The sequence below is a fragment of the Onychomys torridus genome, chromosome 4 (assembly GCF_903995425.1).
Source record: "Onychomys torridus chromosome 4, mOncTor1.1, whole genome shotgun sequence".
Lineage (NCBI taxonomy): Eukaryota > Metazoa > Chordata > Mammalia > Rodentia > Cricetidae > Onychomys > Onychomys torridus.
In genome coordinates, this window is record NC_050446.1 from 9134835 (window position 1) to 9274223 (window position 139389).

The window sequence follows — 139389 nt, forward strand, 5'->3', positions numbered from 1 at the left end:
TCACCAGGGACCTAGTCGATGGCATTTTGTCATAAGGGCCCAAACGGACTAGGAAGGGAGCTTTGGGGGTCTTCCTAGGCCTAGAGTTCTCCTCCCCAGCACACTGGCAATTCCTGCTGTCTCTTCTTTGATTCCTCCCCAGCGCCACCAGTCCTAGTGCCCACAGCTTCCCTCTCACTCCTGCCTAGAAGACTTCGAGAGCCCAGCAAACTCCCGCTCCCTCATCCAGGCCCCACCCAGCTGGGCAGCCCTGTGTCCAGCAATCCTGCCTTCTGCCCCGTGTTATAGCAAATGCCCTCAATTCTGTCTCTGAGCAAGGAACCCCAAGCCGTGTTATGGAGAAAAGAGGCTGCTGTGGCTGGCAACTCTCTTTACAGCCCCCAAAGTCTCTCCTTTTCCCCAAGCCAGCTTCTGTGGCCTTTTACAATGGAAGAGGTTTCCTCTCCTCCCAACAGAAGAGCCCCAGCCTCCATAGCATCTCTTTCCTGTACCCACAACCTCTTCTCCTCTGGTCTTCCTTACAAATTCCAAATGACTTTAATGTCCCAACTTAAAATAAAACAGCGGGATGTCTGGGAGAGGCCTCTGCAGCAGCCCTGTGTCCCTCCCTCTAGAATGGAAGAATCTTTCATTTCTGTTTAATACTTGACCTACAACAAGGCTGTCCTAGCATGACCAGTATTCTCCAGCCACTCCCCCTACGCAGACTCTTCCTCCTCCAATAGTGCTGGTCTAAGAGGGGTCAGCAGCAGACAGCGAGAGCCACACCCTCTTTCTGAACCCTAACCCTACTACTCCCCGAGTATATCCAAACTCCACTTTCCCAAAATAGAATTCCAGTCTCCTGCAAGCCTAACATCTTTGCCCTTCTAGGGGAGGGCACATCTGTGGGCTGGAACTGAACGTGTCTCTGTCCTGTTCTGTGTGTCTCCTTCATATGGCCACTCTCCTGCATCTCATTAGTGCCACTCACATGGACACTACACCTTTCAACACCACCATGACCAGGCTTTCTCTCTGCAACTGACCCTGCCTGAAGCCCTTTCTAAAATGCCTCGCTGGTGTGGTGGTGGCTACCTATAACCTCAGTTCTTGGGAGGCAAGAACAGAGAAAGAGCAGGAGTTCAAGGTCAGACTGAGCTACAGAGGAACAAGATCATGTCTCAAAACAAGCAAACAAACAACAACAGTCCAAACCTAGAGCTTCACCTTGTCTAGTAGCTCCAGAATCTTGTTTTGCTCACAATTTTGGAAGCTAGAAAGTCCTACACATGTCTGGTGAGGACCTGTCCCTCACAGATGGCTAGGGCTGCTGAGATGGCTCAGTGGGTAGAAGTGCTTGCCACCAAGGTCAGAGCCAAATCCGGAAGGATGCCCCCTGACCTCCGTGCATGCCTTGCATGGGTATGCATGTTCACACACATGATCAATCAATAACTGTAATAAAGAATACACTTTTTCTTTTTTTTTTTTTTAAGATTTATTTATTTATTATACATACAGTGTTCTGTCTGCATGTGTCCTTTCAGACCAGAAGAGGGCACCAGATCTCATTACAAGTGGTTGTGAGCTATCATGTGGTTGCTGGGAATTGAACTCAGGACCTCTGGAAGAACAGCCAGTGCTCTTAACCACTGAGCCATCTCGCCAAACCAATGGCTGGATGAATAGTTTGCCTTGCTTGTGAGGCTCTGGGTGTGAGTTAGAGCACCGGAAAACCACATACGCTCCTTGGCACTGCCCTCAGCAGAGATGGCAACCCTGTGCTGCCTGCCTGCGAGTTCAATGCCTGTGCTTTCCACCTGCTCCCTATCTTCTGCCCCACCCAAGCTGGATACTTCACAGTTCTCAGAAATCTCTGTGCTTTGGAACTTCTGTTCACCATGTTCCTTCTTGCTTTCCTGGTCCCTCTGCCTAGACATGTCTTCCTCTTCCTGAACAGCTGAAGTCTCCAGTTTGCGTTCCCTCCCTGAAAAGCTGTCTGTCCCTGACACCCTTATCTGGGCAGTGCACCTCCATACAGCATCCAATGTGAGCCCACCCAGGCAGAGGTACTTTACTAACACGGGATCCTAAGAGGCCACTCTAAGTCTTGAGGATATACAGATGCAGAGGCCCTCAGGTGCTGGTGAGCAGAAGAAGGAAGAAAACAGGCAACCCCGCGAGTGTGAAATTTCAAGGTGTGGTGAATAAACAAATGAAGTCAAGGAAGGTTGAGCTGGGAATAGGGAACATCTGAGGATACAGTGTACCAGATGAAGCAATGGGTGGGCAAAAGGTCCTGAGACGGAACACACAAGAGAGTCAAGATGGACAAAGCTAAGGGAGGAAACAGTGTGGGAAAAGGGGGAAGTCAGACAGATAGCACAGTCTACTCAGCCAGAGCCAGGGAACAGGGAAAAGTGTGGCAGGATTCTGGATTCTGGCTTTTTTTTTTTTTTTTTTTTGAGACAGGGTCTCACTATACAGCCCTGGCTGGCCTAGAATTCACACTGTAGACCTGGCTGGCCTAGAATTCACACTGTAGACCAGGCTGGTCTAGAATTCATACTGTAGACCAGGCTGGCCTTGAACTCAGAGATCTGCCTGCTTCTGTCCCTCTAGTGCTGGGATCAAAGGTATGTGCCATCATGTCTGGCTTTTTTTGTTTGTTTGTTTGGTTTGGTTTGGTTTGGTTTTTCGAGACAGGGTTTCTCTGTGTAGTTTTGCACCTTTCCTGGAACTCACTTTGTAGACCAGGCTGGCCTCGAACTCACAGAGATCTGCCTGGCTCTGCCTCCTGAATGCTGGGATTAAAGGCGTTTGCCACTCCTGCCCAGCATGTCTGGCTTTTTTAATAAGCTGAAAACCTATTAAAAACATTATGAGGGGTTGGGGATTTAGCTCAGTAGTAGAGTGCTTGCCTAGCAAGCGCAAGGCCCTGGGTTCGGTCCTCAGCTTCAGATTAAAAACAAACAGGGGGCTGGAGAGATGGCTCAGAGCACTGACTGCTCTTCCAGAGGTCCTGAGTTCAACTCCCAGCACCCACATGGTGGCTCACAACCATCTGTAATGAGATCTAGTGCCCTCTTCTGGCCTGCAGGCACAACACTGTATACATGATAAATAAATCTTTTTTTTTTTTTAAAAATCATTCTGAGCCAGACATACTGTCTCAAACCTACAACCCTAAAACCTGGGAAGATGAGACAAGAGGATTATTTTGAGTTTGAGGCTAGCCTGGGTTACATCATGAGTTCCAGGAAAGCCTAATAGCCTGGTCTACAGTGTGAAATTGTATCCAAAGAAAAAGGGAGGGGAGGAGGGAGAGAATGAGGCAGGAGAAGAGGGAGGTTCACCAGGCTGGGATGTAACTCAATGGTAGAGGGTCTTCACAGGCCCTAGCTCCAATCTCCAGTCAGGGGGTGGGCAGACAAGTCAAGCGTGGAGACAACAGTATCAGGAGTTCATGAACATCCTTGGCAACATGAGTTCTAAGCCAGCCTAGACAACATGAGACTTTGTCTTTAAAAGAGAAAAAGGTGTTGGAGAGAAGACTCAGAGGTTAAGAGCACTGGCTGCTCTCCCAGAAGTCCTGAGTTCAATTTCTAGCAACCACATGGTGGCTCACAATAACCATCTATAGGATCCAATAATAGAAGCAGAGGAGTGACAGGCACAACTGTCCTTTAATCTTCACATCTTGTACACACACACACACACACACACTCACACTCACACACATGCTCATGAACGATTCTTTTAGAACTAACTAAAACAAGACAGACAGTGGTGGTGTACACCTTTAATCCCAACATTTGGGAGGCAGATCTCTGTGAGTCTGAGACCAGTCTGGTCTACATAGTGAATTCCAGGTCATCCAGAGCTATGTAGAGAAAGCCCATCTAAAAAAAAGAAAGAAAGAAAGAAAAAAATATATACATATATATTCTGGTCAGGGTCTATAGAGTGAAACTGTCTCAAAAAGCTAGCCAGGCAGTGGTGGTGCATTCCTTTAATCCCAGCACTCGAGAGGCAGAGGCAGGCAATCTCTGTGAGTTCAAGGCCAGCCTGGTCTACAGAGCAAGATCCAGGGCAGGCTCCAAAACTACACAGAGAAACCCTGACTCGAAATACCAAACTGAAAAAACAAACAAACAAACAAAAACAAAAACAAAACAGGCCAAATAGGAACACTGGGCACACTTCTGACCTTATTTTGCGGTCACCATGTGTCAATCCGCCCATTTGCACTTTATTGGACCCTAAAATGATCATGGGATATATTATTTTGGTGAGGAGAGGTTGAGGCAGGGTCTCATTGTATAACTCTGGGTGGCCTAGAACTCACTATGTAGACCTGGCTGGCCTTGAATTCCCAGAGATCCACCTGCTTCTGCCTCCCAAGCACTGGGATTAAAGGTGTGTGCTATGAGACATATTCTTGTTGTTTTGTTTGTTTGGGGATTTTTGTTTTTATTTTTCGAGACAAGGTTTCTCTGTGTCACAGTCCTGGCTCTCAATTTGTAGACCAGCTGGCCTTAAATTCAGAGATCAACTTGCCTCTGCCTCCTGAGTGCTGGGATTAAAGGTGTGTGCCATCATGCCCAGCTACAAGATGTATTCTGAAAAGTGGCATGGGCTGAGTTCACAGAGGTTCTGAAGTTACAGTGCTCATCAAAGCCAGGTTCTTAGACAAGCAGCTCAGGCCTCACCTGTGCAAATGTCAGCTAGGCCAGATAGCCCATACCTGTAATCCCAGCACTCAGAAGGCTTAATGAAGCAAGACTATCTATCACAGATTCAAGGCTAGTCGGAGCTATGTAATAAGATTCTGTCTCAGCCATCCATTCCCCTCTCTTCCTTCAAAACACAAAAGCTAGGATTTGTAGTGCAGGTCTGTAATCTTGGCTCTCTTAAGGTTAAACAGGAGGCCCGAGCATCTTAGGTCAGCATGGGCTACACAGCATGTCTATCTAGTCTTCATAACAATACCCTACCTTATTTAAAAAAAAAAAAAAAAAAAAAAAAAGCAAACATCTCTACACTTAGGAAGTCTGAAAGTCTGGTGTGGAGTTAAATGAACAGTTTCTTCTTTAATGTTTTCCTCCTTGTTTCAGACAGTCTCACTGTGTACCCTAGAATGGCCAGGAGCGCCTTGCCCTTCTGCCTTAGACTCAGGAGTTCTGGAATTATAGGTTTTTGCTACCATGTCTGGCTTTTTTCTTAGGGTTCTGGGAGTCAAACCCAGAGATCCACGCTAGATTCTATCACTGACCTGTACCCTCTCCCCACACGCCATCTGTTTTAAAGTACCAAGTAATTCCGGCTCAGGATGAGCTTGGAACTGTGTGCTGCCCTGTCACTCTGGGTTATGTCAGGTACTGGTAAGTGCCTGGCAAGTCATTACTCCTGGAGCCCAGCTGGTTAAGTAGGCTCTGGACCAGACACACTGATGCTCTCAGGGTTTCGGCCCTCAGCATTCTTGTGCCCCTCCGCCACTGTAGTTCTGCACAAAACCATGTGGTGGCGCCAGTACCCCAGGGCTTCAGTTGGATAGCCTGAACTGGAGACCCTAGAAGAACTGTCCCCTCCCCGCAACGTCCACATCCCACTGGGAACCTAAGACTTGGTGCTCATGGGCATGTTTTTTACCAAGAAGAAAAGATGATACCAGAAAAATGTACCAGCCAAAAGCTGATACATTCAGACTGGAAGGGATTAACTCTGGAGGGTCTGGGAGATGAGCTAGAGGAGATGCCCCTGGTCACAGAAGAGTTAGGGTTGTCAGGCCTCTAGGACTTAGAAGTAAATAGCTCAGATGGAGTTCTGACACTTGCCATTATAACCCTCTGCCTATGCTGCTCAACCTGTCTATCCTGGTCCCAGGCACTACTTCCCTGCCAAGGGTAGGGGTAGCCAGGGCTTAGGGCTTCATCAGAGCTCTAGGCTGGAAGTTCTCACAGCCTGGCTGTCAGGTAGGCTGGGGATGGGCACTCGAAGCAGGGAGGATGCTTGGATGGAGCTCTTACCAGCTGTCAGCTTCCCGGCTCTTGGGTTGGAGGCTCTCTGGGCCCCTGTCCTGCTCTGTGGTCACAGAAGCCCACGATCCTGGCCAGAGGATGAGCCTTCACCCTGTTCTTGGTTCTGGGTGCAGTTGAACAGACCAAGAGACCAGCCTGGGTACCATTACCACCTCTGGTTCCAAGCCTAGTTCCAAGATGACCCAGGGTAGAGCGGAGACTTGTCCACCTTAGGCTCTTCTGTCCTTCATCTGTCCTATTTGAGGGACGATTGAGACCCCAGATCCCAACTGGAGACACTCTTGCCTAGTCTGTTTAAACTTAGCATACTCTGGCTTCTGCTCTAGAAATTGGTCCACACCCCTCTTGTCTCCAGGGTATCCACCCAACACCCACACGCTCCAAAGAACCACCCTCTCCTTGACTATGCTTCCTCTTTGAGGACCCCCAGATGTGGTTCTGTCCTCCGAGGTTCTGCCTCTGCTCTTAGGAGGCTGGGACTAGGCCAGCTGTTTTCCCTAAGCAGCCAGCTGTTTTGCCCATCAGAAGTAGCCCTGGCTCTTCTGCTAAAATCGTTTCTAGGTTGCAGCGTGGCAGCCCTACTGGGCCTGGGAGTGGTTAACTCCTCGGGTTCGGGCAGGAGCGTCTGCCTCTCAGCTTTCTGCATTCCCCACATTTAGCAGAGACTTCTAGAGATCCCAAGAAGGCTAAGTATGGCTGTCCTCAACCCCCTCAACAACTAGCATGCCCCTCCACACAGAGCCTTGTCCCCAGGTGAATCCAAGTGAGGTTCAAATGTTACCAATCCCCACTGAGAAGAATTATAATAATAGCTATCCTCCTGTTAGCCTTAAAGCCACCAGGGGTTTAATTAAATGCCTTAACAACTTATTTGACTTCGTTTTGACAACTTTGTGGCATGGGAGAGTATTTACTGAAGAGGGAAGAGGAAACCCAAGGTGTGAAGAGTCAGTCACCAAGAGCTGGTTGGATGCTGCTCAGCCTGTTCAGAGGCTCTAGAACAGCCCTCTGGGCTGCTATTTAGGCCCCCCTGAGTCCTCTTTCCTAGGTCTGGGCTTGGGAGCCCCATCTGTGAAACGGGAAAACCAACGGATGGAGTTAACACCACTAGATGAAGAGTTGGGCCAAGGCACCTTCCAAGTATTTATTAGCAATTACTCCTCCTGGTGGCTGCGGTTGGCCTGGGCGAGGATCCCAGCTTCACTGCCTCCTGGCTACCTGGCTTGGGGTCAGTGACTACTTCTCAGCCTTTCTGTCTCCAGAGCTGGAAAGTGGAGACAAGATTAATTGCCCTTGGTTTTGACAATGCAGGTAAAGTGGTCTGCCCACAACCCAACTGAGGATAGGTGTGAAATGTCCCATCTTGCCAGTATGACTATTGACCACAATCAGCAAGGGACAGAGAGACCCTGCCACCATGGGTGCCTCCAAGCTCAGAGTGGCGCTGGTAGGTAGAGCTCTGTCATTACTGGCTCAGGAGCCCCCATACAGGGAAAGCAGGCTCAAGGTCACAGCTGTTACCTGGGTAGAGGGGTTTGGCCTGCCTTTGGATCTCCCAAGGCCTCCTGTTCTACACTCCTGTGCCTTTTCTCCAGGGACCGGAACCTAGTCTGGGGAGAGGGCCAAGGAATAGGGACAATCCCAAAGATAAACTGGCCCAGAAGGTGACTTGGCTGCGGCTGGGTGGGATCTCAGGGTCTGGGAACGACTCCTCAGGATGCAGTGACCCGTGTTCTCCCCTTTTGTCCCCTCCTCCCTGCCCACCATGGGTCAGTTCCCTGGTCCCAGCCTAGACATCTGGAACTGGGGCAGACAAAGGGCTGCGGGAAGGGACAATAACCTTCTGTCCATTTTCAGATGCTGGGCCAGGCCTGGCCAGGGCTGGGGGCCGGAGCCCCGGCGAGGCGGTGCCAGGCCCCCCGCGGGCAGCGGACAATGTTGGCAGTGATGGAGAGGAGGCATTTCAAAGCGTTTTGTTCCTCCTGACCCCCTCCCCTCCACACATCTCGCCTGGGCTCGGGGTGAGGCCCCAGCCCCACCCCCAGCCACCCAGGCCTTGCTCTGGGCGGCTTGGGGACTGGCCACATTCTTGACCTCAGGGGAAAAGTTTAGACTCTTTGCGCCCTGGGCAACAATAACAGTGTCACAGACCTGATTTAGGAGCAGCACTTACCATCACAAAGCCACAGACAAAGGGCTGAGGCTGAGAACAGGCTGGCCTCGGAGCCTATTCCACGGCCAGGTTCTGTTCACTTCTCTCCCAGGTTCTGCCCAGGCCCACTCTGTGGCAGGACACACCTGGGATAACTTGAAGCAGGGGGATGGAACAGACAGAGTCCAACTAGGAATAAAGGAGTTTTGAGAGTCATTTCTTACTCTCCCATGACTCTATGAAGTGGCCCTGAATAGGTCCCTCTCCACTCCAGGCCTCAGTTTCCCCATCTGTAATAAAGATGCCAAATAAACAACAACTCTGAAAGCAGAAGGCTCTGTCCTTGTGGCAGGAGGGTTTCAATAATGACAATGGCCAGGTTGGGGACCCACGCCTGGAGTTGGCCATCTACTGAAGAGGCTGGGTCTACGGGCTTCACTGAGCTTCAGGAGTCAGGGATCAGCCTGGGTAACACAGTGAGATTCGGTCTGCAAAGATGCTGGTGGTGGAGAGAGGAAGCATGTCCCTGCTACACACTGTCTGGCACTTCCCAGGTGCCAACTGCCCTGCTTACTAAGTCCTTTCTGGATTTCAACCCCTTTGATCATTTAAACCCCCAATCAACCTCCCAAAGCAGGTTTATCATTAACATTGCTTTAAAGTTGGTAAACTGAGGCTGCAAGAAGTGAAGTGTCTTGCCCAGGGCCAGGCCACTTCGCTCCTGACTGCCTCGTGGGAAGGGGTGAGGAGGCAGCTGGCCTCTGCTGAGCTGGGGTGGAAGGGTCTCCCCTCCCAACAGAAGGCCATGAATAAATAAATATTTGATTATCCCCAGGGGGAATCCACCCCCAGAGCAGGTGCCTTTAAAAAAAATCTGGATTGATTTTTATCTATGAGCAGAGGTTGGCCTGGGTGGACCCCCAGATGCAGGGGACTGGACACAATGACACATATACATACCCCACTTCCCCAATCTCCAACCCTGTGGAGACTAGGAATTAGAGGCAACAAGAGGGGTCATTTAAAGGTTTGTGGCACCAGCTTTAGGCTGTGGGTCTGTGTGGTACCCATTTGGTGATGGTCTCAGAACAGTACCTGAAGCAGTAAAGGAACTCCTCCAGGCCAGCACAGCTCACCTCACAGTGGGCACCACTGGGACATCATGACATGCCATTAGCTTTCCTTTCCATGAAGTGGTTGGCTTTTGAATACAACATGAGGGTTATGGTTGGACACCAAGAGCAAAGGGGTCCCTGTACACAAAGACTAACTATGACTTCCGGGGGAGTCAGGAAACTGCAGTGACCCTGACACCAGCAGGAGTTGTTTGAAGTATTATTGTCCAGACTCCACTTCTCCTCCCCCTTACCTGACTTAAATCCAAAGGAATTGAGCTATGTAGGTAGACAGGGAAAGAGAGGTGGCAGAGTGACCCCCTGATCCCCCTGACCTGACCTTTAGTCCCGCTGACTGCCACTCACCTGGAAGGAACAGCTGCCCAATTCTGAACTCATTCTGCAGCTATTTTTTATCTGCCCGTCTGTTTGTCTGTCTGTCTGTCTATCTATCCATCCATCCATCCATCTATGGACAGGATCTGATGTAGCCAGTTTAGCAGTTTAGCCTTAAGTACTTTATATAGCTAAGGCTGGCCTTGAACTCTTCTTCCTGTCTCCACTTCTCAAATGCTGGGATTATAGGCATGGACCACTATATCTCAGCTACTTTTAGAATATTAAGCGTGATTCTATTATTATGCCAGTCAAATAGAATAGTGGGCTGGGTGCGGCAGTGCATGCCTTTAATCCCAGTTCTTGGGAGGCAGAGGTGGATGGATTTCTGTAAATTCCAAGCCAGCTTGGTCTACATAGCAAACTTTAAGCAAGCTGAGGTCATGTTGTGAGACCTTGTCTCAAAAAGTGGCTTTGGGAAGTATGATGGCAGGTACCTGAGACTCAGTTTGAGGATAGCTAGCTTGGGAAACATGGTGATTTTCTGTCTCAGAAAAAAAAAAAAGAAAGGAAGAAAGAAAAAAAATTGGCTTGGAATCTGGGGTCCTCCATCCCACCTCCATCCCAGTCTCAATCCCCTCCTCCCCACTTCATTCCCAGAATGAAATTTCTCCAGTTTCTTCAACTCCTGTCCTGTCCCTTTGACACCTCTCCTCAAACCACCACTGACACACATCAGTCACACACAGTGACAGAGACTATCCAAACCGAAAACACCACAGCTCTTGGAGACACAAGAGTTTATGAAGACCCTAAGGAGCCCTAGGAACGACAGGACAGCCTTCCCCTCCCTGCCTGGCTTCAGAATAGAGGAGCACTCACCAGGCGAGCATCTTTGGGGTCCCCCTCAGCCTGGAGGTGGATGGAACTTCTGGGTGCTTAGGTACAAGATGACTGCCCGCCCAGCTCTTATTTTGGAGGGTTGGCCAGCCAGCCCATCCCAGGCCCAGATTTTCCTGGCATCTCCAGGCAGGAAGGGCACAGCCTGGGGGTTGGGAAGAGCAAGGAAAAATCATAACATAAGCAAAGGTGTCTCCTAGAGGGCTTGATCTGATACTCAGCTCATTTTTCTCTGGACACTGTGGGATGAGGGTCAGAGAAGTTAGGGGTCCAGAAGAGCCAGCAGAGGCTAATAGAGAGGTTGATCTGACCCAGACCCCTTCCCCACCCCCACCCCAAGGCCAGGGAGGCCCACATGGAGGTGTTTGCTTTTCCTGTCTCCACACTGGTTCCATTCAGAGTGGCCCATCCCACCCCAGGCCAGCAGCCAAGGAACCAATGCACCAGGGGCCGAGATCACCGACCAGCCTCCCTTCTATCCTTGTTGCGTGAACATGAACATGGCACAGGAGCCACAAGGGCCTCCCAGTTTCTTGGGGCACTGGAAAGAGAAGAGAGGGGGAAAAGGACCAGACAAAGGAAGGTGAAGGAGAATACGGAAAAGAGGCTGAAAAAGAAGAGGAACACACAGACACTGATGGGAAATCGAGCCTCTGAGGAGGCCCTGGGCATGCACAGGCAGAATGAGGAGCTACTGGGCAGAGGGCTAGGTCAGGTGGCAGGGAGGGCTGGTCCAGAACCTCACTGCTTTGTTTTGTGCTAAGACACTGATGCTGGAATACTCACTTGAAAATGAGCATCCTCCTCATCCCTGGGCCAGGGGTCCAGGAGGAGTTGAGAACTGGTCTGTGCGGGAAAGAGGGTGAAAAGTTTCCCCGAGTCAGAAGGCCATGGGGGAGGTATCTCAGTGGGTGCTGCTCTTTGCTCTGACTGTCACATTGGTACATAAAGGGGGTAGAAAGGTCAGACATGCCCTTTCAGGCCCGTGAGAAAAATTCTGCCCATTTCCCTAATCCATATTTATTGGTGTGAGACACTGGGGTGGGAGAAAGCCCCTGCCCCCACCCACCGCCCCGGCCAGGCCAGGTTAGCACTAAGAACAGGCTCCATGTCACCCAAATCCTATTCTTTGTCTCCAGATTGGCTCCAGAGCCCACCCCCCCATTCCCCCTTGGGGTTGCCAAGCAACCAGGAAAGGGTAGCTGAGATATTTTCTTTATTACAAGCAAAGGCAAGACAGAGTTGTGGTCCTAGAGGGGGGCATAGGGTGCTGAGGGAAGGACACCCTGTGCTCTGGAGGGTCCACACTGTCCCCATATGTTCTGAGCATTGGCAGCAGGGAGATAGGACCCCAGAGCCCATCTGAAGCAGGGAGACATTACTGAGTGGTGGGAGATGGGAGGGGCTGGCAGAGATCTTTTCAGACTGGACAGTGCTACATGACCAGGTACCTCCAAGAGACTCGGGTTTTCCTGTGACCACCAACTGAGCTGTTCTATCTGCATTAAGTCATTTCTTTCTTCGGTCCTAGGCTTTCTCCTTAATGAAAACAGGAGTACTGTTGTATATTATCTCATTTAACCTCACAGAAATACAATGAAACATCGTTTCCCCACTCGCTCAAAGATGTGACTCTATGTGCTTAGCAGATAAGGCCAAGCTGCAATTCCTCAGTCCCATACAATTTGCCTGTCCAGGGTGTAAAGTTCAACATTTGTACATTCAAGTCCTGTACCTGAAACTACAACTTACTTTATTCTTATTTCACTCTAAAAATAATTCCCCTCCCCCACCCCCAAGATGAGCTTATAGTACAGGGGTAGAATTAGGAATTAGCATTCTACCTATATGACCCTAGATGACATAATCCCTAGTCTCTCTCTCTCTCTCTCTCTCTCTCTCTCTCTCTCTCTCTCTCTCTCTCACACACACACACACACACACACACACACGCACACACACACACCTGTACATACAAAGAAACACACACACACATTCTCTCTCTCTCTCTCTCTCACACACACACACACACACACACACACACACACCTGTACATACAAAGAAACACACACACACACACATTCTCTCTCTCTCTCTCACACACACACACATTCTCTCTCTCTCTCTCACACACACACACACATTCTCTCTCTCTCTCTCTCTCTCTCTCTCTCTCTCTCTCTCTCTCACACACACACACACACACACACACACACACACATTATAGAGCAGGGCATGGTGGCCCCTGTCTGTAATCCCAGCATTAGGGAGAACGAGGCAAGGAGATTACTGTGAGTCTGAGGTTAGCTTGAGTTATATACTGAGTTCCAGGCCAGCCTTCGCTACAAAGTGAGACCTTGCCGAATGAAAGAAAGAGAGAGAGAGAGAAGAGGGAGGGATGGAGGGAGGAAGAGAGGGAGGGGACAGAAGGAGGCAGGCTGGCAGTCTAGAGGTCAGTTGGCCCCATACCCATTACACATGGCTCCTCATTACCTTCCACCTTCCCCTACCTCCATCCTTCGCCACCACTAATCTACTTTGTCTTTGTAGGTTCGTCTGTTGTGAGTATTTCTCATACGTGTAATCACACAACATGTCTGAGTCTCAGTAACTTCCAACAGTTCTTACCTCCAGAGGGGCTCAGGTCACAGAAGTGGTGGGGGCAGCTAGAGCAGTTAAGAATGTGGTCTTGGCAGCCTGATAGCTAGCTCTACAACCTCCATCCACCACTCAGAAGATCTATGCCTAGGGGCAAGGGGCTTACTGTCTCCCAGCCTCATGTTCTTGGTCTGTAAAATGAAGAGACCCGTCTCTCCCAGGGATGTATCAGTGTGTGACAAACGCTGAGCCAGGTGCCCGCTACTCAGGATACTGTAGTTCATGGATTGCAGGGGTCTGTGCAACGCTTGTTTAATCCTGTCCTAGGCACCTATTAAAGGTGAAATGCTGGGGATGGAGTGGTGGACAGGACACAATCCTGTTCATACAAGCCATCCATTCTAGTGCAGCGACAGACAAGACACTGCAGAGACAGGACATCCAGAGTGAGAAGACCGCTCAGGGAAGTCAACAGCACAGTGTGATGGAGGAAGCCGCCTAGTCAGATGGTGGCAGATTCATTTCTGAACTGAGTGTGGAGGCCAGGGCTTTGCACGTGCTAGGCCAGTGCTCTACGACTGGGCTATATTCCCAGACCTACTATTTATTTTGAGACAGGCCTCTCAAAGTTGCCTAGGCTGTGTTCAAAATTTGGATTCCTCTGTCTCCGCCTCTTGAGTAGCTGAGACTGCAGGTGTGCAGCCCATGTCTAGCTACCACAACGGCTACTCTGAACTGGAAAGTTTGCTTTCATCCATCCCCCAGAGAGGAGTATCTGAGTAGGGACAGGGGACTTGGCTTCAGCATCTATGACTTCACGTGTTGGGTTGTCAATTCATTTCTAAAGGTGGGCTACCTGACCATCCACCAGGTAAGAGTGCCAGCCACCACTGCTTTCCCCGGGCCCCAGATCAGGTCTCAATACTTCCTGGACTCCTAGGTTTGCCTATGAAGCTCAGCACAGAGACCTTACAACCTCATTAGGCTCCCTAGTCCACCCTAGAACCTCAGCTGATTGGCCATGTACATTCACATACTCTGCACTGTCTGTTTATGCTTCTATTTAATTTATTTATTTAGTTTGGTGTTTCGAGACAGGGTTTCTCTGTGTAGTTCTGGAGCCTGTCCTGGATCTTGCTCTGTAGACCAGGCTGGCCTTGAACTCACAGAGATCTGCCTGCCTCTGCCTCCCGAGTGCTGAGATTAAAGGTGTGCGCCACCACTGCTGCTCAGCTATTTAATTTTATTACATTTATTTATTATGTGTGGATGGGTGGGGATACATGTGCCATGGCAGATGCAGGATAGAAGACAGCTTCTAGGAGTCAATTCTCTCCTTCCATCCACCATGGGATCCCGGGGATCAGATACGAGTGATCAGTCTTGTTGGCAACAAACACCTTTACCCACCTTCTCCCATGTTTCCTGGTCTTTAAAAGCTCAGTGCTGGGCCTCTAAACTAGAGCCTTGGGGATGCTAGAAAAATGCCAAACACTCTCTGCTATAGTCCCTGACCTTGTAATTTTGTGTTTTCTTTTCTTTTCTAACATTTCTACTTATCTGTTTGTTTCTTTGTTTGTTTTTCGAGAAAGGGTTTCTCTGTCTTGGAACTCGCTCACTCTGTAGTCACAGAGATCCACCTGCCTCTGCCTCCCAAATGTGCCACCATCACCTGGTTCATTTGTGTGTGTGCCTGAGCAGGTCAGAAGAGGGAGCAGGATTCCCTGGAGCTGAAATTACCAATGGCAATGAGCTGCCCAATGTAGATGCTGGGAACCGAACGAACTCTGGTCCTCTGCAAGAGCAGAAAGTGCTCTTAACCATTGAGCGAGCTCTCCAGTGCCCCTCCTTTTGTGAAGGTTTATCTTTATTACTTTTAATTGTGTGTGTGTGCATGTGAGCACATGTACCTGAGGTATCAGATCCTCCTGGAGCTGCAGTTACAGGCAGTTGTGGCCTACCTGAAATGGGTGCTGGGAATCAAACTGAGGTTCTCTGAAAGAGCAATATGTACTCTGTTTTTGTGGGGTTTCTCTGTGTAGCCCTGGCTGTCCTGGAACTTCCTGTAGACCAGCCTGGCCTCAGAGATCTACCTGCTGGGACTAAAGATATACACTGCTGGACTTGGCTTTGTTTTTTTTGTTTTTGTTTATTGTTTTTGGAAACAGGATTTCTCTGTGTAACAGCCCTGGCTGTCCTGGTACTCTGTATACCAGGCTGGGCTGGCCTTGAACTCACAAGAGATCCACCTGCCTCTGCTGGGATTAAAGGCATACACGGTATACCATGCCTGTCTTGGTTTTGAATTGTTAATCCTCCTGCCTCAGCTTCCCAAGTGCTAGTATTACAGGCATATGCCACCACACCTAACTTTTTGTCCATTCTTTATTGATCTTTTACCCAGTTGTCTGAAAGCCATTTTCTTTTTTGCCCATCTACTCATTCATTTAATTATTGCATTAATAAAGCATTCATTCATGCACTTATCTGTCATTCATTCAACAGATGTTTCCTGAGCATCCTTTGTGCTGGGCAGTGTTTGATCAAACCCTTGGTAAAACGCCAGTTCTGGCAGGAAGTACATACACTGGGTGTGGATGTCTCTGCTGTTTTCTTTCTTTCTTTCTTTCTTTCTTTCTTTTTTCTTTTCTTTTTTCTTTTTTTTTGGTATGTTTGTTTTTCCAGACAGGGTTTCTCTGTGTAACAGCCCTGGCTGTTCTGGAACTCACTTTATCCAAAAGGCTGGCCTCGAACGCACAGAGATCTGCCTACCTCTGCCTCCCAAGTGCTAGGAGTAAAGAAGTGTGCCACAATGCCCAGCTCTTCACAAGGAGAATAGAGAACTGGTTTTTGTAAAAGCTAGATGAGTTGAATGCACACAGATGCCCAAACCTGTGTGTAGTTGCATGCACACATGTGTTGGAGGTGTGATAAAGTCTTCCCTGTTGGAAGCAGGTGCCACATGTTTGGGTTTTCCCAATACCACAGAGGGCAGCTATCAGGAGCCCACTTTACACAGGTCATAACCACAGTTCAGCTCCTAAGAGTCCACCTGCCCTAGAAGCCATGGTAATGCTGCTTCTTCCAGAAGTTTTCTCGTATCTTCCTGTTGGAATGAACCCCTGACTTCTATAATCCCAGAGCAATCTGCCAATGCTTCAGTTGAGAGTTTCCACCTGGCTCTTCTCCTTTCACTGGGTAGGTTAGACAGCAACACTGTTACCTTCCCCCCTTAGCTGACAATGAACACACTAGCTGCTCACTACTGGTGTCAATGCAGACTGCTGTGAATTTAGGTGGACCCTGCTCTGCTACTGCCAGCTTTCACCAGCAAATCAGCAGTAGCCTAACTCGTCTGGATCAGATCATTCAACTTCTTCTCCCTCCCCACTTCATCCTCAGCAAATCTAAACATGTAAAAGTGCACTTGTCTGTTGAGACCTTTCAGATCCTGGTGGCGTTTAGGGTAAAAATCACAGATCCTCCAATGTTCTACCAGGCTTGGCAGGGTGGGCCTCCGATTCATCTGAAACTCTCTGAGCTCCAGACACTGGAAATCCTGTCCCTACTCAGAACTTGTCGTGATTTTTCCTGCTCAATGGCTTTGAAGCTGATGGAACTTCCGCCCCCGAAGTGTCCCTCTTTACCCACCCCACCTTCAACTTACTTTCTCTGGACTTCATTCTCTCTGATCTGCCTCAGCTGTACACTGGCTTACCTCCTTTGGTTATGCCTGTCCTTTGCTGTCCTGACTACCACAGGGTAGGTGTTCCATAATGTGCAATGACCAGAGGCGGGATTTGCTCTGGCTCCTCATTCCCTGAGGGTAATGGTAAGGGAGCCTCAGAGCTCTTGGTTAGACCCCCAGTACTACAAATGAACCAAACCATGAGTGCTGATGTGGCGAGAAGGTGGCTGGCAGGAGGAAAAAGCTCTCCATTTCTGCAGTTTCCTTTTCTGCTCTCCATTCCTGCAGTTTCATGCCCAAGCCAGCCAGGCTGTGTTCACACCAGACTGCAGTGGATTATCATTTAAGCTGTGTCTCCTGGAAGCCACTGCTTTGAGCACACTTAGGCTGGATCCTCTGCATCTGCTAAGTAAAGACTAGGAAATAGTTTGTAATAGGTTGGACAATCTTGGGTTCCAACCCTGCTCCCAGCGGGCTCCTAGTCACAGGTCTGTTTATCAGTAAAGAAATATATGTTTACTTGATATATATTTATATATCTACTGATATATATCTACTTCCCAGGTTGTTGCCAGAATCCAGCAAGATGCAGCCTTTCTTAATCACTCACTCATTATCTGAGGTGGAGTTTTGCTATATTACTCAGGTTGGTCTGGAACTCTTGGATTCAAGTGATCCTCCTGCCTCAGTTGCCCTGAGTAGCCCAGACTACAGGCACTTAGTGCCTGGCACATGGTACACTTACTGTCAGGACCAAGGGGAACATTCCCAGAGTTGAGATTTAGCTAACAGGGCTCCATCTCTTATAAAAGTCATAGTTTGTTAACTTTTGTTAAGAAAACTCCAAGTCTATGTAGTTGGTTTTTAAGTCACAGGACACGCAAACATCTATACACATTTAATGTGTGGTTGAGGGAAGGTACTGTAGGAGGTAAGTTCCAGAGCCACAAAGAGCCACTGGACCCACTTCCTGTGCTAGTGAGGAGAATCAGACAAATCTACAATCCCAGTGCAGCTGGGCACATGGCAGGGCTGAGTAGAAGAGAACATCAGGGTAAAAGTGCAGTGTGCCATAGAGGAGGTGAGGTGCTGGAAGAACCCTGGGGAGGACAGAAGGCAGGATGCATGAAGATGCCAACCACTCACTCCCTTCTGATGTGTGACACTCACTGACTGGGGAAGCCGGTGAGGCTGAGCTCTGGGTATGAGAATCTGTGTGGTATGTAGCCAGCAGATTGGACCTTTCCTGTATCAGATCTGCACAGGGTACACATTAGATCTTCCACAGAGCTTCTGGACCTCTGGATGGGGTGGCCATCCAAAGGAAGACACAGGAGACAAGCACTAGCAGATTGCCTGCCTTTTCACACCCACCTGCTTCCCTCACGGTGCTAGGTGTCCAGGAGCCTGGGAATCAAGCCCTTGTCCTTGGGGAGGGGAAGGGTAGCTTTCAGACCCCTCTTGGGGGTGTGGTCTCTGGAGACTGCATCCTAGTCTGTTGGTCGGGACTACATGCTTCCCCCTTATTTTTTAGATGAGCGTTCTAAGGGGAAAAGGGATGGTGACCCTCTGACCTCCAGACTGTTACCCCTTCACATTCCAGAGAAACCCCTGAGAAGGAGCTTTAAGGAGCGAGGACTCCAGAAACCACAAGATAAAGATGTGGCTGGGAGGCAGCTTGGGCCTTAATAGAGTCTGGGGTCCTTGGGCACTCTTCGGGGGGAGTTCATCCAAGCTCAGAGAGGCCTGATTCATGTCCAGAGTCCAAGATGGAGATGTGGGTGCCTGGCCCTGGAGGGAGGGGGCCACCGGCAAAAGGGTCAGACTTAGAGAGCAGGCGGGGCATCGGGAGTGGAGGGTGCTGAGTGGGGGTGGGAGGGCGCAGGGTCCGGCCGGTGCAGGGGGGGCGGCCCCCAGGGAGGGGCATGCTATGTCTTTAAGAGCTGCCTGAGCGCAGGTTGCAGCTGCCTGGCCAGACCGAAAGACAGCGGAGATTCATTACCCGTCGACACAATGACCATTGATGGCCCCGTGGCGTTATTCAAATCCAGTACCAATTGCAGCCGAGCCCCTTTCTCCGCGCCAGGCCCGTATTGTTGGAGCGGCCCACTAAAAGCCCGCCCCGGCCCCGAGCCACCAGAGGCGCCCGCTCGGGTTCAGCCCTGCGCCTCGCCAGCACGCCGGCTCCCGGTCAGGCTCCCTGGGAGCTGCAGGTGACCCGGCGGCGCATTCCGGTGCTCCCCGCCGCCTGGGCTACCGCCACCCGCGACTCAGCCACAAGGAAGCAGAGAGCGCCCGAGCCGGTGCGTGCGCGGGGCCGGGCGGGGGAGGGGGCCCCCAGTGAGTCCAGCACCCTAGACCCCGGGCTCAGAGACGCCACCGGCCTAGGGCCCCAGTTTTCTGGATTGCCGGAGAGCCCAGTCTGGGGGCGGGGAGAGAGGAGCCAGGGTTCCCCTGGGCCTGACAGGATATTCCTGCAAGCTGGGGTGGCCCAGAGACACAACGCCGCTTACTCTAGGGACCCTTGGCCACGATGGAAAGAGACACGTTGGGGGCGATGGGGATGCCCGTTCAGGGCCGGGATCTGCGTGCCCGCTCCTCCACCTTACCGCGGGATGGGCTGCAGTTGATGAGCTTCTGCGAGGTATTCCGACGCGCAGCTCCCGAGATCTGGTGTGCGCTTTTAAGGAGCCAGGCAGAACCCCGCAGGAGACCGGGGCCCTGAACTCAGGGGCTTCGCCACTGATTGTCCAAACGCAATTCTTGTACGAGTCTGCGGCCAACCGAGAATTGTGGCTGGACATCTGTGGTTGAGCTCCGGGCTCAACAGAAACGGGGTCCACAGAGAGGAGGTCCACGATGGGAGACCCCGGGGCGGCGGCTGGCAGGTCCCAGCAAAAGCATAGTGGCCCCAGACTGGCGCGCAAAGAAGGGACACTAGTCCTTGCGACCAGCGCCGCCATCCTCATCCTCATCCTCTTCCTTCGTCTCCTCCTCTGCGGGTGACCTGTGTCGGCTGGCAGGGTCCTCCAGTTGATCGCACTGGTTTTCCCCGTTTTCAAATTTCAGCCGTAACGAATCTGGCACACAGCGGCGGGACCGGAATGTGGTTCGTGCAGCCGGTCCTTGGCCTGAGCCGCAGTTATTCGGGGGTGAAGGCAGATGCCAGCAAAATTCGTTCATTAACTCGTTTTGAATTTGTTCTAACCTGTCCCCTAACCAGTACTCCCAAACAACAGCAACAAAAAATCCGAAATCAACCCGTATACCCCAATCAGCCAACCAACCCCTCCCACAAGCTCCTCTGGACCGACTGATGGGCTGAGCCTCCCACCGCTGCCAGAAACCGAGAAGCTGGGGAATGATGCGCTCTAGCCGGGCAACCGCCTCGGTTTTGGAAATAAGAACTTGGACAAACGAATCCTCATTAAAGAAAAATCTTCAGAGGTAGTGGGACTTGTTTATTTCCTCAAAAGCAAGGGCCATGAGTTGCACAGGAGGGGGCTGTTGGTGCTGATGGGCTGAGTCACCTATTTCTGACCCCTTTCTGCCAGAAACTAAAATGACCCGAGTGGACTAGGATGAATGGGCTCCGGCCAATTTGCGCGATGGCACTGGCACCCTGGATGGCGAAAGCTAGTTTCCTCAGCCCATCCTCCTGAATGCTCAATATTAACTGGGGTGCCACAGCAGCAGGGAAATCCCCTAACCACATCAGCAGCAGAAGGCATCCTACAACTTATCCCCAGTAGCTGATGCTCAGGAGGTACTACTGCAGGAGGGAGTGTTACAGAAACCAGGACAAGCTGACCCGAGAGCAATGACAAGGCCTGACATCAGCACAGTCTCAACAGCACTTGGCCCCAACACTGGCCTTAATCTGCACCCAGCCAGTCCTCACCAGTAATCCCAACATAGCTCCCCGCACACACACAGGCCCAGAGGTCTGCTCTGTGGCAGAGCCTGGGAACAGCTCTCCAACCAGGGGCCGTGTGTTCTCCACTCCCAATTGGCCCACATTAGGTGCTCTCATCTAGGTCGGGTAAGGAATCCTGCCTTACTGACGTTTAACGAAAAGCAACACTTTGGGTCGGATGAAGCTTTTTTCTGCAGGTCATGGAAGTCCCACTTAGACCAGCCCTCTCCCTCTCGTGGGTTCCGGGACTGCAGCTGGTAGAACAAAGCCTAGATAGACTGGTGAGAATGGCCGAGGGTGGGTCGGGACTGATCTTTATGGGTCTGCACTCCCTTCTCCAGATGGCCCCACGGAGCCACCTTCTCTTTGGAACAGATCATGTGTTAGCCTTTCAGGTGAAGGCCATCTGAGCCCTTGGCTCAGAACAGAGCCCACCGATTTGAGGGATACAGGGTACCACCAGTTTCTAAGGATGAAGTTTCAAGCAAGGCTAGTAAACAACCTAGTCTTTTTATTTGCCCAAGGCCAGCTGCAGGCACAAGGTCCCCAGATTTCCAGAAGGGATGGAGGAAAGGGGGGCACAGCCCTCTGCCTACCAGGTGCTGCACACCCAAACCCTGCTTGTTTCAGGAAGCTGGGAGTTACACAGAGGCCCCACCCCCTCTAAGGTTAGGCTACTTCCTCCCATTCTCTCTCCTCAGCAGAAAGAGTTGTAGGCAGACTGGAGAGTGTCTCAGGAGCCCATCTGGTGGCCTATGTAGGGGGGGGAGGCCGGCCAGGGTCAAGGGCTGGGGATGGGGGGGAACAGGAGGAGGGGTGTGGCTAGGAGAGCAGCTGCTGGGTGGAGGGGAGGGAGGTGAGCACTGAATAGGGGACCCCAGCTGGGGTTCCATAATGACATCAGTGGGGGACAAGCAGAGTCCTCAGTGTCCAGATGGGGAAACTGAGGCGGAGGCCCCCTCTAATCTTTGGCAAGAGAGGGGCTTCTCATCAGTTACTCAAGTTCATCCATCTTCCCCATGAAGATGTCTCAGGAACTGGAGTGCCTTCTAGGCAGTCACTCAGTGCTTACATATACCGAGACAGAAGGAGCGGCAAGCAGCCGGTCGGTCACCTGGGCATAGAGCCCCCTCCACTCCTGACATGTCACAGGAGTGCCCTCCTCCCTCTCAACGGCTGGAAGGAGTGCTGGGCTCAGGCACTGTTCTCCCTCCCTGCTCACGCGCCTTGCCCAAAAAGGCTCATTTTTAGCACCTGGCCTCTTTTGCCTGCCTAGAGGGAGCTCAGGGGTACAGCAGAGAAGGAGGCAGCCAAGGGGAACTGAGGACTGGAAGCAGGGCCCAGGGAGAGGTGTGGTTGTCCTGTGCTCCCCTTGCAAAGGTGCTCGGGCTCACAGAGGAGCCCTCAGCCGCCGTGCAGTGTGGAGATGAAGAGGATGCTGTCCTGGTCTTGCAGCTGGTAGTCCAGCTCCCCCTGGGGCAGGAAAGAGGACAGGGACCATCAGAACATGGCCTAGGTCATTGCCAGGTGTTGGGACAGGGAAGAGAAAAAGGTAAAAGTGGCTGTTCTGGGAATAAATGAAAAACCTCACCAGAAAAATGGAGATCCTACACATGCAACTTTCAAATCTCCAGGATGGGTGAGCTCCCTGCCTCCCTCCCCAGCAGCCATTCAATCCCTCCTTATTTGAGATGGAAGGCAGGAATAGCCCCATGGGGGGGGGGGGTAGTGAATGAGACAGATTTTCCAGCCCCGACCTGGACTGATCAGAGGCCCAGGGTTTTCCCACTGAAGCAGCATTTCCCACTGAAGGCAGGGGCTGGGGAAGAGTGTCACTGGAGGTACTGACCAGCAGTTCCCAGTCGGCATCATTAATCAACACCAGAATTCCTGGCCGCCTGTGGGAAAGAGGGTAGTGAGGGGTAGGAAGTGGAAGGCAGGAGGTTCAGAGCCTGTGGGGTGCAGGAGTCGGGGGAACCTTTCCTCCCGACTTCCCAACAAATGGAGGCCACAGTCTGTGTGGTCAGGAAACCAGGTCAGACAATCAAGGTCTTGAGGGCATCTTAAAGAAAATGAGCAAGGGTCAGCATCACCTACCACCCAGACTTCAGGCAAGGCATTTTACTTTTCTGGGCATCAGCTTTCTTCATGTGAAAACAGAGCCAATTATAAGGTCTGCCCCACAAGGACTACTGAGGGCTATAAAAAAAATGGTGTGCAGGGCTTGCTTGCCACTATGTCTGAGTAACCAGAAAGAGGAACCTATTTTTCCCAGTGTCTAATCTTATTCTCCTGGGCTCTGGAAAGGAAGGGCTTTGGCTTCTAGGCCTCCAAGATGCCTATTCTGGAGGAGGCAAGCTCAGCTCTTCTGAGCCAAAGAAGGCTGCCAGTGGCACCAGGTACCTAAATGTCTGAGAGCCGGTCCTGATTCCTACTGGCAATGGCCCAGGGAGCACCGATGTCCTTGCAGTTGGCTTCCAGGACTGCTGTGCCAGAAACTGGAGAGTGGAGAGCAGTCCTAGCCCATAGGGTGACCCATTATTGAAGGCAGACGTAAGAGTCTCCCAATTTCATGGCCCACCTCTTTTACACAGGAGACGATCTTTGTTTAGAATCAGAATGACTTGGCAGGAGGAACCTGGGTTTTTGCTAGTAGGTTGGAACAGGTGGGGAGCTATGTGTGTCTGAGAGGGTACGTGCATGCAGTAACCTGGAACCTCGTCTCTGTGATCGCTTACACTGTGATACCTACTGACCACATATAGCCACTTCAAGGACAGACAAAGAAAATGGAATATTTTGAGTGTTATTTATTTAATTTTTAATTCTGTGTGTGTGTGTGTATAGGTGAGTGCAGGTACAGAAGAGGCTGAACGAGTCAGAGATGGAGGTACAGTGACAGGTGGTTGTGAGCAACCTGGTGTGGGTGCTGGGAATCAAACTTGGTTCTCTGGAAGACTAGTCCTTGCTCTCAACCTGTGACCCACCTCTGCAGCCTGTGTTTGATTTGGAAGACAGATTCTTGTTATGTAGCTTAAGCTGTCCTCAAGCGTGTGGCAGTTCTCCCACTTAGCCTTCTGTTTTGTTTTGTTTTTGAGACAGGGTCTTACTACGGAGCCCTGGCTTTCTAGAACCCTCTAAGTAGACCAGACTGGCCTAAAACTTACAGAGATCCACCTGCCTCTGACTACCAAGAGCTGGGGCTAAAGGTGTGCCACCACACCCAGCTAAAATGGAACATTTAGTTTCTCGGTCACACTGGCCAACTTTGAGGGTTCACCCAACCACAAGTGGCAGCTGCCACCACCAGGCAGCACTGGTGAGAATGCTTCTGTCATTGAGGAAAGGCCTGTGGGGCAACTGTCCTAGCTCAGGATGAGGGGGACCTCGGGCAGTATGGCTTTCTTGATATTTTCTGTACAGAGGATAACTGAGGCCAGGAGAAGCAAAGTAACCAGGTGGTGACCAGATGCATAACCAGACCCCTTTCATACGGGCTTTTAAGAACCTCTAACAGCCTAGTGTAGACAAGCAAACTAGAAACAGCTCTTTCCTCAGAGGAGTTTGAGAAAACAGGGCCAGAGGACTCAAGAGGACTGGACAGTCAGAACCCCAGGACACAGGCTTACACAGCCTTCCCTCTCTGCCTTGCTCAGGAAACGGGGGAGGGAACTCACACACTCTCTCCCTGGATGAACAGCTCTGGCCGCTCTTTGAGCAAGTTCTTCTTGATCCAGACAAGGAGGTTCCGGATGTCCCCTAGAGAGGGAGGCACAGAACAAACCAAGGTCAAACCCAACTCATCCCCAGGCCCCAAAGCTTTGCCTGGCACAGAAGTGAACATGGGGCTCATAGGGCCCAGAAACCTGATTAGGGAAGGCCAGTGACTGTCAGACGAGTCTTCAGAGAAGTGGCCATGGCACAGCTGCAGGCACGGGGAGGAACTGCAGAACTCAGGGGCAGGGGCTGGAGAGATGGCTTAGTGGTGAAGGGGAGGGGCCGTTGTTTCAGAGGACCCAAGTTCAGTTCCCTGGCACTCACTCACACTGGGTGGCTCATCGCCACCTATGCCTCCAGTTCCCAGGGATACAATACCCTCTTCTACACTCTGCATGCACTTACATGCATATGCTTACACATATATACATATAATTTAAAAGGATTTAAAAAAAAAGAACTCAGAGAGAGGGAGAGAAAGAGAGAGAGAGAGAGAGAGAGAGAGAGAGAGAGCGCGCGCAAGCGCAAGCACAAGCGCTGGGCTGATGTTCCTCAACAAGGCTGCTTAGAGATCATCAAAGAACTGTTACCACCTTTATCTATCTTGCCAGTCCAGCTAGGGAGGCTTCAGCTTTGCTCACAGGCAGGGTCTGCATATATTTCCCTTTGTGAGGGGAGAAAAACAATCACTGAGCCGATAACATCAGTTAATTTCCTCTAGCAGAGGGAGAGAAGGCTCCTCACCAGGCAGACACTGACAAATCACTGCTCATTACCCCCACTTTTGCAGCCCCTGGAGGGGTGGCCACCTTGCCAAGGCAAGAGGTTCTGGGTTGCAAGGACTTCTCCTGCTCTGCTGAACACCCAGAGCTCTCTCCTAGGATGGGCACTGGGGTGGCCACCAGTCTCTTTGTGCAGCATGTGGAGGCAGTGGTCTCCAGGGTTACCAGCCTTTCCTCGGAGTAGGGGACCAGCCCACAGCAAACTGGATCGGTCTCATCTATAAAGGCTGTAGTGCCCAGGACCTCTACCACTCTTCACTCAGATTGTTGCTGAGGCTCCTGGAGGTCCTGCTCTCTCTCACAGGTGACTTGAGAACAAAGGTCCTAGGGAAACAACTAGCATTCAGGAAGCCATAGGGGGCGTGTCCTGATTCAGAGTCTTAGAGGGCCTGCTGCCCTTCCCAGCACCTGAGACAAGGTTCTGAGGTGAAGCTGAAGCACGGTGAGCACGTGGCCTGAGCTATCTTGTCTAGACTATCCCAAAGTCCTAGAGTAAAGGGCTGCTAGGACACAAGGAAGCTTCACTCTGCTCCCAGTGTCAGATTCACACTGCAATGCAGGTGCAAATCCAGCCCTGGGTAGGCCAGGGGGTGGGAAGGTGCAGTGTGAATAAACTAGTCCCTGTTTGCTGGACACAAACACCCACAGGACAACAAGTAGTGTCCATGGACTAAAACTGCCATCTTCCAATTAAAAATTCCTCTTTTTTTCCCCCCTCCAAAACAGGGTTTCTCTGTGTAGCCCTGGCTGTCCTGAAACCTGCTCTGTAGCCCAGGCTGGCCTCAAACTCACAGAAATCTGCCTGCTTCAGCCTCCCAAGTGCTGGGATCAAAGGCACCACCACAGCCTGGCTAAAATTCCTTTTTAAGTCCCCAAGGCGAGGAAGAAGGGTGCTGCCTCCTCAAGCTGTACTTGGGTTCTTGGACTCTTCTCCGAGACCCAGGTTGCAGAGGCTCCCCTTGGCCCTGAATCCCATTGGCCTTCACTCTCTGGTGGGCCGCCAGCCCATACATCTTGTGGCTGTTCGATTGAACTACTGGAGTCTGACACATCCATCAGCTAGGCATCAGCCAGCCTCGGCAGCCAGGGCCGTGCTTGTGTGTCTGGACATGGAAGGACTGGAAAGAGGTTGGCCCAGTCAGTGACCACAGGCTATATCTGACAGTCCTGGCTTGCTGGTATAGAATCAGGATTCTCCTGGGAAGCAGCCCTGGCTCCTTCCATAGAGGGTACTTCTGCTCCACTCTAGATAGCTTGGGAATAGAGGAGGGATAGTGGTCATGTTGGGGTCATCCACGTGATGACACTGTCATGGACTCCCAGAGGGGTGGCTGGGGGGTGAGTCTGCTGCCCAGTGCTGGCTCATTTATCATGATGCTCCTATTCGCTGAGGTCACTCCCTCCCTCTTCTGTCTGCCCCCCACTCCAGGCCCGCCTACATTTTTGATAGCTTGTTACCATGGTGAGGCTGCTGTATCACAGCAGCCTGTATTGTCCCTGTGCCTGGATTTGGGGGTGGGGAGAGGTGGGACTCATGGCTCCCTTCTCAGGCTGCAAGGGCCACTCAGCCTGGCCTGAAATGCACCCCCGGGGACATCTTGCTTGGCTTGCTGAGGCCCAGACAATATGCAAATAGGCTCCAAGCCAGATGGTCGGCTTCCAAAGGCGCCCAGGGGAGGAGGAAGGGTTGAGCAGAAGCAGGGACTGGTGGCTGGGGTGGCTCTGGGGTAGATGGGGTAGAGAACCTTACTTTCACCTTCTCACTACCTCCCTTCTTTCCACTCCTCCTGGTCATATTTCCCTCCTGCAGCCACCGTTCACAAGACAAACATTTATTGAGCAACTATCCTGTGCCAGGCACTAGGGTGATGGTGGCCAGCAAGATGGACACAGAGCCTTCCTTCTGAGAGGGCAGCAGAGGCGGCAGACATTACTTAATTAGCTGTGGTGTGTGCTAACTCCTTTGGGACCAGGAAACGCCTTTCCAAGAGTGTTAACACTGAAGCTTTAGGCCTAAAGTGGGGGGAGCGTTCTGGACAGAAGGAAGCACACATGGGAAGAGCTGAGGCGCCATGCAACTGGCAGGTTCAAGACAGCAGAATGGAGAAGGCAGGAAGATCAGCATCAGAGCCCCGGGGAAGGCCTGCTCCAAGTGAGGTTGCTCCCTCCTCCTAAACCCTAGTGGTGTTGATGAGGTGTATGTTTCCTGGTCCCTGTCTCCAAGCTTCTCTGTCCTGCCACACAACATGGCACCTCCCACTGCTATTCCCAGAGCAGAGTCTGACACTCAGGGATGCTGTTCTCACAACTCTAAGATGCCAGCGGAACACCAGTGGGAAGGGAGAAGGTGACAGTCTTCACCTGAGACAAGAGTCTTGTGGAGCCAGGCTGGCCTTAAACTTGCTCTGTAGCTGAGCAATCCCAATCCCGGGGCTGCCACCTCCTCAGTCTGGAACCACAGGTGCACATCGCCTGCTAGTTTAGTTCTGGGTTGGCTTCCATTTCCTCCTAGTTAAATGACCCAGGAAGGAATTCTCAGAGCCTCAGCTCTCTCGAAAAAAGAAAAATGAGGTAAGACTGCACATTACTGGGCTGGAGAGAAGGCTCAGCAGTCAAGAGTGCTTGCTACTCTTCCAGAAGACTAGACTTAGGTTCCCAGCACCCATGTTGGGCAGCTCACAACCACCTTCAATTCATCTCCAGGGATTTGATACTCACTTCTAGTCTCCTCTGGCAGGTACACACACACACACACACACACACACACACACACACACACACACACTTTAAAAAATTTTGCATCTGGAGAGATGGTTAAATGGGTAAAAGCACTAGCTGCTCTTGCAGAGGATCTGGATCTGATTCTCCCATATGGCATTTCAAAATCATCTACAACTCCAGTCTTGGGGATCTGATGCCCTGTTCTGATCTCCATGGGTACCAAGCATGCACACGGTGCAGAGTTTTATTTGTAGGCAAAACACCCATACACATAAAATAAACTTTTTTGAAAAAAGAATGCACTGATATAAGGATCAAATAAGACAATCTTAGAGTTGTGCCTAGACTATCAATTATTCCTGAATCCAGAGAAAGGAACTGTCTCCTCTGGACTCTCCAGTATGTTGGTTTTCCATGTGCTCTGCCCACCGCCCAGAATCCTAGCCTTAGAAGAGAGGTGTACCACAAATCTGGTAGTGCTGGGGCCTTCTGTGGGATGTGCTATATGCTCACTGGAAGCCAGAGGGAGCAACAGGAATAAGAGGGTGGGACCTGGAGGAGGTGGTGCACCCTTTAGTCCCAGCACCCGAGATGTAGAGGCAGGCAGATCTCTGTGAGTTACTTCGAGGCCAGCCTGGTCTACAGAGAAACCCTGTCTCAAAAAACAAAACAAACAAACAAAACAAACCAACCCCCCCCCCAAAAAAAGGGCAAAAAACAAGCAAGAAAGGAAGAAAAAAAAGAAAAAGAAAACAAAAAAATAAGAAAGGGTGGGGCCCACTCACTGGTCTTCCTTCGCAGGTTGCTCAGGCTGGTCTGAGGTCCTGCCTTGGGCAATACCCCTGTCTCAGCCTCCCGTGTAGTTGGAGCTACAGGCACTCCCACCATCTTCCTTCCATTTTAGGTGTTCAGATCTGTAAGATGCTAGCGGCTGGTCCAGCTCCTGGACAAGCTGTGTGGGAAGATTCACACTCCAAGGCTGTGCATGCCATAGGCAGCCACGCACTCAGTGCTGGGGAGGAAGAGGGCACCCTAATGCAAAGTTTCCAGTGCAAGAGGCCTTGGACCTGTTGGCCCATCAGGGGACAACAGGGAGAGGAGCTTGTGGTGGACAGTTAAAGGTCAAATAGAGAGGCTTGCTTTGAGGGCTGCATAGCCTCGGGCAAGTCACTTCACTTCAATGTATTGGTATCATTTATCCTGACAATGTGGATAATAACCCACACTCCAAAAGGTTGCTATGAGGATGAAGGCAAAAGGCCAGCAGCAGGATGTCAGCATCAAACACACAGGGACCACCCAACAGATGGGTGCTCTCAGCTGTGTACTCAAGTCTCGATTCCTCATCCTCTGGGCTGCCAGAGCCCTGACCTAAAGGTGGCCATGCCATCGGAACCATGGCGTGCCCAGCTTGGAGTAAAAGTATGAAACCTTTCATTAGGCTAAACTTGGTGGTAAAAGCCAGTAATCCCAGCACTTAGGAGGTTGAAGCAGGAAGATCAGCAAGTTTATAGGCCAGCCTGGGTTCCATGAGAACCTACCTCAAAAAAGACTTACTGGGGTTCACAAAAGTGAAGGAATATACTCAAAGTACATTATATACTTGGCATGAAAAATGGTCTTAGGTAACCTTATATAATAAAATAAGAAAGAAAAAGGAACCTCCACCCAGAATCCCTTGCCCCAGTAGACCTTCCTTGCTTAGGGAGACACTGACAGCCCCACTGGCTGGGCTCCTGAGAGCAGCTGTTCTCAACCTGTGGGCTGTGACCCCTTCAGGGGATGGCATATCAGACATCTTCCTTATCAGATATTTACATTACAATACACAACAGGAGCAAAATTACAGTTATGAAGTAGCAACGAAATAACTGTATGGCTGGAGGTCACCACATGAGGAACTGTACTAAAAGACCAAAGCATTAGGAAGGTTGAGAACCCACTGCCCCTCAGAGCTGAAGAGAAAATAGCCCTGGCTGCCACAGAGCCTCATTCAGCCTCTGTGAACACACAGGAGACAAGGCTGCTCCACTTGAAGCGCTTTCTCCCATGTAGAAATGTGTCTTATGCTATTCCTGTACCCTGGGCTGCCGGAGCGCAGGGCCCATGCCAACACGGGTTTTCTCCCTCCACCGCGGCCTCTAAACCATATCCATGAGTTAAACTGTCCTTCCCTACCAAGTCCATCAGCTTGGGCTCCCAGGCAGGGCTCTTCTGGGATTCCCAACCCAGGCCTGAGCTCAAGGGAGAAGAAAGAGCTGGCATGGGTGGAATGAAAGGGAAGAGGGGTGGAGGGAACCTCAGAGGCTCCATTTACAAGTGAATGGGGGTAAGAATGGAGCAGTTTGTGGGCTAAACTGGCCTCAGAAGGAGGTTTACAGATGTGTGAGGGGACGCTCCTCATTGTTTAATTAAGCAGAAAGTGGATCTTTTCAAAAGCAATTTTGCACAGGGACGGGGAGGGGAGGGGAGAGGAGGGAGGTAGGAAAGGGATCAGCAAACAGGCCTGGAGAGCAGAGAAAGGAACAGCTGGCCCCAGAGAGGCTGTGAAATGCATGCTAAGCAGTTTAAAGCCCAGGAACTGCTGCTCAGCCCCTGCCCTCCCTTGCAGGAGCGGGGCATGCCTGTGATGGTGCCAGAGGAAAAGGGACAGCCTGGGCTACACAGAGAGAGCTCCTACGTCAATCAGTGAACGAAGCAACTAATCAACCAGTGGAAATGGGCAGCTACCTCTTGGGTCAGTCACAGGCAGGAACCAGAACAAAGAAGACGTCACTGCTAAGGTCCAGAAGAAGAAATGATTACTACTTAAGTGACACTTGCTGAGTATTTCGTGAGTCACACGAGGATGGGATTGTGAGAATGTGCGCAGTTCTGTGTCAAGCAAACTGTATGAGGAAATAAAGCACAACTTGTGGTATTTGATTTTGCATAGTCTCCTGTGTATCCCAGGGCCAGCTTCAAACTCTCCTCTAACTTTGAACTTCTGGTCATCCTCCTCTACCTCCTGAGTGCTGACATTTCAGGGTCACCCAGTTTTAGGCCTGGCTTATTCAGAGCTGGGGATGAAACAAAGGACTTTATGCATGCTAGGCAAATCGCTAGCTAAGCTCCATCTTCAGCCCAAACTGGTATTTTAAGAAACTCCGTTTTTGTTGTTTTTCGAGACAAGGTCTCACTGTGTAGCCCTGGCTGTCCTGAAACTCACTATGATAAGTCTGGCCTTTAACTCAGAGATCCACCTGCCTCTACCTCCTGAGTGCTGGCATTAAAATCAAGCACCACTATGGGCGGCCTGGGATTTAAGGTGTGTGCCATCACCGCCTAGTGAGATTTTCTTCTGGTTTTTTTTTTTTTTTTTTTTTTTTTGGTTTTTTCGAGACAGGGTTTCTCCGTGTAGCTTTGCACCTTTCCTGGAACTCACTTGGTAGCCCCCAGCTGGCCTCGAACTCACAGAGATCCTCCTGGCTCTGCCTCCCAAGTTCTGGGATTATAGGCGTGTGCCGCCGCCGCTGCCACCCGACCACAATTTTCTTCTTTTCCCTTTTTTATTAAATTTCTTCTATTGTGTGTGTGCACACACACTCACGCATGTGACACTGTATATACATGGAGGTCAGAGGACAACCTCAGGGAGTCAGTCCTCTCCTTCTACCCTGTGGGTCCTGGAGCTCAGAACTAAGCTATCAGGCTTGGTAGCAAGCATCTTATTTGCTGAACCCTCTTTTTAATTTTGTGTTTATTTTTTTGAGACATGGTCTCTCTTGTGCTGTCCTGGAGCCTGCTGGGTAAACAAGGTTGGCCTCAAATTCACAGAGATCCTCCTGCTTCTGCCACTGAGAGATGGGATAAAAGGTGTGTGCCATCACGCCCAGCATGTTTTTAAAGATTTGCTTATTTTATTCATACGAGTGGGGTTTTTTGTTGTTGTTGTTCTACTTTTTATTTTTTAAGATTTATTTATTTTGTATACGGTGTTCTGTCTGCATGCCTGCCTGCACACCAGAAGAACGTACAGATGGTTGTGAGCCACCATGTGGTTGCTGGAAATTAAACTCAGGACCTCTGGAGGAGCAGTCAGTGCTCTTAACCTCTGAGCCATCTCTCCAAACCATTGTTTTTTTTGTTTTGTTTTATCTTGTTTTTTGATTTTTCGAGACAGGGTTTCTCATGTAGTTTTGGTGCCTGTTCTGGATCTCACTCTGTAGACCAGGCTGGCTTCAAACTCACAGACATCCACTTGGCTCTGCCTCCCAAGTTCTGGGATTAAAGGCATTCACCACCACTGCCTGGCCTGTTTTTTTTAATACAAGGTTTGAGCTGGGCAATGGTGCCATGCACCTTTAAATCAGGACAGGCTCCAAAGCTAAACCTTGTCTTGAAAACAAAAACAGAAAGACAAGGTCTCAAACTGGGAGTGATTGTGCACACCTTTAATTCCAGGGCTTGGGAGGCAGAGGCAGGTGGATCCCTGTGAGTTCAAGGCCAGAACTCTCTAGAGTGAATTCCAGGACATCCAGAGCTAGACAGAGAAATACTGTCTCAACTCCCGCCCCCAGGCAAAAAAAAAGGGGGGGGAGATAATGCCTCATCATTGTATAGCCCTGCCCAACCTGGATCTCTCTATGTGGAACAGGTTAGCCTCAAACTCAGAGATCTACCTGGCCTTTCTGCCTTTGCTTCCCCAAATGCTGGAATTTATGGTGAACACTACCACATCTGGCTTGTATGAGTGTTTTGCCTGCATATGTGCTCACAGAGATCAGAAAAGGATACTGACTCCCCTGAGACTGGAGTTACAGATGTGTGGGTGCTGGGAACTAAACCTGGGCTCTCTGCAAGAGCATCCAGTGCTCCTAACAGATGAGCACTGATCCGGCCATTCCCCATATGAAGGTCAATTTCTCACTCCTTCTTGCAGAGCTGGCCCACCCCAGGAAGGAGAGGAAAACACACTTTGCAGCTTCTCCTTGCTTTGCTACTGGCCAGGACAATCCTAACTTTTTTCTACTTGAACCACAGACCCATTCATGCCTAGTAGCCCCAAAGAGCAGCAAGGAAATGCAATACTCACAAGGTCCCTCTTGCTCAGGCAAGGTAATCTGATGTTTTTTGACTCCATCAAAGAGGAGCTCTGCACCACCTCTGCAAAGGAAGGCCAGAGAAAGACAGCTGAGTAAGTTACTGCTAATAGGACTGAGACGAGTCTGATTACTGGAGACAGAGCTGTTGGTGAGAGATGAGATGCAGAGACCAAGGTTCAGGGACAGCCCAGTGACTAGTGACTGCCTCTCAAACTGACTTTCTGCCACGGAAAAGAGGATGGAAATAATTTCCCCTATTAGTGGAGGACCCAAGACTGCAGCTTCCTTTGCTTTCTTGAGAGGCAGTTCAGTACACAAAAGTAGAACACAGGCTTCAGAGCTGCCAGCCCCAAGAAGGAAATCAGGCTCTACCTCTGCTTGCCAGTCAGCCCTTGGCCATGTACACACCTTTTCAAGCCTTGATCTTATTTCCAAAGTTGCTAAGCTGCCTTTCTGGAGTGCCCTGGAGACCCTGTGCATTTCTGGCCAGGTAAGGGTGGAAATAACCCTGTTCCTGCTCACTTCTATGCACTACTGTGCACACCACATAGCAATGGAGGCAGAGAGAGCCCCCTGGGCTGAGCATTGACTAAGTACAGCCGTTCACACCACCCTGTCACTTATAAGATGTTCCTCATCCCATTCCATCGCCTGGAATCCTAGCAAAGGAGGGAGGAGGCAGACATTGTTAATTCCATCTGACACAGTGGACTGTAGCCCCAAGTTAAGTAACTCCAGAGCTCTTTCAGAAAGGCAGAGTTCAGTTTGTTTCTGTGTCCCAGCACCCAGCCAAGGGACAGTCAAGGCAGCAGAGATGCTCAAAGCCAAGTCCAGAAACCAGGACTTCTGGTGTGGGCAGTAGGGCCTTAAGTGCCCCACACTATTTCATCCTCTGGTTTCCCAATTCCCATCTCAGGCTTCACGTGCATCTGGACAGAGAAGGCCCTAACAGACTTTTGATGGATGTGATGTTTCCCACCCCACCACCCTTTCCCAATCTCAGGGAACAGAGATGTCCTGAGGCAGCCCACTAGGAGGCAAAGGCAAGGCAAACATTGTCATGGGGGAAACATGGGGGACTGTCATCTAAACAAGGTCACGCTTTGTTGATGAAGAAATGTGGAGGGGGAGCAAAGGCCCATCTGTGGCTGTGCACAGGGCCATTTCAGCTGCAAGCCCACACAGAACCTCCATTTATCCCCTTCCAAGAGCTTCATTTTCTGCTGGGTAGGGGTTGGCACATGCAGCAGCTGGGCTGGGGGAGGGTGATAAGCAGGGGGTTCAGGACTAGAGGGTCAGAGAAGTGGGGTGGGAACTGGAGGCAAATAATCAAGAGTGGCCAAAGCTGGTACTGCCAGGCTCCGAGGCCAAGCCTGTTTTTCCTCTTACAAACAGATGAAGAGAGAACTAATGAGGCTTTGAGTGACCCATCACTGCTGGGTTGGCTAGGCCTAGGGGAGGGAGGGTAGTACTTCTGTCAGCATGTCTGGAGTGAGAGAAGGTACACATTTAACCTCAAGACTGATTTAGGGAGGCAAACATGAGGCCTGTTTGGGCCCCACAGACCTAAGGCCAGATCCTCTTCTGTTTTATAGGATTTGCCTGCCATTCAGTCTTAACCAGGGTACCTCCATCTTCTCTCAATACCCCAAATCCTAGTGCATGTGTCTGCTAATATCAGTGACAGGTCTACATTTCAGTCATCTTTTCCTAGTTGCTTTAAAATACACCTATCTAGGGGCTGGAGAGATGGCTCAGAGGTTAAGAGCACTGACAGCTCTTCCAGAGTTCCTGAGTTCAACTCCCAGCAACCACATGGTGGCTCACAACCATCTGTAACGAGATCTGGCGCCCTCTTCTGGCCTGCAGGGATACATATTGTACACATAATAAGTAAATAAATCTTTAAAAAAAACCCACCTATCTAAAAGCTAGGCATGGTATCACATGCTATAACTCCAGCACTTGGGGAGTAGAAGTAGAGAAACAAGAAGTCAAAGTCATCTTCAGCTACATACCAAGTTTAAAGCCAGCCTGCTACATGAGACCCTGCTTCAATGACCAACCAATCAACAACAACAACCTACCCATCCATGTCTAGTCTCCGTCTACTTTATAGAACAGGAACAGGCTCTACATGAAATAAGGCCTGGCATACAGCAGAAATTTTAAAAAATATTTGCCATGTTAATGAATATGACTCCTACTTCTGTGGTCTCCATAGTATATCCAGCTTTTCCAACACCTTCCCAAACTCACGGGGAGGAAATCAAATCTAGGTCATTACAGCCTCAAAAGAAGGTGCCAAACACACCTGTACTGTATTTGCAGTGAAATGCTCTGCTAGGGCTGGAAGTACAGATCAGTCGGTAGAGTGCCTGCATTGCATGCACTGAGAATGATGGTACATGCTGTAACCCAGCACTGGGAAGATGGACGCAGAAGGATCAGAAATTCTAGGACTTCCTCCACTACCCACTGAGTTGAGATATAGGCCATCTTGGATACCAAATCTCAGAAAACAAAACAAAACAAACAAACAAAAAACCCACCTCTATTAACAACAGTTCAGGAGGCATGCCAAAAGATGATAGAATTGGTCCTAACAAGAAAGAGGTGAGCCAGGTATGGTGGTGCATACCTTTAGTTCCAACATTCAGGAGGTGGATCTCTGTGAGTTCAAGGGCAGCCTGGTCTACAGAGCGAGTTCCAGGACAGCCAGGGCTGTTACACAGAAAAAAACCGTCTTGAGAACAACTCACCCCCTGAAAAAGACAGAAAGCCTTCTAAAGGACCTAACAGAGCTGGTGGCACCAGAGGATCATATCTATTCAAGGCTTAGAGGCAACCGTTTCTAGATTTCTAGGACCAGTGAGGAGAGAATAACAGGCACTGTGGCTCCTTTCAAAATCTCCTCAAATTCATAATAAAAGGTGGAGTATATCTGTCAAGTTACACAGTCAATCAAAGGTCAGAGGTTAAAAATATATGATAGGCAGGGTGGCATATGCCTGTAATCTCAGCACTCAGGAACCAGGATGATCAAAGCCAGCCTCAGACACATAGAAAGTTTGAGGTCCACCTGAGCTGCATCATGAGCTCTTGTCTCCAAACAAAACCAAATTGGGAGGATAGATGGAAGATTTCTGGATTTGGCAAGCATATTTATTAATTTATTTTACTTTTACATTTTTATGGAGGGTCTCTTGCTGTATAGTCCAGCCTGGCCTCAAAATTAGAGATCCAACTGCACCTGCCTTCCAAGTGTTGGGATGATAGGCATGAACCACCAAGTCCTGTGAGACTGCAATTCTGATGGCTCATTTATTTGGGGAGGCGTGGAAGGGGATGGACAGGTGGGTAAAGAATGTTGTTCTGTCTTGCTGGAGTTCAATATTGCTCTTAGTGGTGAGGACAGCTGAAGCTAGAAAGGAAGCAACTGTGTAGATCTGCTAACTGTAGAGGGCCAGGGTCTTATTCACTTTACGACTTCCTCACTGTTGCCAGCACAGTATCTGGCAGACAGAATACATCTCTGATGAATAGATACCATGTCTGACTCACTGAGAATGAAAGGCAAGCTAGCTCCGGGTAAACATTAACAGCGAGAGCCTGTAGCTTCTTCCCTTTCAGTTCTGCTAAGGCTGGTAAAGGCATCAGGAAGCTTCTCTTATCCCCAGGCTGGGAGTTGGAAAGGTAGGGTGTTAGCTGTGCTAAGGATCAGAGAGGCAAAACAGTCAGGAGGCCAGACCAATACAGTTCTAGTTGGATCCAAGCAGCCACACAATATCATCAATTAAACTGCACTTAACATTCATGAGACAGAAATGCTGAACACTGTAGGGAATAGACAGAGTACTATTTATCTTTGTATCCTCGGTGTCTGGCTCACTGCCTGGCACATGGTAGGCACTCAATAAATGACTGGTGAATGAACTACCCAGTGAAGGGAAAACATAAAAGGAATGGGGGCATCCAATGGGAAGATAGGCATTTAGAAATAATTTACATTTCTACCCTAGTGTTTTATCTTCACTTCGACCTTAGCTTGTTCATCTACACACACACACACACACACACACACACACACACACACACACTAGCTGTTCCATGATTCTAGAAACAACCACATATCCCTAGAGGCCTCAGTTCTTTGTTCTCAGCTCCAAGGTCTGTCTCCTGTAGATTTTGAGGCCATAACAGACTTTCTGTGTGCTGGAAGAACAAAGTAGGGATTTGAGGAGATTTTCATTTTTCCCTGTGTTCCTTCAAGTAATGATACGTATCCCAATTCTGGAACTTTTCATCTTGTGCACACAATACTGTCAATGTTGGTCGCTCCCTTCGTGGTTGATATGTGGGCTCCAGATATGCAGAAGGCACTCATCAAACTACTTTGAAAGAGATTCGAGTCTGATTAAAACTCTTAGGTTTGAGAAAGAGAAAGAAAGGAGTGCTATTTTAGCCACACCTTCATCCAAGAAGACACTAGGCGGGAATTGTCCCTGAAGACAAGAACTGAAGGATTATTCAACAGGGAGACTTGGTGGGTCGGGCTCGGAATGACACTGGTAAAACACGCTGGAAGATGACCTGGTTACTATCAACGCCTCTGAGTCCCACAAGTTACAGACCAAGGAGGGGCTGTCAGCGCGCTTACGGCCTCGTTGCCCAGGGAGACCGCGCCTGTCAGAGCCCAGGCGAGTGGCCCGGCTCTCTGAGGGCGCCAGCAGCCTCGGCAGGTCGAGGGAAGTCTGAGGTTCAGGCCCTCTAGCTTCACTCCATCCCCACGGCGCCCCAGTTCTCACTCACCCGAACTCCACCTCCACACACAAGGGGGCCGCCATGTTGAGGAAGCCAAGCTAGCAGGATACGCCCTTCAACTTCCGGGGCGCCCGCTTATTTCCTGTCGCCGCCAGGTAGCGTAAGCGGAAGAGGCGGTCTCTAGAGAGCTCGGGCTGGAAGGAAGCGACTTCCTGAAGAAAGACGATTTAGGGGAAGAAATCATCAGCATCCGATGACACGGTTGTGAGCCACGTAGTGTTGAGCTTTCATTGGTTACAGATCTGTTTTCAAGCCAGGCGTGGTGAAGGCGGGTCTCTGAGTGCAGGCCAGTGCCTGGTCTACATAGGCAGTTCCAGGAACGCCAGGGCTACATACCTAAGATTCTGTCTCAAAAACAAAACCAAACTGTCGGGTGTACTGTGTTTCGTGGGGAAATCAAAGAAAAAGGATCACTCCAAGATGAATTTTAGGCTCTCTGGCAGCAGAGATGAACAGTTTCTGTGAACCTCAAACATCTGTGCAGAGGCGTGTTTATTGATTATTACACAAAAGTTGTTCTTTTGGGTAAAACAGGCTCCTCATACCAAAGCCCGTAGTCTATATGTTTTCTGAAGGAAAACCTCACATCTCAGCAACTTTAGTCCTTATTGTGAACTATTTAGTACACAATAATTCAAGACGCTCCAGGTGTGCCAGGACAGTCTTGTGACCAAAGTCATGCAAAGGCTGTAAAGCTCCTTCCAAAAAACAAATCTGTAGATAACAGAAAACAATCACTGTTTTCCACAGTGATTTCTTCAAGGTCTAAGGACTTCCAGAAAGCAGCCATTCATTCTGAGTTTGCCATAGATAGAGTGAGAAAGAACTGTTTCGTTCTAATATTTATACTAGATACAATGATTCTACTCATTTTCCCTCTACACCAAACAAAAACAGCCAAAACAAGAAAAAAGCCCACGCCTTTAATCCCAGCACTCAGGAGGCAGAGGCAGGTGGCTCTGTGAGTTCAAGGCCAGCCTGAACTACACAGCAAGTTTCAGGACAGCTGGGCTACACAGGGAAACCCTGTCTTAAACAAAAACAAACAACCACAAACAAGAAGAATCCTGCCAAACCTGCCTTAAGCCAACATACCACTTGAGGGAGTTATACAAGATCTCCCCAAATTCTTACTCCTGAGCCAGTTGTCTGTGTTTACCTCAAGGTTATTTAGTTAACACTTAGTGTGCCTGGCATAATGTCTGGTGCTGTGGAGTGTCAGTAATAAAGGTTGAATGTGAAGTTTCTGCTCTAGGTCACTCAGTATAGTATGGAGAGTGGGAGACAACTGTAATCAAGTAAACGATAGTCATGATAACAAACGAGATCCCAAACTGAAACAAATTATCTGGAGTTATAGAATCTGTATTATAGACATTTGTAAGAGGAGATGTCAGGGCTGGGGAGATGGCCCACCTGGCAAGGTGATTGCGTGCTAGAGTTCAGATCCCAGCACCCACTTACAGTGACGGGTGGGCACACAGCCTGCTCTAATACTTGTGTTAGGGAGGTAGAGATGCTCTCCCCAGGGCAAGCTAGCAAGCTAGACTACCACAATGGGCAAGCTCTGAGTTCAAGAAAGACCCTGCTCAGTATATAAAATGGTGGACTAGAGAGAGGGCCCAGAGGTTAAGAGCACTGGCTACTATTCTAAAGCGTCCACATTTCATTCCCAACACACACATGGCCCCATACAAACTGTCTGTAATACTAGTTCCACTTATATGCATTCAGGCAAAAAGCTAATGCACTGGATCAGTGGTTAAGAGCACTGGCTTTTCTTCCAGAGGTCCTGGGCTCCATTCCCAGGAACCACATGGAGGCTCACACCTGTCTGTAACTCCACCTCCAGTGGAATCCAACACTCACATAAACATACATGCAGGCAAAATAACAATTCACATAAAAGTAATAAACCATTCAAACCAAAGCTAATACACTTAAAAATAATTTTTATTATATATGGTGGAGAATGATGGTTGAGGAAGACACTCAATGTCAGCCTCTGGCATTCACATACATGCAAAAACAAAAACAAAAAGACAAAAAGAAAAATGTTTGGGGATGTAGCCCAATGGTGCTGTGCTTACCTCTATACAGGCCCTGGGGGTCAATCCATAGTACCAGGTGATATATATATAACCAAAGTGGACTTGCAAGGCTTGATTATAAACTAGGTGGATATGTGAGGACATCATAAGAAAATAGAGGAGGAAATTGGACAGCAAGGAAGTTAGCTAAAGATGAAGCTAAACGAAGTAGGCAAGTGGCTGGGCAGTGGTGGTGTTCACCTTTGATCCCAGCGTTCTGGAGGCAGAGGCAGGCAGATCTGAGTTCTTGGTCTAGAGAGTGAGTTCCAGGACAGCCACGACTACACAGAGAAACAAAAACAAGAAAAGTAGGCTGGAGCCAGGCCCTGTCCTATAAACTAGGTAAGCATTCCAGAGTCAAAGAGAAATGGAAGTGTAAGGGTGGGTGTCTTTAGCCAGCCCCTTTTCCCTACAGGGAGGCTATTGAAGGCTTGAGAAAGAGGGGATGGCATGGTTTTCAAATAGGTTATTTGGGGAGCTAGGGCTATGGCAGAGTTGGCAGAATACCTGCCTAGCATACACAAAGCCCTGGGTTTGATCTCCAGTGGCTATGGCGTTGCGTACTTGTTATTCAAGCACTCAGATGTTGTATGATATTTTGATTATGTTCTGACAAAGCTGGCTTGGAGTCAGAGGGTGGAGCTGGCCACTAGCTGACCATAGACGTTTGGAGGACTGTCAAGAGAGGAGACAGGAAGTGGTGAGGTGGGATAGATAGAGAGAGGATCTCGGCCCATTTGGGTGGATGAACAGTAGAGGTAGGAAGTGCCTGACGGCTGCTCCCTAATTCTCTGATCCTTCAGGTTCTAACCCTGATAGTTGACTCCCCATTTTTTTATTGTTAAAAATTAGATTAATGCTTCATCTGGCACCCAACTCTGGCATAAATTCACAAAATAGCTGCTTGCCTATGACTTTGCTGCCACTGGCACCTGCTAGAGGGGGCACTCGGGAGCATCACATGCTAGAGTCACTGAGCCACTGGCTCTTCCTTTTTTCCCCAAGCCCTCTGAGTGAATCTGGGATTTTCTGGTTGCAGCCTCTTTACAGAAATCTCCACAAGCTCCAAGTGGGACAGGCACCTGGACTCCAAATGGCAGTGGAGTTAGTCCCTCAGCACAGGTCGGCTCTACCTGCAGGTGGCTCTGTGCTCTCACTTCCACCTGTCAACAGGTGCCACTTTCACACATTCCCGTGTCTGCCTTTCTGATGGCTGGCTCTTTGGCTCCTTTTTCTCGGGGGTTGTGGGCTTCCCTCTGGAACCACTCCTCAGGCAGCTTAAGATCAAGCAGCTGTCCTCAGCTAGGCTGTGCACAGCCTGTGTTCTTCATCCAGACACGCAAGGCAGCCTTACACTTCACTGTCATCATCATCAAATTTGGTGAGACAACTTGGATTTTTTGTTTTGTGTTTTTTCAAGGTAGGGTTTCTCTGTGTATCTTTGGAGCCTGTCCTGGAACTCGCTCTGTGGACCAGGCTGGACTCGAACTCACAGAGATCCACCTGCCTCTGCCTCCCAAGTCCTGGGATTAATGGCATGAGCCATCAGCACCCAGCCAACTTGGAATTCTTAAAGGGAAAGAATTAATTAATAAAAAAAGAGAGAGAATTTTTTCCCACATTAAAGAATGGGAAACACTATTATGATGGAGGGACTTATGTCTCTGTATGATTCCACAATGGATGGCTTAAAAATGGAACAATTAAATGAGGGAATAAGTAACTTAGCTAGAATTTACACATTGTCAACTATAAACATTATTGGTTTGGTAATTCTTGTTTTACCCCTAAAAACGTTGGTTGATATCACTTCCAAGATACAAGCCTTAGAAAAGATTACTAAAGTAAATAATGGGGGTTGGAGATTTAGCTCAGTGGCAGAGTATTTGCCTAGCAAGTGCAAGGTCCTGGGTTCGATCCTCAGCTCCACAAAAAAAAAAAAAAAAAAAAGGAAAAGAATGAAATTTTGATTGATGAGTTATAAGCCTTAGAAAAACTTATTAAAGCAGATAATAGGGATATTTAGACAAAGAGGAATTTATGGAGAATCAACCTCACCATTACATTATAAAATTAGAGAGGAACAGTTCAAGGTTAGCAAAAAAAAAAAAAAATCAACCTTAATTTATCCAATCTCCTTAGAGGAACAACAGCTAAATGACAATGACAGGTATTCCCAAGGCTGTGTAAGAGATCACTAGATTCCTATGGAAATGCTAGATTTGAGGAGATTTAAGGAAGCAATAGTCTTTTTTTTTTTTTTTTTTTTTTTTTTTGGTTTTTCAAGACAGGGTTTCTCTATGTAGCTTTGTGCCCTTCCTAGAACTCATTTTGTAGACCAGGCTGGCCTTGATCTCAGAGAGATCCACCTACCTCTGTCTGCCAAGTGCTGGTATTAAAGGCGTGTGCCACCACCACCCAGCTTATTTTGATTCTTTAAAGCTTTCTTAAGGCATAATTATCTCAAAATTTATAAAATTAATATATATATATATATATTAATCTTTTTGTCATGATATCATTGGTCATATAGAGTACTAATTATAGAAAAAGGCTTCATTAAGGCCAGCAGTGGTGGCTCATGCCTTTAATGCCAGCACTCAGGAGGCAGAGAAAGATAAATCTCTGTGAGTTCAAGGCTAGCCTGGTCTACAGAGTGAGTTCCAGGATAGGCTCCAAAGCTACACAGAGAAATCCTGTCTGGAAAAAAACAGAACGGAGTGGAATGAAAGAAAGAAAGAAAAGAAAGAAAGAAAGAAAGAAAGAAAGAAAGAGAAAGAAAAGCTTCATCTAACTTCCTGTACATGATTTCAGGGTTGAGTCTCTATCAGGTAGCTAGGAATTATGTTTAATCTGGATGTACATAAAAAAAAATTAGGCCGGGCGGTGGTGGTGCATGCCTGTAATCCCAGCACTTGGGAGGCAGAGGCAGTCGGATCTCTGTGAGTTCGAGGCCAGTCTGGTCTACAGAGCTAGTCCAGGACAGGTTCCAAAGCTACAGAGAAACTCTGTCTCGAAAAACAAAACAAAACAAAACAACAAAATTATAGTCCTTTAACCTCTTTGAGATGTGCTACATATGACATTTAAAATGTTTAAGTTTGGGCTGGAGAGATGGCTCAGATGTTAAGAGTACCAACTGCTCTTCCAGAGGTCCTGAGTTCAATTCCCAGCACCCACATGGTGGCTCACAACCATCTGTAATGAGATCTGGCGCCCTCTTCTATGTACATAATGAATAAATAAATCTTTAAAAAAAAGTGTTTAAGTTTTCTGCAGTGAACCATGACAATGACAATTCCACCTTGGTTGTGGTAATGCCACTAAGCCGACAAACACCACCCAAAGATCAGCTTTGGACTACAAACTGCTCAGGACAATTTCAAGGTGTCTGACTGAGATGGTCCAGCCTCGCAGACTACTCCAGCCAGCACTGGAAATAAGCCCTGCACTTTCCCATCACACAGAGTCTGTATAGCAAATGATACAGCTAGCTCTCCCAGGACTTGACAATTGTCCAATTTTTTTTCAGAGTCCCCTGAAGATGCTGTTGCCCATAGACATCAGGAAGTAATTTTAACAACATGACAACCCCAAGAGATGAGATGGGCGATTTTTTGTTGTTCAGTGGGTTATGGATAATTTTCATCATTTAGGGGGAGTTGATTATAAGTTCTTATTGATAATGGTCAGGAACAAAGGAGATTGGATTCACGGATCTTGTTCTGAAAAGAAAAAGGGGAGATATAGAAATTATAGGATAAAATTAGATTATTGAATCTACTTCTAACCAAAAAAGCAACTACTAGTCTTAACTATTTTACATTAGTATGGATTTTTGTATATTGATACAAATTTGAGGTTATTTTTGTTATGCTGTATATATGTTTCTACTCTTGTTTAAGAGATTTTTGTATATTGATACAAATTTAAGGTTATTTTTCATAGAACATATAGTTCATATGTTTCTACTCTTGTTTAAGATATTGTAGCTATACAGCTCATTTAACAATATAATGTAAATTTCTAGTCCTTGAAAGCTATTATTACAGACTATTTGGGATAATAAATGCAGGTTAGTAGTCACCTATTATAATCAAACTTGTAATTATGTTAGGTATGTTTTCAAGGTCAAATAGATATATTTTAGATAGACAGGTGGTCTTCAGACACTTCAGAGATCTATAGAATATGGCATTTAAGATGTTTTAATAACATAAGGTTTTTTTTGTTTTTTTGTTTTTTGTTTTTTTTAAATGACAATGAGACATGTCTGCTCCTGGCAGCACCATTCTACTTCAGAGAAGATGATAGGCATCAAAGAAAGTCCATATGGAGTTTACATTCTTTGTGACAAAAGTTAGCCACTGGGAAAGAAGCTGCCCTTGCCTCAACTGCTGACAGTATTCTGTCCAAATTGGACAAGCAGGACACAAAACAAAGGATTTCAGAACTTTGCCAAGACAAGGCAGGACAGCCATTCAAAAATCCTACTTTGAAGAAAAGTCTGTCAGATTTTCTAGACCTGTAGGCTGAAGATGGATGCCCCAGTGTTACAGAGGAACCTTGGGTGACTATCCAGGCAGCCAGCTGTTTCTGTCATTTCTTAGTTTTGGAAGTTGTTTGCTCTGCACTTCCTGTTTACCCAGGTAATATTATATCTTTCTCAGGTCTCCGGTGGAGTTGAAGACTAAATAGTTAAAATTTTCCTTGTTACCAGAGTCAGAAAAGAAACTCACAAAAGAGCTATAAAGTGTATGGGCTAAGAGACATAAAAAGATAGTTTTGGGTTGGTCATACAAGTTAGAATAGAAAGTGAACTAAGTATATTAAAGTATAACACTTTGGACCCACCAAGATAGGATAGATAATGGAGTATTTTCTGTGAATTTGTTAAATGCAAATGGGCTAGACATTGTTAATGTGATTCTTGCCGGTGTATATTTGTATATAGTTATTGTACTTACTGTATATAGTCTTACTGTGTTACTTAAAACCTTTGCTTTTTATTTAGACAAGAAGGGGGAGATGTGTGATACTTCGATTGTGTTCTGACAAATAAAGGTTGCTTGGAATCAGATGGTGGAAGTAGCCATTAACTGACCATAAGGTTTGGAGGACTGTAGAGAGAGGAAACAGGAGGTGGTGAGGTGAAGCCAAGAGAGGGTCTTGGCCCTTCTTGATGGGGGAACGGTAGAGGTAGGAAGCGACTGGCAGCTGTTCCCTGCTTCTCTGATCTTTCAGGTTCTTACCCCAATATTTGACTCTTGATTTTTTTTTTTTTTTTTTGGTTTTTTGAGACAGGGTTTCTCTGTGTAGCTTTGTGCCTTTTCTGGAGCTCACTCTGTAGACCAGGCTGGCCTTGAACTCACAGAGATCCACCTGGCTCTGCCTCCCGAGTGCTGGAATTAAAGGCATGCGCCACCAATGCCCGGCCCTGACTCTTGATTTTTTTTATTGTGTTTTTTTGTTTTGTTTTGTTTTTTTCCAGAGCTGAGCCCAAGGCCTTGAGCTTGCTAGGCAAGTGCTCTACCACTGAGCTAAATGCCCAACCTCGATTTTTTTATTGTTAAAGATTAATTAGATTAATGCTTCACTCAGAGGTAGAATTCAAGGTAATCCCAAATCATGCATGAGATAGTGTCTAGAGAAAGAAAGGAAAAGAAGGGGAGGCTGCAAGGGCAGAGAGTGGATACAAAGGGACAGGAAATGAACGGGATCGAAGTGCATGATGTGAAAACACAAAGAATAAATAAAAGGAAGTTTAATTAAAAAAAAGAGGGCTGGAGACATAGCTCATCAGTTGAGAGCACTGGCTGTTCTTCCAGAGGACCCGAGTTTGGTTCTCAGCACCCACATGGCATCTCACAACTGTCTATAACTCCAGTTCCATAATACCGGACACCCTCATACAGATATACATGCAGGCAAAACACCAATGCACATAAATAAAAAAAAAAAGAAAGAAAGAAAGAAAGAAAGAAAGAAAGGAAAAGAAAAATCCCTTTTTTAGAGGAACCCACAAATGGGTATTACTCCATACTGAAAATGATGGTACATAGCCCTGGGGAGACTGAGGTAGGGTATTCTGAAGTCATTTACCAGCTATATATAAACTAAGACTTTGTCTCGAAAACTCAAAAAAACAGCAAAACAAAAACCAGAATATGGCTAGGCAGTAGTGGCACACACCCTTAATCCCACCACTTGGGAGGCAGGGGCAGGCTGATCTCTGAGTTGGAAGCCAGGGCTATGTAAAGAAACCTTGTTTCAAAAGTAATAATGGGCTGGAGAGATGGTGCAGCCAGTTAAGAGCACTGGCTGTTCTTCCAGGGGACCCGGTTCAATTCCCATCACCCATGGGGTAACTTACAACCATCCAAACTCCCATCCTAGGAGGTCCTATAGCCCTCTTCTGACATCCTTGGACACCAGGTACACACATGGTACACACGTGGATATGTAGGCAAAACATTCATATACATAAAATGGAGGAAAACCCCAGGTGTTTGTTGGGGGAGTTCCACAGGGAAATTTCAAACCTTGAGTCCCCCACACAAGGTCTCTCACTGGGACTTGGGGCTTGCAGATTAGGGTAGGCTGACTGGCTAGAGCCCCAGGGATTCCCTTGTCTCCACCTCCCCAGCACTGGGGTTACAGACTCAGCTATCTCCTCAGCCCTTCTCTCAACTGTTTTTGGTTTTAGATTTATTTGTGTATGAGAGTGTTCATGTATACTCATGTGGATACTCACTGAGGCCAGAAGAGGGCATCAGATCCCCTGGAGCTGGAGTTAGAGGCTTTTATGAGCCTCCTGACTTGGGTGCTAGGGACCAAACTCTGGTTCCCTGAAACAGCAGCAAGCTCTCAAGCCCCTAAAATAATCACTTTCTCAACTCCAGCTTTCTTTCATACTGACTAGTCCGGGGCCAGGGCTGAGCTAAAAAATGAAGAGCAGTGTCTGTTCTTTCAGAGGACCCGGGTTGACTGCCAGCACCGAGATAGTGGCTCACAACAATCTGAATCTCCAGTTTCAGAGGATGGGTTGCCCTCCCTCTTTTGGCCTCCAAGGGGACTGTGCACAGACATACTTGCAGGCCAAATACTCATTCACATAAAATAAGTTCCAAAAAGAAACGGCCCAGGTTGGGCATGATGTCACATGCTTTTAATCCCAACACTCAGGAAGCAGAGGCAGGTCTGCATATTCTTATCCTGGTCTACACAGTGAGTTTTAGACTAGCCAGAGATATATAGTGAGACTGTCTCAAAAACAAAAGGTTGGAGAGATGGCTTAGTGGTTAGGGACATTGGCTGCTTTTCCAGAGCACGTTAATTCCCAGCAACTACATGGCAGCTCACCACTGTCTGTAACTCCAGCTTCAGGGGGATCCAACACCCACACACAGATATGCTTGCAGACAAAACACCAATCAATGCACATTAAAAAAAAAAGTACTGGTTGTTATTCCTAAGGACTGGGTTCAATCCCACCAAATGGCAGCTCAAAACTTCCTGTAAGTCCAGTTCCAGGAAATCCAATGCCCTCTCAAGTTCTCAAGATGAACAAAAACGTATTAAAAACAAACAACATTCGGAATGTTAGGGGAGTGCTGGCCAAGCTCAGAGTTTTGGGTTTGATGCCTAGAACCCATAGACTGGGTGCTCATCTGTCATCCCATCAGTCCCGAACTGAACAGGAAGTCTCAGCAAAGAGCTCCTCAGGCTGGCAGCCCTGAGCTTCGTTTCCTGCTACCACTTCAAACTTAACCCATCAGTTAGAAACAATACAGGCTCAGTCAGCATTGTGTGACTTCAAAGAGCGTTTACTGAGCTCTGCCACGCCCAGGTCCAGCTGCTTTACAGCTAGAAAACACCTCACATAGTCTATCAGGTACTCCCATTTTTCAGATGACAAAACTGAGTCCCAGAAGGATGTGCCTTTGGGGTCCTGCCCCTCACTTAAGGTTTGAGTCTCAACCAAATAACTTCCCCTCCTCTTATCCCAAGCAGTAGAGTCTGGGGCCCCAGCCTGCCAGTCAGGGCGTCGGCCTCCATCCTCTCTGAAGCTCCGAGGGAGACAATAGCGGGGTCGCGGGCGGAGGCGAGGGCGCCCTTTGTCTTCCCGCCTGCCCCCTCGCGCTCCCCGGGAGGCTGGGAGGCGCCTCTCGCAGGCTTCCCCTCCCATTCTTGTGCTAATTGGGTGTCAAGCTGAGATCAGTGAGAAAGAAATCCGCCCTGGCTGGGGTTAAACTGCCGCCAAAGACGAGGGCTGAGCCCAGAATATGATTAGGCCAGGAGGAAGCCGCGGGCCGCCCGGGGGAGGGGTGGCTTTGCTTCAGGCCCCTTTGAAAGTCACTGGGTTGCCTCCCGCCCTCACCGCAGCCGCCTTCTATGGGCCTCTGGAAGGTATTTAACCTTCTTCCTAGGAATTGAAAGCGATAGCCACACTGGCCTAGGCAGCCACTTGCCTGTTCCGAGCGCTGCTGGACCTCCAAGGATGCAGGAGGCTGTTCCAGCAGCGTCCGGTGCAACACGCGGGGTGTGCGTGCGTGCGCGTGTGTGCCCGGTGCAACACGCGGGGTGTGTGTGTGTGTACACAGTGTGTGTGTGCCCGGTGCAACACGCGGTGTGTGTGTGTGTGTGTGTGTGTGTGTGTACACAGTGTGTGTGTGCCCGGTGCAACACGCGGTGTGTGTGTGTGTGTGTGTGTGTGTGTGTGTGTGTGTGTGTGTCTGGAGAGATGGCTCAGCTGTTAAAGGCTAGGCTCACAACCAAAAATTTAAGAGTGGTTGACCTGCAAGGGAGCTCCAGTCTCTGTAGACATGAAGTGCCATCAGGAAGGGTTCACTACTCACATCTTTCAGCACTAACTCCTTTTCTCAACCATGCAGCTCCGTTGCCCTTTCCGGTTTTTATTTGTAAGATTTGTTTTTATTATGTGTATGTTTTTGTGTATGTGCATGTGAGTGCAATGCCTGTAGGATCCAGAAGAGGGCATCGGATACCCTGGAACTGGAGTTACAGGCAGTTTTGAGCCACCAGATGCTGGTGCTAGGAATTGAATTCATATCCTCTGCAAGAGCAATAATGTATTCTTAATTGATGAGCTCTCTCTCTAGACCATTATATTTCAACTACCATGATAGCATCTTCCTCTTACCCTCTGAAATATAATCCTACTTAAAAAAAGATTTATTTCCATTTTATGTATACAAATGTGTTGCCTGCATGTATGTGTACAATGCATGGGTGCTGAGAACCCAGGGTCCTCTGCAAGAGCAGCAAGTTCTTTTTAGCCACTGAACCATCTTTCCAGGCCCATCCCCCTTGGTGGGGGGAGGGGTATCAAGACAGGGTTTCTCTGTGTAACAGCCCTGGCTATCCTTGAACTCTCTTTTTAGACCACACTGGCCTTGAACTCACAGAGATCCAGCTGCCTCTGCTTCCCGAGGGAGTGCTGGGATTAAAGGTGTGCACCACCACCACCCAGCCTGTTCTCCCACTTTTCAGTGTCTCACTGTGTAGACCTGACTGGCCTGAAACTCACTATGCAGACCAGCTTGGCTTGAAATCACAGAGATCTACCTGCCTCTGCTTCCAAACGTTGGAATCAAGGTGTGCAGAAATGTGCCCAGCTGGTCGGTTTTTCTGTAGGTCTTGACCTAGTCTGCCTGGAATGCTTCCTTGAAAGGCCTCCTGTTGCCAAGCTGTGGTAGCACAGGCATCATCCCAGCTAAGGATACACTGAGAGAGCACTTCAAAACAAAATAGGTCAGTGTACCTCTGCCCCAGGCACACCTCATTCACATCCAGCAGCTGCCGCTGCGGCACTCCATGAAGGTGGATCTTGATCCCAGTGTAGCTTTGGAACAGATGAACAAATGAACAGACATGCTCTGCACTTGTAAAGTACTTGATAAATGTGAAGGACTGCCCAATAATCAGTAACTATTGATAGTTAATTTTACAAGTATGTGTTGAGCATACAGTGTGTATGGAGGGCTCACACAGCATGGGCCTGGGATAACCAGATGCAGGTCCAAAAGCAGCCAGGCCCTCAAGGAGGGTTTGGGAGGAGTCTACTGTGGGAGTGGGAAGGAAATGGACTTTGTTTGGGATGTTTTGTTTGATTACATTATTTATTATCTACTCAGTGTGTGTGTATGTGTAGGATGGGCAACCTATGGAGTCAATTCTTTCTCCCATGTGGGTACTGCAGATCAAACCAAGGTTGCCAAGCTTGACATGATGCCTGCTGATCCATCTCACCTGTCAGTTTTGTTTTGTTTTTTGTTTTCTTTTTTTTTGAGACAAGAGTTTCATTGTGTACCCCTGGCTCTCTCTTTGTAGACCAGGCTGGCCTTGGACTCACAGAGATCCACCTGAGTGCTAGGATTAAAGGCATTCATCACCATGCCCAGCTATTTTTATTTTTGTGGGTCACCCCCCCACCCCCGCCCCCAGACAGGGTTTCTCTGTGTAGCTTTGTGCCTTTCCTAGAACTCACTTGGTAGCCCAGGCTGGCCTCAAACTCACAAAGATCTGCCTGCCTCTGCTTCCCAAGTGCTGGGATTACAGGCGTGTGCCACCACCGCCCAGCTTATTTTTGTGTTTTGCCTACATGTATGTACGTATGTGCACTATGTGTATGCATTGTCCAAGGAGGCCAGAAGGTGTGGGATCTATTGGAACTGGAGCTGGAAACTAAACCCAGGTATGCTGTTTTGTTTGTTTTTGAGGTAGTTTCACTCTGTAGCCTAGCCTAGCCTGGTGTCATGGAGATCCTCTCACCACAGCCTTCTCAGTGGTGGGGTTACAGGAATGGGCCATCATTAGGTCTGTCCTGGAACTCATTCTGTAGACCAAGCTGGCCTCAAACTTAAAGAGATCCACCTGCCTCTGCCTCCTGAGTGCTGGGATTAAAGGTGTGCACACCACTGTCCAGCCAGCACATTTTCATTTTGTATTTTATGTGTATAGGTATTTTATCTGCATGTATGTCTGTGCACTGTATGTGTGCAGCCTGTGGAGGCCAGAAGAGGGCATCCAAGTTCCAGGAACTGGAGTCACAGATGCTGGGACTCAGAGTCCTCTGGAAGAGCAGCTAGTGCTCTTAACAGAGCCATCTCTCCAACCCCTGGTATGAGATTTTAAATCTGAAAAGGTTTCTTTTTTTCATCAACCTAAGACCTTGGAAGCCGAACCAAAAGTCCTCAGAGACCATATCCTTGGGATTCAGTGTCACACTAGCTCAGTGGTCAGGCAAGAAGCACAGCCCTCGTCCTGCTTCCTTAGCTGGGCACTGCAGGCCAGGCCTGCAAATCTGAGCCCCTTGCTCCCTCTGCTGGCCATCTTCGGCATGACCCCCAGACTTGCTTCACACCTGCCCTTGTCTCTGGCCGCCTCTACGTGGTTTGCTTAGCCCAAGAGTACCCCAACTCAAAAGCCTTTCCTCCTGAAGCAGCTGAATTCCTTTCTTAGCCTGGTCACCAGGCCTCTGAACTGTCAGGGTGTGGCCCACAGCAGGTTCCACAGGTTTGTGCGGAATGGTGATTTCTGGTTTCCTGCTATGTTCTGCACCATTTGGCAGGGTGGTGCGGGAAAAGCACATGGGCTTGGGCTTGTATTCCAGCCCTCACTCCCTGCGTGATATCGTCTCCTGAGGGACTCATGCAATGCTCTGGTTCTTTTCTTGAATTCCATTTATAAAACCTCTCTCAAGTTTGGCTCCTAGCACCCACCGCCTGTAATTCCAGATCCAGGGGCTTCTGAGGCCCATGGCCTCATGTTTGCAGAAGTCTGAGTCATGTGCACATAATCATACATGTAATTAAAAACAACAAAAACACTCAAGCCAGGCACATGCCTTCACTGCAGCGCTTGGGAGATGGGGGCAGAAGGAGCTTGAGTTCAAGGTCATCTTCCAGCCAGGACCAAATAAAAGCATCTCAAAACTCTTACACCAACTCACCTCAGATACAGGAAGGTTCAACAGTGGAGACACAGGGTTAGTGTGGTCCACCCTGGGCGGTTAGGGCCCTTTGTACTTTCCGTGAAGTCGTCAGCTGGTGTACTCTGGACCAAAGTGCTGCTGACTGCTAGGTGTTGCCTGGGCAGGTCAGGCAGCCTCAGTCTGGATCCAAGACGTCATCCTAAAGGGGCCTGTCAGTCTCAGCCTGGGCACAGAGGCCTCCTGGCCCAGAAGACAGAGCTTGGACATGAAACTGTCACAGCCTCAGTGGGGGAGGGAGGTAGCAGAGAGTCAATTGGCAGATACCTCAAATAATTGAGAAGATACCCAGTTAATGGGGAGAGAGTAAGAGCCCAGGACAGCTCTGTCTAGGTCAAAGCTTTCCCTCAAAGACCCCAAGTATCCCTCTACTTCATAATGAATGGCTCCCCTTAGATTCTGAATCCTCCCAATTACCCCATTATTTAGGAGACTGAGTCACTTGCCCAAAGCCACATGCTTCTCACAAGGTTAAGTTCAATTAACATCCTGTCAGATCTGGTGCAACTGCTCCTAAGAAGCTATGGGGAGGCAGGTCTTTGGGAAGGGGCAGGAGTGTGGCAGCTATGGGCTTATCCCAAGTGCTAAGTGAAGGGGCTAGAGGGTGGGGGCAGGCAAGGAGTCAGACTAAGAGGAGTCGAGGCAGAGTTTATTGGCCCGAACCTCCCCCTCATGCCTGCTCCACCCAGTCAGGCTAGGACTGAGGTGGAGAAGGCAACACAGACTCACAGACAGGCAGGAAGGCTGCATCTGAGAGACAGACAGAACTCCCCCACCCCGCCCTCCCCAAGACAAGGACGCAGGGAACCTGGAGAAACAAGGAGTGTGATCATGACTTGATACAGGGGCCCAGTGGCCACATGCTGTCCTCCTTTCCCCAGAGATGCAAGCAGGGCTAGGTGACACTTTGGCAGCTCTGGACCAGGATCCTCTCTGGACACCAGATGGCTGGCCACTATCATCTCTGGCTACTTGGCTTCCTGAGTCTGGAGGCTTTTGCCTTGGTCTCATTTGTAAGCTCCCTTCCTTGTAGACCCTTGGAGCTTGGTGGCCCTCTCCTACTCCCTGCCCTGTTGGACTGAAGACATTACCCTAAAGGGGCCTGTCCAAAAGCCTGGGGCCCAGAGGCCTCGCCAGGACCAGAAGACAGAGCTTGGACATGAGACTTTCACAGAAAGCCTCAGGAGGGTTGGGGAGGCGGCAGTGAGTCACTTGGCAGTTTGGGAGGGAGAGGTCAGCACCTGGGGCGGAGGTGCAGGCCCTGCTAGCTTTGGTCTGGCATTGCCCAGGACCCTCTGAGGCAGAAGCTGGGGCTCTGGATCCAGCATCCTTTGGCCCTCAGAGGGATGTAGGGAAAAATCACAGCTTCTCCTCGCCTGCCTGGATGCGGGTATAGGCCTCTTGGTCCAGTGCAACATAGCAGCCCTTCCGGGCATCCAGATAGAACAGCGGGTCTCTCACAACAGCTGGGTCGAAGCCCTCTTTCCGCAGCTCTGTCTTCTGGAACTTGAAGGTCCCTAGAGAGTGGGAAAGGAAATTCAGAAAGTGCAAGGCAGGGGTCTGAACTCCTAGAAACCCGACGGCAAGTGCTGAGAAACAGAGCTAGGGAAGAGGAAAAGGTGTGGGAGGAAGGGGCATAGTTCTTTACCGTCTACAAGCAATGTTCCATCCATCACACAGTAAACTGCTTTTCCAAGCAGTCTTGGCACAGTGGTGGAAGGAAAGACCGGACACAGGGAGAGCCGTGCTACCCCTGGCTCAATCAGCAGACAGGGACATTGAGTCCTGCCCCAGACCACTGAATGACAGCAAGTGGAGGCCAAAATCTGGGTCCCTTTTATTGGGTACTGACTGGATGCCTCAAGGTCTTGAGGGAGGTACTCAACCATATTCTAAGATGCATGTTTTCTTTCTTCCATTTTCTTCGCTTTCTTTTTGAGTAGGGTCTTCCTACATTGCCCTGGCTGTCTTCCAAACTCAAGAGATTCCCCTGTCTCTGGCTCTCCAGGGCTGAGATTAAAGATGTGCACTGGGCCAAATGGTGGTGGCGCATGCCTTTTTTTGTTTTGTTTTGTTTTGTTTTTTGAGACAGGGTTTCTCTGCGTAGCTTTGCGCCTTTCCTGGAACTCTCTTTGGAGACCAGGCTGGCCTCGAACTCACAGAGATCCTCCTGCCTCTGCCTCCCGAGTGCTGGGATTAAAGGTGTGCACCACCACCAGCCTGTAGGGAACCGCCATTCTAAGATGGCGCCGACTTCCTGACAGCTTTGCTGTAAACAACTCCATATTTGGCTGTGCTTGCTTGGCTGCGCGCCTCAATGCTTGCGCATGCGTGTATATGGTAATTTGGCCTTATGTCCTCAGCCTATCCCGTGGCTCCCCGTGCTTGCATTCTGGCGGGATCCAATCACAGACTGACCCGTTCGCTTGGTTCCCTATATAAGCAGCTGCCTTTTGGTTCTTGGGGCCCCTCACCTCCCACTCTCCCTTAATCAAGAGGCGCTCCAATAAAGTGTGATCTGAGAAGAATCCTCGAATGGTGGTCGTTCTTCCTCGCTGGTCGAGGAGCTCGCCGCACCAGCCGGCCTTTTTTTTTTTGAGCTTAGGATTGAACCCAGGGCCTTGCACTTGCTAGGCAAGCGCTCTACCACTGAGCTAAGTCCCCAACCCCGGGGCCCAGGCCTTTAATCCCAGCACTCAGGAGGCAGAGCCAGAAGGATCTCTGTGAGTTCGAGGCCAGCCTGGGCTACAGAGTGAGATCCAGGACAGGTACCAAAACTACACAGAGAGAAACTCCGTCTCAAAAAACAAAAACAAGCAAACAAAAAGATGCGCATCACCATGCCTGGCTTGTTACTTATTTCTGGGTTAAAATCTCAGAGCTAGCAAGTGGTAGATCTGCCAGCCTCTGGATGTTTGCTACTGCTCCAACCAAAGCTGCACTCTTTCAGACTCCCCTCACCAGGCTTCTAACTTGCTCTGAAGCAATGCTGTGGGATTTCTGACTAAATCTGGGCCTCAGAGGCTACTGCCAGTTCCACCCCGTGCTCTTGAGGAGCCTTGAGAGACTAGACAAGCCTTGGGAACCATGAGAAGCTACATGAAAGAGAAAACAACCCAAAGTGCGGCCCCTGGCCCAGCAGTGCTCATATGTAAGTTAAGTAAGATTTCAGTTCCTCTATATCCAATGCTCAATCCCTCCACAGAACTTGCTGCCACCAGAGTGGACAGACAGTAAAGATGCCAAACACTCCTATGAGCACACAAAGTTCTGCTGGACAGGGCTGCAGGAAAGGGCAGCCATGAGACAGGTGTGTGTGACTAAGGCCTCTGCAGCTCTACTAACCACCTTATAGTTGAATCCAAACCACAAATTACTAATCCATAGAGCTGTGACCTTTAGAGACCTCTGCATGTAGTTCATTCTGCAGCAAGGCCATTTGGCAGCTCCCCTGCATATTTTGGACAGAAGTCACACCTTCAACCCTCAAGAAATCCAGTCTCAGTTGTGAGGCCTGTCACACTGGTTCCCGTGCTGCATGGGGTATAGATGTCCGTGACCCAGCGGAGACCTCATCAGCCAGAGACAGCCGGCCATGGAGGCAGGAGGTGACACAACCCATGGGAGGGAGTCAGTTCCACGTAAGCAGCCAGGGAGAGGCTGAGCGATGGGGAGAACATGGGTGCATCTAGACAGGAGTCTCTGGCACTTCCCTCCTGACCCAGGGAACTCCTGAGTCATCACCACCAACAGATAGAAGGATGCCACTGCTCCACCTGTGATGATGGACCAAAACTCACTCTGGGACAGCTCCAACACCGCCCCCCCCCCCCATCTTCCTCCTCCTGAGACACCCAGCAGCTGGGTACCTCTGTTGGATGTAAATCTCACACACTTCCACTCTGCTCAAACACTTTGTTAACTCCCTACTGTTTCCAGGCTATCCACCTCCTGGTCTTACAGACTCCACAGGCGTCTGGCCCCGATGGTCTGGTCTCTCCTGTCTTACCCCATGGCACACTACTCTTTTTGTTGTTGTTGTTCAAGACAGGGTTTCTCTGTGTAGTTTTGGAGCCTGTCCTGGATCTTGCTCTGTAAACCAGGTTGGTCTCGAACTCACAGAGATCCTCCTGGCTCTGCCTCCTGGGATTAAAGGTATGTACTACCACCGCCCGGGCACACTACTCTTAAGGCAGCCAGATCTGGGGTCTCTTCTCTTCCTTTCGATGTACTGCTTTCCATTTGGCTAACTGCTTTATGGTGATTTTCTCATCACTACTTTTCTGTGGTACTGGGGACCAAAGCTAAGGATTAGACAAGTCTAGCTCTACCCCTGGACTCTGTTTCCAGTCTGTTGTGCCTTGACGTGAAGTCCATTTTCTTTCCCGCTGCTTGTTTACTGTTGCTGAGACAGGGTCTTGTGTAATGTGTAGCCAAGGCTGGCCTTGAACTCTCCATCCTCCTCCTCCATTCCCAAGCATACGGATTACAGGGTGTGCTACCACACTAAACCCAGTCCATATCTTTGGAATTCCTTTGGAGTTTTCCCCCTCTGGGTCAAAAAGATTCCAAGAAGCTAAAGTCGAGTCAGACCAGCGTCTTGGAACCACAGTGCAGCAGCCACAGAACAGTGCTCATTCTAAGGGACGCCAAACCTTCTCTGAAGGCCGAGTTTCCACATTTCCATACAGGCAGTCAGTGTCTCAGCCCTGGGGCAAGGCTGTGTGTCAAGGTCAGAGAACAGCCAGGGAGCTCAGACTACAGAAAGACCCAGCCCTGCAACCCAGGAGCTGGAAAAGGGCGCACCTGTTTTGTGCAGCTCAGGCAGGAAGCGCAGGAAGATGGGGCGGGCATACAGAGGCAACTCCTTTTCCAAGGTCTGGGCAAAACTCTTTAGGTCACAGTTGCTCGTGGGGCTTGCCACAGCAGCCATTCCTGCTCGGCCCTCAGTTCCTGGGAGCAGGAGGACACATGAGAGGCAGGCAGTGTCCCGACACACCCACTATCCTCCCCACACATACCTGGCACCTCCACACCATACACTGCCACGTCAGCCATATCCAGCAGGCGGCTGAGTGTGCCTTCCACTTCAGTGGTGGATACATTCTCCCCTTTCCAGCGGAATGTGTCCCCTGTGCGGTCTCGGAAGTATAGGTAGCCCAGCTCATCCATCACCAGCACATCACCTAGGGAGGATGTTATCACTGAAGTCTCAGGTGTGTTCTATCACAGGGGCTGAGCTTTGGGGAGTCCAGGGATGTGTTCTCTGAGGCAGTGGAAGCTCCCCTCATCTCTCCCTGTCCCCTCGGGAAGGGGTGGCAGGGGACTCACCGGTGAGGTAGGCTTGGTCCCCTTTCTTGAAGACATCACTAGCAATCTTCTTGTTATTGGCACCCTGGTTGAGGTAACCATCAAAACGGCGCAGGGGGTCCTGCTGGATGATGCGACCCACTAGCTGGCCTGGTTGGCCTAGGAACGAGCAAGACAGTCAGATGTGGTCTCTCCTACCTGTCTTTTCCCACGAAGGTACCCTACATCTTGAGCTGACTTAATGCATGCTGCCTACCACAGAAATGCCCCATTTGAGCAGAGTGGTAGGGGCACACGCCTTTAATCCCAGCACTCAGGAGGCAGAGGTGGCAGATTTCTGAGTTCCAGGCCAGCCTAGTCTACAGAGTGAGTTCCAGGACCAGCCAGGGCTACACAGAGACACCCTGCCTCAAAAACAAAACTAAACAAGAGAAGCTCCCAGATGGGAGGTGGCTGAGAGCAGGGGGGCCATCTGGGCAGTTCTAGGGTACTGGGCCATCAGTGGTGAGGGTTCAATGAACCATCCAGGAAAGAACAAATAATGCCCACAGGGTCTACTAGACATCTGACCAATCTGACACCACAGGCACATGCAGATGGCACGCTGAGCGAAGAAGGCAGCGATGGCAGTGAAAATGAATCGTGTGCAGCCTTAGAACAGAGCCCACTGCTCACAACAGCTGTTTGGTTTTTGTGTTTTTAAGTTATCCACACTGGCTGATTACCCTGCAAGACCAAGACCGCCCCCCTCGGATGCCCGATTCCCTCATGGGGCCGACCTGGTTGACAGGGAATGCAGACGCCATCGGGTCCCCTGATCAGTTCCATGGTGTCCTCATTGACTCGAACCAACCGGATGGGGTACACAAAGGACAGGATGCGGCTATTGAAGCCACAGGCCCCCACCTGCAAAGGCCAGGACTTGGGCCAGGGCTCCATGGACTGACTCCCCAATAAAACAGTGAGACTAAAGGGACCCTGGAATCCACTCTCATGCTGGGATTCTGTTTACCCCTCTGCAAACCCAGGGCCTACTGTGGTCCATCCCCACAGGAGCCTTATTAGCCCCAATCTGGACCTTACCTGGCTGTCAAAGTTGCCCAGGCTACAGTTGCACTCAGTGGCCCCATAGAATTCGGCCACTTGGGGGATGTGGAAACGGCTGGAGAAGTCGGTCCAGATGGACTGCCGAAGGCCATTGCCCAGTGCCATGCGTACCTTGTGCTGAGACTCAGCCTCACGGGGTGGCTGGTTCAGGAGGTAGCGGCAAAGCTCGCCAATGTACTGTACAATCTGGGGTGGGTGTGGTGTGAGACCATTCTCAAGAGGGTGCCCCACGATATCACCTCCCTATCCTTCTAGCCCTCCCCACCAGGAGCTGTTGAGTCCCTTCCCTCTCTGGGCCTCCAATTTCCCATCTGAACAAGGAAAATGCGGCCCAGGACACTGGTGTGAACAGCCGAGGCTGTTCAGACGCCCCAGTGTGTGCGTGGCGGAGGGAGACAAGGGGGTGGGGCTGCTCATCACTGCCCTCTTCTCACTCACTGTGCAGTTGTACTTGATGCAATCATCCCAGAACCGGGAGGCTGAGAACTTCTTTCGGATCACCACGGTCATGCCGTGGAGCAGGCACTGGCCGACGCCCACGATGTTTCCTGAAGTCAGAGGGGTCTGGAGGTTAAGGAGTTAAAGACCCAACCCCCACAGCCTCCTCTCACTCAAGCTTGCTTCTTTTGAGATAGGGTCTCCTATAGTCCAGGCAGACCTCAACCTTGCTGTAGAGTAGAAGATAGGCCTTGAACTCCTGACCATCCTGCCTCTACTTCCCGAGTGATGGGTTCCCCATCACAGCTAGCTCCCAGTCCTGTCCTACCTCTTCCCAGGCCCTTCCCCCAGTTTCCTTCTCCTGTTCCATCCTACTACACTAATTGGTCTAAAATGTCTCCACACTTCTTAGGTTGCCCCAAGTCTGCACAGCTGCCATTTAAATGCACATTCCTGCTCTCCTGTTTGACGTCTGTCTTCTCTAGGAGGTATTCCTGTGTGTAACACTTGTGCTTGTTTCCTGCCCTCCCTTACCTTTGCTAAATCATCTCTCCCTGTGTCAGGTAGGTCCCCAACATCCCCCAGCCCCTCCAAACACAAGCCCTCCTTGAAGTACCTTGGAGGTCAGAATGATACTCAAGCTGTCTTCCCTTATGTCCCTATAACCAAACAGCAAAGCTGCACATGTCCGCAAAAACCAGCCTGAACACACAGTAGGCAAGATGCCCCTTGGGACCCTGACGTACACGAGGAGTCTCATGTCACCATCAGTAGACAAGAAGAATGCGGTGGAGTCGATGGCCTTGCCTGAATCTGAACCCAGATTTGAGCTTCCATGTTTCTACTGTGAATGAGTTTGGAAAAGTAGGGCTCCTAAAGACACAGGTGCTAGAGCCCAGGGGCAGGCCCAGGGTTACCTGCTGAGTGGTAGAGGGGAAGGCAGTCATAGACAATGTCGTCAGGCCGCATGCGGAATCCATAGTACACCAGGGCAGCCATACGGTAATACCTTCAAAGGTCAGGGCCAAGAGCTCAGTGGGTCCCTGGAATGGCAGAAGGAAGCACCCCAGTCCCACGCCCCACGCAGGTCATTCCACCCTCGGGCCCTTGCCCCTTACCTGCTGTGCACCACAATGGCAGCTTTGGGTAGCCCTGTGGTGCCCGACGTGTAGACATAGAAGAGCTTATCTGAAGGGAACAGACATGCAGGTCACTGTGAGGCCAGTAAAGGACAGCGCAGGGAGATGGGGGGCATGCCCATCAGCAACTCTTCCTACCCTCTTCCGGAGACCCACTGATGACCTTGACAGCACCTATCCCTCCCAGGTCTCCCTGAGCCAGGCTGAGAGGAGTACAGAGCCGGTCCCCTTGAGGTCCCAGCTGAATGGGACAGTCTGATGAAGACAAGACACCTCAACACCACGCGAGCAAGGACCGACGAAACCTGGCAGTACCACCTGGCTGGGCTCACAGGAGCAAAGGTTGCAGTGCCATGTGGGCTTCTGGAAGGAGGGGTGCCTGCCTCGAGGCTTAGCTGCAAGAGGAGTACTAGTAGGCAGTGGTGATGCACAACTTTAATTTAGCACTCTGGAGGCAGAGGCAGGAGGATCTCTGCAAGTTAAAGGTCAGTGAAACTACATAGACAGAAACTGTCTCAAAAGCTACAAAACAAAGGCTGGGCATGGTGGCTTTTAACCCCAGCACTCAAATCTCTGTGAGTTCAAGGTCAACATGGTCTACACACTGAGTTTCAGGACAGCCAGGGCTATGTAGACAGACCCTGTCGCAAAAAAACAGGAAAAAGTAATAAAATAAGGGAGCAGGTATTATTGATGTCTACTTTCCTCACTCAAATGGGGGCTGTCACAAGGCTCAGCCCTGTCAGAGGTCTGTGTGTATGTGCGCACATGTATTTCTTTGGAGGTTAAGAACTCCACTCAAAGGGTGGGTGGGTGTGTGTGTATTTCTCTGAGAAACTCCACCGGATGATACTGACACCAACCACCTCAGTCGGTGTAGCGCCTGCGTGTGCCAGCCTTGGGCAGTAGAGGGTATCGGTGAACCAGCCATGGTCCCTGCCCTCAAGCAGCTTCTGAAAGCATGGCAGAAATAAGAGAGAGGAGAAGCTCAACAGAAGCAATAGCAAACCCGAGCCTTTCCTCCTAGCCTCAGGGTGGCCTTTCACACCAATCCATAAAGTAGATTGCTACTACCCCAACTTCATTGCAGTGGGAGCTGAGGCTCTGAGGGTGTCACACAGGGAAGTAGGAGAGCCAGGACAGCCCAAGCTCTGAACAGCAGGCAATAAAGTAGGCTCTGAGGCTGCAGGGAAGAATAAAATAGCAGCAGCTGAAGGGCGGGCAGGCACCGGTATAGAGGAAGGCTCCAGGGAGGCTTCCTGGAGGAGGGGGCAAAGGCATTTAGTGCAGGGCTGGGACCTGGCAGAGCCTACCCTCACAAGATGGAAGGACACGCCAACACTCGCACACTCACCCTCCTCTCCACTTCAACTCCCAGCTAAGACTCAAAGCAAGTTGCAGGGTGCACCTAGTCCTACACACCATTACCATGGCTGTCCCCTTACCAGTAACCCCAGAGTCTCTCCTATTCCCAGTGCTGTTTGGCTCTTTCTAGAACCCTCCTGGGTGGTGAGAGGCCCACCTGTAAAGCCCTTGTCAGGGTGACTGGGCAGGTGCTTCGGGGTATCTTCCAGTAGAGGGTCCAGATGCTCTGTGTTGGCGGGCACTGTGCTGGGCTCCCAGGAACCAGAGCAGAAGAGGCTGAGGGAGGGGTCCAGGCTAGCATGGATCTCAGAGACAGCTGAAGAGGAGACAGTGCGGGTCAGCAAGCAGGCCAGCAAGTCTCGTGTTCCCAGCACCTTTGTCATGCCATGTTTAAGCATGCTGTCAGGGAAGACTGGCTGGTGTGGAGGAATAGGTAAAACACATTCCCTACTGCCAGGACATGATGTCTTACCCATAGCTCCTGTCCTCACAAAGCTACCAACATCAGTTCCACACCTCCCTGCCCTCTGATCCTGCTTTTAAAAAATGTAGCTATGTATCTGTGTAATCCAATCCTCTAGCTTCAGCCTCCTAGTGCTGGGATTATTAGAAACACCATCATGCCAGCTACCATCAGCCCATTTTACAGATGAGGAAAGTGAATGCTAAAAATGGACATGATGGCTCTCCCCCACCAAGCTTTTACTGCTCTACTATGGCTCTCTGTGGGGGCTGATTAGAGGACAAGGAGGTCATGGCTCCCACTCCCAGGAACCCTTTCCTCAGGCCTCCTGAAATTGCACAGACTCCATTCACCATAGGAATGAGACGATCCCGGCCCACCGGTTCTGCTTTCTCTACCTTTAAATTCTTTCTTCAGCACTAGGAACGGAACCCAGGGCCTCGCATATGCAAGGAAAGAGTTATGACCTCAGTCTTTCTGGCTTCCCCTGGACTCGCCCAAACCTCACCTCTCCCTGCTATATACCTCCTTCTCCACTTAGAGCACCTTAATCCTGTTCCTACTACCCCATGACCACAGCAGAGTGGGCAGAAAGGACAGGGAGGCTGTGGTGCAGCCCAAGATCAAATCCCAGTCCTGCTGTGTGACTCTGGGTGGATGCCTCGCTTCCCTCTAAATCATCCAGCAACCAGGACAACAATCGCTCTCTCTTGACTTAGTGAAGACCAGGGCTGGGCAAGGCACCGTGCTCAGCACATTCAGCAACAAATAAAATTCAGGTCTGAGAGGAGAGCAGTGACTGGATTCCTGTTCCCCTCTGGATAGCTGAAGCAGATGAGGCCTAATCTACCTGAGGGACAGCCAGCACTGGCCACTTTGCCGGTACTTCAGAGCAGGAATCTTCTTGAGATTTGTGGTATTGCAAGTATGGAAAATGAGGTTTATGGCATCTGTTGTTTATACAGGCTCACCAGAACCTCTGGCAGGGTCCAGAAGCTCTGATGCCCAGATATTCATGTAGCCTCCCACAAGGCTAGAAAGGATCTACATAAGGTCCCACGGGTCTCCCACTTAGAGCTCACCTGAGGCCATCTCGCTGCCAAAGATAAGGGCTCGTGCCTTTGAGGTGTCAAGACAGTGGCGCAGGGCATCGCGTCTAAGGTTGGTGTTGATGAGAGCCGCCTCCACGCCCAGCTTGGCCATGCCCAGCCACAAACCCACAAACTCATTCCGGTTCTCCATAAAAAGAGCAACTACATCGCCTGAGGCCAGGCCCCGGGCCTGCAAGAAGTTGGCCACACTACTGGAGTAGTCATCCAGCTGGCGGAAGGTCCAGTGAGTGTCTGTGCCCTCGAAAATCAGGGCTGTCTTGTCGGGGTGGCGCCGTACCACTGAGGCAAACAACAAGGGCACTGTCTTCCGCTCCCGAAGGCACCGTCTGACCTTTGTCTTCACCTTCAGAAGCACCATGCCGCCACTGTGCAGGAGCAAGGAAGCCATGAATGCTAAGCCAGGTGGACTCCCAGGCTCAGCCCAGGCTGCTGTCCTAAGGGTCTCAGGAACCAGCTCTCCAAGCCTCTCAACTGTCAGCTCCTCCTGGGCACTCACCACTGTCTACACACCCTCACCTGGGCCTCACAGCAGCACTGAGGTCCTATAGTTACTCTTCCCTGGTGCAGGAGGAGGAAAAGGAACCCAGGCTTGCACGGCTGCCCAGGGCTTCAGATGTAACTGAGCAGACAATCCAAAGTCAAGTCTCTCCGGGGTCCAACTCCAGAATTCCACTCTTTTGTTTTTTGTTTTTTTTGTTTTTGTTTTTTTGTTTTTTTGAGCCAGTATCTATTATGTAGCCCTGGCTGCCCTCGACGAACTTGCTGTGATAGCAGGCTGACTTTGAATTTACAGACACAGCTGCCTCTACCTCTCAAGTGCTGGGATTAAAGGTGTGCATCACCATGTCCAGCTCCAGACATTATTTTTGGTTTTTGAGACAGGGTTTTTCTCTGTATAGCTTTGGAGGCTGTCTGGACAGAGCGCCGTTCTTATTCTAAGTCTGCTGTTTTTCCAGATGCCCTCTAGGGCCCAGGCCCATAGTCTGGACTCCTGATCTGGAGCCTCCCTTGTCCCTCACTGCCACAGCGATCAGGGATGACTCTTTCTCCCTGTATGCAGAGACAGGTGTCTGTCATATTTACTCCCTTGTCATGCTGGGCACAGGGAAGGTCCAGTGCTTGGGGCACTACCTTCACGTGCTACCCCATCAACCTCTGGCTTCTATGTCTGCCAGCACCGGGTCCTCTGGCTGTGCACGGTCCTTCCACTGCCACCCGCACAGTACCTTTCAAGCACAGTCCATCCCCTCCAGGAGACCTCCTGGATTCCTGGCCTAAGTTCCTTGCCTGAGACTCTCTCTTCCCCATCCGATGCTCCCAAAGCTCCTGCGGGGCCACCTGACGGCTCATTTATAGTCAGCCCAGGCTGACTGACACTGAGCTGCCTGCTCGAAGTGAGGGCCCTGTTCCGGGTACTAGAACACAGGAGAGAGCAGACTGCCAGAGTCTCTGCAGCATGGCACTGCCAGCTTAGGGGCTTACTTCATTCCTTTCTTACCTCCTGAGTAGTCTGAGCCTGGCAGATGACGTCTGCCTTCTTCCTCTCTGGGCCTCAGAGCCAGCCTTGCACCTGGCTATAGAGCAGCTGACAGCAACTCCTCCCAGACCCCTAACTCAGGGCTAACATCAGTGTTGCCTGGACGCTCTCAGGCTGTGCTGACCTGAGGAAAGGTCCCTTCCCACTGGATCTTCTTCACTTTGCTATACACCAGTGGGGACCTCACAGATACCTCTATACACCAGTGGGGACCCTCACAGATACCTCTATACACCAGTGGGGACCCTCACAGATACCTCTATACACCAGTGGGGACCTCACAGATACCTCTTCAACAAACCTGCTCTGATGTATGCCTCGGCCCAGCTTCCAAAACCTGCCCTAGGTCAGGGAGTCTCAAGTTTAGATGATTCCTTGGGAGACTTTGACCTTGGAGATGAAAGTACCAGGTCTGACTGCCAGGAGAAGGGCATGAAGAAGCTGTTCCTTTGTGACCAGCTGTCCTGTGCTGGCGGGGATAATGGCTGGTAAAGCCCAGCACAGTTAAGACCCCAAGACGGGCTAGATACGGTACTCACAAGACATCTCGCCTGATGGTCTTGATGAAGACCCGGACGAAGCGCCAGCCGCCAGACCCCAAGTACAGGAGCAACAGGGAGAATCCCACCTGGGTCCAGGGCAGTTTCAGCACCAGCTTGGAGAACAGTAGTGCCCCCACCAGAGATGCCCCAAGCAGCATTGTGACCTGCAGGTACAAGGTGGTTAGGGGACTCAAATTCTTTAAGGGCCTCCACCTCTTGACCCAGCAGCTACTTCAGTATGATCCCAAAGGGTCAACCTCTGGGGACTGCTTAGTCACCTCAAAAGGAGTGGCTTAGAATAAGGTTAAGGCTTTGGTTCCATGCCAAGATGGAGGGATTGAGGTAAAAAGTTCCAGGTTAGCCGGGCAGTGGTGTGGTGGCACATGCATTTAATCCCAGCACTCGGGAGACAGAGGCAGGCAGATCTCTGTGAGTTTGAGGCCAGCCTGGTCTACAGAGAGAATTCCAGGTCAGCAAGGGGAGGTATTACACAGAGAAACTCTGTCTCAACAAACAAACAAACAATCCCAAACAGCTCCCGGGTTAAGAAGCAAGAGAATGGTCTAGCTTCTAGTTCTATCTCTGGCCACCTTGCTAAGTGACCTTGGGCTAGCTAGCCCCTTTCCTACTTCAGGCCACAGCACTCTGCTCTATGCACTGGGTTGGAAAAACTTGCTCTTAGAACCTCTCCAGCCCAAATAGGACAATCCCCTCCCCTGTATTCAAATACCCTCACCAAGATGGCACCGATATGAGTGCCTCTGGCTTGACTCCTCTCCCAGGGACTCCAGGAGGTTCTGGAGATGACAACACCCAAAAGGGCAGCTTCCCGGGAAGGGAGCCCTGCACAGTCTCTGCCCACGGACTCAAGCGTTGTGCCTCTACTGGTCCATAGAGGGCGAGCCAGCCAACGGGTTAGAGGCTGGAGGGGCCTGAGAGGTGACAGCCCGAAGATAGGGTGGAAGGAGATAGCTGTTGGAAAGCACAGTACTCACCTACACCCACACACTCAGCAAGCCACTCAAATGAATCTTTGGGGACTAGGGTTGGGGGGAAGGGGAAAGGCTGTGTGGAAGCGCTGGGCAGAGATTAAGGCCAGGCACTATTCCCGCTTCTTTATGGACTTGGTCAAGAGGACAGCTAGTGGATTGCTTTTCTTAGGGTTTTCCTTTTCTTGGGAAGAGCCGAAGGTCAAAGATAGAAGTAGCTTGAATATCTACAGGCTAGGCGGAAGACCATCGCCTGGACCGCAGGGAGCCCCTTATGAGAGAGACCACCTTCTGGAGAAAAGCATTAATCTAGGGGTGGAAGGGCTACTGCAGGATCGCCAAGACCCTTAGCCCTCTGACCTGCCAGAGTCCCTCAGAAAAGAGGCTCCCAGCCGGTCCAAGTCCGCTGAGACAGGAGACAGGACAGGAGGGGGTGCCGCGGACCGACCTGCCCCTAGACAGCCAGGACATCAGAGCGCAGGGCTGGGAGACAGAGGAGGGCGCGCCCCTCAGCCCCGGCCGGTGCCGCCGCCTCCCCCTGCTCGGCCTGGCACGTTCCCCCGCTCAGAAAGCCGCGGTCCCCGCCTTGGCTCACCCGGCTGCGGCTGCGCGGCGCGGCGCCCGGTCAGGATGCGGCCCGGTTGCGGCAGCGGAGTGCGGAGCGCTGGGGGCATCGGCCGCCCCGGGGCGCACACTGCCGAGCCTCAGCACGCCTAGCACTCTCCGCGCCCTCGCAGGGTCTGTACCTCCGCCGCCCTCTACCCACGCCCACCTCCCGCACCCGCACCGGCTGTGCCGGCCCGCAGCACCGCCTTCCGCCCCGTCCCCGCAGAGGGCGAGCCTCTGAGCTCGTGCGGCTCAGCGCAACCCAGACCCAGAGCGCCCGACACCGCCCAGCCCCGCCAGTCCTGCGCGCGCCACTGCCTCCGCTATCCGCTACCCCGCGGCTCTCTGGGAGTGGTAGGCCGTTCCGCGCGGCATGCTAGGAATTGTAGTCCGAGTAGCCTTGCTAGGCCAGGCGGCTGCTTTAGGTCAGGGAGGGTGCAGATCCCTGGATCAGAGGACCCAGGGAGAACATACCTGCCCACATGGCCATTCGAGAATCCGGAGTCAGAGATGAGGCCCAAGAAGAATTTATTACTTTTTTTAAAAAAAACAACAAACAGTTGTTTGCTTATTTGTGTGTGTATGGATGCATGTGCCAAAGCCCTTGTGTGGTCGGAGGACAATTTGAGGGAGTTCGTTCTGTTCTTACACCATGTGGGCTCCAGAAATCAAATTAGGCATGGCTCCTAGGCATGGGGACAAGCACCTTCCCTGAGCTACCTTACCAGTTGTGTTTATTTTTTGAAACAGGGTCTCACTCTGTAGTCATACTCTTCTTGAACTTGCTACAGTTGATCTAATTCAGCGTTGGGATTACAGGCATGAGCAACCATACTGGTCTTGAAATAGAATGTAACAAATGCTCAACACCGCTCAGTGAAAGAAAAGGCTGGATTCTGGCGGAGGTGAGCCTGCACAAACCCCAATTGTGGACTCTGGCAGAACATACAGGACACTGGGCTTCTAGCCCAGCCCAGAGTGGTCACTCACCACAGTTGAGTATGACTGCTCCCTCAGCACTTTTTCAGTCTCCAGCACCTTTGCAAGGGTCGTAAAGAATGGAAGAGCCAGAAGTGGTGGCTACAGAGGATCTCCTTGAAGGCAAGGATTCAAAGCCCATAATTAACTTTAACCTCTGACTGATAAAACACTCCAGAACTTTGGTTCCCTTGTAAACCTAGGGCTTTGCCCCATGCCTAGCTGTGGGCAAGGGTCCAGACTAGCAGCCCCGTGGGGTTCAGAGCCTCTGAAAAGGGGTGATTAGGCATCTTCCTCCTCTATTACTGCCACTTGCCCTTAAGTAGATCCTTCAATAACTTGGCCCAATAAAGTTCTTAAAGGGAGGCGGGGCAGTTTCAATGTCTGTTTATAGGGATTACAGATAAATATTTGGTATGATGATGATTTGGACCTGTTTGCTCAGGAGTTCATCCTACGGCAGGCCTGGATATTAAGTTAAAGTGACATCTCTCTCTGGGGCTGTAACAGAGGCTGTGGCTACTAACCATGTTCATAGGCATGGGCATTTCAGATCAACTGGCTGAATTCATGTTCTCAGCAGAAAGTTCCAAATCTCAGTTCCTTATTGTTAAAAGTGGGTTTTGGGGGTCAGACATTGGTGCCACACACCTTTAACCTGAGGCACTCAAGAGGCAGAGGCAGGATGATCTCTGAGTTAGAGTCCAGCTTGGTCTACATAGTGAGTTCCAGGACAACCAGGGCTACACAGAGAAACCGTGTCTCAAAAACAAACAAACAAGGCCCTGGAAAGATGGCTCCATGGTTAAGAGCACTGACTGCTCTTCCAGAGGACCCATGTTCAATTCCCAACACCCATGTGGCAGATCACAACTGTTTATAAGTACAGTTCCAGGGGATCTGAACCCTCACACAGACATACACACAGGCAAAACACCAATGCACGTAAAATAAAAATAAGAAATTATTTTAAAGAAACAGCCAAAAATACATACACACCCAAATCGGCATGGTAGAACATACTTTTAACTACAGCATCTTCGAAGGCAAAGGATCTTTGTGACTTTGAGGCCAACCCAGGCTACATTGGGAGACTCTGTATCAAAACAACAGTGTGTGTGTGTGTGTGTGTGTGTGTGTGTGTGTGTGTGTGTGTGTGATTCTAGGGCTCAGAGCATTGGTATGCAGATTCATGAGGCACATTTGAAGCAGTGCTGACATATTTGTTATTATAGTTTATAGGCTTTCTGACCTGCCACAGAGAGCACATAAATCAAATCTGGGCAACATGATGGCTCCTGGTATTTGAGGTCATCCTACTGAAGTACAGAGAGTATCAGGCTAGGGCTGGCCATATAGCTTATTGAAAGACCTTACCTAGCTTGCCCAAGGCCCAGCACCAAAAATTCAACCAAAAAAAAAAAAACCCCAAACAAACACAAAACAAACAAACAAAATGAAGCAGGGCATTATGACACACTTTTACCCACCACCTGATGGCACACACATACTTTTTAATCTCTTCACTCAAGAGCCAGAGGCAAGCAGGTCTCTGTGAATCCCAGGACAGCATGTTCTACATAGTGAGTTCCAAGACAGCCAGGGCTCCAGAGAGACCCTGTCTCCAAGTCAACCAAACAACCAAAAGCCAGGGGGCTGGGAAGTTGACTCAGCAGTAAGAAACACTTGTTACTTTCCAGAGGAACCAAGTTTGGTTCCCAGCACCCACATTCAGCAGGTCATGATGGCCCATAACTCTAGCTCCAGGGGATCTGAAGTCTGCTTTTAGTCTTTTGCAAACATGCATACACACACATATATAAATAGAAAAATTATTTGTTCAAAAAAAAAAGGAAGAACTAGGCCAGTCTAGGCCATATAACATAGCGAGACTTTGTATCAAATAACAAAACTCTGGGCAGAAAGATCATAACTGGTTGCATGCACAGTGATACTCAGGTAATATAACAGATGCTTGTTGAATGAATAAAAGGGAGAATGAGAAGGTTATGGCATCCGGGAGCCGTGAGTGTAAATATGATACTTTCTAGATTGACTGTTGAGGTCATCTATAAGGGGGCAAGTGAGTTTGGGAGAGGGAGGGGACTGCTGATGAACCACCTGCTGGCCTCTAAGCAGACTTGTCACAATGGTCAAATTAAGGCAGTATCTCACAGAAAACTGGGCTAGGCCTGAGGTCCAGAAGACAAACACAGAGGAGCAAGACATTCCGCCCACAAGCTGCTTGGTGTGGTTGGACACAGACAGGATAGATGAAGATAAACAAGGAGTAGGCTGCCCCTCCGTGCACTCTGGCATTTCATCTGCCCTAACACTCTCCTTAGGCTGTCTTCTTTGCCTTCTGGTCAAGTGCAGCTAGGATGCTATCCCTGGCTTCAGCTGCCAGGCTTTCCCAAACTACTCTTCCAGAGTCCAGAGCCTATCTGCACCTGTTGAATAGAAATCCCTCCTGGGGGAGTAGAGGGGCTGGAGAGATGGCTCCATGGTTAAGAGCACTGACTGCTCTTCCAGGGGACCCAGGTTCAATTTCAGCACCCACATGGTGCCTCACAACTATCTGTAACTCCAGTTCCAGGAGACCCTCACACAGATATACTTATAGGCAAAGTACCAAAGCACATAAAATAAAAACAAATAATTAAAAATTAAATCTCAGGGCTGGAGAGATGGCTCAGCAGTTAACAGCACTGGCTGCTCTTCCAGAGGACCCAGGTTCAATTCCCAGCACCCACACGGCAGCTCACAACTGTCTGTAACTCTAATTTCAGGGAAATCTGACACCCTCACATAGACATACAAGCAGGCAAAACACCAATGTACATGAAATAAAAAAATAAATAATTAAAAAAAAATCTCACCTGTGGCTGGTTAAGAATTCAAGGTGGGGCTGGAGAGATGGCTCAGCGGTTAAGAGCACTGGCTATTCTTCCTGAGGTCCTGAGTTCAATTCCCAGCAACCACATGGTGGCTCTCAACCATCTATAATGAGATCTGGCACCCTCTTCTGGCATTCAGACAGAACAATGTATACATAATAAATAAATCTTAAAAAAAAAAAAAAAAGAATTCAAGGTGACATAGTGGTCTTCTCAAGTGGGGCTGGCATATAGAAGAGCCTCAGCTGGCCTCAGCTCTGACACTGTCCTGTGATGGTTTTGTCAACTTGACAGTCTAGAGTCACCTGGGAGATGGGCCTGTGGACATGCCTGTGGGGGACCCTGGGCAGAAGATTCTGGGTGGCATAAAATGAAGAAAACTAGCCAGGCGTGGCGGTGCATGCCTTTAATCCCGGCACTCAGGAGGCACAGGCAGGCAGATCTCTGTTCTATGATCTACATAGTGAGTTTCAGCTAGCCAAGGCTACATGGTGAGAATCTATTTCAAAAACAAAACTAACAAAAAAGAGAGCTAGCTGAGTGCTAGCACGCATTCTTTGTCCCTGTTTCCTGATTGTGCATATGAAATGACCAGTTGCTTTTAAAATTTTGTTTAAAAAATAAAAAACAAACAAAATGAAAGCTGGGTAGTGGTGGCACAGTCTTTAGTCACAGAGCTTCTTTTTATTAGACCAACCAATTTGTGACTAAACAAATTTCTGAGTTTGAAGCCAGCCTGCTCTACAGATCAAGTTCCAGGACAGCCAGGGCTACACAGAGAAACCCTGTCTTGAACAACAACAACAAAAACCAACAAAATGTTTGGATTTTCTCCACCATTCTTAGAGGTACTGCAATACCAGGTCAATCCATGGAATGGGCAAAACAAGCTCCCATTGCAAATCCTAGCTTCAAAAATCCACTTAATATATTGTCCTTAGATAGAGGATGTATTAGACATTAAACTGATAAGAATAGATGCTACACTTGATCTTAGCCAAAGGCCGAGAAACACTTAGAATATGAGAACTTTTTTTTTTTTTTTTTTTTTTTTGTGGAGCTGAGGACTGAACCCAGGGCCTTGTGCTTGCTAGGCAAGTGCTCTACCACTGAGCTAAATCCCCAACCCCCAAGAAACACTTAGATGTATTGAATTTCATATGTATGAATGTTTTGCCTGCATGTGGAGATCAGAAGAGAGCACCAGGTTAGAAAAGGGCAGTGGATCCCCGGGCATTGGAATATGAATGGTTGGGAGCCACCATGTGGATGCTGGGAATTGAACCAGGGTCCTTTCTTTGCAAGAGCAACAAGTGCTCTTAACCATTAAACTATCTCTCCAGCCCCCAGTTGCCTTTCTTTTCTTTTCTGTTTTTTGTTTGTTTGTTTGTTTGTTTGAGACAAAGGTTTCTCTGTATAGCCCTGGCTGTCCAGGAATTCACTTTGCAGACCAGGCTTGTTGTCGAATATTTAACTATGTAAGATGTGTTACATTTGCTTCTGCTGCATTTGCTTAATGATATAAAGATGTGTTGCTATTTCACCTTGCCTGCCTAAGGTCCCTGATTGGTGTAATGGAAAGCTGAACGGCCACAACTAGGCAGGAGAGGAACAGGCGGGGCTGGTGGGCCCAGAGAGGAGAAGAGAATAGGGGAGAAAGAGAGGGACCCTCCAGCCAGCCAGGAGAAGCAGTGAAAGCAGGACGTACGGAAAGAAGGAAAGGTCAAAAGCCCAGAGGCAAAACATAAATAAAGAGAAACAGGTGAAAACAAGAGCTAAGATGAGGCCGAGCGTTCGTAACTAAGTCTCCCTGTCATGATCTGGGAGCTGGTTGGTGGCCCAAAAGAAAGCCTGGTACACAAGCTGCCTGAGCTCAGCCTGGCTCTGCCTCGCAAGTGCTGTGATTAATGTGTACACCACCACCGCCCCACTCACAGATGCCTCTCTAGACTCCTGCTGCTTTTACCTGCCCACAGGATGTGCTGAAACTGTGAGCTAAGATGAAGCATTTCTCCCTTACACTGCTGTTGTCAAGAGTATTTTATCTCTGGGAGGCAGGGAAAGCCCCTGTTCTATGAAGTCGCTCCAGGCTCAGCTCCCTTGGCTTTGGCCCTGCCACATGTGGCTTCTCTATAACAGCTGATGGGAGCTAACACGAGCCCTGAAAGCAGCTAACTAACCGGCTCTGTGGACTCCCAGGACTTGGCTCATAGGTGTTTCCCAGCCACACCCAGATGTTTACCCATACACATTCTGTTCCTTTGGCCAGAGGAGCTGTGAGCTGTAGCAATCCTTCTATTTGACTGTGGTGATTTCTGAGCTTACCATTGACCTTCCCTGTCAATGACAAGTTCCATTTCCTAAGTGCTCGTGATGTAACACATACCACCATGCACTATCTTACTGAGCCTTCCTCTCCTGTGCATTAGGTGTTCCAAACTTATTTTACAGATGGGAAACAGGCTTGTAGAAGGTGAGGCTGCTGAAGGAAGCAGAGCAGGTCACTGGTGGGGCAAGGCCTGCCTCTGGAGCCTGGGTGCTCAAGCACAGACAGTATCGATGTTACCTGTGGTATTATGTTGTATGTGTGGTGTTGATGATCAAACCCAGAGCTTTGTGCAGGTTAGACAATTGCTCTACACTGAACTATGTCCCCAACACTGCATTGTTGGGACCCACAGAGATCAGAAGAGAGCAACAGATCACAGAACTAGAGTTGTAGGTGGTTATGAGCCACCATGTGGGTGCTAGGAATTAAACCCAGGTCCTCTGTAAGAACAATATGTGTTCTTAACCACTGAGCCATCTCTCCAGCCCATCATTTTTAATTAAAAAAATTTTTCACGTAATATTTATTTTGTACATGTGCATCCGCACCATGGTACATACATGGTGATCAGAAGACAACTTGAAGAAGCTGGTGGTCACCTTCCATTATGTGGGTATTGGGGAAGGAACTCAGGTCTTTAGGCTTTTACATTTGTAAATTGTCTAATGGGCCCTGTTGTATTTTCTGCTGCAAGCCGCAGTTAAATGTAATGGAATCCAGCTACTATCATACAAGCTACTACTTGGAAAGGTCAAGGACTCTTCTGAAGGTCAAGCCATAGCTTAAGAAGTCTTGGTGATATTTTAGCTATATATATATTAGCTGATTTCTGCAATGATTTCCTTGTATGCTATGTGTGCTTCCAAGAACTCCTAACAGTGTAGTCTATCTGAAATACCTATCAAGCATCCAAGGCCAAACGATCTCCTGAATTAAGGCAAATTAAGCTCAGACCCTCCTTTCTTACACAGCCTTAGTGGTATTTATACTAACATTATAGATAGTAACCGATTTTAGCTCTCAGTTGACCTCTTCCTTTACCATTCCCCTTTTGGGTTGTAAAAGAAAGCCTGGTGGTCACTGCCTGAGGAAAACTCTAGTCTGCCTTTATGACCTCGTAAGAATTCCAGCCTGGTGACCTTGTTTTAGATAGAGCACCCTGTTGCATGGGTATACGACTGTAACCTCAGAGACTGAGGGAGGATTTTGACTGGAGATCTAGATGGAGAACTAGAAGAATGAGATGGAAAATGAGGAAGAGCCAGATGGGGAAGAATGAGATGACAGAATTAAGATAGAACTTGGAGGGGACAGCAGGTAAGTGTAGAGAAACCAGGCAAGAGAGGAGCTAGGCACAAGAGCAGAACTGAAGCTGTGGACATAGGATTTTATCCCAGAGGAATAAAGTAGATGGACCAAGAGCCCAGTGTTCTCAGATTCTTCTCCTGAAAATAATCCGTGCTATTTGTAGCTTCCCTTCTCGGCCCCTGGGAAGATTATTAAGGCAGGTCTTTAATAATATTCAAGACCTGGAGCCCAACATGGGGCATGAACCCACGACCCTGAGATTAAGAGTCTTGTGCTCTACCTACTGAGGTAGCCAGGCCCTTCCAAGTAGTAGCTTTTGTGACAGTAGCTGAATTCCATTACATTTTCCTATAGCTTGCAGCTATTTTCTTCCAGTTTTGAGATTTCATTTTGTATGAGTATATATGTATATGTATATGTACACATGCATCGTAGACATTGGTAGACAACTTGTGGGAGACCATTCTTTTTCCACCATTTGGGTCCTGGGGACCAAAATCAGGTTGTCAGGCTTGGTGGCAAATGCCTTTACTGCTGAGCCTTTACACTGGTTCACTTGGTTTTTATCAGGGGGAGGCAGAAACAGCTTTAACCTCTGACCCTTGCCATAGGCATGATCATTGTTCCTTTGTTGATGTCAGAAGTCTGGCTTAGAAATAGAAGGGAGCCGGGCGGTGGTGGCGCACACCTTAAATCCCAGCACTCAAGAGGCAGAGGCAGGCGGATCTCTGTGAGTTCGAGGCCAGCCTGGGCTACAGAGTGAGATCCAGGAAAGGCGCAAAGCTACCTGTCTTGAAAAAAACAAAAAACAAAAACCAAACAAACAAAATGAAATAGAAGGGACATGCTGTTAGCTTCTGCTGGCTGGGGACTTGATTCTTAGACTGCCCAACTTCAGACCCAATGACAGAGACAAGCAACTGAAGTCTTATTTGGGAAGGAATCCCTCTCAACCAGACCCAAGGCAAAGGGAGACCAGCAGACTCTAGGCCTGATGGGAGCCTTTATTCAGACAGCAGAGATGCCACTCATTTCCCACCATTCATTTCGGGGCTTTGGAACAGGAACAGGATGTAGTGAGTAGTCAAGGCTTCGAAGACACAGCTTGACAGAATGCCCTGTAAGGGTAACTGTCCAGAAGAAGGGCTTCAGACCCGAATGATCCAGAATGATCCAAGATGACTGACTGTTCCAGGCACACACATTGCTCTCTCTGGATAGCTCACAGCCCCTCACTGCCCTGCCTGCTCTCTCCTGGGCTGGCCCTCAAGGCACATGACAGGAGTGACCATAAACATGATCAGTGACCCTCTGAGTTCAAAGTTCAAAGAGAAGAAACAAAGGCAGTGTGTGTGAGAGGCAAACCAGGTCCTCCCTTGCAGCAGCTCGGCCTAGGCCAGGCCGTGGATATGTTTCGGGGGAGGGCTGATGCCCAGCTCCTCCCGAAGTGCTGTCAGGGACTGCTCCCAACGCCGCTCGTAGTAGAGATTGAGGACACACGGGGCCCTGCGCCCATTCTGAATTGCCCAAGGGATCAGCTCAGAGAACAACACTTGCAGGTTCCTATGGGACAGGAAGAAAAGACGTAAGGCCTGGAAGGTACAGCAGACTCTGCTCAGTCAACCCTCCCCCAGACCTAAGCAGACCTCAGTGAGGAAAGCTCCCATGCCCCATAGCACGCATCCTGACCACAATGGAGCTCAGATTTAAATACAGAGCTGTCCAATTCCAGAAAGCGCACCTTCATGTTGACACTGTTCATCCAGCCCCTGAGCCCTGGCCTAAAGCCCTGGGGTTTAGGTTTGCTCATTGCCTGAGTTTCCTTCTCTACCTCATTCTTCTCATCCTGGCGAGGCACCAGGCACCTGCATGTCCCTCCCCAGACCTTCCGGCTCTCCTCCCACTCCCAGAAAACTTACTGAGCACGGAGGCGGATGGGTCCGAAAAGTGCTCCCAGGATGCACATGGGCAGGCCGGTCTGCACAGCCTCAAACCACTTTACCACAATCTCTCCTAGAGGTAAGGGATGGGGTAAGAGGTGAGAAGGTGTGTGTGTGGGGGGAGTCAGCGATGTTGGAATGGCCCCCAGGGAGGCATGTTCTCCTTTTACACTTGTAGGATTTGTTTGCTGGTATCTAGTCCCATCCTATATGGGCTGTGGGGCATTTAGCTAGAAGTGAGGGAAGGTCCAAAAAGGGGATCTTGGGGACAGCATGCAGAAGATCTCAAAGGCCAGGCTGACGATGGTCTGTACAGTCTACAAGGAGTTGCTAAGGGTTTCAGAAGCAGGAATCCTTGGTGTTTAGCTGCTGAGACAAGGGCGGGGAGGCATGGAGGAACAGCAGGGAAGCTACCAGGATGCACATATAATGGAGAAGACAAGGCAGGACAGCCAGCTAGTTGGAAAAGAAGAGGTCTGAACAGGGACCCTGCCTGGAAAACAGACCTTGTGGGTTACCCTGCCATTGCTCACTCAGTTGGCTCTTCTGCCAGCACTTACCCAGCATATTGGTGGGCATCCCCAGCAGGGTGTGAAGCATGTCGTGCACCTCTCGGTATCTCTGGATCACATAGGCTAGTTCCTCATCGTCCACAAAACGGGTAGGTGCTCGTGTATCCGGGGAGACCCTCTGCCAAACATGACCCTTACTTAGACCCCTTCCCACCAGCCCTCAGGGCCCATCTGGCCTGCAGCTAGTTGATTCTCAGCCTCTCCCACCAAACTCATACCCTATCTGGGAATTCTGCTGTTTCCATGCACAACTACCAACAGGGGAAGATCCCCACTGAGCCTGCTCCAGCTCTCAACGCTGGCTGCCAGTAGAGTCTATAGCCTTAGCGAGGAAAGGGGGAGTGGGTATGGACTTTATGTTTTGTAAGACGGGAAGTTCTGGGATTAGTTGCATAAAAAATGAACATACGAGGAGCTGGGCAGGTAATTGTCAATAAAGTGATTGTTGTACAAGCATTCAACCCACAGAAGCCACACAATAAATAGATAGACAACTAACCAACCAACCAACTAACCAACCAACCAACCAACTAACTAACTAACTAACTGGAAGGGTAGTTACAGCACATGTGCCTGTAACCCCAGCACATGGAAGGCAGAAACAAGAGGCTAGGAGATGACCTGGGACGTGTAGCCAGCCAGTTTATCCAAATTGATGAGCTCCAAGCTGGAGCTGACGTGAAACCTAAGGTTGAGGAAGACACATGATGTCAACCTCTAGAATCCACACACACAAATTTGTGCACACAAAATAAATACACTGTTGCTAAACTTAATGACTGACATGGAGCTGGGGGTGAAGCTCGGTGGATAGAGCGAGGGCCTAGCATGCCCTGGTACTGCACAAAACCAGGCACAGTGGCACACAGCTGAAATCCCAGCAGTTTCAAGGTAGAGGCCAAAGAATCAGGAGTCCAAAGTCATCTTTAGCAACATAGAGAATTTGAAGCCACCCTGGCTGTGAGCCTGTCTCAAAAATCAAAATAAGTAATGCCCAAATGTTATTATTAAGCTAATTCTACCTGCTTCCTTTTTTTTTTTTTTTTTTTTTTTTTTAAATTCAAGGGGCCGGTAGGGAGCTTTAATTTCTCTATGTGGCCTGAGTTCAGTTTGTACACCTGAGGACAGGGCTCACTATTTCACTCACTATTGTGACTCTGGTGCCTGGGCCAGGACCCAGATGAATAACTCCTTTTTCGTTGTTTAGTAAGTCTCTAGTTATGTAGCTGTGGCTGACCTTGAACTCATGACAGTTCTTCTGTGGCAGCCTCCCTAATGCTGGGGTTACAGGTGTGTACACTCCCAGGCACTTCTATGAGCACAGGTAAGAAGGTGGATTATCTCACTTACTCAGCCCTGCTCCTGAGTCTGCATCAGTGCCTGAACACACAGGGTCAGCCTGGCCCGCCCGCTCCCAGCATGCTCTCAGCTTACCCAGCATGCCCTCAGCTTACCCGGGAGCTGACAGACCTGAGGACTTTGCGGCTCTGGCATAGTGCTGGTGTTAATCTGGGGTCCTGCTGGGTCTCAAGACCTTATGTTTTCTTGCTATGTGAAGCTAAGCAATCGTAGTGACAGCAGCTACTTTCACTGAGAGCCTACTATGTGCCAGCTACATATGACATCCTTTACACACACGGCCATATTTTGCCCTTTCCGTAACCAAGAAGGGAAACATTATGAGCAACTTCAGAATAGGTGAGAAAAATGTGGCTGGGGGGTGGAGTGTGGGGCCCAAGATCACACAGCCAAGGTGGCTGAATTAACCTGGAACAGAGTCTGCTATTGCCTTCAAAGCCTTGACGTTCATCATCAACCAGCCACATTAGTGCCCTGAAGATGAAGGCTTTTTCCAGGAGGATTTGTGCAGGGTTCTTGTGAAACTAGGAAGAGAGGCAGGGCTACTTCTACCCCTTTGACCATCAGCCTCAGCTCCGGGGCCTTATCTTCACCTACATCTCTGTAGGGCCCAAACTTTGTCCTAGAAGTGCTACATCTCCAGACTGCCACCACAGCAGGCAAGATGCTGGGTAAGGCGCCCAGGACGGCCCTAAGAGACCTCCTCCCCTCCCCAGCAACAGGACTAAAGGCTGTGGAGAATGCAGAAGCTGTCCCTCCCACGGTGACACTTGGGACAGGTTCTCACTGATGAAACAACCCGCAGCCTGGAGAAACTAGGGCAGGTGACGACCCTGCCAAGGCACAGGTGCTAGGAGAGGGCAAGAGGCAGGGCACCGTCTGGGAGTAATGCCTTCAATTAGTTAATTAATTATTTAATTAAGAGACAGGGTTTCTCTGTGTAACAGCTCTGGCTGTCCTGGGACTCATTTTGTAGACCAGGCTGTCCTTGAACTCACAGAGATCCACCTGCCTCTGCCTCCTGAGTGTTGGGATTAAAGGTGTGCGCCACCACCACAGTCTAGCTCCTCCAAAGACTTTTAATGGCGTCTGTTACAAAATGCAGTTTTTTTCCCATGCATAACTATCAGTGTACCATTTCCCTTCCAAGCCTTTGAGTATTTTGTTTATCTATGTACTTATGCATGCTGAGTTGTCTACTACTGAGTCATATCCCCAGACCCTCCATTGTCTTGTTTTGTCAATTTCTTCTTTGAATATACACATGGGTGTTTTTTATGGGTATGTGTCTATGTACCAAATACGTGCCCAGTGCCTACAGAGGCCAGAAGAGAGTCTTAGACACCTTGAAACTGTAGTTACAGAAGGTTGTTAGCTGCCATGTGGGTGCTGGAGATTGAAACCTAGTCCTCTGAAAGAGCAATAAGCATTCTGTTTTTTCCCCTTGAGACAGGGTTTTTTTTTGTGTGTAGTTTTGGTGCCTGTCCTGGAACTCACTCTGTAGACCAGGCTGGCCTCGAACTCACAGAGATCCGCCTGCCTCTGCCTCCTGAGTGCTGGGATTGAAGGTGTGTGCCACCACCGCCTGGCTGCAATAAGCATTCTTAACCACTGAGCCATCTCTCCAGCCCATCTGCCTGTTAAAGTGAGGGTCTTTCCATGTAAGTATGGCAGGGCTGGTTACTCTCTACATAGCCAGGGTTGATCTTGAACTCAGTGGCAAATCTCCTGCTTCACTCCCTCAAGTACTAGGCTTGTAGGTACACATCAAAGCATTGGACTTGATTTTCCTCCTTTTCTTTTTGATGTGTGTGTGTGTGTGTGTGTGTGTGTGTGTGTGTAGTGTATATGTGTATATGCACATGTATGGCATGTGTGCGGCCAGAGGTTGGTGTTAAGTATCTTCACCTTAGTTTTCGAGACAGATCTCAAACTGAACTTGGACTGAACTGATTCGGGTTGGCTGGCTGGAAAGGAAGCTCTGAACTGCCAGCTCTGGTTTTGCACATGGGCGCTGAGGATCCAAACTCAGGTCCCCACAAGTAGCAAGCACTGTCCTTTTCAACAGTCCTTGAACTTGCTGATTCATCTACTTAGAGTGCTCTTCCCCAGAGCTCCACATAGCTGACCACGCCTCATCTTCCAAGTCTCCCTGGAAAGGTCTCTCCTGACCACTCTGCCGCGAGTGGCCTCCTCTACCCGCTCCAGAGACATCTTCTGCCCCATCATGTTGTTCCCTCCAGAGCACCCATCTGCTGGGCTGCAGGATCCCCAGCAGCAGGCATTTGGCTATTTTTGTTCATTGTGTTCTGTGGCTGAGAACGATGTCTGGTGTATTCTAAGTACTTAAGAAATACTCTACCTCAGCCGGGCGGTGGTGGCACACACCTTTAATCCCAGCACTCAGGAGGCAGAGCCAGAAGGATCTCTGTGAATTCGAGGCCAGCCTGGTCTACAGAGTGAGTTCCAGGACAGGTGCAAAGCTACACAGAGAAACCCTGTCTTGAAAAAACAAAACAAAACAAAACAAACAAACAAAAAAACACCACAAAACAAAACACCTCAAAAAAGGGGGAGGGGGCAGGGTGTCCCAGGTTGGCCAAAACCTCACTTTGCAGGTAAGGCTGGCCCTGAACCTCGGATCCTCTTCCTCCTACTCTACACCAAGCTCCTCAGTGCTGGCGACTGAACCCAGGGCTTTGTGCATGAACTCCACCAACTGAGCCATATCCCCAGACCACCACATTTTCATTTGAATTTTTAAACTACTTCATTAACTGCCTCGCTAATAAGAGCACAAGCTCCACAGGGACAGCGACCTGGCTTGCTACACCCCATCACATGGAATGATGGAAGGCAGATGCTGAGTGGTGAGTCCTTCAATAGTTGGGAACCCCCTTTCCTCCCACCAGCTGCCTTGCCTGGTGCTGGAGAGTACCACACTGGCCATCCTCTAGAGCAGCGGGGAACACACTGCAGTGGTTCAGAGAGTGCTCTGGGGTTGAACACTGCCCCGAGTGGTGCTAGCTGTGCTCACACCTGTGTCCTCTTCTCTTGCAAGAGGGTGACAACAGACCATACTTGACAGGGTCACTGGGAGGACCCACCGGATTGTGTACCCCGCCTGGCAGCTGCCATGCAACAGGAGGTTAACAATCTCCAGCTGGTGCCAGTATTGAGATGCCATTCCCAGCCCATTTGCCCATCCCATAGGAAACGACCGAAAAGCAGCCCTGCCCAAAGCTACCATCCCCATGCCACTCCTCTGCCCTCGTTGGTAACTGCTAGATGCAAAGAGGCTGGAAACTCACATTCACATCCAGGAAGCGCAGATACTCACGGCCCAGAGAGCCTTCAGGCAGGCTCTGGAGCTTGCTTAGGTCAAGGGTGGACAGTGAGATCCGGGGACGCTCTCTGAAAGACAGAATGCAGGAGGCAAGACTGAGGGTGTGTCAGCCACGGCTAGTGGAAGGGCCACATAGAGGAAGCGGGGTGGGCAAAAAGGACCACAGGGCATCCATGTAGCCACAAGCCCTAATGGAGCACTGCAGTATTGGGGACCATGGAGACAATCACAAACCAGAGCTGATCTGGTGCCTTCAAAGTCATGATCTAGTCAAAGAAGGGCTGTGATAAGGGTATTCACAAGTGACACTTGCAGGGAGGGGATACTGAGAGCACATTTGGAGGGCTACAGCTAACACACTGAGAGCTTAATGCAAGTGGAGTCTTCAGGCTGACATTGGACTATGACAACATATTGTACAACCCAGGGGATCCCAGACTACATAAACATATGTGTGTTCCTGGTATTGAGCGGCATCCAGGTGGTGCATCCACCCATGGTTCTCTGAAGGGCTCCTTAAAGGGGGACACAGTGTGACTCTAGAAAGATCAGGACCCCTGCCAAATGTCAAGGCAAAGTTGGGACCTACTGTAGGATCTGGGCACCCTCTGGATCCTTCTTCATCTGGTCCCTGAGGAATTTCAGTGTGCAGTATCCTGTGGTCTCCCCTAGAACTGCAACCATGTCTAAATGGACAGAAATGGGCACAGATGGAGGATGGGATCTTTTTGTTTTTTGAAACGGTCTTTGTAGTACAGGCTGTCCTGGAACTCACTGTGTAGACCAGGCTGGCCTCAAACACTCAGAGATCTTCCTGCCTCTGCCTCCCAAGTGCCAGATTAAAGGCAAGTGCTACCAAGACAGCTAGCTGTTTTTCTTAACATTACTAACCTACTAATCAACAGAGTGCTGAATCACTTTCATAGCCCATTATCAAAACAGACTATCATGTTTCCACTGATTAGTACAGGCCAAGCTTGAGATCAAATGGTGATGAAGGGCTGATGTAACTAAGCTGGCAGAGTGCTTGCTTAGCACACTCAAAGCCCTGAGTTTGAGCTCCAGCATCACATAAACTGGGTATAGAGGCACATACCTGTAATCCCAGCATTCACGGGTGGAGAGGCAAGACAATCAGGAATTCAAAGTCATCCTAAGTAGTGAGTCAGAGGCCAGCCTAGTCTACATGAGACCTCATTTCAACAAAACAACAATTTAAAAAAATGGTGCTAGGGGTTGGGGATTTAGCTCAGTGGTAAAGCGCTTGTCTAGTAATCGCAAGGCCCTGGGTTCGATCCTCAGCTCCACAAAAAAAAAAAAAAAAAGTGCTAGATTTGAGTCCAGGTACAGTCAGTAGATATGTGATCCTATATAATCAACTTTACATGTCTTCTGCCTCTCTCCTCCCATCTTCTTTTCTATCTTTGACAAAGACTGGCTATGTAACTCAAGCTGGTCTTGAACTGATTCAGCAAAGAAAATGCTGAAGACCACGGGCCTTGACCTTACCAAGTTTACTACCTAGTGAGAATGTTATAATGTGCTTGGATGACACTCTCCCCAGAATTACAAAAAAGCAGACCTGTAGATTTCACGCTTCTTTCTCCTTTCCCCCTCTGCCCAGCAGATTATAGTGACTTCAGCTAGAACCAGGCACTTGATTATCATAAACGTTCCTGGGGACTACGAGATAGATGTATCCAGATGTGCCCGAGACTGCCTGACTCTGGCTACCCACAGGAAACCAAGGCTTTGACAAGGTCATGACCGGCCAGGGCTTTCGAGGGTGGGGAGCACATGGCTTTACCGTGGCGATAGGGGTTGTAGAGCGCCATTCCCGCCGAGCCTGCGGCCAACAGCACCTTTTGCAGCGAGGTGGTGGGGATGTGGTCCGGGTATAGCAGGCGGGTGCCATGGCTCCTGGCCCTGAGGGGCACATCTGCGAGGCAGGAAAGGGGTACAACGGTAAGAGGAGCCGGGTCCCTCCAGCAGCCGGGGAGACCCAGGTCAGATCTGCTCACCTACAGCTTGCCGCAGACTGCGCGGGAGATTGCGACGGGGGCGCAGGGAGCGAAGCAGCAGGGTCACCATGGCAGCGGATGTCCGTGGTGGGTGGGCGGGGCTCCGCTGGCACGACGGAGGCCGGAAAAGTCAAAAGACTCCATGGGGACTGCACTCTCTATGGCATTTTGATCGGAAATGTAATATGGACGGAGGAATGAGAAAGAACAGGATCTGTCTGCCACTGGCCAAGACTTCTGCTGTGAGCCAGGCCTTATTGATAGCGCATGCCTGTCAACTTGAAAGCACTTGAAAGCTGGAAGCCAGAGAATCAGTTAAACGTCCTTCTTGGCTATTTAGTAAGTTCGAAGCCAGCCTGGGCTTCCTGAGACCCTGTCTCAAAAACAAAGCCCTGAATTACACCTGTCACCCCAGCATTTGGGAAGTAGAGACTGGAAAATCAGGAATTTTCGGCAACATAGCAAGTTCGAGAGCAGCCTGGGATATGTGAAAAACAAACAAAAAACTCCTGAAAGGGATCCACGTGAAAGAACAACCGAGAGCTAGTCTGTTCAACATTCGGCCCTATTTCCTTCTCCACCTCATGTTTCCCTCCGGAGGACAATGAGGAGAGAACCTCTTCCGGCTGAGGAAACATGGCAGCGACCTACAGTAAGGACCTCATTTGGGACAGAACCATACGGTACTTCCGTTTGCATCCTAGCTTCTGGATGGTGGAGTACTGCTGAGTTCCAGCCATGGGGTCTTCGGGCCTGGCTCGACTGCAGGGGCTCTTCGCGGTCTACAAACCTCCGGGGCTGAAATGGCTGCACTTGCGGGAGACCGTGGAGCTGCAGCTGCTTAAAGGTGAGTGCTTCGACGCGGACCCACTGTTCTGCATTAGTTCCATCCGGAGTCCCTGTTAATTCGGATCCTGCCTGCAGAATAAACACAAGACACAACGTGATACATTCGTCTGGTTATAGACATTTCCTGGTTTTCTTTTGGATACTTTTCGTTACTCCCCACTCTCCGTTATTTTCTGTTAGAGAAACGCATTCCATTCTGCTGATTTTCGCACGGTTACTATTATAGAGTTAGAATTTGAAACATTTTTTTCTTGGCTTTTTGAGACAGGGTCTTGAGTAGCTAATTAATCCGACATTGAAATCAACCAGGGCTTAAGAATTCTGACGCTCCTATCTCCACCTGCCAAGTGCTGGCATGTACCACTACACTGAGCTTCAAACCCCATTTTTTTCTTCCTCTTTTTTTCTTCTTTCGCTTTTTTTTTCTTCTTTCAAAACATGGTTTCTCTGTGTAGCTTTGCGCCTTTCCTGGAACTCGCTTTGGATACCAGGTTGGCCTCGAACTCACAGAGATCTGCCTGCCTTTGCCTACCGAGTGCTGGGATTACAGGCGTGCGCTTCCACCGCCCAGCTCTTCTTTCGTTTTTTAAACAACTCACATGTAGCCTCGAATTTGCTATGTAAAGTGAGGATAACCTTGAACTTTTGATCCTTCTGCCCTACTTTCCACTACATCAGTGTACCATCACCTCTGTTTATGAGTGCTGGGGATGGAACCCAGGGCATCTTGCATGTTGTGCAAACATTCCACCCACTGGACTACATGTCTGCATTCCCAGCCCAGTCTTTCTTAAGGGCTCTTGTGTTTTTTTCTTTGTGTGTTTGTTTGTTTTTCTTGAGACAGGGTTTCTCTGTGTAGCCCTGGCTGTCCTGGAACTTGCTCTGCAGAGGCAGGCTGGCCTCCCCACCACCCATGTCCAGATGCTGCTGCTGCTGCTTCTCCTTTTCCTTCTTTCCCCCCTTCTCCTTCTTCTTTTCTTTTTAAAAATAATTTCTTTATTTTTATTGTATACGCATCACTGTTTTGCCTGCATTATGTGAGGGTGTCAGATTCCCTGGAGCTGGAGTTACAGACAGTTGTGAGCTGCCAGGTAGGTGCTGGGAACTGAACCTGGGTCTTCTTGAAGAGCAGCCAGTGCTCTTAACCACTGAGCCATCTCTCCAGCCCAGTGCCCAGCTTCTTAAGGACTCTCATTCTATTCTCTATGTTATGCAAATCTATCTTCTACACTATTATAGGCCTACCCCTTCTCCCAGGTGTTGGGACAGTTTTGCCAATGTGTTCTTTTGTGTTTAGGTCTCAATGCAGCAGCGAAGCCTCCTGCTCCGGAACAGCGAGTTCGCTTCTTGCTAGGCCCTGCGGAAGGCAGCGAAGAGAAGTTGACTCTCACAGCCACCAGTGTGCCCACCCTCACTACCCACAGACTTGGTAAGGCAGAGTCAGCCACGATACTGACTGTTCGGGGAAATCCCTGGCCTGAGTTTCTAGCCCAGGGACTGACAACCTTCCTTAGGAGGGGAGGATTTTAAACATTTTAAGCCTTACAGGCCATGTGGTTTCCTCAGCACTGCTCAGCTTTGCCAGTGTAGTGCAGTGGAGACGGCAGGGAAAGGAGGGAGGGAGCCTTCTTATATTTCAGTTAAGACTGAAGTGTGAACCACTGTTGAATGCAGTTGTGCACACCTGGAGTCCTGTCTGCTAGGGAGGCTGAAGGAGAAGGATCACTTAAGCTCAGGAGTTCCCTGCCAACCTGGGCCACACAGTGAGACCCTGTCTCAGAACAAGTAGACTTGATGATTTGTGTGGGCTGTGCTGTGTTGACTCTTGGCTTGTCTAGGACTCTGTATGGAAACAGAACTTCAGGTAGACTTATGTTATTATTAATACATACCTGCTCTGTACACACTGTGTTACCTTTCTCCTTACCACAGTTCTGTGAGGTAGGTCCTTTTTTTAAAAAGTATTATTTGCATGTATGTGTGCATATGCATGGATGCCAGGGCATGGATGTGGAGGTGAGAGGGAGTCTTTTGAGAGTCAGTTCTCTCAGTCCACCATGTAGGTTCAGGAGCAGAGTGAGATTATCAGGCTTTGCAGCAAGCCCACGGAGCCTCCTCACCAGCCCATGCTTTTGTGTTTTGACACAGAGCCTCCTGTAGTCCAGGCTGGTCTTGAACTCACTATATAGTTGAGTATGACCTTGAAGTCCTGATCCTGATCTTTTCCATCTGCCTCCCAAGTGCTGGGACACATTAAGCTGTATTCAGCCTTTCTGTAGTTGAGAGACTGACTCTGGGGCCATAGGGCAGTACTGTAGGCAGAGAGCCCTAGGTCCCATCTTAGGGAGCCCACAGTCTCAGTGGGAGAATGGCAGTGCTTTCTGTCAGCAGATGCTGTGCGGAGAACCCCACAGTCTTGATCCCCGGTGTGATGTCTGGTCTTGGAGCCTCTTAAGGGGAGAATGATGATAGAGCAGAGTAAGGAGACTCTTGGGTTGCCCTTTCTCTGGACCAGGGAACTAGGGAAATAGTCCTGGTCCCAGCTTCCATGGAGGCGGAAACTGAGAGTCATAATTTGATCCCCAACAGCTCTGATGTGCTAGGAAAGAGGGCCTCATGCCAAAGCCATCCCTAAGGCTCCTTAGTTGAGAAAATGAACTGGCTTTTTCTTTCCAGTACGTGGCCCAGCGTTCACCAGCCTGAAGATTGGTGTTGGACATCGCTTGGATGCCCAGGCTTCTGGTGTTCTTGGTGAGAGATGGGCTCAGCCTGGGCTGTGGGTCTGTGGGCTTGGGGAAGGGTCAGAAGGGTCAGGAGCGCAGCCCACATCTTATCTGACCTTCCTTTCTCACTGCCGCCTCCCATGAATCCATATGTCTCATCAGCTGGTCCCACCTCTGTCAGGTGCATGGCATGTGATTCATGGCCTTTTGGGGACATTGATTTACCAAACCTGTGTGATGTTAGGAGTGAGGAGACTGAGACTGGAGCTGAGGTGACCTGGCCAGCAAATGCTCATGTCCCCAGAGGAGCCACCATCAATTTGGGGTGCAGCCTAGGCATGTGGCTCTGTCTCCTCTGGCTAGGGTCTGGATATTGCTGGATTCAAGGCCCCGAGACACAAGCTATCTGTGGCCGCAGGGTCACGTGGTAGCCATGCTTTCCAGGACCACAGTCTTGGCTTCCTCATCTTCCTTCCTGAGGTGCAGGCAGTCAGACATGATCTCATGTCCCCTCTCTGTCCCCCTCTCTAACAGTGAATGGAAGGCCATCATTTCTTAAGACAGAGGGATAAACAGATCAGGGAATAGGCAGGAAGTGGCCCTATAAGCCACTAGTCTAGGTCTTTCCTTTGTGCCTTTAGCTTCCTGTGCATTGCCTCTCTCAATCTGTGTGGTATCCACAGGCCTGAGCATCTTTGTCTGTTGGACTGATTCAGAGCTTGAGGGCTGAAGATGTTAAAGGTCGGAGTCAGAAAACATAGATACTCACTTTTGCTTTCGGAGACAGGGTCTCAGTGAGCTCAGGCTGGCTTCCAGCTTGCTCTGAATAACCTTGAACTTTTGATCCTCTTGAGCACTGGGATTATAGGCATGTGTCACCTGACTCAGGGCTTATTTTATTTTTAAAATGTCTGTATTTGTGTATTTATTTGAGACATAGCTGAATACTTGCAAGGCAGGTCTGGAACTCAAGACTCTCCAACCTCAGGCTCCCAAATGCTGCGATTACAGGTGTGGGCCACCCCTCCCACCCCAAATGTAATTGTAGTTTGGTGGAGCTGGGACAGTGGTCTCTTGCTTTGGGGGTGTTTCAGAGCCCTTGGGAGCTTCCTCAGGCACTCAGGCCCATTTCCCACCATGAGGCAGATTGCATCCTTGCCCGAGCCCTGGAGATGAGTGTTGACATCTGCTCAGAGAAGCCTGGATGTCAGAGCTTCCATGTCCCCTCTGGCTGCAGCAGCAAGAGAAGGGGAGTGTTTTGGTGGCAGGGAGCAGCAAGGGTAGTCCCAGGGAAGGGACTGAGTCTCCGGGTCTAAGAGGGGTCTGGCTGCCTTCCAGTGCTCGCCGTGGGACATGGATGCAGACTCCTCACTGACATGTATGATGCTCACCTCACCAAGGTATGGTGGTCCAAAAATATGGGGACAGCCTTTTTATTCCTTGGTTCTTTCCCAAGGGTCACTGACAGGGAAGACCCAGGCTAGCAGCAAACATTTTCTGTCACCCTGTGGCTAGGAAAAGACTAGTGATACAGCATTGCCCCCACGCTGTTGTACTCTGACCACAGCCGTGAGCTATGTGTGGATCCCCTCGTGGAAGCCCCACCCCACTTACCTGCTCTCCCATTTTCCAGGTGAGTAGATTGAGGCTTCGGAAGATGGTGCCTAGCCAAGGTCACAAACTCCTTAAAGCCTCAGGAGCTGAAGTTTGAGCCTGGTTCTGTCCCACACCACAGTCCAGGCCCAGCACTGTTCTGTTCTCATGCAAGGCTAAGATGTGGATGTCACTGGCCCATCCTCGGGCTCCCCAGGGCCTGGTGGGGCCATAGACTGTGGTACTGTGAAGGGGACACTTTAGGTCTATGTCTTCAGTGCTCAACAGCACAGAATGTGGGACCAAAAGGCTCTGGTTCATAATCCTGATTCAGGGCTGTAGAGAGATATTTGCCTAATATGCACAAGGTTCTCCATACCCAGCAGTTAAAAAAAAAGGACAAAAACCCATTTTTACCCCTCTGCCAGCCACAGGTCTTTATGCCTCAGTTTCCTCAAGTGATGGGAATAAAGAGCACTTTCCCTGAGACAGTTACTTTGAGGATCAAAGTGACTGCGTGTGAAGCCTCGGCTCAGTCCCTGGTACAGAGTCCAAGCTGAGTCAATATCACCGCCATTGCCATCTCTGTCCTCCTCACTGTTACCACCCCGGGAAGAGGCAGTTGTCTGTGCGGAGCTGGAGGAAGGGGACTTCTGTGAGCAGCACGCACTGGCCTTGACATGGGCATTGAAACTTAGCCTGGGCAGAGGCTGGGCAGAGGCTGGCAGGACACATGTGGGGTTTCAATCTGCTGGGTTTGGCTGGGTGGCTGCAGGTGGGTGGAGACCAGTGCTGGCGTCCTGTCCAGGTCACTGGGAACAGCACAGGTGCTACTCCAGAGCTGGGCCCCCAGCCTCCCCCGGGCCAGGAAGGCAGCAGGAATGCTGTGTATGGAGCCCCACGAGGCCCACCCAGCATCAGGCTGGCACTTCCTTAGCGCCAGAGCCTAGAATGAGGACTTCCCTGCCCTGTCCCCACAGGATTACACAGTGCGTGGCCTCCTAGGCAAAGCTACAGACAACTTCTGTGAAGATGGGCAGCTGATAGAGAAGACAACATATGGTAAGATCCAGAGGTAGGAGAGGTGGCTGCCTCGGCCTCCCTTTTTCTTCCTGTTTCCTTGATTTCTGACTTCCAGATCACATTGGTTTCTGTTTAGTTCTGGCACACTAAGCTCAGGCTGTAGCTTTGTGCTTGCTCCCTGTCTCCCAGAATGCCCTGGACCTGCTCCCTCACCTAATTCCAGTGTCCCCACTCCCACCTCAGTCTTGCGTTAGATGCACTCTCAGAATGGAAACCAACTAACGTTGTTGATCTGTCTTTTCACGGTCCTCATGTGGGATGGACTGTGAATTCCATCGGATGGCCACATGAGTTGCTCAGGGTCAAGGATCTGCTAATGTGGGTGTGTGGATGAATGATGGATGGATAGGGATGGGTGGTTTCTCACTAGCCCTGCGTTCCAAGACAGGCCCTGGGGCCTCATGTGTTCATTTGACAACTGGTAGTTCTGGGCATTAGCAATCATCCAGGCACTAGAGGACACATGGGTGGATCAGATAGGCCCAATAGTGATGAACTTGGCTTCACATACCCCTCTTTGGTAGCAGGTTGAAGATATGTGGCACAGTAAAGCTGTGCTTATACATTTGGTGTGTTTCAGCATCACAAACACCTAGAAACAGTGAGCACGTTGGTGCTTCTGGGTGGTGTAACAAGCTTTCTTAAGTGTAGTCAGACTTTCTTCTTTGGGACCGCCAGCTCCCCAATAATGACACAGAGACTTAATCATGAAAGCTTGGCCTTAGCTTAGGCTTTTTTCCAGGTAGCTCTTATAACTTAAATTAACCTGTCTCTATTAATGTACATTCTGCCATATGGCTTGTTTACCTCTGTTCTGTACCATATGTCCAACTTCTTCAGAGTCTCTGGCGAGATCCTTGCACCTAGATTCTTCCTTCTCTTCCTCTTTCTCCCCAGAAATCCGGCCTATCCTCTCCTGCCTAGCTATTGGCCATTCAGCTCCTTATTAAACCAATCAGAAGTCGCCTTAAGCAGAGACACATCTTCATAGTGTGCACAAATATTCTGAAACAGGGTGGGGCGAAGCCAGAATCTGGGAGATGGGGAGAGGCTCGTCTATAATATTTTTTTGAGACAGGGTCTTGCTGTTTACCCCAGGCTGGCCTCAAGTACATGGTGGTCTTCCTATGTCAGCCTCTGAGTGCTGGAATTACTCATGGGATCCATCATGCGTGGCATGCTCACCTAACTTTTTTAGTTGATTTGTGTGTGTGTGTTTAGGAGAGTGAGGCAGGTGCCATGCACACATATGGAGATTCTAGGACAGCTCCCTGGGTTGTTTCTCTCCCTCTCCATGGACTCCAAACTCAGCAGGGGCAGGAACAACTTCTAGTTGTAAGGGAACAAAATAGGAACCAAAGATTGACCAGTTTGAGCCTCTTCGTCCTCCGTCAGGCTGAGTTCCCACCAGACTGCCAGTTATGTGCAGCCAGCACTTCCGCCCACCGACCCATCTTGCCAGCCCCAGATTAATTTTTTTTTTTTTTTTTTGAAACTGTAACCTGACTGGACTTGTACTCACAGAGCTCCACCTCCCTCTGGCTCTGGAAATGCTGGTATTATATGCACCAGTATCGTGCCCCATCTAACCTAAAAATTTTAAAGAGAGTCAGGTATGGTGGCTTACACCTTTAATCCCAGCACCCAGAAGGTAGGAGCAGGAGGAGCTCTGTGAGTTCGAGGCCAGCCTGGGCTACATAGCAAGTTCCAGGACAGCCAGAGCTGCATAGTGGGACCTTGTCTTAAAAAGCTAAAGTAATAATAATAATCTATTTTTATTTTGTGTTTATTGGTGTTTGCCTGCATGTATGTCTGTGCAAGGGTGTCAGAAACCCTGGAACCAGAGTTACAGACAGATGTGAGCTGCCGTGTTGGGGCTGGGAATTGAACCTGGGTCCTCTCGACCACTGAGCCATTTCTTCAGCTCCAACAATAACTTTATTTTTTTTCTGAGACAGGGTTTCTCTGTGTAGCTTGGTGCCTTTCCTGGATCTTGCTCTGTAGACCAGGCTGGCCTTGAACTCACAGAGATCTGCCTGGCTCTGCCTCTCCAGTGCTGGGATTAAAGGTGTGTGCCACCACCGCCTGGCCCAACAATAACTTTTAAAAGGAGATTCCTGCATCTTTTTTTTCTTAGTATATACTGAGGACCAGACTCTGGGCTCTGTGCTTGCTCCACCATTAACAAAGTCCCTAACTCTTCTTCTCTCAGTTTATATGACTAAGAAGTAGAGAAAAGCCGGGCGTTGGTGGTGCATGCCTTTAATCCCAGCACTCGGGAGGCAGAGGCAGGTGGATCTCTGTGAGTTTGAGGCCAGCCTGGGCTACCAAGTGAGTTTCAGGAAAGGCGCAAAGCTACACAGAGAAACCCTGTCTTGAAAAACCAAAAAAAAAAAAAAAAGTAGAGAAAAAGTCAAAGTGCGTTGGTGTTGGGAAAGACCCATGTGCAAAATGACCAAGAGGAAGAACCTAGAACTGGGGGTGGGGGGCCCTGGAAGAGGAAGAAGCTAGGAGAACGGGACAAGGGGAGGACTTCCTGGAAGAGGAAGAAGGTGGGAGATCTGGGAGGGTTTCCTGGAAGAGGAAGCACTGGGTTAGGCTTGTCGGAGGGCAGGGAGACAGTAGCACGTCAGTTCTCGGTAGCATGGCTGTTCCCAGATTCTGGCACTGCACAGAGGTTGACATGTGCCACCACTGGTGCCCCTTGGTCTCAGCTTCCTGGCAGTTTGTGAAAATCCCAGGCTTAGGTGCTCAGCCCTCAGTAGGTCCTGGGGGCAGAGCTGCTCCTCCCTCAGGCTTCCTGCTTCTGCTTTTGACCAGGTGGTGCCTCCTGTGGTCACTAGCATGGACAGCCCCAGACAAGGGCAAGTCACATTGTGGGTTTGACCCTCATTTCCAGAGGAAACTACACACAACTGTGAATATTGCTGAGCAGAGAATCTAGTTTTCATCAATTTAAAAATAATTCCGTTTATGTGTGTGTTCCTGGGTATATGTGTGCACTACATGTATGCAGGAAACTGTTGAGATCGGAAGCATTGAATCCTCTGGAACTGTTGTTATAGCTGGTTGTGAGCCATTATGTGGGTACTGGGACAGAATCCAGATCCTCTGTGAGCAGTAAGTACTTTCAGCCACTGAGCCATCTTAGCCTCATCGTCAACTTTTTATCTTTTGAGACATTTTATCTTTTGGGTTTTTTGTTGTTGTTTTCTTTATTTGGTTTTTCAAGACAGGGTTTCTCTATGTAGCCTTGGCTATCCTGGAACTCACTCTGTAGACCAGGCTGGCCTCATACTCAGAGATCCACCTGCCTCTGCCTCCCGAGTGCTGGGAATAAAGGTGTGCGCCACCACACCTGGCTGAGACATTTTATCTTTTGAGACAGTCTGAACTTAGTTCTGGCTGGCCTAAAACTCACTATGTAGACCAGGCTGGCCTCTAATTCAGATCTGCCTGCACTCCCACCACAACTGGCAACTTTTTATGTGTTTGTTTATTGAGATAGAGTCTCGTTAATGTAGCCCTGGTTGGCACAGAATTTGTTATGTAAAGCAGGCTGGCCTCAAAATCACAGATTCGTCTGCCAGCCTCTGCTTCCCCAGTGCTGGGATTAAACACACATCACCATGTTCAGCCTTATTTGGTTAATTATTTTATTGTTGTAACAGTAATAGGCTGGCCTCCCAGCTCATTATCCTCCTGCCTTAGATTCTGAGGTGCTTGGGGTACACCACATGTCCAGTGCTAGTGAGCCCTTTCTAAGGGCTATAAACAGACTCAACCTCCTATAACACCTCCAACCCCACCCCCAATGGATGCTCTGGCCGTTTTCAGAAGGGGCTGCTTTGGGGTAAAAGGCACTTGCCAGGCTGTCCTCTGTGGCCTTCTGTAGACTGACACTTCCCTATGCTCTGCCTCTTCCAGACCATGTGACCAGAGAACGGCTGGACCGGATCCTGGCTATAATCCAAGGCTCCCACCAAAAGGCACTGGTGATGTAAGTAGATCCCCGAGTTCCCTCTGCCCTGCCAAGTGCAGGTGATTAAAGGGGAGGAACCTGGGTCCACACCACTGAGGCACAGGACTGGGGGTGGAGTCATCTAGTTGCTGAGAGCTTGCCTGAGAGCCCTCCAACAGGCTGCTTGGGACTCCTGACACTCCCGGCCCTCAGCCCCATGGCTTCCAGGACAGTCTAACCAGATGCCCGTAGATGGGACAGGAAGAGACCCTGTCTTACAGACCTGTCCCCGAACACCATGTGCCAGGTGGGCACAGGAAGATGACAGGGACAGCCTGCTGAGATGACAGGAACTGGCTCAGGGCCTAGGCCCTGCACCTGTAGCAGGAGTGCCAGGACTGAATGGCCAGTGTACTCAAGCCAAGAGTTGGGCTTGGGGTGGGAAGGGCTGGGGCAGGGACAAAGGGAAGCAGGATGAGGTTGGCCCGGGCAGTGGGAACTGTAGGCAGTTCTGAAACAGCACTGTGGTGTCACTGGAGGCCCTGTGAGGACGGCCAGGCAGGCCATGAGGACATTGAACTAGGCCTTAAGATAGAAGGGATGGCAGTGGTAGAGGAGAGGAGCAGTTAGAGAGACGACCAGGAGGACACTCGAGGCCCTGGGTCTGGGGCATTTGTAGGGAGAGCCCTGGAACAGAGGTGGTATTGCAGCCCCTTGGGGTTGCACTCCTCAGGTAAGGTGGCTGGAGGTGGAGCACAGTGCACAGGGAGGGTCAGGTGAAGCCAGGGATTGGCAGAGGATGCCTCTGGTGACTGAAAGGGAGGCTGCTCTGAAAAGGATAGAAGACGGGGGGTGGGGTGGGTGATGGGTGAGGAATGTGGAGAACAAGGAAGAACCCTTCATGGTGGGGCAGATACCCCACACTGGCCTCCCATTCTGGCCCTGCTGTCTCCCAGGTACTCCAACCTGGACCTGAAGTCCCAGGAGGCCTATGAGATGGCTGTGCAAGGTGTGATCCGGCCCATGAACAAGTCCCCAATGCTCATCTCTGGCATCCGCTGCCTGCACTTTGCACCTCCTGAGTTCCTTTTAGGTAAGTCACTCAGGAGGCTGGAGTGATGAGATGGAGCCTGGGTTTGGCATGCGTGGCTAGCCGTGGGTGGCTTCTCTCTACCAGGTCCAAGTTCAGCCTAACCCAGAGTAACAGCACAAAGGCCGCCCTCTGCCTCCTTTCTCTTCCCGAGCCTATGAAGCCAACCCTTAAGAAGCAAAGACTGGGCCGGGTGGTGGTGGCACACATCTTTAATCCCAGCACTGGAAGGGAGAGGCAGGTGGATCTCTGTGAGTTCGAGGCCAGCCTGGGCTACAGAGTTGAGTTCCAGAGCTACACAGAGAAACTGTATCTCAAACCCCCCACCCCTCAAACAAAACAAAACATGAAGCAGAGGCTGGACCTAGTATCTCATTTCCAGAGCTGTCCACATTGTTAAAGGTCCCTCAGATGTGACTGTCACTTTCTGAGTCTCGCCCAGCCTCTTCTGTGTTCTCTTGGCTTCTTCCTTGAGCACTCTCCAAAGCCCCCAGTGGTAAGCCCTGCATGAAAGTGCTGCCTCTGTGCCCCACTCCTGGTGCATGACTAGAGCAAGTGTAAGCAGAGCTGCTGGAAGCCCAGCTTGCTCATAGCGTCACAGCTCAGCTGAGGAATCCAGAACTGGGTGCCTGCTCCAGGTCCTCCTGCTCCAGGTCCTCCGTGCTCCAGGTCCTCCCCCAAAGCTAAAAAGCGTCTCCTGAAGAATGTTCCTTGTGGAGAGGAGTCCGAGAGCTGTGGATCCAGGTCAGCTTGGTCCCTGGAGCTATTGCTGACAGTCATGTCTGTTCATGTCTGTCTTCCTCAGAGGTGCAGTGTATGCATGAGACACAGCAGCAGCTGAGGAAGCTGGTGCATGAAATCGGCCTGGAGCTGAGGACCACCGCTGTCTGCGTGCAAGTACGGCGCACTCGGGATGGCTTCTTCAGGCTGGATGATGCCCTCCTGAGAACGCAGTGGGACCTACACAGCATCCAGGATGCCATCCAGGCTGCAGCCCCCCGGGTAGCAGCAGAGCTGAAAAAGGACTTGAGACTAAGGTTGGGCCACCAGCAGCTCCCCAGTGCTGGGCAGCCTCGTGGCTCCAAGGACTCAAGCTCCACTTTGGGGGTGGAAAGCTCTGTGGGGCAGTGAATGCCCGGATGTGAGTGGGCAAAGACAAAGGCTTTTTACAAGTCAGAGCAGATGACCGTGCAGATGACCGTGCAGAGTGACCTCAAGGGCCTGAGCAGTGCCCACGCTTGCCATCCCAGCAAAACAGAAAAAGGGAAAAGGGGGGTCTTTCTACTTGAGACACAGACTGACTGCAGAGATGAGCTGTGTGTGGCAGCAGGGCCTATCATCTTGGCTATCTGGGAAGCTCAGGCTAGAATCTTGACAGTTTAAGGCCAGCCTAGGGTTACACCGTGAAACCGTGTCTCAAAAGTCAGATCAGAGTCAGACCTGTAATTGAAGCACTCCAGAAGCAGAAACAGAAGATCAGGAGTTCAAGGTCATCCTTGGCCACAGTGAGTTTAAGGCCAGTCTGGGCTGTTTCCAGTGTTTAGTTTTTCACAGAGATGGGGAATGTCACCCCAACACCTAATGACCACTGGTAATTTATTTAGATTCATATGACTGATTTATCTGAAAGTATTTATACCTAGGGAAGTCTTTTTACTGTTTCAAGGTGGTGTCTCACACCTGTGATCTCAATGGCTCTGAGTTTGAGGCCAGCCTGAACTTTCTGGAGTACTTTGTAGTACATGTCAGTATTTGATCCTTTGGCCAGTCATAGTGTAGACCTTTAATCACCATGTGGGTGTTGGAGACAGGGGGATCAGGAATTCAAGGTCAGCTTTGGCTACATGAGTTCTAGGGTACATGAAACCCTATCTCAAAAATAAAAAGCCCAAAATTACTTTTAAAAGGTTTATTTTTATGCGTGTGTTTCCATGTGTGTTGTGTGTATGCACCCCATGCATCAATGAAGGCTAGAAAAGGGCCGAAAAGCCCTGGAGCTGGACTTGCAAGCAGTGTGAGCCACCACAGGGATGCTGGGAATGGACCGCTGGTCCTCTGAAGAGCAGCCAGTGTTCTTAACCACTGACTCGTCTCTCCACCTTCCTGAATTTAATCTAATCTCCCGCCTTATGTAACTGACCACTATGTCTGTGAACAGTTACAAACTGATAATTGCTTGTGTCTAGTCTATGTCTATGTCTGAAAAAACAGCGAAAAAGCAGGGGCTGTGGCGCAGTCTCAGCATGGTGCTGAGGAAGGGTGCTGTGGAGAAGACACACACACGAAAGGATTTGTTGTTGTTATTGTTTGTAGACAAGGGTTTCTCTGTGTAGCGTTGGAGCCTGTCCTGGATCTTGCTCTGTAGACCAGGCTGGCCTTGAACTCACAGAGATCCACCTGGCTCTGCTTCCCAAGGGCTGGGATTAAAGGCATGCGCCACCACTGCCGCCCGGCTACAAGTCATCTATTTTTTATGAGCCCCTGAGACCAATTAGTGTGGGACATGTGCATGGGTACGGGGCCATCTGCAGCCTACTGTGAGCTACACTCCTGAAGAAAAACAGTCCTCCTCCATAGCCATCTCTCCAGCAACCTGTCAGTCACCAGTGGGGCTCAAGATGGCGAGTCCCATTGACCCCTTCCATCCTTGCTGAGTGTTGACTGGCTTGATCTTATTGTGCAGGCAAACAAAGCTGCTGTGAGACTATGTCAGGCCCAGAAGACATTTTCACAGGAGTGTCTGCAATCTCTGGCTTCTGTCATCTTGCTCTCTCTTATGCCGTGCCAAGCCCTGGAGGAGATGGTGTGATATAGATGTCCCATTTAGGGCAGTCCCTCCACAATCACTGCACTTTAGACATCCATGAATCTCTTGTTAATTGCTGTCCCAAGTGCAGAGTGATGAGTTCCTGATAAGGTCTGAGAGCTGCCCTGATCTATTTGTGTAAAGATAGATTTTTAGAGGGCGGTTAAACAAGACAGTAGTAGTAGCTTCTCTCCTAGGACCTAGGACCTCTTCAGCCATGGATTCTTGGTCAGGTTTACAGTACCAGGCATGAGCCCCTCCTGGGGAGTGGGCTTTCTATCTGAACAGGAAATAGTTGGTTACCTCCATCATATGAATGCCACTGTTGCACTAATAGACATATATCTTGCCAAGATGGTCTCTCTTTTTTAATTTATTCATCTTATGTGTGTGGCTATTTTATCTGCTTGTATGTCTGTGCACTGTGTGGACCAGAAGAGGGTATCACATGGAGATTGTAGTTACAGAAGGTTGTGAGCCACCATGTGCTTGCTGGGATTTGAACTCTGGTACTTTGGAAGAACAGCTGGTGCTCTTCTGGTACTCTGGAAGAACAGCTGGTGCTTTTAACCTCTGAGCCATCTCTCCAGCCAACCAAGATGGTCTTTTATTGTGGCTGGAGGATTCACAGCTACCTAAGACTGTTGGCTGGCTTTTCTCCCCCAGCGGCTTGCATAGCACCTTCCAGTGCTGTGAAAGGAAGTTTCCAGGTCAGTTTGAGCTTGATTCCTTCTGTCCTATCACCAGAGTGCGGTGTCTCCGGCAACAAGGTCTTACTGTCATGTTCTGGTGGGCAACCAAGAGCAACAGCATCAGCTTGTACTGTTTGGGGGTCTTGGGACCATCGTGACCAGCCATCCAAGGGGAGGGTCCCACACTTGACACTGGCATTTTACCTTAATAACCTATGGCTTCTGGGGCAGAGCTTTAGCCCCTGTGTAGTGTACTTCCACTCAAGCTCTTTTTAAATATATACATTTGTATATATAAACTATATATATATAAGTTTTAATTAGTTGTTGTTTGTTTTCTGAAGCAGGTTTTCTCTGTGAAACAGCTCTGGCTATCCTAGAACTCGATTTATAAATTAGGCTAGCCTTGAACTCTCAGAGATTTACCTGCCTCTGCCTCCCAAGTGCTGGGATTAACGGCATGTGCCACCACACCTGGCTTAATTATATTTTTTAGTAAGCTTAAAATGAGTTTTTCTGTGGCTTTTCAAATATCCTTAATGTTAGTAACCCCTCTCCCCATCACCTAGGGATTTTGTTTTTTGGTTTTTCGAGACAGGGTTTCTCTGTGTAGCTTTGCGCCTTTCCTGGAATTTGCTCTGTAGACCAGGCTGGCCTCGAACTCACAGAGATCCACCTGCCTCTGCCTCCCGAATGCTGGGATTAAAGGTGTGCGCCACCACCACCCAGCAGGGATTTTTTAAAAGCTGTTTTCTCACTAAGTTCATCTATGCTGTAGATATATTGGCTATAGATACATTTTGGCTTTCTTTGATAGTATTACCTTATATTTGAAAAATATCTTGTATTTGGAGAAAGCCTATCATCCCAGCTCTGAGAGGCAATAGCAGCAAGATCAGGAGTTTAAGGTTCTCTTCAGTGATACAGTGAGTTTGAACCAGCAAACAACAAAACAAGTCTTTATTGGGGGTGTGTGTGTGTGTGTGCACGTGTTTAGAGGTTAGAGGTCACATTGTCTCTTCCTCAAATGTTCCCCACTTTGCTTTTGGAGACAGGAACTCTCACTGAACCTGGAAATCAATTCAGTCAGACTGGATGGCCAGGAAGCCTCAGAGATCTTGCTGTCTCCACCTCTCTTGAGCTGGCATTACAATATACCTTTCTCAGCTTTTTCAAACCATGATACTGAGGATCTGAGCTAAGGGCTAAGGTCTTCATGCAAAGCATCATGGGCAATTTCACCAACTCTGTCTCCCTCTATTTTTTGAGTCAGGGTGTTACTCTGTAACCCAGACTGGTCTAAACTTGCATCAATCCTCCTGCCTCAGCCTCTTGAGTGCTGGGCTCACAGGTGTGAGCTGCTGCACCAGCTTCATCTCCATTAGCTTGCTTATGTGCCCCTAGGTCTAAAAGGAGGCCATGTCCACATTCTCCCCCTTATCCTCACCTTCGAAGAGAAGTGCTGAGATGTAGCTTGCCCATGCTTTCCATGTGGCTATGGGTCACCTGTAGAAACTGGCCCTGGCCACCATGACATTTTACCTTTCCATGGTGGCCTTCACAGCCGCTTGCAGCTTAAGCAATGTGTGCTCAACAGGCTCCCAGCTGGGAGACCTCACACACTCACTTTCCCCATCCATGGAATGGGATAATAACTGCCCGTCTAGTGAGGTTACTGTGGGCAGATGAAATCAGGTGTCAGGTGCTGTGGTAGAGCGGGTGTGAGGTGTGTACACTCTCTTCTAAGCACTGACTTCAGAGCCAGAACCATGACAGAAAGATGCAGAATCAGGCCTTCCCTCCAATTCATGTTTCTGTGGTGTAAATGATCTGCTAGGTAGATAGTTGACAAGTAGAACCTCAGGCAGGCAAGCCGATGACGTAAGTCATGCTGATAGTGTGTGGCAACGCTGGCCCCTTCTGCAATCCTTGCGATGACCGGTAATCTCTGTCTTATCAGATAAAGGAGAGGCTCCAGTGGAGGGTAGCGAGCAAAGTATCTGACCAATGTCCAATGCAGGGACCGACTGAGCAAATGTCACGGCCAAGAGGAGCCCAGAGACAAGGTGGCTTAGTGCAGTATCTGCTGGGGTGGTTCCAGAACAGAACGAAGGTAGCAGGACACTGCTGTGGAGGTGGGCCAGGCCATGGACCTTGACCAGCGTGCTCTGCAGAATCACCTCCAGCCACAGATGCACTCCACATTACAGGGAACTGGGTACCTTCGTACTACCGACATTATCTGAGAATAACGTAAGGAGGTTCTTGCTGGGTGCGGGAACATGCACCTATAATCCTGGAGCTGCAATAAGAGCTGAACCAAAAGGATCATGAGTTCAAGGCCAGTCAGTGCCCTTGTCTCAGAAAATCTGTTAAAGGCCTAGAGAGATGCTCTCCCAGAGGACCTGAGTTCAGTTCTCAGCACCCATGTTGGATTGTTTGCATCCGTCTGTAACTCCAGCTCCAGGGGGTTTAATGGCCTCCATGGGCCCCTACACACATGTGCCATGTACATAAAAACACACAAACATAGACATAAATTAAAAAGACAATCTCAAAGAGACCTTGTCTCAAAACAACAGAACCCAAAAGAACAGACTTGAATGCTAACCTTTGGATTCTGACTCAGGTCTGAGATTGCTCCTAGAAACCTACATTTCAGCACATTTACCCAGTGAGTCTGATTCTAAAGAGTTCAGAAACAGAGGCACTGGGTGTGGCAGTCCATATGTGTCTTCTCAGCCCTCAGGAGATGGAGTCAGGGATCAAAAGACTGAAGTCATCTTCAGGTGTGCAGCGTGGACTACATGAGATCCTGTCCCATAAAGGATGGATAAATCTAGTCCTCCAGGGCCATTAGGGACTGCCTGCTGGTGGACAGGGGAAAGTAAAACCATAAACTGAGTAGCTGAAGGCAAGTAGAACTCTCCAGCTGGGGGATGGAGAGATCACTCAGCAGTTAAGAGCACTTGCTGCTCCCCCAGAGGACCAGAGTTTGGTTCCTAGCCGCCTGTAACCAGTTCCAGGGGATCAGATGCTTTCTACTGGCCTCCTTGCTACCCACACATGGGGCACAAACACAGACACACCACACATAGACTTAAGGTTTGGGTTTTTTTTTTAAATGAGGATTGAACCCAGGGCCTTGTGCTTGCTAGGCAAGCACTCTACCACTGAGCTAAATCCCCAGCCCGGATTTTTTTTTTTTTTTTAATTGGGGTTTGGAGAGATGGCTCTAGTGTTTAGGAGCATGTGCTGCTCTTGCAGAGGTCTTGGGTTTGGTTCCCAGCACCCACATGATGGCTCATAAACATAACTCCAGTTTCAGATGACCCAGTGTCCTGTTTTAACCTCCTTGGACACCAGGCACATAAGTGGTGTATATACACACATACATTCAGGCAAAACAATTATACACGTAAAAAAAAATCTTTCAAAAAATTATAAGACCAGCATGATGACATATGCTTTTAATCCCAACACTCAGGAGGCAGAGAAAGGAGGATCTCTGAGTTCGAGGCCAGTCTGGTCTACCTAATGAGTTCTAGACCAAAGCTAGAAATCTTGTGCCTGTGGCCCAGCACTTGGGAGGCAGACCCAGAAAAAACATAAATAAACAGATAAATAAATAAATAAAGCAAGCAAGCAAGTAAGTGAATAAATAAATAACAAATGAATGAATAATAAGCATAAACAAACAAATAATGGGTGGCTAAAGGGGCCAACCTGGGATGGAGGCAGGGCACAGGGTGTCAGTGGGTCCAGTTGCTGGTGACCTGGGGTCGAGCATCTGACTGTTCCACTCCACGGCATTTATGGAGCAGCTTGCCTTTACTTGTCCAAATAATAAAATATACTAACTGGGCATGGTGGTGCAGCCTCTAATCCTGGTTGCTGTGGAGACAGAGGCCAGAGGGTGGCAGATTCAAGGCTAGCCTGGGCAACTTAGTGGGATTCCGTCTCAAATGTGAAGGCCAAGTATGGCAGCACATCTGCAATCCGGGAACTTGGGAGCTGGAGACAGGAGGATCAGGAGTTCAAGTCCTTTGCAGCTACATGCATACTTGGTGCGTCTCAGGTCCTAGTGAAAAACCTGCCTCAAATTAAAAACAAGAAAATCAAGGCAGGGCTGGTGGGATGACTGTAAGCAAAGAGTGACTATCTTCCCAGGAGCCATGTGGCTGGCCGAAGGAGAAAATGGCCATGGCAAGCTGTTCTCTGATCTCCACATACTCACCGTGGCATGCAGATACACACACCACAACAGATGAAATGTATTGTGTTCGGTGCATGTGTTGTATGGATGAATAACCCTTATGCAGGTAAGCACAAGCTCTACCACTGAGCTGCCAATGAGTCCCATAGCAATTTTTGTTTTGCTGTGCTGTTTTGTTTCAGGCAGGATCTCTCTGTTTCCCTGGCTGTCCAGGAAGTTGCTATGTAGACCTGACTGACCTTGAACTCACAGAGATCTGCTTGCCTTTGCCTCTGGAAATTAAAGTCATGTACCAGCATGCCTAGCCCTGGTGGCCAGTTTTTTGTTTTGTTTTAGTTTTGCATAATTTTATATAATTGCAACTTGTTTCTTAGATTTAGCAATGATTTGTGGCTATTTCCCATTTTCCCATCAGGCGTAGGCATTCATTTATGCAGAGTCCTTTAGGGTGATTAGAGAATTGGGCCATTTTGAGAAGCTATCTACATAGCTCTGACCTGACCTCTTCCTTCCTTGGGCAACTTCCTGTTGAGCAACTGTTGCCTAGGATGAGTAGCTTTCTCAAAGGCCTGGGCTCCAGTCAGTTAATGAACAGCACTGGACAAACATTTATAGTCAGTTCTTATTACTGTTGTGGGCTCTGGGAATATGTAAGCACACAAGACGGCCAAAAACCCGTGCAGGAGAGAGAAGGTAGCTGTGTCCAATAGTCATAAAAACTGATTCTTGAGTAAAGGCCTGAAGACAGTGAACAGAGCCAAGAGATACAGGTGATTCATCTGGGAAAGACTGAGCTATTGCTGAGTGGCTCCATGGCTGGGCAGTGAGGATCACTTGAGGCCTTTCAAACCTGATGGGCAGGTAGTAGCTGTTCTCGTAGAGGGCGGCCTGGAGCCCCAGCTCTTGGCTTGACTCAGAAGCCCTGACGAGCTGCTGTGGCTTCTGTGCATTTGATTTAAGGTGAGCCCAGACTCAGCACTAGCCTGGCCATGGCTCTTCTGAGGTTCTGACACATTGGACTTTGCTGATCTTGTTATCAGCAGGCTGTAGTGGCTTGGAGAGCACGTGAGTGAGGACACTGTTATTAATAACACTGTCATTAACTTTGGATGAGTGATAATTGACATTTGTGTATCATGTGGGTTATTCACTCCATTGTCGCGAGTAGGTTGTACAATTAACCTCAGTTTAACCTGCATATCTTCTACATAGGAGCCCCAGAGGAGAGCAGAGCTTTGGCTCAGAGGCCCCTGGATCCTGGCCAGATGGATGAGTAATGGGTGTGGCACCTTAGCCAGTGTGCTATAGAGGGAAGCTACACTCAGTGTTATCCACCTACATTGTGATTCTGTGGGCAAGGGCACACAGAACTCACCAACACAGCTGGTCTGTCTAGCCAGCTGCCTTCAGAGAATGCTTGTGAGCACTGGAATTACAGGCAGGTTACCACATCCAAGGTGTTGTTCTGGGGATCCAAACTCTAGCCCTCACATTGGCTGCTTTGGTAAGAAGCTTTTCAAGGGCTGGAGAGATGGCTCAGAGCTTAGGAGCGCAGCCTGCTCTTCCAGAGGACCTGGGTTCAGTTTCCAGCAACCACATGGTGGCTCACAACCATCTGTAATGAGATCTGGCGCCCTCTTCTGGCCTGCAGGGATACATGCAGACAGAATATTGTATATATAACAAACAAACAAACAAACAAATAAATAAAATAACACAAACTTGTGACTTCCTGAAGAGAGATAACTGTCAAAAAAGAAAAGAATAAAATTAAAAAAAAGAAGCTCTTCAATTTCCCCAGTCCCTAGAGACTTTTTTCTTTCTCCCCCTCCTCTCTCCCTTCTTCCCTTTTCTTTCTTTCTTTCTTTCTTCCTTTCTTTCTTTCTTTCTTTTTTCTTTCTTTCTTTTCTTGTCTTTCTTTCTTCCTTTCTTTCTTTCTTTCTTTTCTTCTTTTTTTTTTTAGACAGGGTTTCTTCTTGTAGCGCCCCCCCCCCTGCTGTCCTGGAACTTACTGTGTAGACCAGGCTGGCTTCTAACTCAGAGATGCCTCTGCCTCCCAAGTGCTGGGGCCAAAGGGGCGCACCACCGTATATGGCCTTAGACTTTATTTTAGATAGGGCTTCACTATGTAGCTGTGGCTGACCTAGAACGTTCCATACAGGCTATGTTGGCCTCAAACTCACAGAGATCCACCTGCCTCTGCCCCCAGAGTGCTGGTATTACACCACCACTGCCTTAAGTTGGGTTTCTTACCTTGAGTGGTTCACAACCACTTGTAACTTCTGCTCCAGGGAATCTGGTGCCTTCTTTTGGCCTCTGAGGGCATCTGTACATACGTGAACGCACTCATTCCTTCACAGATACACTATTTTTTTTTTTTTTTTTAGATCTTGAAAAAAATTCTTAAAACAACAACAAAACCCACCAGCAAACACATTAACAAGCTCATCTACTTCCAAGTTTGCCAGTCGCCTTCCTGGGTGACATGTGTGGAGGGGTGTGGCCCTGGCTTTGGGACCTTCCTACCTCTAGTGTGATCACCTTCCCAACATGAACTTCCGTCCTAACTAAGAACTGCTTTAATGGGCGGTCCCTTTTACTTTGGTTGGTTGATTTTGTCTGTTGTTGTTTTTTTTTTTAATATTTAATCTATTTATTATGTATACAGTGTTCTGTCTGCATGTATGCCTGCAGACCAGAAAAGGGTGCCAGATCTTGTTACAGATGGTTGTGAGCCACCATGTGGTTGCCGGGAATTGAACTCAGGACCTCTGGAAGAGCAGCCAGGTGCTCTTAACCGCTGAGCCATCTCTCCAGCCCTTGTCTGTTGTTTTTTAACTTCTGATCCTCCTGCCTCAGCCTCCCGAGTGCTGGGATTGCAGATGTGCACCACCAGCCTGGTTCAATGTCCATTTCCATCACCTGGAATCTAACCAGTGCAAGCCCAGGTCCCCTTCCCCTGAAAGCTGCTCTTCTGTGGACCAAACTTGGTGAGGGCTGGAGAGATGGCTCAGGGGTTAAAAGCACTTATGCTCTGTGGAAGGTCTGTTTGGTCCCAGCACACACATAAGACAGCCTACAGCTACCTATCCTCTGGCTGTAGAAGGAACTGAGTGCTCTGGTCTCCACGGGCACCAGGACCCATGTGCACATGACGTGCACACCACACACACACACACACACACACACACACACACACACACACAAATATTTTATTTTATTTTAGTTGGTTTTTGGTTTTTCGAGACAGGGTTTCTCTGTGTAGCTTTCGTCTTTCCTGGAATTCACTTGGTAGCCCAGGCTGGCCTCAAACTCACAGAGATCTGCCTGCCTCTGCCTCCCGAGTGCTGGGATTAAAGGCGTGCGCCACCACCGCCCAGCCACAATTTTAAAATAAAGTTTTAAAAAGCTTGGTGAATGAACAACCAAAGGATTGAACAAATAAATAAGGCTGATTGGCCACTGGACACCTGTAGCTCATTGTCTCAGTAGGCTCCCATCTCACTTCTCCAACAGCTCATTAAGATCCCACACTCATCGCCCCAGGGCCTGAAATGTGCTTGGAACACACAGTGCCACCGTCTTAACCCCAAGCTGACATTTACTAGTGTCTGTGCAGTCAGGAAGGCCAGCCTCAAGTGGCCACCATAGGCATCTTTTCTAGAAGTGAGATGAAGCCATCATTGCTGTCCACGCTGAGAGCGTCTTCAGCCACAGGCGTACAAGCTAAAAGCTGTGTTAGTCTTTCTCATTGTGACAAAATGCCTGAGAAAAGCCACTTAAGAGGTGGCACAGTGGTGCATACCTTCAACGTCAGTGCTCCAGAGCAGAGGCATGCTGGGCACTGTGAGTTTGAGGCCACACACAGTGAGGCCTTGTCTCAAACAACTTAAGGGAAGGTTTATTTTGTTCACAGTTTGAGGCTGTCGTGGCATGGGAGGCAGGGTGATAGGACTGTGGGGGGCTGGTCACACTGCATCCTCAGTCAGCAAAGAGGGATGGACCCTTGTGTTCATCTTTCTCCTGTCTTGGACACTGCCCCCCCCCCCAAAAAAAAGCAGATGGGTTGGTACTGCTCACGTTCATGTAGGTCTTCCTTCCCTCAATTAAACCTTCCTGGAAGGGGCTGGAGAGATGGCTCAGTGGTTAAGATCACTGGCTTTTCTCCCAGAGGTCATGAGTTCAATACCCAGTAACCACTTGGTGGCTCACAACTATCTATAATGGGATCTGATGCCCTCTTCTGTCATACAGGCATACATGCAAATAGAGTATACATAAATAAGCTACATAAACTTTTTTTCTATTTAAATTTTCTTTTATTAATTTTACATACCAACCACAGATCCCCTTCTCCTTTCACCCCCACCCCCCCCTCCCCCTTTGGCCTCCCCTTGCTACATAAACTTTAAAAAAATAAACCTTCCTGGACACCCCCTCAGCCACAGTCCTGTTTCCATGAGGATCCCAAATCTAGCCGCGTTGACAAGATTAACCATCACTTCAGGAATGGTGGCCTATACCAGTAATTCCAGCACTCAGGAGTCTGAGGCAGCAGAATTGTGGGTTTGAGTCCAGTCTGGGTTACATGAGGAGACATTCTCAAAAACCAGAAAAGCAAACAAATCCACATCCACCATGTCAGTACCCCACTTCCCTTGCAGCCTCTGGTCACCCCTGTTTGCCCACCCTGATCATCCTGGACAAAGATCAGGCCTTCTCCCAGAAATGGGCTGACCAGAGGGCAGACAGTCACGCCTAAGGTCTGGTCTGACAGACGGTGGCTGAGGAGGCTGTGGGGGTGGTAGAGGCCGAGACAAGCATCTCAGATGGGCAGCCAGAGTGTGATTAGTCAGTCTGGTACTGATCTGAAACCTCCAAGCCCCCTTGTAGCCTGCAGAGTGGGTTGGCAGTCCTTTTTCCTACACGGTCCCACTTTTGACCCCAACCACGTACTTTTTAAACTCCTGGTAAGTAGGAAGTCAGAGGAGCCCCAGAGATGACAAAACAGGCCTGGTCTTCCCTGGCAAACCAGCTGGGCAGGTCTGCCCATGTCAGGGGAAGGGTGATGGAGCAAGTCAACTCCAGGGTAAGAACGGCAGCCAAGAAACCCCAGGGCCTGTGAGGTGTCATGGGAGCAGCAAGATCAGATCTCTTCTGGGTGGTGGAGAGCTTTGTGTTTGGAGGTGGGTGGGTTTGCAAGAGGATTTGTCAGAACATTATGATTGGTGACTGGAAGCTCTTTTATAAAGGTGCCAAGGAATACACAGTAGAGGTGAAAGATTCCATTAATGTCTAGGGAGACTGGCCTGGCGGCACCGGCCTGTAATCCAGCTACTTGGAAAGCTGAGACAAGAGGATCATAAATTCAAGGCCAGCTTGGATGACAGAGTGAGTTCAAGGCCCTACCCCGTCTCAAAACACAAATGAAAAATGACTAGGGCTGTAGCTCAGTAGTAAAGCATTTGCCTGGCAAGCATAAGGCCTTGGATTCAGTACCTAGTCTACTACAAACGATACCCACAGAAGCTGGCCTGGTGGAATAGGCCTGTATGAGGCTGAGGCAGGAGGATTACACATTCGAGGCCAGCCTGGGCTACAGGGTGAGTTCAAGACCCACTTTGGCAACTTAGCAAGATGCTATCTCAAAGTGAAAATGAAAAAGAAACCTGGGATGGTTCCTCATCAATAAAATGTTTGCCTAGCACATGGGAAAGCCCTGAACCTGGGAACATGGCTCAGGAGGTAAAGTGTTTGCTATCCAAGCTTGAGGGCCTGAGTTCAGATTCCCAGCACTCATGTAAAAGCCAGTGTGGCAGTATGTACATGCACCTATGATGCCAACCTCTGGCCTCCACAAGTACCTACATACACACGCCATACATTCATACCACACAGACACAGACAGACAGACAGACAGACAGACACACACACACACACACACACACTGCAAAATGAATCTTCAAAAACATTGTGATGTGTGTGTGTAGGCTTGTCTGTATGAGAGTATGTACAGACACTAGATGTTTACACCCTAGAGGTGGAGTGATCAGCAGTTGTGAGCCACCATGTGTGTGCTGGGAATCAAACTCAGTCCCCTGTAAGAGCAGCCATAGTGTATTGCCAGTGGCCATGTCAGAAGAGCAGCAGGCGGCAGCTGAGCTTCAGGAGATCAGCCCACCAGCAGGCAAAGCTCAGATGTGTAGGCAAGGCCCTGAGGGCTTTGGCTCCAGAATGTCTCTTGCTACTGCTGTCTTTATGTGTTTGCCGCTGCCATTTTTCTCTGGTATCTGTCATGGTGTGAATGGATGTGGAGGGAGCCCCACTGCCTTTCTTTTTATTTTATTTTTTGGTTTTTCGAGACAGGGTTTCTCTGTGTAACTTTGCTCCTTTCCTGGAACTTGCTCTGTAGACCAGGTTGGCCTCGAACTCACAGAGATCCACCTGCCTTTGCCTTCTGAGTGCTGGGATTAAAGGCGTATGGCACCACCGCCCACCCATTGCTTTTAATGTAGTGTGATTATCTCATGGAAGTATCCCATTCTACTGGACATTTTTTTTTTTTTTTTTTTTTTGAGCTGAGGCTCTACCACTGAGCTAAATCCCCAACCCTCTACTGGACATTTTTATGATTATAAAAATGATTTCCTCTTAAGCTGTACTGATTAATCAAGGCAATAATTTTATACAACAGTGTTAGCTTAAATAGAACTTTAGTGATTACGGGTTTTTAACAAATGTAGTAAGGGATTGTGATAGAAGTTAGTTTAGTGGGGAAATTAATACAGATAAAGGCAGGAGATGGTGTTGCCTCTGCCTCTGATACTCCTAAAGCAAATCTATTTTCTTCTCTGATGTAAAAACTCATCTTTGGAATAAAGAGTTAAGTCTCCAATTGTAACTAGTGTGAGGTCGGAGGGAGCTGGCCTGGCCTGGACTCTGCCCTCCACAGCTGACAGACTCCAACAGAAGTGGACTTAAATCTCCAGTAGACAGAGCTGGGCAGGGCAAGGGAGGGGTGGGCCTGGGTTAGGTAAAGATACAGGCTGCTGTATTTTAACCAGTGGTTCTTGGGAAGGGTACCTGAAGAAAACAAAGTCACTTCCCTTATTTGAAGCAAAACAAATTAGAAAATTCGAATGTCCCTAGCCACAAGGGACCAGTTCCACTTTGAACAGTGGGAACTTAAAATTTTGAAAACATTTTGGGGAAAGGGAAAATTGGCTTTCTGTTTAATTGGCAAATGTTCCAGTGGGGGGTATGTTTTTGTTGGGATGTGTTACGTTGTATGTACATGTCTAGGACCCGAGTCCACAGTCTATGGTGGTTCGGAAAAGATGGTTGGTAAACTCTTGATTATTTCTTTTTGTTAATTTATCTCAATAAAAGCCCACTGGAACTCAATTAAAAAAAAAAAAAAAAAAAAAAAAAGGACAAGGAAGTGTCCCACAGCTAGGGCCTGAGTTTCTCTTTAGGAACTACATAGACTGTGGCTTAGGTTAATGATTAAGGAAAACAACTGAGTCCCAGAAGTTAGGCTAGCTCAAGTTCTTTTAGTCTTAGTGTTGGGTGATGTGTTCACGGGTTTTGGTGCATCATAGCTAAAACAAAGCTTTAAACAATGACTTAAGGTTAGGTTAAGATGTTAATGGCTTTAAGGTAGAAAATCTTGGGGAGCAATTTAAAGTTTAAAAGGCATACTTTTAATAGTTGAGTGAGGGACTCTTGAGGCCAGGGATCAAAAACAGTAGCACCCTGGCGATTGCTGGCTGATGTATCTCTCTTGCTAGGATGAGTTGGTGATCAAAGGTGATGATTAGTTCTTTGAACCCATTTCTGCCCTCAGCCTCCTGAAATAAGAAACTATGGATGAGTGGGTATGCACCCTGAGGATTTAAAGTAGAGCTGACTGATTGTTTACACAATTTCAATGTGTGATTCTTCAAGATTTTTATAATATTACCTTTTGAGAGAAATAATAAAGTGACTGATCTTTTTTTTGTAACTGCAAAATGCAGCCTGCCAGTAAAAGACCTGGCTGAGAAAAATACCTTGCTTGCTTACACTCTGTTAATCTATAACAAGTTGCTTGGGCATGTATGTGGGTTCTTGGGGATAATTTGTTTTTCATCTATAATATGTAAAATATTTAATCGTGTCAGGGAAATGGGAAACATGTTTTTTCACTTGTATTCATTGTAGTCATTCACTTAAAAAATAGATTGTGCCGCTTTAATCCCAGTACTCAGGAGGCAGAGCCAGGTGGATCTCTGTGAGTTCGAGGCCAGCCTGGGCTACCAAGTGAGTTCCAGGAAAGGTGCAAAGCTACACAGAGACCCTGTCTCGAACCCCCCCCCCCAAAAAAAAAGAATGTAATTTTTGTAATTTTTCTTTGCTTGAAAGATTTTGCTGGGGTATATAAGCTGTAAGGGAAAAAATAAAGATGTGAGAAGGAAGACATCAGGAAGGAGTGAGGAGGAGTTGTCAGGAAAGAAGAAGGGAAACATCAGGGCAGAAGAACAAACAGAAAAAGAACAGAGCAGAACAAGCAACAGAAAGAGTAATAAAAAGAAGCTTTTATCCCTCGGAAGTCTGTGTGTTTTTCTCGCCGGACTCCGAATCTCTGACCTGAGGAGGGCTGGACCCTCTGTAGCAGCCAGTGCTCTTAACTGCTGAGCCATCTTCCTAGCCCCAGACACAGCATCTAAGCAGCATGGCAGAGGTTTTCCACTAAGACCTCCCTCACACCTAAGGGGCCAGAGAAGTTGTGCATCCTCCCTCCCTCCACGGCCCCTCCCTTAAAAGTGGACTAGGCATCTATGGTTCTAGGACTTGGGAGATGGAGGCAAAAGGATAAGGAGTTCAAGGACATCCTGGGCTACATAAAAACCTATCTCAGCTGGACGGTGGTGGCGCACGCCTTTGATCCCAGCTCTCAGGAGGCAGAGCCAGGCAGATCTCTGTGAGTTCGAGGCCAGCCTGGGTTACCAAATGAGTTCCAGGAAAGGCTCCAAAGCTACACGGAGAAACCCTGTCTCAAACAAAACAAAACAAAAAACAAAACCAGAAAACAACAACAACAAAACACCTATCTCAAGACACCCCATTCCAAATAAAAAAGGGTCTTGCTATGTAGCCCTGGCTCTCCTGCTATATAGACCAGGCTGGCCTCGAACTCACAGAGATCCACCTGCCTCTCTGCCTCCTGAGTGCTGGGATTCAAGGCATGCGCCACCACTGCCGGCTATTCCTTTTTAAGGCTGACCTCTGCCGGGAGGCATCTCCAGAGTCAGATAGCTACAGATCAGATGTAGTGTGCTCATGCTCTGTACCTCAGCTGGCTCAGTCTGGGAATGGGTGCTCCACAGGATCTTATGCCGTTGTTGGGCCAGTGAGATGCCTCAGGTGAGATGTAGAGCCAGGGGAGCCATAGAGTTGTGTAAATGTTGGGTATTGCAGTTGGCAACCGTTGTCAGCTTGTAACTGATTTGGGTGAGAGTCTGCCACCCTTCACCTCTTCCTTCCTTGCCTACCTGACAAAGACCTTTCCTCACCATGCCTCCCGTGACCAGGCTTGGAGGCTCCACCTCTCCTCACTACATGACCCTGGGTGCCTGGCCCGGCTCACTTCTGTCACTGGAGTGTGCCTCTCTAGTGAAAAAGGCTGCATAGGGTGAGGTTTGACGGTCCTACCCCACGCCACTTAGAAATGACACTTTTTGGTCATCTGGGATAAGTGGAAATTATATTACACTTTTGTTTTGAGCTCTATAGGTTCAAGATGAGACATATAAAAATTTTCATATTTAAAGAAAAATTTAATTAAAAAAAAATATATGGGTTTGTATACATGAGCTCGGTGCTCACAGAGGCCAGAAGAGGATGATACATTCCTTGCAGCTGGAGTTACCACTGAATGGAGTCTACAGATGCTGAGAGCTGAACCCTGCTTCTCTGAAAGTGCAGCAAGCGTTCTTATAACCATGAAGCCCCTTAGAGGGATGCTGGGCTGCAGGATTTGGACTAAATGCCAGCCCAACTATTACACTTTGAGATAAGTTCTCTACCTGCTATCCAGGCTGGTCTTGATCTCTGGGGCTGAAGCAATCAATCTTCCTTAGCACTCAGCTGGGGTAAATTATTTTTATTTTTGGACAGGGCCTTGATATGTAAGGAGGGCAGGTCTTGTTCTTCCTGCCTCAGCTTCTGGAGTTAGAGTTACAGGTGTGAGCCACCATACTTGGCTCTGAAATATTTTCAAGCAGGTTTTACACTAGATATAATGTCTGTGTACATGCCTTATCCATCAGCCTCTGGTTTCCAACCAGCTGGCTCCTTACTTCTTGTTTCTGGTCTCTTCAGAATCCTGGAAGGGAAGCTGAGAGATCCAGCTTCTGGCCACTAGCCTGGCAGGCCTGCATCTACCCAACCCAGGGGGCCCACAGGAGGGATGCGGCCCAGCTGTTGGGTGCATCTCTGAGTGGACACTGCCCCCTTGAGGCCAGTGCCTGCCATGGCATGAGACAGCTGTTCTCACACAGAACTAGAGATGTTTTCCTTCAGCACACTTGGTACTTACTTGATGCGAACAGAGACTCTGGCTAGGATGATTGCGTGAGGTTCTTGTCTCATTCCAAGGGTCTGAATGGACCAGCCTGCCTGTCATTACTCCACTCACTAAATGGAATTCCTGCATCTTGGGTCCAGGGAATCCTGCTGTCTGTCTGACTTTCTACTGTACAGAAGTCAGTATTTCTCCCCACTGGATGTCCCCTACGTGTCTCACACTCTTGAAATAAAATGACTGTTTTGATGCTGGGGACTGAACCCAGAGCCTTGTGCCCAGTAGACAACAATGCAGCCACTGAGCTACATTCTTAGCACCCCCCCCCCATGACATCTTTTTGAGACAGGGTCTCATGTATCCCATGGTCCAGTTCCTTCATGTTGGAAGACGTGAGGCCCTCCCCGTTGATGTAGGAGGTAGACTAGGAGAGACAATATCTCACATGGAGATGCTCTGCCATCTTCAATGTCTAATCCCTTCAGCCTCCTTGCTTCCCCCTCAACTGGCAGAATCTGCTTTCCTGCCTACCTTGGACCTCTCCTCTCACACCATCCTTGTGTGGTTCCTCGTGGTTCTTATCCCACCATGGCTCAGGCCCGCCCCAACAGCTGTCATCCCGCACTTTCTATACCAGGATAAAACCACGTCACCCATCAGGGTCCAAATCTGTCTTCTCTGAGTCTGACAGGATCCTCTCATGAGTCAGTCTCCTGAGAACCCCTGCCTCAGCTTTTACCAGGCTTTCCTTTCCCTCTACCTTCTTTCTGGACCCCAGTCCTGCGGTACCTCAGACACAAGACCATTGAGCTGTTGAGAAAGTTGTCGCAGACTCTCAGTTGACGAGAAAGTCCTAAAGAAGAAGACATAGGGTCAGGGGTGCAGGTGGTTTGAAGGGAACCCAGTTCGTGGGCAGAGACCTGCCCTGACTCCCTCAGTAGGGAACACTTACTTGGTCTCCTCCATGAGGTCAGAGCAGTTGCCAGCGTCATGGCTCTGTATGGGTAGAAACAAACCAGGTCACTATTCAGCTTCTGCTTATCATCACACAGGGACAGGGTGGGCCAAGCTCATCAACACCCATCTCCCCAAGCCTCCCAGCTTGGCGTCCCCATGCCAGGCTCCAGGAGAAGCACCTGGACCAAGCTACCTGGGGAGAGAGGAGAGTTCAGAGACGGGAAAGTCCTTTGCAAGCAGACAGGAGCGTAGCAGGAGAAAGGGAAAAAGCACAAACCTGAGGTGATGCCATGCTAGTGAGGTCAGCATCGGGGGAAGGGACAACACCAAGAAACAGTGTGTCATCAGCAGCAGTTGGCGGTGCAGGAGCAGCTCCGTCTGTGGGCGCCTGTCATAGAACAGAGCGGGCGGGGCTTAGAAGACCATGAGGCGCCTCGCTGCCATGGACATGAGATTACGGGACAAGCAGGGTAGCACAGCAGCAGTCACAGGACGGTCGCACATGCTGGGAGCTACTGGGGTACAGACACGGCCTGTCCAGACCTCAGGCCACTTAGCATTTTGAAGGACTAAAGCTCAAAGCAGGGGCTGCAGGGTCTTCTTCCTGAACACTCGAGGACCTTGTTCCCTCTGGAGCTCTGACCTGTGGCAGCCACAGCAGGTAGAAGGAAGTGCCCAAGTCCAGGAGCCAGAGAGCAGCCTGCACTGACTGTGACCCTGACTACGGGCCCTGCTCCTGGGATGGACTAGTCAGGGCCAACAAAACCCCTCACCCCTCTCCTCTTGCCTTCCTGCCTTCCCTCCTCCCAGACCCACGCACTGTCTGTGTTTGTTGATTCAGAAACAACCCGACAAAGCAGAGAGCTATGGCTGCCCTCTGGCTTGCAGCATGCTGGAGGTTGGATCTAATAGGTAAGAGCAGGGTCACAGCAGATGGCCAAGCATGGAATTTAGGTTTGCATAATTGGCAGCAAGCACCTTTCCCACTGAGCCATTTTGCTGGCCCAGGAAGCCTTTATTAATATCAGAGATAATTTAAAAACACAAGAAAGTCTTCAACTGCAGAGCATGGGCCTGAGCTGAACAGTCTCGAGAGAACAAGAACAGATCAGTACTTTCCATGAGGAAAATGAGGCCTCAGACCCACTCCATTGTGCCTTTAGGATAGCAAAAGGCATGCCCTCCCTTTTCTTCCCGACCTTCCCATCCCTCTGCCCCGACCTCATGTGCCACCTCTGAGCTGGTGAGTGCCAGCACCTGAGTCGACCAGAACACCTGGCCAGGATCAGCTTTGATGACTGCAAAGGCATCCAGCTCTGGCTGAGTGTCATCATTCTGTCTCTCTCTCTGATCCTCTCCCCATACCCAGCTCCAGCAGGATGTGGCCCTGGCTCGGGCCCTCTCCTGCAGAAGGGCAGAGACCCGGTTCCTTTGTCTGGTGGATGTCTCTTCGGGAATGAGAATCACAAAGGAAGTGCTAATGTCGTGTTCAGGGGAGGCCATCTCTGTCCCACCTGGAGTCCCTGAGTCTGAAAGGTGCCTATGAGCTCAACTGTGAGCTCATAATGCTGCTGTGAGCTCACAGCTCCCCTGCTCCTTAGCTCTCCATGTGGTTGAACATGTACCACTTATCATCTTAAAAAGTAGTCTCAAATGCCTACGATTTTAGCCTCGAGTCCACTGGCAGCCAGCTTTCCCCAGCTCAGCATGTGGGAAGGAAGCTGCCTGCCACATTAGGATGTAAGATCCTGGATATAGTACAGCTTCCATATTTGTGCATTTTTTTGAGATGTGTGTATCTATGTGTGTGTGTGTGTGTGTGTGTGTGTGTGTGTGTGTGTGTGTGTGTGTGTGTATGCCTATGCCACCATATCCATTATGGGTTGCCAGGATTTTTTACTTTTAAATTCATTGTATATCCCAACACACACCTGTCAGTCATCCCAGTACACACCTGTCACCCCAGAACACACCTGTCATCCCAGTACACACCTGTCATCCCAGTACATACCTGTCACCCCAGTACACACCTGTCATCCCAGAACACACCTGTCATCCCAGTACACACCTGTCACCCCAGTACACACCTGTCATCCCAGTACATATCTGTCCTCCCAGTACATACCTGTCATCCCAGAACACACCTGTAAGTCATCCCAGTACACACCTGTTATTGCATAAATCTGGAGGTGGAAACACAAGAATCAGAAGTTCAAGGCCATTCATGGCTACATAGCAATATGTAATTACCTTATGTGTAGTTTTTTTGTTTTTTTTGTTTGTTTGTTTGTTTGTTTTTCGAGACAGGGTTTCTCTGTGTAGCTTTGCGCCTTTCCTGGAACTCACTTGGTAGCCCAGGCTGGCCTCGAACTCACAGAGATGCACCTGGCTCTGCCTCCTGAGTGTTGGCATTAAAGGGATGTGCCACCACCGCCCGGCATTATGTGTAGTTTTGAAGCCTGTCCTGGAACTCACTCTGTAGACCAGGCTGGCCTCGAACTCACAAATTAGCCAAATGAAGCAAAGTGCTGATTTAAAGTCCTGATGTCCTGTGTAGTTATGATGACAGGCAATGGGGACAGTAATAGCTTTCCTTCTGTATACCACCCTTCAAGAAAATCATATATGGAGCCAGGCATGGTGGCACACATTTAATCCCAGCACTCAGGAGGTAGAAACAGGTGGATCTCTGTGAGTTCAAGGCCAGCCTGGTCTACAGAGCAAGTTCCAGGACAGCCAAGACTGTTATACAGAGAAACCCCGTGTCTCAGAAAAAAAAAAAAAAAAAAAAGGAAAGAAAGAAAGAGAGAGAGAGAGAGAGAGAGAGAGAGAGAGAGAGAGAGAGAGAGCGCGAACCATGTACAGGGCCCAGCCAGACTTGTTCATGCCATTGTATTCATGTTTTCATCAATTGAAATTTTAAAAAGTTTTTTAAGACAGGGGAGTTGGAGAGATTGTGCAGAGGCTAAGAACTCTGGCCACTGGTGCGGAGGGCCAAGGTTCAGGTCCTAACACCCACATTTAGGTAGCTCACAACTGTCTGTAACTTAATTTCAGGGTTCAGATGCCTTCTTCTGACCTCTGAGGGCACTTGCTCTCACAAGAGCAAACACACATTCACATACACAGAAATGAAAAAAAATCTTTAAAAACCACAACTATTTGTTCTTAAAAAGAGCAGGGTCTTGCCTGCGTTGTTCTGTAGTGCTGACAGGGTTTAGTTCATCACTTCCAAGATGCTACTCCATTGACTGCTGGTGAGCATGATGCTGGAATCTTCTCCCCTAGTCCCTCTCTGCTCCTGGATGGCATGCTCCAGTCTTCTGGTGTACACACTGCTCTCTGTGTGTCCTGGGTCTGTTGATCATTCTGCCTACAGAGTAGCATTGTCCTTGGACTTTTTACCATGACTTCCTCCTTCTTAGCTTGCTTCCCTGTTTGGGTGATGTTTCCTCAGAAAGGCAAAGAGGAGTGTGTATATGTGTCCACATGTGCGTGTGTGTCCAGGTATCTGTTGAGGCCAGAAGAGGACAACAGATCCCTTGAAGTTGGAGATATGGGAAGTTTGTAAACTGCCAGATATGAGCGCTGGGAATTGAACTCCAGACCTATGCAAGTAAACTCTCTTAACTTCTGTAGCCAGATTTTTCACTGGGACCATTGGCTCCCCCATAATGACATAGAGATTTTTTTTTTTTTTTTTGAGCTGAGGATCAAACCCAGGGCCTTGTGCTTGCTAGGCAAGCACTCTACTACTGAGCTAAATCCCCAACCCTGACATGGAGACTTTTTAATTATGAAAGCCCAGCTGATAGCTTAGGCTTGTTTCTAACTAGCTCTTACAACTTAAATTAACCCATTTCTATCAATTTACTTTCTGCCTCATGTCTTTATTAACTCATCTTCATATTGCCCATCCTGCTTGCCCTGTATCTTCTGGTGTCTCCGCCTTCTCCTTCCCAACATTCTCTCTGCCCAGAAATTCTGCCTGGCTATTGGTCATTCAGTTTTTTATTAAACCAATCGGAGTGATACATCTTTACAGTGTACAAAAAGATTATTCCACAACACTTCCCCCTTCCCCCCTTTTTGTCTAAATAAAAAGGGAAGGCTTTAACTCTGACACAGAAAAACTATATACAATAAGAACAATTATCAGGTAAGAATTACATTTACAGCCGGGTAGTGATGGCACATACCTTTAATCCCAGCACTTGGGAGGCAGAGACAGGAGGATCTCTGTGAGTTTGAGGCTAGCCTGGTCTACAGAGCAAGATCCAGGACAGGCTCCAAAGCTACAGAGAAACCCTGTCTCGAAAAACAAAACAAAACAAAACAAAACAAAAAAAAAAAAAAAAAAAGAAAGAAAAAATAATTACATTCACAATGTCCAGACCATTTGCATTAGGCTATCCTATCTTGGTGAGTCCAAAGTTTTGTACCTAATTCATTTTCTATTATAACTTGTATTACCAACCCAAAACTATTTTTAAGACCTTAAAACATTATAGAAACAATTCAAGCTTTTATGTCTTTCAACCTTATACAATTTACACCTCTTTTGTGAGTTTCTTTTCAGAATTTGGTAATAAGGAAAACTGTAACTATAACTATCTAGTAGTATTTAACTCCTTCAGAGACCCAAGAAGGATATTACATTACTTGAGTAAACAGGAAGTGCAGAGCAAACAACTTCCAAACTACAGAAACAGCTGGCTGCCTGGCTGCCTGGCTCCTCTGTAACATTGGGGCATCCATATTTGGCCTATAGGTCTAGAATATCTGACAGACTTTTTTTGTTTTGTTTTTGTTTTTTCAAGACAGGGTTTCTCTGTGTAGTTTTGGTGCCTGTCCTGGCTCTCACTCTGTAGACCAGGCTGGCCTCGAACTCACAGAGATCCTCCTGGCTTTGCCTCCTGAGTGCTGGGATTAAAGGTGTGTGCCACCACTGCCCTGCTCTGATAGACTTTTTTGTGAAGCAGGAATTTTGGAGGACTATCCCTCCTTAACTTGGCAAAGTTTGGCAGTTGCCTTCTTTTGTTGACCTGCTGTTCAATTTGGACAACATACTGTTAGCATTCAAGGTAAGGCCAAGTTTTTTGCCCAGTGGCTAACTTCTGCCACAAAGAAAGCAAACTCCATATGGAGGTTATTCAATGCCCATCATCTTCTCTGAAGTAGATTGGTGCTGCCAGGAGCAGATGTGTCTCATCATGAAACGCCTCATGCTATTAAAACATCTTAAATGCCAAATTCTGTAGATCTCTGTAGTGTTTGAAGACCATTTATCTATCTAAAATATACTTTAAAAACATACCTAATATGACTACAAGTTAGATTATTACAGATGACTAACTGCTAACCTGAATTTCTTAATCATACATTACATTTTTAAATGAGCTGCATGAGCAAAATACCTCAAACAAGAGTAGAAACAGACATTTAGTGTAACAAAATAACTTTAAATTTGTGTTAATATACCAAAATCTATACCAATGTAAAATATTTGAGACTAGTAGTTGCTTTTTTAGTTTAAAACTAGATTCAATAATCTATCTCTTTATCCTATCATTTCCTTATCTCCCCTTTTTATTTTCAGAACAAAACCCCTGAATCTAATCTCCTTTGTTCAGTTTTTCTCTTGACCATTGTTAGGGGAATTCTGTCACTGGCCCACTAGCCAACTGAAAGGAGAATTTTGGTCCAAGAGGTAGGCTTTTCTTCTTTTTTTCTTTCTTTCTTTCTTTCTTTCTTTCTTTCTTTCTCTCTCTCTCTTCTCTCTCTCTCTCTCTCTCTCTCTCTCTCTCTTTCTTTCTTTCTTTTTTCTTTTTCAAGACAAGGTTTCTCTGTGTAGTTATTTTTTTGCTTTGTTTTGTTTTGTTTTTTGAGACAGGGTTTCTTTGTGTAGCTTGTGCCTTTCCTGGAACTCACTTGGTAGCCCAGGCTGGCCTCAAACTCACAGAGATCCGCCTGGCTCTGCCTCCCAAGTGCTGGGATTACAGGCGTGTGCCACCACCACCCAGCCTCTGTGTAGTTTTGGTGGCTGTCCTAGATCTCACTCTGTAGACCAGGCTGGCCTCAAACTCACAAAGATCCACCTGGCTCTGCCTCCCGAGTGCTGGGATTAAAGGTGTGTGCCACTACCACCTGGCAAGGTGGGCTTTTCATTGGCGATGGATGTGGTGGAAAGAAAAGGCAGAGCAGAGGTGTGCATAGCCCTTTTTTTTCAAATGAAGAATGAGCAGTGGCTGTGGCAGATTGTGACTTGGTTCAGATTCCCCATTTTGTCTTGTGATAATTGTGCACGGATTTTGTGTTATTATAAATGGTAAACTAATCTTTTGACATCCTTTACCAGACCATTACCAATAATAACTTGTAACCAATCCCCCTAAATGATGACAAGTGTCCATAATCCACCAAATGACAAAAAAAACCATCCACCCCACCCCTTGGGAATGTGGGCATTGTGTTCTCTAGACTGCTTCCTGTTGTCTGAGGGTGATGGCATTTTTGGGGACCCTGAGGAAATTGGGATGATGGTCAATCCCGGGAAAACTGGCTGTAACATTTGCTGTCCAGTCTGTGCAATGGGAAAGTGCAAGGCTTATCAGCAGCCCTGGCTGGTAGTCTGTGAGGCTGGGCCATCTCAGCCAGCAGCCTTGAAGCTGTTCTGGATGTAATACTGTAGTACCCTGAGAAAACTGCAACAGAGGCACTCTGAGAGGCTGGGTCACCGGGGCCACCTGTTTTCATTGGTGTCTGGTCCCCTTGCTCTGAAAACACACCAACTTTTTTTTTTTTTTTTTTTTAGACAGGGTTTCTCTGTAGCTTTGGAGCCTGTCCTGGACTAGCTCTGTAGACCAGGCTGGCCTCACACTCACAGAGATCCACCTGCCTCTGCCTCCTGAGTGCTGGGATTAAAGGTGTGTGCCACCACCTCCCGGCCACACAAACTTTTAAAAGTAACATACATATCTGCTTTAATACAAGTATGGAATGTGTGGTATGCACATCAGTGAAAGATGATTTTTTGTTCTATGTTTGAGCAGGTAAAAGCATCTGTCAGTTTTATAAGCCCACTTGAACTGCATAACCAAACTCTAATATAAATTTCTATCCATGCCATATGAAAGGATGGCATGTAATAATAAGTCATGAGGACTCTGTAGCCAACAAGATTTATCATGTCTCATGTTGTCTCTGAGCTGTTCCCAAGTGGAGAGATCAGCTAACATGTCACCTGTCCTGTGGTCTTTTTTGGCTTCCTCCCCCTTATCTATATCCAAGATACTCAGGAGGTCTCCCCCAGTCAAACATGATCTCTATTAACCTGGAAGGAATCCACAGCCTTTCATTTCCTGTGGAAACAAAAGCGTAACCTCTTCCCCACTGTAATACATTTTTTGACTTCCATTTTAAAGTATATAGGTTGGTTTAATTCAGCAGTTGTCCTCTCTTCATTAGTATTCAAAAGTTCAAAATTAACAAAGCACCACATATGGTTCAAACTCCCTGTGTTACAGTATTTCCCATCCTTACATGGCTTATTCTTTTTTTTTTTTTTTTTATTACTTTACTTTTCTCTTTAAAGACTATTATTTTTAAACTATCTTTTTAAATGATATATAGTAATAATATATTATTATATATAATACATATTGTATTATATATTATATGTATATCCTTTTTCTTTTCTTCTTTTTCTTCTTTTTTTGATTTTTCCAGACAGAATTTCTGTGTGTAGTCCTGGCTGTGCTGGATCTCACTCTATAGAACAGGCTGGCCTTGAACTCACTGAGATCCACCTGCTTCTGTCTCCCAAATGCTGGGATTAAACATGCACCTGGCTCTTTTTTTTTTTTTTTTTTTTAAGCCTACACACATTGTTAAACATACTGTAAGCTATTTTGAGGGTTTTTTTTTTTTTTCTGTTTGAATCTGTCTTTATTAAGCACACAGTGCTCTTGGATCATGACACAAGCCATGGCTCAGCTTAGCACACAGTGCTAGCACTAGCAGCTGGCTCCAGCCCCAAGGCAGCAGCTGGTAGCAGTGCCTTTGTATGCCAAGCACCAGCCCACCTGAGAGACTGCAGGACCTTGTGGGAGTCTGAGGGAGTCCAGCTCCAACCTGTTCCCATGTATTGAAGGGTTCTTGGGTGGAGGGGAGAAGAATGAGGAAATATTAGGTAGGAAGAGAAACCTAGACAATGAGGAGAAAGACAGAGACACAGGATAGCTTTGGGAGGTCCTGGATCAATAACCAGCTGCCTAGAGCTTTATTCAAAAGGGCTTTTTATAACATGCCAAGGGGAGTGGCAAAAGACCTTCCCCTTTCAAGATCAAAGCACACGGCACAGTCAAGTGTAGACCCTTCCAAACAGCTGGTAAACAAACCTGTGGCCAATTCATCTCCTTATGCAGCCATGCTGGGGAAAGCAAGCCCAGATTCTCTGACCCTGAGTAAGTTCTCACGAGATAGTTTCTGTGGGCCTCCACAGGACTGGGAAGCCACATCCAGCTCCTTGTCCAGCACTTTTCTTAGCTTTCTCCAGCCCTGTGCTTGGATGTTTGAGCCTCCACATTGGACGACATATGTAGTTGGTTTTTTTTTTTTTTTTTTTTTTGGTTGTTTTTTTGAGACAGGGTTGTGTAACAGCCCTAGCTGTCCTGGAACTCACTCTGTAGATCAGGCTGGCTTTGAACTCACAGAGATCCACCTGCCTCTGCCTCCTGAGTGCTGAGATTAAAGGTGTGTGCCACCACTGCCCAGCCCCCGGGCTTTTCTTTGGGCCACCAGCTCACAAAAAATGACATGGAGACATTGTTAATTATGAAAGCACAGCCTTATCTTAGGCTTGTTTCTAATTACTTCTTTTTTTTTTTTTTTAAAGATTTATTTATTTATTATGTATACAGTGTTCTGCCTGCATGAATCCCTGCAGGCCAGAAGAGGGCACCAGATCTCATTACAGATGGCTGTGAGCCACCACACGGTTGCTGGGAATTGAACTCAGAACCTCTGGAAGAGCAGCTAGTGCTCTTAACCTCTGAGCCATCTCTCCAGCCCTCTAATTACTTCTTATACATTAAATTAACCCATTTATATTAATTTACTTTCTGCTTTATGGCTTTATTATCTTATCTCCATATTGCCCATCCTGCTTGCTCTTTGTCTCCTGGCATCTCCTTCCCAGCATCCTCTCTGTAATGATACGGCATGTGTGGGAGGCCTTGTTGGGTTTGGACAAAAGTGCCCCGTGGCTGGTGAGACATGCCATGTGGGTATGACAGATGGTGGGAGGTTCTCACATGGGAGATGCAGCATTCATGAGAAGAGTTTATTATGAGAGAGAGAGAGAGAGAGAGAGAGAGAGAGAGAGAGAGAGAGGAGAGAAAGCAGAGGTGTGAACATCTCATGGTGAGAAAGGCAGGAAGGGGAAGAGGAAGAAGGGAGGGGTTTTTCCTTAAAAGAGGCTTTATGTCTGGATGCAGAGCAGGTCCCCAAGGGGCTGTACTCTCTGCCCAGAAATCCTGCCTAGCTATTGGCCATTTAGCTTTTTATTAAACCAATCAGAGTGATACATCTTCACAGTGTACAAAAAGATTATCCCACAATAAAGCACTGAGTCATTTTTTTAGCTCCACCTTCAACCTTTTTTCAGTGTCTTTTATATGTTTTTGCTCATCTGAGGGATTCCAGAGGTGGGATCTAGCTGTCGACTGTTAGAAACACATTACTCCAGTAATTCATGGTGCAGTACAGCGGTCCAAAGTCTCCCTATGGTTCTGGGTGCTGCCTAGCCCCACTGCACTCTCCTGTGGGGTGCTTCTTCAGTGACAGAGTCTGGTGTGAGGACTCACTGTTAGGATCCTGCTCTCACTCTTGCGGGTCTAACATCTTACATTCTCCAGCGACTGCGTACTGCCTTGTGATCACGCAATCTCCGCCTTAGAAAGTCAGCCATGGACCCCGACTCCTCTCTTTCTGTTTCCTCTCTGCTGTCTGCTCTGCCCTGCTTCCCTCCCCGGCCAGGCCTGGCTCCTCCCCCACCTTTTCCCCCATTAAAGCTCTAAAAACTAATATTGGGTTCTGCCATGGCTGTGACTCTTCCGTTGACCCACCAGCGCCGCTCATCCTTTCACTCACCAGCAGGTGTGGTAGTACAGCACATCTGGAATGATGCACACAGCTGCCATTGAGGTTTCTGTTGGTAGGGGCTGTCACTCAGAATGTCCCCAGTGTCAATCACCTCACATGCTTACTGTGGCCTCTCCTGTGACATGGGTGCTTGATTGAATGGCAGCTCAGACCCAAGGGAGTTTGTCCTCAGGTCTTCAGCACACCTTCCCCGAAGGCAGTGGCTTCCCAGGGTTTTGTCATTTTTTCGTTTATTGAGACAGTCTCCCAGATCCCAGGTCGCACTGGTGAAAACTTCTGCTTATGGCAGTTTCTTTGCATCTGTTCCCGTTCCCCTGAATGTTATCCCACCCAACTTGAACCATCCCATAAAAAACCCAAACCCCCCTTTGTCTGTCTCTCAGAGACAGCCTGGCAATTCATATCTCTATAAAGCTTCATTCTTTGGCCTCATTGCAGCTCTGGTTGGTCTCACTTTCCTATAAACCTTAGACCAGTGAATTCTTCTAGAGTTGCCTCTGTCATGGTGTCTCTTCATAGTGATAGAAGAGTAACTAAGACATTGTGTTTGTGTATGCACATGTGAGTGCAGTGTCTTTTGAGGCCAGAAGAGGGCGTCAGATCCCTGGAGCTGAAGTTAGTGGTGGTTGTGAGCCTACCCTATGTGGGTGCTGAGAACCAAAGTTCTCTGCAAGAGCAGCTCGTGCTCTTGGCCCTCTCTTCACCTCCCCCTCTTTTATTTCTAATCTCTCTTTTTGGTTTAGGGGCTTCTGGATCATGTGGATGAGCTGAACTTGAACCCCATACTCAGCTCCCTGAGAGAGTTCATTTCCCTATTCAGAGGCTCTGCTGAGTCAAATTAGCTTTCTTTGTAAACTCTATAAGCCATCTCTTCATCCTCACAGACCCAGGCTTCAAGGCCTGGTCAATTGCTCCCTCCTCATCCTCAGTTCCTAGGCAGTTTCTCTATAGTGAGAGTTCCTGCAGAGCTCTGGGTGGTTTGGTTCTGGAGTGTTAGCACCTGATTTTGATCTGCCTTTGTGGCCGCTACCTTTTGTGTCCTGTACCTTCTGTTTGGAGTACATAAATCTTATCTGAGAGTTTCCTAAAGGTTGAAAGCCTATGCAAAACTTGGTTGTGGGAAGACTCCCAAAATGGAGATGTCTTGTGACTGGGAAGTGCTTTGGCATTTGTCTCTTTGAGGAGCTTCAGATAAGTTTTGGTATGCTGAAATTTACCTTGCTAAAGGTGTAAATTGTATAACGATAAAAAATCCTTTTGCAAAACTATAGTCAGTCAGTTCCCTAGAGGCTGAGTCCCCTGCGGCTTCGAAGGCTAAAATTCACCCTAGAGTGACCCTGTTTCTTCCATGGACCCGCGTGAACTAAATACCCGACACAACATTCCTCTTGTCTGGGAGCTCAGCTGCGAAAATGTAAAAGGCAGCCAAGCATGCCTGTGTTGTGAGTGCGGTATTTTCAGGTGACTGGGTTCGGACCTGTTGTACATTCTTTGGTCTGGTGCATCTCGGGAAGAAAGTTAGGCACCTGTTCTAAACCTCAGCTCTTACAGGAAATCTACACTGCTGGTTTCTCTGGAGCAGGGAGTCCAAAGCTAATGCAAAAAGACCTGGCTATACTATCTTGCCTTTGGCCCATGCCTTCCCTCTCCCTATCGTCTCTGTCCTGGCTCTACCCATCCCCGTGGGAATTGCACGTGCCTCCTTCTTGCCCCATTTTTTTTTTTTAATGTGTCCCCCCCCCCCCCCCCCCCCCCCCCCCTAGGCCCTGCAACTCAGCAAATGGCTCTATCTTAATTGAGCGGATCCTGCCCTCGGGGTCCGCCGCAGCGCTAACTGGCCCAAGTCGGGAGGACGCAGGGTGGGTTGCAAGCGCCAGGGCGCGAGGGAGTGACGTGTTGACACAGCCGTGGACAAACAAGGCGGTCAATTATTAACCTGTCGTGCAGCGGGCACTAGGAAACCCGAGCCGGCACCGTCAACCGAGTGGGGCGGACCCAGGCTCAAGGCCGAGAGCAGTGCAGCCCGCGCGTACCCACGCTGATCCCGCCATGGAGGCAGGTGAGGGGTGCCGGGTACAGGGGAAAAAGCGCAGAGACTGAGGGCGCAGCAGGAGCGAGGCGACGCTAAGATCGGGCACTCGCGCGCCCAGAGCCCGGGAGCCAAGAGGCTGCAGCGGAAAGTTTGGAAATACTCTTTTGCATCGCTGGGGGACATCTGGCGGGGGGGGGGGGGGGGGGGAGAGAAGAGACCCCAGTAGACAGCAGGTGCCCTGGCAGCAGCAAATGGCTCTGCATTTTCCGCCCAGACTCTCCTGGCTGCGTCCGGCGTGCTTGCTTTGTTCACCCCCCCCCCCAAACCCCCGCCCCCGGACAGGGCTGAGGCCCCTCAATTAGGGTGACCCAGCAAGGAGCATGCAGAGCCGTAGTTGGGAAGATTTCACGGGCTGGATTGGAGACTGGGTCCACGCCGTGTGGGTGGGTAGACGTGGATGCTTCGTGGTAGGGTCCTGTCGCGGCCACACATCCAAGTGGAGGACCCCGGGGGCCGCAACTGCATCCCCACACACACTGGGGAGTCCCAGGTTCGAGGGGCGTGGGGTGGTGCTGGGATCCATGCAGGGTCGCGATCATGTGCCCTCGCATCCGCTGCACCCACTATAGAGGATGCTGGGGTGACTAGCAGAATTCCATTGTGCCCCGCCTCCTTCTAGAACACCCAGGCCTTGGAGTAGCCCCATCCCCTCCCCTGTCTCAGCTGGACTGTCGCCTCAGGCTCGGGTGTCGAGAACTCGAGAACTCCAGGCCATAGAGCCATGCGCAGCCAGTGGATTTATTTACTCAGAGGCCCCTATCTCCGTGCTATCTATGAGGCCAGGTATTTGTGTTGGCAGGACCCAGGGAAACTGAGGTTTTTGTTATGATAACTGGGGCAGTGGCCTGGCGTTTCTGTGACTGCTTCCTGGAGGGACCAGCTCCTTGGCTCCTTCTGCAGTGGCTTTAACTCGCTGAAGTGCTTGCTGGGCGCTTGGTTCTCTGGTCTGTTTAAGGAGGCTCCTTAAGACATGGGGAGGACCTGAGCCCAGGGCCCGGCCGGGCTACCGCTCCCTGTCATTAGTGTAACACTTCGATTGCCATTATCTTCCTTATTTTATGGTTGGTGTGGAAAGAGACCCAGAGGGGTGGGTCCTAGGTCCCGTGCCTGCACCTGCCCACAGGCCAGCCCACACAGGCGGGGAGGGGTGGGGCTCCTGGGACCGCCAGGGTGTTTCTGTCTGTCTAGGAGTAGGCTCACTCTGGCTCATTGGCAGTGGCGGCTGAAGGATTTCCCAAGAGAGGTGAGGAGCTCCAACGTGCCAGTGGTGTGTGTGTGTGGGTGAATGTATGTGTCTGTCTGTCTGTCTAACTCTGTCTATGCACGTGTGTAAACTAGTGCGTTGACTGTGGGCGTAGAGGCCAGAGGGAGACTTCAGGTGTGTTTAGCACTTTCTCCCTTATTCCCTCAGTTTCCCTGGTTTCTTACTCAGCCTGGGGCTCAGAAATTTTCAGCCATCCTGCTATCTCCATCCCTCACTGCACTGGGGTTTCTGATGTACACCCCCATTTCCCACAGACCCCTGCTTTTTCTGTGAGTGCTGTGGATATGAACCCAGGTCCTCTTGTGTGTTCAGCAAGTGCACTTACCCACTGAGCCATCCCCTGGAGGTGCACGGATTTTAAAAAACTTTTACAGCCTGGGGATAGTGTCCGGTGCCTTTGATCTCAGCGCTCAGGAGGCAGAGGCAGGTGGATTGCTTGAGTTTAAGGCCAGCCTGGTCTACAAAATGAGCTCCAAGACAGCCAGGGCTACACTGAAAAACCCTGCCTTGGAACCCTCCCCCCAAGCCCCAAATTTCATAAGCATTTCCATCCCATCCCCCCTTCCCCTCCCTCCCCTTCCTGCCTCCCCTCCCTCCAATATAGAAGATAGAACCCAGGGTCCCAGGAATGCCAGGCAAAGTTCTCTACTACTGAACTACATCCCAGCCTTTAGCAAGTTTTCCTAATGTTTTAACTCTGAGGTATTGTTCAAATACATCAGACCAAACATAGTAAAATGTTGATCTCTTCAAATAGCAGACACTCCTCAAGCCCCCGTCATGCCAGGGCACAGGCTAGGGATACACAGTGAGAACTAGTCTCAATAAATGAAATCCAGATAATTTAAAATTAAGTTTAAAATTGAAACTTGGCTCCCAAGTGTGTTTCTCTTTACTTTGTAGAACATGGATGCTTTTATTTTTATTTTTATTTTATATTTGCAGTGTCTGGGTATCAGAGTCGGTAGGTGTTAGTATTTTTATTTTTCGTGTGTGTGTGTGGGGGGGGTGGGTTCAAGACAGGGTTTCTCTATGTAGTCCTGGCTGTCCTGAAACTCACTCTGTAGACCAGGCTGGCCTCGAATTCACGGAGATCCACCTGCTTCTGCCTTGAAGGTGTGTGCCATCATGCCAGGCTTGTTGGTTTCCTTTACTTTTATTTATGTATTTTTTTTGGTCTTTCTCCTCCTCTTCTCTTTATGCTGTGTGTGTGTGCATGCATGTGTGCGTGCATGAGTGTGCGAGCATGGGCGCGTGCTTGCCCATAGTTCATAGTGGAGGTCAGAGGACAATTTGCAGGGGCCTTTTCTCTCCTTCTACCGTGTGGGTTTTGGGGATTGAACTCAAGATCCAGCAGCAAGCTCTACCATGTGGAGCCATCCAGCTGGCCTTTCTTGCTGTTTTTGAGATAGGGTCTTGTAGCCCTAGCTGGACTTGAACTTGCAGCAATGCTTTTGCCTCAGTCTTCTGAGTGCTGGGATTGCACGGCTTGTTGGTCCCCGCCTCTCCGGCTTTTTTTTTTTTTTTTTTCCCTTCGAGACAGGGTTTCTCTGTGTAGTTTTGGTGCCTGTCCTGGATCTCACTCTGTAAACCAGTCTGACCTCGAACTTGCAGAGATCTGCCTGGCTTTACCTCCGGAGTGCTGGGATTAAAGGCGTGCCATGTGCCACCACTGCCCAACGGCTTTTCTTAAAGAATGCTCACACAGTCCTATTGGGGTTTGGGCCCTGGGTGCTGAGGCAGTCAGTGCTGCCTCTCAGCTCTGTTGTGATTCCCTGGTGATGTGCTCCATACTCAGCTCCGTCAGTTCTGGTTCACTGTGTGTGGCTTCTCTCCATAGTGGGCTCATCTCTCAGACTTCTTGTACTAGTGTGGGTCTGTCCCTACACCTGCTGTTCAGGGATGCATTCCATACTTGTGGGGATTAATTCTAGAGTGTCAGAGCATCCCTGATTGTTCAGGACTTGGAGTCCTCCAGGACCAGGGGCAAAAGAATCCGCTGGTGGCTCAGCTCACATGCAGTGCTCAGGAAGTCCAGAATCTCCCCTCTGTTCTTCCTGCCGGGCCACTCCTTTATTCTGGGCTCAGGGCTAGCAGGGAGCCGGAGGTCAGGCGCCTACCTGCGGTTCTCACTTTCCGTGTCCCTGGTGGCTTTTGTGTTTTATCTCAGGGGTTTTAGTTGTAATCAGCTGGAGACACAAGCTTTTTTAAAAAGGATGGCTAGGTCTGGGGGGATGGTTATGGGAAGAGCACGCCGCCTCGCAGAAGACCCTGGTTCATTCCTCAGCACCCATATGGCAGTTCACAACCATCTGTGACTCCAGCTCCAGAGGGCCCAACGCCCTCTTTTGGCCTCCACAGGCACTGCATGCATATGATGCACAGACATACATGCAGGTATATAAAATACACTCATGCATATGCATAACGTTTTTAAAAAAGTATTTTTAAAGCATGCGGCATGAACTTTTCTATCATGAATGTTTTCATCCTTATTCTTTTCCCAAGAGGGGAGGCCATAGGTCAGCCTCAAGTATTATCTCTGGGGCTGCCTACTCTGTTGTTGAGTCTCTCACTGGCTATTAATCATCAATTAGGCGAAGGTGGCTGGCTGGCCAGTGAGCCCCAGAGACCTCCATCGCTGAGATGGTAAACTTCTGCCACGATTTTTATGTGGGTTCTGGGGCTTGAGCTCAGGTTTTCATGGTTGCACAGCGGGCACACCACCAAAAAACCCATCTCATTGCTAAGAGCTGAGGCGTCAGTGGCAGTCTGTCCCGTACCCTGCATTGTGAGTTCCCCTTCCTTAACGTTCAGAACTTTTTGGTCATTGGGAGAGCAGGTCCTCTACTACCGTCACTGAGGACCCCTCCCCAAGCTCTGGTGACTCGAAGACATGGTGTTTTAAGTTCCGACTTGTGCTCTGTCAATGTCCCCGAGGTCAGAGAAAGTGTCGGGCTCTGCCTTGGTTCAAGAGGAGGCACCACCGAAGGAACCTCATGGGGTGGGGTGGTGGGAGCATCGGTCTGGAATCCTGGCTGCCTGCAGGGACCCACTGGGTCCCCTGCGCTCTGGGTGTGGCTGGGCTGGGGGGGGGGTCAGCAGGCCGGCCTCACAGCCCTACCTTTCCCCCCAGGTCCTGACGCCAAGGGGGGCGACAGCCCCGCAGCCCCGGAGGACCCTCCAGCCGCCGAGGACGCGCTCAGGCCCTCGCAGCCCGCGCTCCCTCAGCTCCCGCGCCGCCCGCAGCTGCTGGATGAAGATGCGGGACCGGACGAGGATGGAGCCTCGGCCACAGAGGGCAGCGAGCCGGTCCGGGGGGACCCAGAACCCGCATCCGCATCGAGCGAGGCAGGACCGGTGCCCAAGGCCACCGGCGGCACCGTTCCGCCCATCGGCTTCGTGGGCGAGCCCCCACCCTACGCGCCGCCGGACCCCAAGGCTGTGACGCTGCTCTACCCTCCCTTCCCGCAGATGCCGGTGCTGTTCCAGCCGGCGCCCGGGCCCGCCGCACTCTACCCGCCGCCACCGGGCCCGCTCTTCCCACCCGCCGCTGCTGCCGGAGCCTCCTTCTCCTTCCCCGCGGTGAGAGCATGTCCCATGGCAGATCTGCACATAGGTGGCAAGAGATTTCTCGAGATGGAGACAAGCGACAAGCAAGCAGGGTTCCTAAGCATGAATAGGAGCTGGCCAGGAATGACGCTGGGCGCGGGCTGCAGAGTGGCCAAGGCAGATAGATGTTCTGGGAAGGATGGGTATGCGGTGGTGGTGAGAGAAGGTGATGAAGACCCCAAAGGAGTGGATTCAAAGTGATTGCCTGATCGAAAGAAAAATAATAACTTCCCCCCCCCCCCAAGATAGGGTTTCTCTGTGTAACGGCCCTGGCTGTCCCGGAACCGGCTCTGTAGACCAGGCTGGCCTCGACTCACAGAAATCCGTTTGCCCTGCCTCGTGAGTGCTGGGATTAAAAGTGTGCACCACCGCCACCTGGCTTTAAACAAACAAATAAAAATTACAGACAAGGTCTTATGTAGCTCAGGCTGGCCTGGAACTAACTATGTAGTTGAGAATGCCTGATCCTGTTGTCTCCACCTCCTAAGTACCAGGACTACTGTGGTGCAGGCCTTTAATCCCAGCAGAGGGTGGAGAATGTGAGTTTCAAGCCAGCCTGGTCTACATAAAGAGACCCTCCTGAGCCGGGTGGTGATGGTGCATTCCTGTAATCCCAGCACTCGGAGGCAGAGCCAGGCGGATCTTTGTGAGCTCGAGGCCAGCCTGGTCTACAGAGCCAGATCCAGGAAAGGCGCAAAGCTACACAGAGAAACCCTGTCTCGAAAACAAACAAAAAAGAGACTCTCCTGACAAACAGGCAGGCAGGCTGTGGGCTGCCAGTGGAGGAGAGGCCGAACACCCCCCCCCCCCCCCAGCTCCCCAGCAGACAAGACATCCTGGTGGCCAGCCCTGGCTAGGCAGTGTGTGCAGGGCAAAGATGAGAGTCCTCCTGGGGCCTGGGGTGGGTGTGAGCAGGGAAGGGGTTTTCCCCTGGTTTTTCATGTAAGTGCTTCTGTCCCACAGTATGGCAGCCCCATGGCTGGTGGACCTGCCCCCATGCAGGTGGAGCACAGGCCTCTGCCCAAGGACTTCATGATGGAGTCGGTGCTGGTGACCCTGTTCTGTTGCCTGCTCACAGGGCTTATTGCCATTGTGTACTCCCATGAGGTAGGTGACCGGGAGGGACATGGCCATATAGAAGCCTCTGCCCTTCTGGAGTCCTGCAGGGGTCCCACCCAGCAGCCAGCAGCTGAGCAGGACCCAGGAATAAGCCCTGTTGTGGGGCCTGGCCTTTTTGTCTGGTCCCCCACCCCTTTTACCTGTGACCTTCATTACTAAAGATTTGTTCTGGCAAGTTCTAAAACAAAAAAGGTACAAATGATTGATGAGGCCCAAGGTGTTGCCCAGCCGTTGAGGTATTTTGGCAGCCTGTGGTCTGTACATCAATCCAGCTGCCTCAACTGCCCCTCTGCCCAGCTAGCTACCATCTGCCTGTCCACACCTCCATCTCTCTGCTCACACTCCTCACCCTTCTCTCCACTCTCCCTCCTGCTAAGACACACAACTCTCTCAGTTCGGCCTCCCACCCTCCACCCACCTGTCCTCTGTCAACCCATCTGCTTACCTGCTTCACCTGCCTTTCTGCTCACCCATCTCCTATTTCCTATCATCTGCCTCTTTTCCTGTTCATTCATTTGCACAACTATCTGTCTCCATCCACTCTCTATCTCACTAGTATCCCGCGGCCCCCCCCCCGCCCCGCCCCCTCCACCCTGTCACTGTCCACATGCCTGGCACTGGGTTAGGTCTGAGGGACTCATTGATGATGGTGCCATGACATTCTGATTGACAGAAGGCAAGCCTTGGGGGTGGGGTGGGGGCTGTGCTTGCAGGTAACAGTCTGGCCTTGCTAGGAAGTGGCGGGGGTGGGGGGGGAGTCTCAGTTCCAGGGTAGCACCAGCCAGGACTAAGGGGAACAAGCAGCTCAGCGCTGGGACTGTGGGTTGTGGCTTCAAGTCTGCTGAGCTTTCATGTCAGCAAAGTGGGGTGCAATGAGCCCCATTTGCGAGCTGCTATGAGGTGGCATTTCGTGCTAGAGGGACCTCTGCCACCACTCCTGCACCCCGATGAGCTGTGGGGCTGGGTCCAGATATTCCCAGGCTGTCAGTGTCTGGCTTGTGCAGGTGCCTGGTCTTGAAGGTGTGCTGGTGGGGTTTGGGGTGGGTAGAGGGGGGGTCACTGTTGATGCATTCCACCCTGGCCTGTCTTGTTACAGACTCGAGCAGCCCTGGGCAGGGGTGACTTGGCACAGGCGGAGGAGGCTTCGAGGAAGGCCCGCTCACTTGTACTCTTCAGCCTGCTCTTCGGGGTCTTTGTGTCTACCAGCTGGGTCATCTATGTGGTGGTGGCCCTCTACCTCCCCTGAGTGAGGCCCAGGACTTGCAGGCCAGGTTGTTGTTCCTTTTGTGTGGACTCTGATGCCCACTAGGGCTAGCTGATGCTCATACAGGACAAACGGGAGGTGGGCTCAGAAGCCCTGTCCATGGGTGGTCCATTGAGGCCTTGGGTGGGATCCTAATCTGAGGGACACAGGCCTGGAAGTCTTCCTGGGATGCCTGCCTTCACCTTTACTCCTGGAGAACACAGAAGACTAAACTCACCATCTTTAGAGCCTTCCGGAAGACATGGCCTCCTCCAGCCTAGCGCAGGATCTGGCTCTAGTCCTACTCATCCTCCCTAGGAGAGTGAAGAGAGGTGCTTCTCTCCCTGTGAGGTCCTACCTGGTCCTGCACCCTTGCCATGCTGGGAGAGATCAGGACTGCTGTGGTCAGTCAACAAGGAGTGACAGGATCCCTGTCACCACTTCAGAGGACACTGCTACTTTCTGTCTTCCATTTGTGTCCATCGCCTCCCTCCTCTGAGCTGTCTGAGGCTCACACTTCAGCTTCTCTTACACAGGATGCCTCATTTTCCTAGAAACGTCTCTCCTTGTTGCCTCTGGCTTCTGTTGGTTGAGGCTTTTGGCTTCTGCCTTTCCCTTCCCCAGCTTCCTACTCGTTCCTTTACAGTCATTGACCCAAGTCGGTCAGCTGAGGGGTTGAAGATGTGTTTCAATTTGTTGAATGCATGCACAAAGCCCTCATTCCATTCCCAGCACTACACAAATGGGGTATGGTGGTGCACATCTGTAATCCCAGAACTTGAGCAGAAGGAACAGTTCAGGGCATCCTTGGCTACACTGAATGCTAGAGGCAAGCCTGTGCTACATGAGACTGTCTCAAAAATAAAAGGGTCATCTGGGCCCCCAGTTGGGGACAGCTGTCCTGACTGGGGAGTGCTCTCAGATCAGGGCGCCCCAGATGCTGAGACACCTGTAGAATGATACATGGCTGTCCTCACATCATGTGCCCTGGGGTCAAGTCCAGGTGGCTGTGAGAAAGACTGTTGTCACAGGAGTCCATCCATCTGTGAGGGGGGGCACTAGGATGGATCTTAAAAGCATAGGAGGCTCACAGACAGACTAGCCTCTCCTCTTTTCCTGCTGCCTGCCGCCAACAACTCCTGCAGGGTACTGAGGCAGAAGCCCATCCCTCCTCCAGGGGGCGGAGCCTGGAACAAGGAAGTCTGCAGTGAGCATTATGGAGATCCAGGACAAAGGGTTGTTCTGGAACCAAGAACTTGACCTTCAAAATGACAGCCACAAAGAGGAAAGGATTTGGGGGGCTGGTAGATGCCTCAAAGATACCTCATGGCACCCAAGAGCCAACTACACCATTCTCTCACACCTTTTAAGTAAGTCATGGTGGAAAGATGTCTAGAAGGCTGCTCCTTTGGAGGTGCTGTGAATCACCTGCGGGAATCATGTTTGACTGCAGTGGGGCCTGTAACTGCAGCTTGGAGCTCTGCATGAATAATGAGCTTCTTGGCTCTTCTGTTGCTGCTTGGAATACCTTGGGTTGTGATTAATAAAACTGTCAAAAGTATCTGCATCAGGATCTTACCATGAAAGCTCCAATGTCCGTTACTTAACACTGTTGTGAAAGTGAAGCTGATACAGAAAAACAAGGCGTGGAGTCTGAAGTGTGAGAAGCAGAGGCTGTGGCTCAGCAGTATACACAGTTACAGTGGGGATGACTCAGCACCGTGTGTGAATACACAGTTACAGTGGGGATGGCTCAGCACTGTGTGAATACACAGTTACAGTGGGGGTGGCTCAGTACTGTGTGAATACACAGTTACAGTGGGGATGACTCAGCACTGTGTGAATACACAGTTACAGTGGGGATGACTCAGCACCGTGTGTGAATACACAGTTACAGTGGGGATGGCTCAGTACTGTGTGAATACACAGTTACAGTGGGGATGGCTCAGTACTGTGTGTGAATACACAGTTACAGTGGGGATGGCTCAGTACTGTGTGTGAATACAGAGTTACAGTGGGGATGGCTCAGTGCTGTGTGTGAATACACAGTTACAGTGGGGATGGCTCAGTACTGTGTGTGAATACACAGTTACAGTGGGGATGGCTCAGTACTGTGTGTGAATACACAGTTACAGTGGGGATGACTCAGTACTGTGTGAATGTACGGTTAAAGTGGGGGATGGCTCAGCAGTTAAAGGGTGATGTCTCATCAGGTAAAGGCATTTGCCACCAAGGCTGACAGCCTAAGTTTAATCCCCAGAATCTGCACGGTGGAAGGAGAGAGGCAACTTCTCAGAGTTGTCTTGAGCTCCACATGAGCACAGCTGCCCATTATACATACATTCACACACACAAATAAAAATAAAGTGTGTTGGGCTGGAGAGATGGCTCAGCTGTTAAGAGCACTGGCTGTTCTTCCAAAGGTCCTGAGTTCAATACCCAGCAACCACATGGCGGCTCGCAACTGTCTGTAGCTCCAGTTCCAGGGCATCTGACACGCTCACACCAATGCACATAAAGTTAAATAAATTATTTAAAAAAAATAAAGTGTGTTAAAGGAAAAGAAAACCAGAAGACATGATTCTGAAGCCAGAATACCATGAAAAAACAGAAGGCAACTCAGTGAAGTGACTGGATATAAAATAAATATTACAGAAATCAACCACAGCTGCTTGTAAGTTGAAAAATTCAAAATACTGCTCATAATAGTGAGAGAGGCCAGGTGGGAGCGGTGCACACTTTAATCCCAGCACATGGGAGGCAGAGACAGGTGGATCTCTAGGAGTTTGAGTTCCAGGAGAGCTGGGGCTACACAGAGAAAGACTGTCTCAAAAAACAATGGAAGTGACAGAAGTAATAAGATTTATAAAGGTACTTTAATAACAAAGATCTGTCTGCCTGGAAGATGCCTCAGTGGCTAAGCGTGCTAGAGTTCTTTTTAAGATGTATTTATTATGTAGTGTTCTGCCTGCATGTATGCCTGCACACCTGAAGAGGGCACCAGATCTTATTCCAGATGGTTGTGAGCCACCATGTGGTTGTTGGGAATTGAACTCAGGACCTCTGGAAGAGCAGCCAGGGCTCTTAGCCTCAGGGCTCTCTCTAGCCTCAAGAGCTCTTGAAATACATGTGCACAGAAATAGAGGCAGGTAAAATGCCCACAGACATAAAATTGTTTTTAATCAAGACAAGGTTTTTCTGTGCAGCACACTGTTCTAGAACTCACTTTGTAGACCTGTGTGGTGATATTTTGTAATCTAACAAATCTTTCCTGAAGATTAGAGTGCAGAACTAAGCCACTAGTTAGCCATAGAGGCCAGGCAGTGGTGGCACACACCTTTGATGCCAGCACTTGGTATCTCACACACTTTTCTTTTTTTAAGATTTATTTATTTATTATGTATACAGCATGTATGACTGTAGGCCAGAAGAGGGCACCAGGTCTCATTATTGATGGTTGTGAGCCACCATGTGGTTGCTGGGAATTGAACTCAGGACCTCTGGAAGAGCAGTCTGTGCTCTTAACCACTGAGCCATCTCTCCAGCCTGGCATCTCACACCACTAGGGAAGCGGAGACAGGAAGTAATATGGCTGGGTGGAGAGAGGAATATAAGGTGGGAGGAGACAGGAGCTCAGTCTCTCTCAGGCTGAGGAGTTGGTGAGGTAAGAGGTAGTGGCTGTGGCTTGCTCTTTTGTCTCTCTGATCTTTTAGCTTTTACCCCTTGGGTTTTTATTAAGACCAATTAGGATACGTGCTACAGACCTGGCCTCACAGAGATCCACCTTCCTCTCTCGAGTGCTAGGATTAAAGGCGTGCAGCATGATGCCAGGCAAAAATAAATCTTTACAAAAAGGATAATAATTGAAGATTCAAACATCTAATGTCAGTCTCTGGCCACCACACCCACAGATGTGTGTGCTATGGGATGATCCTTCTGTACCGTGAATATCTGCTGCTCTCATTGGTTGATAATAAAGCTGTTTGGCCAATGGCAAGACAGAATAAGGTTGGGCGGTACAATCAAACTGAGGACTGGGATGAAGGGGGTGGAGTTGAGAGAGATGAGAACCAGCCCAAGAAGCAAGATGTCAGAGGACTGGTAAAGTCACGGCCATGTGGCAATACATAGAATAGAAATGGGTTAATTTAAATCTAAGAGCTAGTTAGCAATAAGCCTGAGCTATCACTCAAACATTCTGTAATTAAAATAAGCTTTTGTGTGTTTATTTGGAACTGGGTGGCTGGACAAAAGGCTCTGCCTATGTTTACACATGTGCATCGCACACACACTATTGGGATTTTAACAGTAATTGCGCCACACCAGTGGTTAACTGAGAGTGAGGGACTATTTTGGGAGTCTCAGTATGTAGCTGAGGCTACACGGTGTACCCACACCTGGCAACTGACATCTTCACAACATGATCTGTTAAAATGTCTCTCTCCTTTTATTTTTATTTATTTTTTTGGTTTTTCAAGACAGGGTTTCTTTGTGTAGCTTTGCGCCTTTCCTGGATCTCACTCTGTAGACCAGGCTGGCCTCGAACTCATAGAGACCTGCCTGCCTCTGCCTCCTGAGTGCTGGGATTAAAGGTGTGTGCACCACCACTGCCTGGCCTGATAAAATGTCTCACCTTAGGTATATGGTTCTTTTTTCATGTGGTATGGTACTAGGGATTGAACCTAGGGCCTTACACATGCTAGGCAAGCACCTTCCCACTGAGCTACACACTCAGCCCTTACATACAGGTCTTTTACACTTGCCTCTGAGTGCTTTTTAGTTGTGTGTGGATTCTAGCACATTTCAAAACCATCTCTACACTATTCTTTATGCTATTTGAACTAAAATCCTTTCTGTTTTTTCTCCTTTTAAAGCCCACTTTAAGTCTGACACATCTACTAAAATTTATGTTCATATGATGCTGTAATCCATTCATTGCTTTCCTTTTCAGTGTTTAATACCATGTGTGCTTTTCTTTTTGTGTTTTGTTTTGGTTTTTCGAGACAGAGCTTTCTGTAGCCCAGGCTGGTCTTGAACTCACAAAGATCTGCCTGCCTCTGGGATTAAAGGCGTGCGCTGCCGCCCGGCATTTTTCTTGTTTTATAGCATTGACTAAGATTGCAAGCACTATAATATTGAACAGAAGTGTGGATGGCAAGCTGCCTTTTGATCTCAAAAGGAAGGTTTTCAATTTTTCACCTTTGTAAAAAAGATTTAAAAAAAAATTAACCCAGTGCTACAATCCTAGATTTTTAAGCATTAAAAAAAAATACTACATAGATGTCAGGTTTCACGAGTGATTTTCCTGTATCAACTGGAAGATTATAAAATGAATTCTGTTGCTATGGTAACCATATTGACTTTAAATCCAGATCCTCCCCCCCCCCCCTTTTTTGAGACAAGATTTCACTGTGTAACCCTGGATGGCCTAGAGATCACAGAGATCTACCTGCTTCTGCCTCCCAAGTGCAAGTGCTGGGATTAAAGATGTATACCACTTACCAAGCGTGGCTCAGACTCCATTTTTTATAATTTATTTTAGATTTTTGTGTATGAATGTTGCACTATTTGTAAGCCTGGTGCTGGAAGAGGTCAGAAGAGAGCAGTGGATCCGCTGCACCTGGAGTTAGACAGCTGTTAGCACCATGTGGGTGCTGGGAATTCAACCCGAGTCTTCAGCAAGAGCAGCCAGAGCTCTTAACTGCTGAGCCTTCTCTCTGACTTCATCTCTTTAGTGTCAAGGGCTGGCCGTGTGCTGTCCTCTTGGGTGTGAGGCCATTTCATGGCTTTCCCCAGCACTCATACTGGGAAAGTTATAGGAATGACCTGCAGAAGGCACCATGGAGGCAGAGCTTTGGAGCCTGAATCTACCCTGGACCTTCCTCTCACAGGGCACGGGGCGCAGCTCTTACCTGTGCATGATGCTTGTGTATTTTTTATTTTTTCTCATGTGGATGTGTGTAGTCACAGGACACTTTGCAGGAGTTGGTTCTTTCTGCTTCATGGGTCCCAATGATTGAATCAGGTCGTCGGAGTGGTCAGTG

The 139389-nt window shown here is 49.2% G+C and overlaps 6 protein-coding genes, 1 long non-coding RNA gene and 1 other non-coding gene across 11 annotated transcripts in view; 3 read left to right on the forward strand and 5 right to left on the reverse strand.

Moving 5' to 3' along the window:
* Positions 1-20182, reverse strand: part of Cercam (cerebral endothelial cell adhesion molecule) — a 37076-nt gene extending 16894 nt beyond the window's left edge. The window contains exons 1-3 of one of the 2 annotated variants that reach the window (XM_036183644.1): positions 10509-10849; positions 9271-9376; positions 6012-8364 (exon numbers count right to left, since the gene is read on the reverse strand). The gene's annotated coding sequence lies outside the window, so the exon portion shown is untranslated. Of the gene's footprint in view, positions 1-6011; positions 8365-9270; positions 9377-10508; positions 10850-19421 lie in introns of those variants that run through there. The other variant, XM_036183646.1, reaches the window with a different exon arrangement.
* LOC118581490 lies at positions 18771-30860 on the forward strand. The gene is made up of 3 exons (XR_004944706.1): positions 18771-19115; positions 19331-20259; positions 30560-30860. It is a non-coding gene; the product is annotated as an uncharacterized LOC118581490 (long non-coding RNA).
* On the reverse strand, positions 21220-37975 carry Urm1 (ubiquitin related modifier 1). Its single transcript, XM_036183649.1, has 5 exons — positions 37845-37975; positions 33023-33093; positions 24406-24487; positions 22578-22626; positions 21220-22201 (listed from the first exon to the last, which is right to left on the reverse strand). Exons 1-5 carry the CDS (start codon positions 37877-37879, stop codon positions 22133-22135), a joined length of 306 nt encoding a protein of 101 aa, XP_036039542.1. The 5' UTR covers positions 37880-37975; the 3' UTR covers positions 21220-22132.
* A 14612-nt stretch (positions 37976-52587) lies between these two features.
* Slc27a4 (solute carrier family 27 member 4) lies at positions 52588-66883 on the reverse strand. Of its 2 annotated transcripts, none has more exons than XM_036185187.1 (13): positions 66557-66883; positions 64970-65136; positions 62864-63258; positions 61476-61634; positions 59933-60002; positions 59732-59823; positions 58815-58924; positions 58353-58562; positions 58049-58175; positions 57291-57428; positions 56981-57145; positions 56766-56912; positions 52588-53476 (listed from the first exon to the last, which is right to left on the reverse strand). In XM_036185187.1, exons 2-13 carry the CDS (start codon positions 65128-65130, stop codon positions 53319-53321), a joined length of 1932 nt encoding a protein of 643 aa, XP_036041080.1. In that variant the 5' UTR covers positions 65131-65136; positions 66557-66883; the 3' UTR covers positions 52588-53318. The 2 variants fall into 2 exon arrangements, with proteins under 2 accessions (XP_036041080.1, XP_036041079.1); XM_036185186.1 differs by lacking the exon at positions 66557-66883 and adding an exon at positions 66322-66480.
* A 4385-nt stretch (positions 66884-71268) lies between these two features.
* Positions 71269-71458, reverse strand: LOC118583333. The gene has a single exon (XR_004944907.1). It is a non-coding gene; the product is annotated as a U2 spliceosomal RNA (small nuclear RNA).
* A 3594-nt stretch (positions 71459-75052) lies between these two features.
* On the reverse strand, positions 75053-83883 carry Coq4 (coenzyme Q4). The gene is made up of 7 exons (XM_036184848.1): positions 83318-83883; positions 83104-83235; positions 81886-81982; positions 81262-81364; positions 76580-76709; positions 75999-76092; positions 75053-75642 (listed from the first exon to the last, which is right to left on the reverse strand). The coding sequence occupies exons 1-7, from the start codon at positions 83385-83387 to the stop codon at positions 75471-75473; spliced, it is 798 nt and encodes a 265-aa protein (XP_036040741.1). The 5' UTR covers positions 83388-83883; the 3' UTR covers positions 75053-75470.
* Trub2 (TruB pseudouridine synthase family member 2) lies at positions 83429-96451 on the forward strand. 2 transcript variants are annotated; one of them, XM_036184845.1, is made up of 8 exons: positions 83429-84164; positions 85464-85595; positions 86843-86917; positions 88228-88289; positions 89463-89544; positions 93493-93565; positions 94483-94619; positions 95422-96451. In XM_036184845.1, exons 1-8 carry the CDS (start codon positions 84056-84058, stop codon positions 95745-95747), a joined length of 996 nt encoding a protein of 331 aa, XP_036040738.1. In that variant the 5' UTR covers positions 83429-84055; the 3' UTR covers positions 95748-96451. The 2 variants fall into 2 exon arrangements, with proteins under 2 accessions (XP_036040738.1, XP_036040739.1); XM_036184846.1 differs by lacking the exons at positions 83429-84164; positions 88228-88289 and having other exon boundaries at positions 85532-85595.
* Positions 96452-125950: 29499 nt separating this feature from the next.
* On the forward strand, positions 125951-134095 carry Prrt1b (proline rich transmembrane protein 1B). The gene is made up of 4 exons (XM_036185655.1): positions 125951-126074; positions 130508-130956; positions 131947-132090; positions 133199-134095. The coding sequence occupies exons 1-4, from the start codon at positions 126065-126067 to the stop codon at positions 133346-133348; spliced, it is 753 nt and encodes a 250-aa protein (XP_036041548.1). The 5' UTR covers positions 125951-126064; the 3' UTR covers positions 133349-134095.
* The last annotated feature ends 5294 nt before the right edge of the window (positions 134096-139389 follow it).

Excerpts from the sequence above, each read along its gene's own strand:
- Urm1 (XM_036183649.1), bottom strand. The coding sequence starts at position 37,879 with ATGGCGGCCCCCTTGTGTGTGGAGGTGGAGTTCGG. Across the intron at positions 33,094-37,844 it reads TGTGTGGAGGTGGAGTTCGG|AGGTGGTGCAGAGCTCCTCT; the intron begins GTGAGTGAGAAC and ends CTTCCTTTGCAG. Across the intron at positions 22,202-22,577 it reads ATGCCGACTGGGAACTGCTG|GGGGAGCTGGACTACCAGCT; the intron begins GTCAGTACCTCC and ends TTCCTGCCCCAG.
- Slc27a4 (XM_036185186.1), bottom strand. The coding sequence starts at position 66,432 with ATGTCCTGGCTGTCTAGGGGCAGGTCGGTCCGCGGCACCCCCTCCTGT. Across the intron at positions 59,824-59,932 it reads GCCATTGTGGTGCACAGCAG|GTATTACCGTATGGCTGCCC; the intron begins GTAAGGGGCAAG and ends TGACCTTTGAAG. Across the intron at positions 53,477-56,765 it reads GCCTGAGCTGCACAAAACAG|GGACCTTCAAGTTCCAGAAG; the intron begins GTGCGCCCTTTT and ends CCCACTCTCTAG.
- Coq4 (XM_036184848.1), bottom strand. The coding sequence starts at position 83,387 with ATGGTGACCCTGCTGCTTCGCTCCCTGCGCCCCCGTCGCAATCTCCCG. Across the intron at positions 81,365-81,885 it reads GAGGGTGCCCAGATCCTACA|AGAGCGTCCCCGGATCTCAC; the intron begins GTAGGTCCCAAC and ends TCTGTCTTTCAG. Across the intron at positions 75,643-75,998 it reads CCCATCCGCCTCCGTGCTCA|GAACCTGCAAGTGTTGTTCT; the intron begins GTAAGTTTTCTG and ends CCTGTCCCATAG.
- Trub2 (XM_036184845.1), top strand. The coding sequence starts at position 84,056 with ATGGGGTCTTCGGGCCTGGCTCGACTGCAGGGGCTCTTCGCGGTCTAC. Across the intron at positions 85,596-86,842 it reads CCTCACTACCCACAGACTTG|TACGTGGCCCAGCGTTCACC; the intron begins GTAAGGCAGAGT and ends TTTTCTTTCCAG. Across the intron at positions 89,545-93,492 it reads GATAGAGAAGACAACATATG|ACCATGTGACCAGAGAACGG; the intron begins GTAAGATCCAGA and ends TGCCTCTTCCAG.
- Prrt1b (XM_036185655.1), top strand. Across the intron at positions 130,957-131,946 it reads CCTCCTTCTCCTTCCCCGCG|TATGGCAGCCCCATGGCTGG; the intron begins GTGAGAGCATGT and ends TCTGTCCCACAG. Across the intron at positions 132,091-133,198 it reads CCATTGTGTACTCCCATGAG|ACTCGAGCAGCCCTGGGCAG; the intron begins GTAGGTGACCGG and ends GTCTTGTTACAG.